The following is a 144,179-nucleotide window of genomic DNA, read 5'->3' on the forward strand; positions in this document are numbered from 1 at the left end:
GAGTGGAAATAATATCTGAATTGGGCTGCCTGTGTAAACTCCACATTAAATATGGATGTTATGTACACCCACAATAGGAAAATGGAACAGGATGCTGGTATGAGGAAATAGCAGGGAGAATTGCCCCTTGTGCAATAGAGTTGAATTATATAAAATTTGATTGAATTGAATTGCATAACTTGTGAAAAATGTCCAGTGTCTTGCATGAATAGACACACCTGCAGCAGAAGCCTGGTGAAACCAACTACTGAAGTGACTTGCCATAATGAGCGAAAGACAGAATACTACAGTTTTAGACAGTCATTTCGGAATCCAGCAATGCAATCTGATTGGACATGCCTCTATATTGACATCTTGCAGATGCCAAAAAAGCCCCCGTTCCAGAATGGCTGCTTTATCAGAGAGTTGACTGTCAATGGTCAAATAGCTCTCTATTCACTATATAGTGCCATTTCACACACAGTTATCATTGATGCAGGACCAGCAGAGGGTTTCCCTGGCACGCCCCCAGGGGTTCTGCACGCCCCCAGGGGTTCTGCCTGCCATTGTGAGAGGCTCTACATTGGACAAACAGTGAATTTAACAAGAGGCCTTTCAGTCCAATATACATTTCTAGATGTGTAATGGACTGGAAGAAAATGGAAACAACAAAAAAAAAATGACAACATAACAGAATGATAACATACCCTACATTATCTCATATGTCTACGTATATACTGTACTCTATGTCATCTACTGCATCTTTATGTAATACACGTATCACTAGCCACTTTAAACTATGCCACTTTGTTTACATACTCATCTCATATGTATATACTGCACTCGATACCATCTACTGCATCTTGCCTATGCCGTTCTGTACCATCACTCATTCATATATCTTTATGTACATATTCTTTATCCCTTTACACTTGTGTGTATAAGGTAGTAGTTTTGGAATTATTAGTTAGATTACTCGTTGGTTATTACTGCATTGTCGGAACTAGATGCACAAGCATTTCGCTACACTCACATTAACATCTGCTAACCATGTGTATGTGACAAATAAAATTAGATTTGATTTGGAAGTTTACATACACTTAGGTTGGAGTCATTAAAACTCGTTTTTCAACCACTCCACAAATTTCTTGTTAACAAACTATAGTTTTGGCAAGACACAAGTAATTTTTACGACAATTGTTTACAGACAAATTATTTAACTTATAATTCACTCTATCACAATTCCAGTGGGTCAGAAGTTTACATACACTACTTTGACTGTGCCTTTAAACAACTTGAACAATTCCAGAAAATTATGTCATGGCTTTAGAAGCTTCTGATAGGTTAATTTACATAATTTGAGTCAATTGGAGTACCTGTGGATGTATTTCAAGGCCTACCTTCAAACTCAGTGCCTCTTTGCTTGACATCATGGGAAAATCAAAAGAAATCAGCCAAGATCTCAGAAAATAAATTGTAGACCTCCACAAGTCTGGTTCATCCTTGGGAGCAATTTCCAAACACCTGAAAGTACCACGTTCATTTGTACAAAAAATAATATGCAAGTATAAACACCATGGAACCACGCAGCCGTCATACCGCTCAGGAAGGAGACGCATTCTGTCTTCTAGAGATGAACGTACTTTGGTGCGAAAAGTGCAAATCAATCCCAGAACAACAGCAAAGGACCATGTGAAGACGCTGGAGGAAGCAGGTACAAAAGTATCTACATCCACAGTAAAACTAGGCCGCTCAGCAAGGAAGAAGCCACTGCTCCAAAACCGCCATAAAAAAGCCAGACTACGGTTTGCAACTGCACATGGGGACAAAGATCATACTTTTTGGAGAAATGTCCTCTGGTCTGATGAAACAAAAATATAATTGTTTGGCCATAATGACCATCGTTATGTTTGGAAGAAAAAGGGGGAGGCTTGCAAGCCGAAGAACACCATCCCAACCGTGAAGAACAGGGGTGGCAGCATCATGTTGTGGGGGTGCTTTGCTGCAGGAGGTACTGGTGCACTTCACAAAATAGATGGCGTCATGAGGCAGGAAAATATGTGGATATATAGAACTAACATCTCAAGACATCAGTCAGGAAGTTAAAGCTTGGTCGCAAATGGGTCTTCCAAATGGACAATGACCCCAAACATACTTCCAAAGTTGTGGCAAAATGGCTTAAGGACAAACAAAGTCAAGGTATTGGAGTGGCCATCACAAAGCCCTGACCTCAATCCTATAGAATATTTGTGGGCAGAACTGAAAAAGCGTGTGTGAGCAAGGAGGCCTACAAACCTGGCTCAGTTACACCAGCTCTGTCAGGAGGAATGGGCCAAAATTCACCAAACTTGTTGTGGGAGCTTGTGGAAGGCTACCCAAAATGTTTGATCCAAGTTAAACAATTTAAAAGCAATGCTACCAAATACTAATTGAGTGTATGTAAACGTCTGACCCACTGGGAATGTGATGAAAGAAATAAAAGCTGAAATAAATTATTATCTCTACTATTATTCTGACATTTCACATTCTTAAAATAAAGTGGTGATCCTAACTGACCTAAGACAGGGAATTTTTACTAGGATTAAATGTGAGGAATTGTGAAAAACAGAGTTTAAATGTATTTGGCTAAGGTGTATGTAAACTTACGGCTTCAACTGAACATAACACGCTATAAAGATGGTGGGTATTTTTTATGGGATCATATCTTCAGCAGCAGACTAAATTAGGATTTGCCTGTGCTGAGTGTTTGAGTCAGTATTTCACTACTGCAAATAGACAGGTTAGTTTCCCCTGCCCTGCCTAGGCAATGTCTTGCATCATTCATAATACTGTTTGCTCACAAAAAATGATCAAGAGTCAAATTATACTCAAGAAGACACGACAGAAACACTGATTAGAAACATTTAGGATAGAAATCATTATTTAGATTGTCCATATCAAATCTATATCTTGTTGTCTGGGACATAAATACTGTACTTCATGTCAATTGTGTTATGATTTTTATGTCAATATATCATACGGTATCGGACGTAAAGCTAGTATGTGCCATGAGCCGCAAACAGAGATACAACAGCATTTTAAAAGGGCAGGGCGGAGAAAAGGCTATTATGAACTGAAGTCAATGATTGCATCCCAAATGGCACCCTATTCCCTATAATATAGTGTGCTATTTTTGACCCGAACCAGAACTTGAACCTGGTCATCAGTGGTGAACTTTATAGGGCGTGGGCTGCTATTTGGGATGCATCCAATGTTTTACTTTTAGGAGCTGGATATGAGTCACATGGTGTTGCCAAAAATGAGGAAACAGAGCCAGAGGGCAGAACAGCACAAAAACATAGGCTTTTGGTCATGCTCTTAGTATCAGTACAGGCACAGGAGAGAAATTAAGTGCTTCTCCTTCATGCTGGGTTGAACTTAAAGATGAAAATTGGAGTCCTGGGTTCCAGTAGTGCATCAGAGGGACACACGCATGACTTGAACTGTGTTCCCCTTAGTCAGTTGGCAGTTAAGGGTTGTGCATCTGAAAGTACTTCACATGAGGCTCACACACACCACAGAGCACTGGAGTGTAGTCTGTGTTTAGGCAAGTCAGTTAAGAACAAATTCTTATTTTCAATGATGGACTAGGAACAGTGGGTTAACTGTCTTGTTCAAGGGCAGAACAACAGATTTGAACCTTGTCAGCTCGGGATTCAATCTTGCAACCTTTCGATTACTAGTCCAACGCTCTAACCACTAGGCTACGCTGCCGCCCCATCAAGATATTGTCACGGGTAAAGTGCCTTCACAAAGTATTTACACCCCTTGACTTTTTCCAAATGTTGTTGTGTTACAGCCTGAATTTTAAATGGATTCAATTTAGATTTTGTGTCACTTACCCCATAATGTCAAAGTGGAATTATGTTTTGAGAAATGTTTACAAATGATTTACAAATGAAAAGTAAGTCAATAAGTATTCAACCCCTTTTGTTATGGCAAGTCTAAATAAGTTCAGGACTAAAAATGTACTTAACAATTCACATAATAAGTTGCGTGGACTCTGTGTGCACCTAATTGTTGTTGTGTACCTAATCTCTGTACACCACACATACAATTGTCTGTAAGGTCCCTCAGTCGAGCAGTGAATTTGAAACACAAATTCAACCACAAAGACCAGGAAGGTTTTCCAATGCCTCGCAAAGAAGGACATGTATTGGTAGATGGGTAAAAATATATATTTTTAAAGCAGATAATGAATATCCCTTTGAGCATAGTGAAGTTATTAATTAGGTTTTGGATGGCGTATCAATACACCCAGTCACTACAACGATACAGTCATCATTCCTAACTCAGTTGCCAGAGAGGAAGGAAACCGCTCAGGGATTTCACCATGAGGCCAACGGGGACTTCAAAACAGTTACAGAGTTTAATTGTTGTGATAGGAGAAAACTGAGGCTGGATCAACAACATTGTAGTTACTCCACAATACTAGTTTACTCTGAAGGAGGATGAGTAACAGTTGTGAACATCCATGGAGCTGAAGTCAAGGCTGAGGTCAAAGCTTCAATGGTCTAATAAATCTATTTGGGTAAACCCATTTGAATTCAATCACTTTTTGACAGCACCCCTTTTTGATTTGACTAAACTTTCCATACATATTTGCCCATTGTACAAGTGCTCAGAAAGGGACTTTTTGAACCTGAATCCCAAAACATTCAGGACATAAAGGTGCTCAAAGTTGACTCATTTTAGATCCCCCACCGTACTATTAGACATCCTACTATTAGACATGTCTTCATCACTGGAAAAGACAAAAAGTTTAAAAGCTAACAAACAGGGTTGTCATACAATTTTTTACATTTTTATTATTCAAATTCTGTCATTTTTTAAAACCTTTTAACGTCAATTAACTTACACATTGTTTTCTAATTCACATACAGTATATTGTACCTTAGACCCTATTTTACATCATCTGAGGTATTTGTGTTGTGCCCGCCATCAGTTGAGACACATGTTTTGGCTAATAAACATACTAAAATACGAATAAAATTGAAATTGTGTCTTTCAAATGGTACCACAAAGATGGAGGTTCACACGAGAGAATGTTGACTTGAATGGGAATATCTGTTGTTTTAAATTATACTGTCAATCCTCCATAGGAAACCTATTGAAATCAAAATAAATATAGATAATACAACAGACATAACATTCAACGGTGGGTGGGCCGGCGGTCATCTTTGTGGTAGTAATTAGTAGTAAAAATGTCAATTTAATTTCAATTTCAATGGTGTGCCAGCTAATGGTCTGTGGTCTGAAGGGATAGGTCCATTCTATAAATGTTATTTCTATGATTGAAATGCCCCGCTTTATTCAAGAGCATGTTGTGTCTCAGCCGATGAGGGCAAAATACAAAATCCTCAGACGATGTGAAATAGGTCTAAGCTACAGTACAACCTATGCGGATAGATAATTGACATTAAATTAAAGTTGTTGTTTTTTAATTACAATTTTAATTTAAAATATTTATTTCAAGAAATAATCAAATTGTTTGAGAAGAGAGTTTGTAAGATTTTAAATGATATTAAACCGTTTATCTTTCCCAGTGATGAAGACATGGATGTCTCATGGTATGGTGGGGTATTCAAAATGGACCAACTTTGAGCACCTTTATCTCCTGAATGTTTTGGGATTCAGATCCAAGAAGTCACTTTCCGACCACTTCTTCCACGGGAAAACATGTATGGAAAGTTTTGTTTAAAACAAAATGGATGCTGTCAAAAAGTGATTCAATTCAAATGGATTGACCCATGTACTATAGCTATTATATACATGTATTTATTTTTACCTAGCAAAGACTTATAGATGACCTGGAGCCAGTGGGTTTGGCGACGAATATGAAGCGGGGGCCAGCCATATGGGGCTTTGGTGATAAAATGGATGGCACCGTGATAGACTGCATCCAATTTGCTGAGTAGAGTTTTGGAGGCTATTTTGTAAATGACATCACCGAAGTCAAGGATTGGTAGGATAGTCAGTTTTACGAGGGTATGTTTGAAGCATGAGTGAAGAATGCTTTGTTGTTAAATAGGAAACCGATTCTAGATTTCATTTTGGATTGGAGATGCTTAATGTGAGTCTGGAAAGAGAGTTTAAATTCTAACCAGACACCTAGGTATTTGTAGTTGTCCACATATTCTAAGTCAGAACTGTCCAGAGTAGTGATGCTAGACTGGCGGGCAGGTGCGGGCAGCGATCGGTTGAAGAGCATGCATTTAGTTTTACTTGCATTTAAGAGCAGTTGGAGGCCACGGAAGGAGAATTGTATGGCATTGAAGCTCGTCTGGAGGTTTGTTAGCACAGTGTCCAAAGGAGGGCCAGATGAATACAGAATGGTGTCGTTTGCGTAGAGGTGTATCAGAGATTCACCCACAGCAAGAGCGACATCATTGATGTATAGAGAGAAAAGAGTTGGCCTGAGAATTGAACCCTGTTGGCACCCCCATAGAGACTGCCAGAGGTCCGGACAACAGGCCATTCGATTTGACACACTGAACTCTGTCTGAGAAGTAGTTGGTGAACCAGGTGAGGCAGTCATTTGAGAAACCAAGGTTATAGAGTCTGCCGATAAGAATGCGGTGATTGACAGTGTCGAAAGCCTTTGCCAGGTCGATGAATACAGCTGCACACTATTGTCTTTTATCAATGGCGGTTATGATATCGTTAGGATCTTGAGTGTGGCTGAGGTGCATCCATAACTTGCTCGGAAACCAGATTGCATAGAAACATACTGTGGTAGGCTGTACTGTAAATGCTGTATCGGGCTGGTGTTGGGCCCAATATACATCAAAATGTTCAACATCATTATACATGTTCACTAATCGTGGATCAAATTAATAAATCCTAAACAGTACTTTTAGCATTTCCTTTCATTAATTCAGCGTTTCCTTTTTTTAGGTTATGTATGCAGTTATAGTTTTTACTGTGTCATTGGTAAACAAATATTTTTGTGTGCACAAGAACAATTATTTTGTCACCATTGGAGGATTGACCGGATTCCGTTCTTCGTTTTATGACTTTCTGTATATAGCAACAATGTATCCCAGCATCATTTTTTAGTGTGTGTGTGTGTGACGAAGACGATAATTAATTAAGGAAGTAGCCTAACCTAGCCTGATAACTTTAGCTAGCTACTACTAGTGGATATAATTTTAGCTAAAACTAATCTATAGAGATTTGAAACAATTTGCTACCATGTTAATGCCAAACAATGACAAGCCTACGAGGACAGGCCATTCATTCGCCGAGAGCGACGAGCCCCCGTTTCCCTGATTCCAGTAGCGAAGAGGGCAAACCGAAGGAGTCCGAGCCATGCACTTCCACCGATGATGACAGCTTTCTGGCTGGACTAGAACAGGTGGTCGCACCAGGCCTAGCCACACCTCAAAACAATGCCGGCGAAGACCCTACTATCTTGGACCCAGACTAAGATTCATCGCTCCCCGTCCCCGATGACAGTTGTGGTGCTGCTGCTAAATCCGACTCCCAGACAAAAAACATAAAAGATCCGGGTGAGTGTCCAAAATATATAAATAGATATTTACGGAATGTTAGTGCAGGCTGGGCCACATCCGGATAAGGAGGGGAATTTCCCAAGAGATGAGGGGCAACGAAACACACGCACTAACAGCAGCAGCAGACGTCCGAAAAACAGAGTCGTCACTGCGGTGCTAACAATGTTTCTAACAGTGTTATCTTGGGGCCTGCAGCTAGCAGTGTGAGAAAATTACATTTTGGCACACGTCAGGAAGTGTGTGTGTAGCCTACAGCGACCAGTGACTTTTCAGCACATCCAATAGGTGCAGTTGTGATTGCCCTGGAGTGGATGGTTTGGAACAGCACTGTCAGTGGTGAAGGTAGAGGATACTGTATTCCCTAAAGGGAAATGTAAGAGCTCTGTTGAATGCACAGGTTGCTGCCATCACTTCACAGCACAGAGATCTATTTCCATCTATTTTCTTTGTGTGATAGGTGTGGTTGTGACAGCATTAGAAGGTGATGGCTGAACAGAGGCTGTAGTTCTGAAGTGACATATTTGACAGCATAGAGATCTATTTCCATCTATTATGTTTGTGTGACGTATGTGACATATGTAGAAGGTTCTCTGACCTAATGTTTGGATCAAGTTGTCACATTGAACTTTCCTTAATGAAAAGATAATTAGAAAACAAATGACAGACTCCTCTTTGAATACTGGTATGTGTCATTTTTCCAGAAAACCTGGCTGTTCCTGTCCCCAATCCACCTTGTCATGTTGCTGTTACGACTGCAGCTGTAGACCCTTGACCTAACCTGACTTCACAGGGCGTGCTACCTTCTCCTGGACCCCGGCTGATAGAGTCCCGCCACCCTAACCGTTATCTACTCGGTACAGGCAGAAGAGAACAGGCCACCCCCTCGGAGCCTGGTCCTCTCTAGGTTTCTTCCTAGGTTCCTGCCTTCTAGGGTGATTTTCCTAGACAATGTGCTTCTGCCTCTGCCTCTGCATTGCTTGCTGTTTGGGGTTTTAGGCTGGGTTTCTGTATAGCACTTTGTGACAACTGCTAATTTAAAAAGGGCTTTTTAAAATAGATTTGATTGATTGATGGTCACTTCTTGTGTAAGTCTGGATGACTGTCTGTGTGGTCTCGGTTTTTCTTCACATGTTTGCCTGGGAAATGGCAACCATCATGGGCAATTCACCCTGAAAACAAAGTGATTCTATTCAGTTCTATTCTATTGTACTCACCACAAACTCCAAAATGACCTAATCTGATTAGATATAGGCTACTCAAAGAGACAGAGGACTGTTTCATATTCCTATTCTCTATGGAATTCAATATCTGACTTGGAATTCTCTATCCTACCCTATGTTGCAGAGCAAAGCACTGCAATATTACACCTCTGGACATCCAGAAACCAGTGGAGGCTGCTTAGGGGAAGACGGCTCATCATATTGGCCAGAACAGAGCAAATGGATTGGCATTTGGTACCATACCATTGTATTTGATACCATTCCACTTATTCTGCTCCAGCCATTACCAAGAGCCCATCCTTCTCAATGAAGGTGCCACCAACCTCCTGTGCCAGAAGCAGATGTGCATAACTACCTTGAATATAATCGAATGAAATCGTGTCCACAAAGGGGGCATGAAAATAATATGTGATGCTCACATCCTTGCCAGTGTGCCCAGCCTCCACATATGTTGTAGTTTTAAGAACGAGCTTTCACCGTCATGCCAAGTAATTCCAACGAACAACAACCACAGAACAACTCCCAGAAACACTTTCCATTGTGAGCTACAGACATCGTTGGTTCCATTGCTTGAGTAGATTTAGCCAATTAGGAATCTTGTGGATTAATGAGGGGATTCATGTTTAGTAGTGGCGGTGTGGACGTGTTTAGCACAAATTGATTGCATTTTAGTTTTGGGACCGGGCTGCCTCCGGGATGTGAGCCCTATTCAAAGTCCACGGCGAAATCGGCTCCAAACAAAAGTGACGCAATTAAACACGAGAAGTAATGAAGGATTTTGATGAAAACGCTTTATCTGCCTTCCCAATGAAAAATATATTTTATGGAAAATATATGTTATTTGTTTGTGGACGATGCACCATGCTGCCTTGATGACAACATAACTGAACTGGGCAGATGACTGTTCGATTTGAGAAAGGCGCTCCTCCCTCACCGCTTTTGACCGGCACGTCACGGGCCATGGACCGGTGCCCTGATGTTCAGCATAATCGAATCAGCCCAATATCTAACAGGGACATGGGTCTAGGGCACAAAATCGGAGTCGGTGTTTAAGCAAATGCCGTCAAACATCGGGCGAAAGCGGGGAGGGAGGAGCACCATTCTATAATCTGTGCGCGGCTCAGTCATTTTGTCAACATAAAATAAATGTTTGAATTTTCAACAAAAAATCTTTGGGAAAGAAGAAAAAAATCAAAATCAATCACTTTTCCATGGGACAACACAGAATCCTACTAATTTTACACGTACTTAAGTAGGTCACTCTTGTTTTGAGCAGATTTCACCTTGGGCTTTGAACCGGGCACCTGGCTCACGCCGGGAGCAGCCCGGTTTTAAAATCGAAAGCAATTAACTTTCAGTCGATGCAAAACACCTCAACACGGGCGCCCGGGCGATATTAATCGAACCCCCTCACTGGCCCGATGAGAGCCAGCTCAAAGTGCCACGACTCCATTTAAAGGAAGAGGATTCCCAGACGAACTGTCTGAGAGATAATTTGGGGAAATAGCTGCATATTTTACTTCAGATTGAAAGAAATTCAACGACAAAATCCGTGCTTCTTCAACCGCCCCCAGAAGCGGTCTACAGTAGCTACATCAGCAGATATATATAAAAAAATAAGGTATGAATTCTGAAGAGCTCTAGAATACTATTCTGAAAAATCAGAACCTTATTCCACATTTCATATGGATGGTAGTCAGACGAACTAACTGGTTGGCTAATGATGACTGTAACTATTTAGCATGTGATTCTTACTAGGCAGCAGCTGACAACTTCGCAATTTTATAATAATAAACTAGCAATGAAACTAAGTTAACTGGCTAAAAAGCCAGCTAGCTAACGTGTTGTAGCCTACTAGCCTAGCGAACGTTAGCTAGCCAGCTCCTAGTTGATCATCCTCAACTCGAGATGTGATGTAGCTACATAGTAGATAAACTCTGTACTGGTAGTTACATAGATTTGTGGAGTTGCTAATTCTCAGCTGCCTACCTCGACTTTCTTGCTAACGCGTTAGCTATGCTAGTTACGACAGTTTCCCACAAGATGCCAGTTAGGAATGACACAACTTAATTTCCATTTCATGTCATGATAAAAGATTTCGAAATTACATGACAGCGTTTTTATGATAAACATGCCGAATACAGGGCCTGACTGACCGGCGCATATGGGGCTCCAGGGCACCTACCGCCACTTTTTTTTTTTTTTTTGAGGGGGGGGGCAGTATACATTTTTTTTAGCAGCCTCCCCCAAAAAAAAATTCGCTTCCTGCATTTCAACACTTTGCCATGGGACAGAGATAAAATGTGCTAATCTCATGCTATTTTTCACATTTTGCCATGAGGATGAGAGAAAATGTAGCAGTATTAAAGCAAATGTCTTGCTGATGCTTATGGTGTGTTCATATGCTATCTGGGAGGTTGGGGGCTCCTGGCGGAATACAGCATCATGTATCATAAGGATAAAAAAATGTATGTATAAAAACACTATCATTTCGCTCCACCCGCAATAACATCTGCTAAACATGTGTTTTTGACCAATAAAATTGGATTTGATTTGGATGGGAGTCAGAGAGTAGGGGCTGGCGGGTAGTTACTGCTCTGGCCAGGGAGTAAAATAATCCCTTTGGAATGTCCAGACAAACTTGGACGGAGCGTTGGGGTGTTGGCATTATGCCAAGCACTTGTTATAATAACACATGCTTGGCACTATAATGCCAAGCACACACATCTCCCCCAGCTGCACTGAGTGAGCTAATTGAAGAGTACGTAGCCTACTCTTTTGGTGATCTAGAAAAACAGGAGAACACTTATGTGGCTGTTTTATGAAAATCTGGGAATATTTGGCCAAGGAAACATTTCTGGTTGGTGTCAGGGAATAAACTGTTAGGGAGACTTTTAAAACAGGATTGAATAAAGTAACAGTAAATATGTTGAATGAGCATTGAGAGTTTGACAAAATTACCATATGTCTTGAAGTCTAATATGGCTATTTACTTACTTTCGTAGCTCTTTGTTAGATGCATGCTTTTGTAAGTACCGGTAGTTAACTGTCCACTCCTAGTTTAGCTGGAATGTAGCCCGAAAGGATTTGACAAATGTATTTGGTTGACGATATGAAATTGGCCAACGCTTCTCTTGCACTGCGCAGAATTATTATAATATATATATTTTAAATGTCACCTTTTATTTAACCAGGTAGGCTAGTTGAGAACAAGTTCTCATTTACAACAATTTACAACAACCTGGCGAAGATAAAGCAAAGCAGTGCGACACAAACAACACAGTTACACATGGAATAAACAAATGTACAGTCAATAACACAAAGAAAGTCTATATACAGTGTGAGCAAATGACGTGAGGAGGTAAGGCAATAAATAGGCCATAGTAACAAGTAATTACAATTGATCAAAATTAACACTGGAGTGATAGATGTACAGATGATGTGCAAGTAGAAATACTAGTGTGCAAAAGAGCAGAAAAATAATAAAAACAATATGGGGATGAGGTAGGTAGATTATATGGGCTATTTACAGATGCTCTTTGTACAGCTGCAGCATTCGGTTAGCTGCTCGGATAGCTGATGTTTAAAGTTAGTGAGGGAAATACAAGTCTCCAGCTTCAGCGATTTTTGCAATTCGTTCCAGTCATTGACAGCAGAGAACTGGAAGGAAAGGCGACCAAAGGAGGTGTTGGCTTTGGGGATGACCAGTGAGATATACCTGCTGGAGCGTGTGCTACGGGTGGGTGTTGTTATCGTGACCAGTGAGCTGAGATAAGGCGGAGCTTTACCTAGCAAAGACATATAGATGACCTGGAGCCAGTGGGTCTGGCGCCGAATATGTAGCGAGGGCCAACCGACGAGACCATACAGGTCGCAGTGGTGGGTGGTATATGGGGCTTTGGTGACAAAATGGATGGCACTGTGATAGACTGCATCCAGTTTGCTAAGAAGAGTGTTGGAGGCTATTTTGTAAATGACATCGCCGAAGTCGAGGATTGGTAGGATAGTCAGTATTACGAGGGTATGTTTGGTGGCGTGTGTGAAGGAGGCTTTGTTGCGGAATAGGAAGCCGATTCTAGATTTAATTTTGTTTTGGAGATGTTTAATACGGCTGAGATCCCGGGATTGATATGACAACAGCCAGTGAAAGTGCAGGTTGCCAAATTCAAAAAACAGAAATATCATATTTAAAATTCCTCAAATATACAAGTATATTACACCATTTTAAAGATAAACTTGTTGTTAATCCCACCACAGTGTCCCATTTCAAAAAGGCTTTACGACGAAAGCACACCAAACGATTGTTAGGTCAGTACCTAGTCACAGAAAAACACAGCCATTTTTCCAGCCAAAGAGAGGAGTCACAAAAAGCAGTAATAGAGATAAAATTAATCACTAACCTTTGATCTTCATCAGATGACACTCATAGGACCTCATGTTACACAATACATGTATGTTTTGTTTGATAAAGTTCATATTTATATCCAACAATCTCAGTTTACATTGGCGCGTTATGTTCAGTAATGTTTTGCTTCCAAAAGATCTGGTGATTTTTGCAGAAAGCCACATCAATTTACAGAAATACTCATAAACATTAATAAAAGATACAAGTGTTATGCATGGAACTTTCGATAAACTTCTCCTTAATGCAACCGCTGTGTCAGATTTCAAAAAAACTTTACGGAAAAAGCACACCATCCAATAATCTGAGTACGTCGCTCAGACACAAAAACAAGCCATACAGATACCCGCCATGTTGTGGAGTCAACAGAAGTCAGAAATAGCATTATAAATATTCACTTACCTTTGATCTTCATCAGAATGCATTCCCAGGAATCCCAGTTCCACAATAAATGTTTGTTTTGTTCGATAAAGTCCATTTATGTCCAAATACCTCCTTTTTGTTTGCGTTTAGTTCACAAATCAATATTCACGAAGCGCAGGGCAGACAAAGTCAAAAAGTTCCATTACAGTTCGTAGAAACATGTCAAACGATGTATAGAATCAATCTTTAGGATGTTTTTATCACAAATCTTCAATAATGTTTCAACCTGAGAATTCATTTGTCTTTAGAAATGCAATGGAACGCAGCTACCTATCATGTGCGCACGCCTGACTGAGCTCATGGCCTTCTGGCATTCCCCTTAGTCAACCTCCTCTTATTCTCTCCTCCTTCACAGTAGAAGCCCCAAACAAGGTTCTAAAGACTGTTGACTTCTAGTGGAAGCCGTAGGAAGTGCAATCGAACCAAATGTACACTCTTGGATAGGCAAAGAGTTGAAAAACTACAAACCTCAGATTTCCCACTTCCTGGTTGGATTTTTCTCAGGTTTCTTCCTGCCATATGAGTTCTGCTATACTCACAGACATCATTCAAACTGTTTTAGAAACTTCAGACTGTTTTATATCCAAATCAACTAATATGCATATCCTAGCTTCTGGGCCTGAGTAGCAGGCAGTTTACTCTGGGCACCTTATTCATCCAAGCTACTCAATACTGCCCCCCAGCCAGAAGAAGTTAATGAGTCTGGAAGGAGAGTTTACAGTCTAGCCAGACACCTAGGTATTTGTAGTTGTCCACATATTCGAAGTCAGAACCATCCAGAGCAGTGATGTTAGTCGGGCGGTTGCAGGCAGCGAACGGTTGAAAAGCATGCATTTAGTTTTACTATCGTTTTAAGAGCAGTTGGAGGCCACGGAAGGAGTGTTGGCATTGAAGCTCGTTTGGAGGTTTGTTAACACAGTGTCCAAAGGAGGGCCAGATGAATACAGAATGGTGTCGTCTGCGTAGAGGTGTATCAGAGATTCACCCACAGCAAGAGCGACATCATTGATATATGCAGAGAAAAGAGTCGGCCCGAGAAGTGAACCGTGTGGTTTCCCCATAGAGACTGCCAGAGGTCCGGACAACAGGCCCTCCGATTTGACACACTGAACTCTGTCTGAGAAGTAGTTGGTGAATCAGGTGAGGCAGTCATTTGAGAAACCAAGGTTATTGAGTCTGCAGATAAGAATGTGGTGATTGACAGAGTCGAAAGCCTTGGCCAGGTCGATGTACTGTTCAGCCGTCTTCAATCTTTTATCGATGGTGGTTATGATATCGTTTAGTACCTTGAGTGTGGCTGAGGTGCACCTGTGACCAGCCCGGAAACCGGATTGCACAGCGGAGAAGGTACGGTGGGATTCGAAATGATCAGTGATCTGTTTATTAACTTGGCTATCGAAGACTTTAGATAGGCAGGGCAGGATGGGTATAGGTCTATAACAGTTTGGGTGTAGAGTGTCACCCCCTTTGAAGAGGGGGATGACCGCGGCAGCTTTCCAATCTTTATGGATCTCAGACGATACGAAAGAGTGGTTGAACAGACTGGTAATAGGGGTTGCAGCAATGCCAGCGGATAGTTTTAGAAAGAGAGGGTTCAGATTGTCTAGCCCAGCTGATTTGTACGGGTCCAGGTTTTGCAGCTCTTTCAGAACATCAGCTATCTGGATTTGGGTGAAGGAGCAATGGGGAGGCTTAGGCAAGTAGCTGTGGGGGTTGCGGAGCTGTTGGCCGGGGTTGGGGTAGCCAGGAGGAAAGCATGGCCAGCTGTAGAGAAATGCTTATTGAAATTCTTGATTATTGTGGATTTATCGCTGAGATCCTGATTGAAAACAACAGAGGTGTATTTAGAGGGCAAGTTGGTCAGGATGATATCTGAGGGTGCCCATGTTTACGGATTTTGGGTTGTACCTGGTTGGTTCCTTGATAATTTGTGTGAGATTGAGGGCATCTAGCTTAGATTGTAGGACTGCCGGGGTGTTAAGCATATCCCAGTTTAGGTCACCTAACAGTACGAACTCTGAAGATAGATGGTGGGCAATAAATTCACATATGGTGTCCAGGGCACCGCTGGGAGCTGAGGGGGATCTAAAACAGGTGGAAACAGTGAGAGATTTATTTCTGGAGAGATTAATTTTAAAAACTAGAAGCTCAAACTGTTTGGGCATAGACCTGGGAAGTATGACAGAACTTTGCTAGCTATCTCTGCAGTAGATTGGAACTCATCCCACTTTGGCAGTTCTATCTTGATGGAAAATTTTGTAGTTGGGGATGGAAACCTCAGAATTTTTGGTGGCCTTCCTAAGCCAGGATTCAGGCACGTCAAGGAGATCAGGGTTGTCGGAGTGTGCTAAAGTAGTGAGTAAAACAAACTTAGGGAGGAGGCTTCTGATGTTAACATGCATGAAGCCAAGGCTTTTTTGGTTACAGAAGTCAACAACTGAGAGTGCCTGGGGACACGCAGGGCCTGGGTTAACCTCCACATCACCCGAGGAGGAGTAGGATGAGGGTACGGCTAAAGGCTATCAAAACTGGTTGTGTAGTGCGTTGGGGACAGAGAATAAAAGGAGCAGATTTCTGGCCGTGGTAGAATAGATTCAGGCCATATTGTACAGATGGGTATGGTGGGGTGCGGGTACAGTGGAGGCAAACCCAGGCATTTTGTGACGATAAGACAGGTTGCATCTCTGGACATACTAGTTATGCTGGGCGAGGTCACCGCATGTGTGGGAGGTGGGACAAAGGAGGTATCTGAGGCATGTTGAGTTGGATTCGGGGCTCCGCAGTAATCTAAAACAATGATAACTATCCTAAACAACAATATACAAGGCATATTGACATTAGAGAGAGACATAAAGCGAGGCATAAAGCAATCACAGGTGTTGATTGGGAGAGCTAGCTAAGACAACAACCGGTAAGACAACAACAACCGGTAAAAGGGTGATGAATGGGCATAGAGGGTCAGTTAACTACACACAGGGCCTGAGTTCGAGGCTAGGGGCGACAGATAAACAAAAAAAGAAACAAGATGGGGTACCGTGATTATCAGATCTAAACATCGATTGGAGAAGTGTATAACATCACCACCGGCACATCTTTATCATATAATATCTTGTCATAAGTGCAATTTGACTGCAACAGAGAGAGGTTGGACTGTAAATTCTCATCAAATGCATAGGAACCCTTACTGAAATATAAGACAAATGAACCTTTTTTTGTAAATGAGTAGTGTTTTAATTTGTTGATAAAACGCAGGGCATTCTTGTTTGGGTGTGGGATGTGGGATGCGTGACAAAGTGCCAAAATGTGGTACTGTCCCATATAATCCGGGACATGTGGCAACCCTAATAGGCTAGATTCTATTGACTGTAATGGAGAGCTTCAGATGGAGTATACTAATATTAGAGAGAGTGAGAAGGATGGAAAGTGATGTTGCATAATAGGCTATATGATTTTCCTAAACGACTGAGATTTGCATTTCTTTCTGCATGGAAAGGACATTTCTTCAGAGGTACAGTAGGTGGCATATGGCTAGCTCTGTGTTGCCTTTTCTTTCTACACACATCTGTTTTTTAAGCATGGTGTGCAGGTTAGAGGCAGCACACGGTTTACTCTGTCTAGCTTGACCTTACTTCCTAACAAAATGGAGAGGCTGAGCTCTTGGCATGACTCTCGGCTTATATTTCCTCCCCCCTTTGCATAATTTGCCAAATGGTTAATTCCACCAAGCCATAATTGGGCCTATAAAAACACTGAGCAGGTAGGCTATGCTGCACTTGGGTGGCAGAAAGAGCTTTCAATTCAAGCATACTTCTTTCTTTTGATTTGCCAAAATGGGTTTAGTTTAGGGTTTCAATCCCTTTTTGACAGCACCCCTTTTGATTATTTGTTTATTAGGATCCCAATTAGCTTTTGCAGAAGTAGCAGCTAGGCTATTCTTCCTGGGGTCCACAAAAAACGCAGAACATGACAAGTAACAAAACACTGATAGACAAGGACAGTCACACAAATTTGAAATACAACGATATGCAAAAATTATAATAAAAACCATACAACAAATTATTGTGTTTGTGTGTGTCCTCACAGTCCCCACCGTTCCGTGAGATGTTGCTTAATCTGATTTTAAAGGTAATTTTGCTGTTTGCTTGAATAATTGGAGATGTTAGTTCCATGCGATCAATGCTCTGTATAATACTTTGCGTTGCCGTGAATTCGTTTTGAATCTGGGGACTGTGAATAAACTCCTGGTGGCATGTCTTGTGGGGTATGTATGGGTGTCTGAGTTGAATGTTATTTGATTATGCAAACAATCTGGAATGTATTACAGCAACATTTCTCCTAACTAGAAGAGAAGCAGTAAGTCTCTCAATTGTCAACCAGGAAAGACTGGTATGCATGTTGTTGTTAGTTCCGAATGTGTTGTTAAGGGCAAGGCGTGCTGCTCCGTTTTGAGCCAGCTGCAGCTTTGCTAGATCTTTCTTTGCTACACTTGACCACATGTGACTTGTTTCAGGTAACTCGGCGTATGTCAACATCACTACTGTACTTCACAGGAGCAGCATTTGAACATAAACATTTTTCTTTTTTTATCAAAATGCGTTTTTTGGCAGAATTGCCTTCTGGAACATGAATTTTCATGTGCCTTAATAACAAACTTGTATTCCATCCATAAATATGATTAAAATTGTTAAATTACGAGCCTAGTTGGTTTATCCATGGAAAACCGTAGGAACCTTCCCACTAGCCATGATTGGCTGAGATAATGTATGGGCTGGACATGCCGGGAAATTAGTTTAGATAGAAGCGTGCTACATGGCAGACCAGTCTTTAACGTGAGCTGTTCAGTATGTGTTGACAGTCCTTTCTACCGTGCTGTTTTTGAAAGATATAACGTTAACCATTGAGAACTACAAAACGTTTGCTACTTTTCTCAACAACATTGATGCCCAGAATTTAGCAGACGCTATCGACAGATCAGTAGGAAAAAGTGATGGGCTACTTTCTGCACACGTCACGGTCAGTGTGAACCGGTGTGACTTAACACAACGCTGGCCAAACAAGCTGTAGCTACAAACAAAACAGAGTTAAATGGTTCCAGTCTGCCGTGAAGCGTTCATCCAGGTATACGGGTAGGAGTCTAGCTACATTTTCCAGATATACTTTAGAATTTTGTCAGTCATTTTTATTGCAAGTTAAAGCATACTGTTAGTTAGCAAATGTTAGCTTGCTGGCTAACCTTACGTGTATGATCTGTGTAATAATATTATTTGAATCAGAAATCCATTTGCATTGCTAGTTAACATTGAACCTAGTTTGTTAGCTTTAGCTACCTGCAGATTCATACTACAATGTTTGTATTGGTAGTAGTATGAGTTGGGTTGTTCCGGTTCATTGTTTAGCTAGCTAACTACATGTCTAATCAAAAGACTCCACTTCGGCCAGATTGTTACACAACCTATCAAATTGGGTGTGTCTGGGGGTGATTTAAGGCCATCGATTGTATTTCATGAAGATGTGTACATGTCTAGACAATAGTGACCCATCTGCTTAGCTAGATGTGGGTGGAGGCTGGTTATAAACATTTCATTCACACGATCAATATATTTAGACAAGTGTGTCGGGTAAAATATTTTTATTTGAACACTTTCAGTTTTTGATATTGCTGGTATGCAAGTACTATCCCTGTACTGTGTACACCTTCTGTACCCTGTGCATGTGACAAATAAACACATTTTATTTGATACAGCGTGTGTTTGCCACATGGCCTCGCATGTGAATCCTTAAAGGGGCGGCAGGGTAGCCTAGTGGTTAGAGCATTGGACTAGTAACCGAAAGGTTGCAATTTCAAATCCCCGAGCTGACAAGGTACAAAATCTGTCGTTCTGCCCCTGAACAGGCAGTTAACCCACTGTTCCTAGGCCGTCATTGAAAATAAGAATTTGTTCTTAACTGACTTGCCTAGTAAAATAAAGGTAAAAAAAAAAGAGATGGGTGTGGCTAAGGCTTAACCTGTTGCTCCTACCCTCTACTTTTTTGAACATTTTGTTAAAAATCGCGCAACATTTCAGCGCCCTGCTACTCATGCCAGGAATATAGTACGTTCATATGGTTAGAATGTGTGGATAGGAAACCCTCGGACGTTTTTAAAACTGGTTAAATCACGACTGTGGCTATTACATAACGTGCGTTACATCGGAAAGCGCAGGAAAACCTGATCACAGAAAATGGAAATAAATATCCTTGCGCCACTTCCAGCAATTGTTAACAGTGAGCCGAATTAGATAAGACCGAGCATTCAACTCCCACAGCATCCCCATGTTGTCTAGAGTCTTGTGAATTGAATCCTCTTTGATTCTTGGTTGAACCGAAACAGGGGCACCACTTACCTCCGGTCTCCGCCCAGATCATTCCGGAAGAGCTCTCTCGTGAATTTTTTCCAAGACGACAGCTAATGATTTTGACATCGCCTACGGATGATTTTTTCGCTTATTAACGTTTACTAATACCTAAAGTAGCATTACAAACGTATTTGAAGTGTTTTGTGAAAGTTTATCGTCTACTTTTTGAATTTTAAAAAATGACGTTACGTTGTGAAATCGCTGTTTTTTTCGTTTATCACACAGTCTACATATAACGATATCTTGGCTTTATATGGCCCGATTTAATCGAAATAAAGACCCAATAGTGTTTATGGGACATCTAGGAGTGCCAACAAAGAAGATGGTGAAAGGTAATGACTGTTTTCTATTTTATTGTGCGGTTTGTGTAACGCCGAAATGCTAATTATTTTGTTTACGTCCCCTGCTGTGCTTTTGTGTTGAAGTGTATTGGTGCATGCTATCAGATAATAGCTTCTCATGCTGTCGCCGAAAAGCATTTTAAAAATCTGACTTGTTGCCTGGATTCACAACGAGTGTAGCTTTAATTTGATACCCTGCATGTGTATTTTAATGAACTTTTGAGTTTTAACTAATACTATTAGCATTTAGCGTAGCGCATTTGCATTTCCAGAGCTCTAGTTGGGACGCAAGCGTCCCAAGTAGAGGCAAGAGGTTAAGAGATGGTGTGAACGATGCTGAATGACTGACAAAGAAGAGCTCTCCAGTAGGTGTATCAAAATATTCAAGGCCCATTTTCTCAAAAGTGGGATTACAAGTTTATCAACTTTCAAAGCAGAATGACTTTCCCGTTGTTCTACAGCTGCAATGTATGATATACCATTTTCTGGCTCTGTTTTTTACACTGGATAAAAATTAATTAAACGTTTTGCTACTTAAGACCGAATCTGTACTGTTGATTTTGTGTCAAATGCAGATCATCTTTTTATAACAGACATACCCCTCCCCATCTTCACAACAATATCCCTAGGAGTTTAGTTTCCTCGACTTGCTCAATGTTAATACCCTCTGCACAACTCCAGTTGAAATTTAGGTCTTAGAGAATACTTTGAACCAAATGCAATGCTTTTAGTTTTATATGTATTTAAGACCAGTTTATTATTAGTCACCCGTTCTGATACTGACCGTAACTCCGTATTTTGAATTTCAGTGAGCTCACTGGCTTTGGATGCTGACCTGTAGAGTGTGAAGTAATTTGCATACATAGTCATTGTAGCTTTGTGTAAGACCAGTGGCAAATCATTTGTAAAAATAGAGGCCAAAGGCAGCTTCCCTGAAGGACACCGCACTGTACATATCTGATGTTAGAGAAGCTTTAGGATTAATAACATCAAAGGCTGCTCTGAAATCTAACAATACAGCTCCAACTATCATCTTATTATCCATTTATTTTAGGAAATCATCAGTCATCGGAGTCCGTGCAGAACAAGCTGAGTGCCCTTCTTTGTAGGAATGCTGAAAGTCAGTAGTCAAACACAATTCTCGCCATCCAATTTACTAAGGCCAGGCAGCAAACTTATTTGGGTGGCTGTTCAAGCCAGCAAAGGGTGCTTTACTATTTTTAGGTAGTGGAATTACTTTAGCTTCCTCCCACGCCTGTGGACACCAGTGGTGGAAAAAGTACTCAATTGTCATACTTGAATAAAAGTAAAGATACCTTTTTAATAGAAAATGACTCAAGTGAAAGACACCCAGTAAAATACTACTTGAGTAAAAGTCTAAAAGTATTTGGTTTTAAATATACTTAAGTATCAAAAGTAAATGGAAATGCTCAAATGTACTGAAGTATCAAAAGTACAATTATAAACCATTTAAAATTCCTTAAATTAAACAAACCAGACGGCACCATTTAAATGTTATTTTTATTGACGGATAGCCAGGGGCACACTCCAATACTAAGACATAATTTACAAACAAAGCATTTGTGTTTAGTGAGTCCGCCAGATCAGCGGCACTAGGGGTGACCGGGGATGTTCTCTTGATAAGTGTGTGAATTGGATCATTTTCCTGTCAAAATGTAACAAGTACTTTTAGTTATCAGTGAAAATGTATGGAGTAAGAAGTACATTCTTTTCTTTAAAAGTAGTCAAATATTAATAGTAAACTACAGGAGAAAAATGGCTTAAGTAATTCTTTAAAGTGTTTTTACTTAAATACTTTACACCATTGGTGGAGACACACTCCTTCAGGCTTTGGTTAAATATCTAGCAAATAGAGGTGGCAATACAGTCTGCTACCATTCCCAATAGTTTCCTATCTAGGTTGTCGATACCTGGTGGCTTATTATTGATGGATAACAATAGTTTTTCCACCTCTCCCACACTAACTTTGACCCTTTACATGTGGGAATTAGCCTGTATGAATAGAATTGAAATCTTTCTTACCAAAGAAATATGAAAAGCATATGCATAACCATGGTAGCAATTGAAAGGGAACAGTTTTGATATAATGGAAAAGTTTTAGATTGAAGGTGAATACACAACAGTTCACCTGACCCATGACTGAATACAGACATTACACTGTTGGTTTATGACTTTTTATTGAATTGTTTTACTTTTTGCAACATTTGTTGATAATTAAATCTGAAAATACTCTGGGTAGATTCAGTAACATTATAAGACTATTCCTGGAAAATGTGGGGTAGGTACAAGGTGTTTGAGTAAGAGGACTATCCGGTGTCTCCAAGTGGTCACGCACCTCTCCAATGTGTGAACAGTTCCTAAGCAATTTTAATGTGCTTTTATGACTTGAAGAGTCTTCAACTATAAGGTACTTTTTTTTGTTCTCCCCTAGCTTTGCTGTTCAGGAACTAGAGCAAGCTTACTTGTAGTTGTTTCATTTGGAACACAACCCCGCATCTCCGCCATCACAAAATGACTGTTTACTCCATTTAAAAACGGTCCATTGTAAATCGCAATCTGGGTCAGGTGGGCATGATTTGAAAGCTTGTTCTATTGCCAACGTGACTAGCTAAGTTATAAAATACGATCTTAGTGTTAGGTTTTCACATGGCAATTCAGAGAATCATAATGTAATTTTGGTGCTCATAGTCAGTCATGAGTGCATTCGGGTGCTCATAATAAACAAAAATGGTCATACCCTGGGTTGTTCTCAACAGAATATATCGCCATGTCATCTTGTACATCAAACATAGTGATCATAAACATTGACACTGTATATGACTTGAGTTTTATGGTTTGGAAATGTGAAGTGCACATTTGGACTCACAGGTGTTTGGCTTGCTTGTATGACTTCAAAGCGGTATTTATTATAATCCTCAACATCTCATCTTTCAAAATGCATTGAGTCATCATTTACATCATTTCCGTCACTCAGACAAAATATTAGCAAAAGTTGCCCAATTAGCCGGAGGGATGCGGGCAACTTCTTGTCATGCTCGGTGCTCAAGTTAAGAACAGCTGTCAGTCAAAACCCATACAGAGCTGTGAAGCGCCAAGCCAGAGCTCTGACGTCATGTATAGCATGTTACTGTACAGCTACTACCGTCATATATAGCATGTTACTGTACAGCTACTACCGTCATATATAGCATGTTACTGTACAGCTACTACCTGTCATGTATAGCATGTTACTGTACAGCTACTACCTGTCATGTATAGCATGTTACTGTACAGCTACTACCGTCATATATAGCATGTTACTGTACAGCTGCTACCCGTCATGTATAGCATGTTACTGTATAGCTACTACCGTCATATATAGCATGTTACTGTACAGCTACTACCGTCATATATAGCATGTTACTGTACAGCTACTACCTGTCATGTATAGCATGTTACTGTACAGCTACTACCGTCATGTATAGCATGTTACTGTACAGCTACTACCGTCATATATAGCATGTTACTGTACAGCTGCTACCCGACATGTATAGCATGTTACTGTACAGCTGCTACCCGTCATGTATAGCATGTTACTGTACAGCTGCTACCCGTCATGTATAGCATGTTACTGTACAGCTGCTACCCGTCATGTATAGCATGTTACTGTATAGCTACTACCGTCATATATAGCATGTTATTGTACAGCTGCTACCCGTCATATATAGCATGTTACTGTACAGCTGCTACCTGTCATGTATAGCATGTTACTGTACAGCTGCTACCCGTCATGTATAGCATGTTACTGTACAGCTGCTACCCGTCATGTATAGCATGTTACTGTACAGCTGCTACCCGTCATGTATAGCATGTTACTGTACAGCTGCTACCCGTCATGTATCGCATGTTACTGTACAGCTGCTACCCGTCATGTATAGCATGTTACTGTACAGCTGCTACCCGTCATGTATAGCATGTTACTGTACAGCTGCTACCCGTCATGTATAGCATGTTACTGTACAGCTACTTGAAAATAAAAGGGAGCCGCACACTCTAGGAGCTCAGATATAAAAATTGAATTACCAACGTTTCGACAGCCAATCTGTCTTCATCAGGGTATAATCACAAACTCTGCGGGATGACTCTTTATGTATTGTCAAAAGACACCGGTGTCTGTAATCATGTCCAAGAGTGGCCTAATATCATTGGTTAATTATCAAATATTAAAATGCCATACAAAGAACCGCATACAAACAACAAATGGATAGCATACGATCATAGATTATTTTGACTGCACAAGCTTACAAACAATTACAATGGCAAAGTCACAATAATCACAAGATTAAAGTCTACGTTGTACAGCTACTACCCGTGTACGGGTGTAAAGGGCTACGGAACTCAAGTCTTTTTCCTTCGTGTTTTTGTCATTTATCTTGGTTTGGTAATATAATTGATTATTTTTAAGATATCACAAAATGGTTGACATACTGTAAAATTAGACAATCAGCTGAGCAGCCACTACTTTTTCATAATTTATTTGAACCATACAATTTTTCATTTCATCATCAATCCAGGGGGCTCTCAAAATGATTTTCGTGACGGATGTTCTTTACCATTCGGTCATCAGATTTGCCACCAATGCTCCTTATAGGACACATCACTACACTCTATACTCTTCTATAAACTGGTCATCTCTGTATACCTGACGCAAGACCCACTGGTTGATACTTATTTATAAAACCCTTTTAGGCCTCACTCCCCCCTATCTGAGATATCTACTGCAGCCCTCATCCTCCACATACAACACCTGTTCTGCCAGTCACATTCTGTTAAAGGTCCCCAAAGCACACACATCCCTGGGTCGCTCCTCTTTTCAGTTCGCTGCAGCTAGCGACTGGAACGAGCTGTAACAAACACTCAAACTGGACAGTTTTATCTTAATCTCTTCATTCAAAGACTCGATCATGGACACTCTTACTGACAGCTGTGGCTGCTTTGTGTGATGTATTGTTGTCTCTACCTTGCCCTTTGTGCTGTTTGTGCCCAATAATGTTTGTACCATGTTCTGTGCTGCTACCATGTTGTCATGTTTTGTTGCTGCCTTGCTGTGTTGTCTTAGGTCTCTCTTTTATGTAGTGTTCTCTCGTCGTGATGTGTGTTTTTGTCCTGTATTTTTAATCCCAGCCCCCGTCTCTGCAGGATGCTTTTTCGTAGGCCGTCATTGTAAATAAGAATTTGTTCTTGACTGACTTGCCTAGTTAAAAAGGTTAAATAAATATAAATAAATACATTAAAATAAAAAAAACAGGTGCATGCTTGTTGACAAAATCAAATCAAATCAAATTTATTTATATAGCCCTTCGTACATCAGCTGATATCTCAAAGTGCTGTACAGAAACCCAGCCTAAAACCCCAAACAGCAAGCAATGCAGGTGTAGAAGCACGGTGGCTAGGAAAAACTCCCTAGAAAGGCCAAAACCTAGGATGAAACCTAGAGAGGAACCAGGCTATGTGGGGTGGCCAGTCCTCTTCTGGCTGTGCCGGGTGGAGATTATAACAGAACATGGCCAAGATGTTCAAATGTTCATAAATGACCAGCATGGTCGAATAATAATAAGGCAGAACAGTTGAAACTGGAGCAGCAGCATGGCCAGGTTTTTTACAAATACTTCCAGTTGTGCATCTGGATTCACTTCCTCATACACATCAGACCAACATACATTTTCAACAAAAGAGTCCTGAGAAAAACATTTTGTATGAAGCATTGAAGTCATGGGCCAGCATCTGCTTTCGACAACTTTCGGGTCCATGCCCTGATGAAGTGAGGCTGTTCTGAGGGCAAAAGAGGGTGTAACTCAATATTAGGAATGTGTTCCTAATGTTCTTGTACATTCAGTGTACAGCAACACCTCCCCATATGCTTTTCTGTAGATGTTATATCTTTGTCTTGCTGCTGCTGTATCATCAAAGGAATTAAGTGAGTTTCAGAGATGGCCAGTGTGTGTGTGTGTGTGTGTGTATGTATGTATGTATGTATGTATGTATGTATATATATATACACACTACCGTTCAAAAGTTTGGGTTCACTTAAAAATGTCCTTGTTTTTAAAAGAAAAGCACTTTTTTGGTCCATTTTAAAATAACATCAAATTGATCAGAAATACAGTGTAGACTTTAATGTTGTAAATGACTTGTAGCTGGAAAAGGCAGATTTTATGGAATGCATAGGCGTACAAAGGCCCATTTATCAGCAACCGTCATTCCTGTGTTCCAATGGCACGTTGTGTTAGCTAATCCAAGTTTATCATTTTAAAAGGCTAATGGATCATTAGAAAACCCTTTTGCAATTATGTTAGTGCAGCTGAGAACTGTTGTAGTGATTAAAGAAGCAATAAAACGGGCCTTCTTGAGACTAGTTGAGTATCTGGAGCATCAGCATTTGTGGGTTCGATTACAGGCTCAAAATGGCCAGAAACAAATACTTTCTTCTGAAACTCGTCAGTCTATTCTTGTTCTGAGAATTGAAGGCTATTCAATGTGAGAAATTGCCAAGAATCTGAAGACCTTGTACAACGCTGTGTACTACTCCCTTCACAGGACAGCGCAAACTGTGTCTAACCAGAATATAAAGAGTGGGAGGCCTCGGCGCACAACTGAGCAACAGGACAAGTACATTAGTGTCTAGTTTGAGAAACAGACACCTCACATGTCCTCAACTGGCAGCTTCATTAAATAGTACCAGCAAAACACCAGTCTCAACGTCAACAGTGAAGAGGCGACTCCGGGATGATTCCTCTCTTGGCTCTCTTCAGAACTGCCATCTTGTCCTTGAACCTTAAGAACTTGACCACTATAGACCTGGGTCTGTCACCTGGGCTGATTACAGGTTTGCCCATTGAAAAAGTGCTCAGAAAGTGACTTTGTACCTGAATACCAAAACATTCAAGAGATAAGGCTGCTCAAAGTTGACCTATTTTGCTTCATCACTGCAAAGATCAACGGTTGAGATTGGATGTAATTTAAAAGCTTGTCAAATGATTTTTAAAATGTTTTTCATTAAACATTTATTAAACATGTAGTCTGTAACACAATTTGTGCGAGAGGTGCAAACTTTGAACTTTGAACTTGAAAGCAAAGGTTGTCTAAGATGAGAGAGCTGAAGACAACTTGGAGTTAGACCAACTGCCCTTTTTTAATTAGGCTAGGCCTAACTATCCATTTCCCTGTGTGTTCAACGAAGTCCCTTTTGGATCACTTTGATATTTTAAGTAGAAATTGTGCTCCAATATTGGATTTTAAAAGCCTGTGATATGGAATGAAGTGCCCTTTTTGATATACAGGGATTCTTCTGCTATTGAACTACTTGGGTGTGCCGCCTAAGCATTTTTTTCTGGGTCACCTAAGTCCAAACAGTATGATAAATTAAATGCAAATTCAGGATGGAAAAATGCTTTCAGTGTAAGCTAAAATGACTATAACCAGATAAAAAGCATATAGAAAAGACAATGGACATATATTTTAAAATAATCTAATCTTTGTTAGTTCTCAATCACCAAAATGACAACTAGACAGTCGGGGAGAATTGAAAATTCACAAAACAATGAATTTAGCAGTATTGAGATTATTATTATGTTTGAGTAAAACAACACAGCATTAGCCATGGCAAATGCATATAATTGCAGGAAATTAGCTTTAAAACTGCAATATTTTCTCAGCTCCGTGGATAAATTTGTAGTATTGCAGGAAATTGGCTTTAATGCAAAAATGTCTCTAGGCCAAAGGGCTTCCAATGTCATTTAAAATTCAGCCGCATCAACGGGCCGATTTTTAATTTCTGATTATTATTTATTTCTAGGGCTGTCAAACGATTCAAATAATTACTCGAGTTAATGTATTTTGTGGTCTTGTAGCTCAGTTGGTAGAGCGTGGCGTTTGTAACACCAGGGTAGTGGGTTAAATCCCCGGGACCATCCATGTGTAAAATGTATGCACGCATGACTAGAAGTCGCTTTTGGATAAAAGCATCTGCTAAGTGGCATATATTATTAATGGCGACACGCATCCATAAGTACTGTTAAAGCTTGAAGCATTTTAAATGCGTGTAACTGTAGGAAAAATAAACTGTCTCTATGGATACAACAATTACCACGACGTGTTCTCCGAGCATGCACTGACCAACTGGCAAGTGTCTTCTCTGACATTTTCAACCTCTCCCTGTCTGAGTCTGTAATACCTACATGTTTATTAATAAAGCAGTCCACCATAGTCATTGTGCCCAAGAACACTTAAGGTAATCTGCCTAAGTGACTACTGACCCGTAGCACTCATGTCTGTAGCCATGAAATGCTTTGAAAGGCTGGTCATTGAGTAAAACAACACAGCATTAGCCATGGCACATCAACACCATTTTCCCCGAAACCCTAGACCTACTGCAATTTGCATACCACACCAACAGATCCACAGATGATGCAATCTCTAGTGCACTGCACACTGCCCTTTCCCACCTGGACAAAAGGAACACCTACGCGAGAATGCTGTTCATTGACTACAGCTCAACGTTCAACACCATAGTGCTCACAAACTCATCACTAAGCTAAGGACCCTGGGACTAAACACCTCCCTCTGCAACTGGATCCTGACTTCCTGACAGGCCGCACCCAGGTGGTGAGGGTAGGCACCAACACATCTGCTCACCAACAACAATGAGACAGCCTATAGGGAGGTCAGAGACCTGGCCGTGTGGTGCAAGGACAACCTCTCCCGCAACGTGATCAAGACAATGGAGATGATTATGGACTACAGGAAAAGGAGGACCGAGCACAGCCCCATTCTCATCGACGGGGCTGTAGTGGAGCAGGTTGAGAGCTTCAAGTTCCTTGGCGTCCACAACACCAACAAACTAACATGGTCCAAGCACACCAAGACATTCGTGAAGAGGGCACGAGAAGTCTCCCCCTCAGGAGACTGAAAAGATTTTGGATGGGTCCTCAGATCCTCAAAAGATTTTACAGCTGCACCATCAAGAGCATTCTGACTGGTTGCATCACTGTCTGGTATGGCAACCCCAAGGCACCACAGAGGGTAGTGCGTACAGCCCAGTACATCACCGGGGCCAAGTTTCCTGCCACCCAGGACCTCTGTACCAGGCGGTGTCAGAGGAAGGCCCTAAAAATTGTCAGACTCCAGCCACCCTAGTCATAGACTGTTCTCTCTGCTACCACACGGCAAGCGGTTCCGGAGCGCCAAGTCTAGATCCAAGAAGCTTCTAAACAGCTTCTACCCCCAAGCCATAAGACTCCTGAACGGCTAATTAAATAGCTACCCAGACTATTTGCATTACCCCCCCCACCCACGCTGCTGCTACTCTCTGTTATTATCAATGCATAGCCAGTTTAATAACTACCTAAATGTACATAATTACCTCGACTAACCGGTTCCCCCACACATTGACACATTGACTCTGTAATGGTATCCCCTGTATATTGTCCCACTATTGTATTTATTGCTGCTCTTTAATGATTTGTTATTCTTGTCTCTTTTTTTTGGGGGGGATTTTCTTAACTGCATTGTTGGTTAAGGGCTTGTAAGTAAGCATTTCACTGTAAGGTTTACACCTGTTGTATTTGGCGCATGTGACAATTTGATTTGAACAATGTTATAAGTACACTAACCATCTGTACTGAGTACTTTACACATAGGCTTTCACACTCCCGCCCTCCCACACCCTCTCTCTTTCACTGGGCGAGTTCGTTTTGCATTGCCCGGTGCCCGGGCTGGGCTAAGTTTGCACCTTTTTTAGGCCATTCCATTGGTTCTTAAATAAAGGTGAAATACAATTCTAATAATTTCTGTTTTTCTTTCTCCCCATCCAACAGGACAGCTAACCTGTCATAGTGGTCATCATGGATCTGTATGACCCTCAGACGCTAGGCATCATGGTATTTGGAGGCTTCATGTTCATCTCAGCCCTTGGCATCGTCCTGGTCTCCACCTTCTCCATGAAGGTAGCCTAACTTGTTAATATAATAATCGTAATGTATACCATTTAGCAGATCCAAAGCGACTTAGTCATGCGTGCGTGCATTTTTCTTATGGGTAGCCCCAGCAGCACTCAAACCCACAACACTGGCATTGCAAGCACCATGCTCAACCTACTGAGATACACAGTTGTTGTTGTCGTGGTGGTGATCATGTATTACATTTAACTGTTATGTTTTCTCATTCTTCTCCATGAAGGAGACCTCGTATGAGGAGGCTCTGGCCCAGCAGCGTAGAGAGCTGGGCAAGATGGCACCTCCCAGCCAACTGACCAAGAAGGACAAGAAGAAGGACAAGGTAAAACGAGATAAAACACACCTCTACTCAAATGCCTTTTTGTAGAATTATTCTAGCTGTGTGTGTGCCTGCGTGCATTTTAATGCACATACATACTGTAGCGCATTTTGATTGTCATATATAATGTTAAAGTGTGTTCTAAATTAAATGTATTATTCTAATCATTAAGATATCTGAGAAGAAGAACCGTGGTAAGAAGAAAGATGACAAGCCCAATGGGAAGCTGCCGGAATCGGAACCAGAGGAGTTCCCAGTGGCCGTACCTGAACCAACCCCAGCCCCAGAAAGAGTCACTGCTCCTGCCCCAGCCCCAGAAAGAGTCACTGCTCCTGCCCCAGCCCCAGAAAGAGTCACTGCTCCTGCCCCAGCTCCAGCCCCTGAACCAACCACTCACCCTGCTCCAGTTCCCACTGCCGTAGAGGCCCCACCTGCCCCAGTTCCCACTGCCGTAGAGGCCCCACCTGCCCCTGCACCAAAGGAGAAGAAGAAGAAGGAGAAGAAGGTGGCTAAGGTAGAGCCAGCTCAGGCGACCACCACCCCCATTGCCCCCTCCAAGCCTGCACCAGTCCTGGAGGCTGTCACCAAGGAGGTCCCTGTGATGGCAGTGCCCCCAGTGGGCTCCCAGCCGACTGCAGCCAAGGCTCAGGAGGCCAGGGCTCAGGAGGCCAGGGCTCAGGAGGCCCAGAACCCTTCTAAGAAGAAGGCATCTTCCAAGAAAAAAGCTGAGTCTGGTAAGGAAGCTTGGTCTATTTTCAATGTATTTCAATAATTTTACACATTTATTACTTCACATAACTAGAGAGCAACACAACTATTGATAATAAACATGTATTTTTTGTGACCAACTTTTTATTTAGTTAGTAATCTTTTCAAAAAGGGGTTACAGGTATAACATTAGAAGGGGGTTACAGGTATAACATTAGAAGGGGGTTACAGGTATAACATTAGAAGGGGGTTACAGGTATAACGTTAGAAGGGGGTTACAGGTATAACATTAGAAGGGGGTTACAGGTATAACATTAGAAGGGGGTTACAGGTATAACATTAGAAGGGGGTTACAGGTATAACGTTAGAAGGGGGTTACAGGTATAACGTTAGAAGGGGGTTACAGGTATAACATTAGAAGGGGTTACAGGTATAACATTAGAAGGGGGTTACAGGTATAACATTAGAAGGGGTTACAGGTATAACATTAGAAGGGGTTACAGGTATAACGTTAGAAGGGGGGGTATAACGGGTATAACGTTAGAAGGGGGTTACGGGTATAACGTTAGAAGGGGGTTACGGGTATAACGTTAGAAGGGGGTTACGGGTATAACATTAGAAGGGGGTTACAGGTATAACATTAACGGGTATAACGTTAGAAGGGGGTTACGGGTATAACGTTAGAAGGGGGTTACGGGTATAACGTTAGAAGGGGGTTACGGGTATAACGTTAGAAGGGGGTTACGGGTATAACATTAGAAGGGGGTTACAGGTATAACATTAGAAGGGGGTTACAGGTATAACATTCAATGTCATATTCAGTTAAGATATTTGCATTTGATATTTCCTAGTAACTTTTGGCTGCCACTCAAAAACAGAGCAACAGAGCAATGCATACAAAGATTTGAGGCCAATTTCATTATGACACATTTATTAGGTGTTAGTCTGTGAACAAAGTTGAAATGAAAAAAATTGATGGTCAGAATTATGGGATGCCAAGGTAATGTTTTTCTCTATTCTGGTCCAGTTAAAGGATGATTCCGTTACATTTAGATCTGTGGGCCATACTTTTTTAATGGCTAGCTCAGAGTATGGGCTTTCCAATAGTTTATATGTTACAGAGGTAGTCTGTTTACAAATTCCATAATTGGACAGGTTGACAGCTGGGTTTCCCATGGAACTCCATAGGCCAGCATAGCTGACTTAAATAAAAATACAGATCTTTCAGATCTTGGAATGTCCTAAAATCATTACTGTCCATGATATCGCCGATACTGCATTGGGGCGATGTGAAAGGCCGTCCTCTCGATCGCAAGGCATTATTAATATTGGCGTGTGGGCATGCCTTTTAGTTTCCTAGTTGCATATTTTTTTCAATTTTGTGGAAAATAGAAATTGTTCGAGCAATAATAGGGACAAAGTGTAGTTTACATTAAGAGATATCAATGAACACCACCGCTTCCAGTTCCATTTCTAACTAGTAGACTATTTGATTTAGAAAAATGGCTCCTGGATGCTGATTGACGCAACGCGGAGTGCCTGGACACAGCACTTAGCCATGGTATATTAGCCATAGATCACAAACCCCCGAGGTGCCTTATTTCTATTATAAACTGATTACCAACGTAATTAGAGCAGTAAAAATAAATGTTTTGTCATAACGGTGGTATACGGTCTGATATACCACGGCTTTCAGCCAATCAGCATTCAGGGCTCGAACCACACAGTTTTATACCAGACAATATACCATGGGTATGATGCAAAACTACTTGTTTACTGTTCTAATTACGTTGGTAACCAGTTTATAGTAGCAATAAGGCACGTCAAGGTTTTGTGGTATATGGCCAATATACCACACCTCCTCGGGCCTTATTGCTTAATTGTATAATAGGCCGGACTATATACTATCTACAGGGGGACTTGTGCTACTACACTGCAGAACAAAGCTCAGTTGTTTTCTCTGTGGTGGACTGATTAGAATGAGAAATTGGTGTGCTCAGCTGAAGTTTGTTCGTAACACAGTGTTTGGGTGCCGGGTTCAAAAGGTATACACTGGAAGAAAGAAAAACCTGCACTCACTGAAATATTCTTTAAGTTTTCTTGTCATTTTTTTAGCAGCACATGTCAGAGCAAATGGACACGTTTCGGCGGCATCTGACGAAGGCTGCCGTGGTGGACTCTGATCTTAGCCAGTCTAACTGGGTGTGGTCTGGTCGAAAGACTACTACTGCACACACATGGTCAGGGCCCAAGGCCTCTGTGTGTGTGTTGGGTTATGTGTGTGTGTGTGCCACCAAAGTGCAGCTACTACAGCTGCACAAGAACAACAAGTACAGGACCACAAGTATAGTAGTTTCTCCTAGGGTTGTAAAATTCCAGGAACTTTCAATAAATTCCATGGTTTTCCCGAAATCCCTGTTGGAGGAATCCTGGAATCGGAAGGGAATAAGCAGGAAATCCGGAATCCTCCAACCAGGATTTCTGGAAAACCAGGGAAGTATGTTGTCTGTAGATGTCATTCTTCCTTATATGGGTTGTGTTTTTGTGACTGACAGACAGACCAACACAGGAAGTGAGGTAACTGCTAGCTAGGCTGTTAAAAACATATCTTTCTGTTTTTAATGAGTGGAAACGGTAGTCTAGGCAGGAACTACTTTAGCCAAAACACAAGCACTACTGTAACACTCTTACTACAACAATGACAATGTGTGTGTGTGTGTGTGTGTGGTAGCCTGTTCAATTCTCAGTCTGTTCTTGGCTGCAGTGGCGCCCTCCTGCTCAGTGTGTGCATGTTAATGTGTGCACAGCTCTGGCCCTGTTGTGTGCTAGCTGACAAAGCCTCTCAGTAACTCAGACAATAGGGAGTTTCTCTGGTGCCACAGGGGCTGTGTCTGCCTGGTACCACTCTGCCCTCTCAGCCAGGGGTTCAGCTTGCCCAGTTCCCACCCATTCTGCCCTGAGCCATGGGAATTTACTCATATATTAAGCATATTAGACATACAGTTGAAGTTTACATACACTTAGGTTGGAGTCCATTAAAACTCATTTTTCAACAACTCCACAAATTTCATGTTAACTAACTATAGTTTTGGCACATCTACTTTGTGCATGACACACGTAATTTTTCCAGCAATTGTTTACAGACAGATTCTTTCACTTATAATTCACTGTATCACAACTCCAGTGGGTCAGAACTTTACATACACTAAGTTGACTGTGCCTTTAAACAGCTTGGAAAATTCCAGAAAATGTCATGGCTTTAGAAGCTTCTGATAGGCTAATTTACATCATTTGAGTCAATTGGAGGTGTACCTGTGGATGTATTTCAAGGCCTACCTTCAAACCCAGTGCCTCTTTGCTTGACATCATGGGTAAATCAAAAGAAATCAACCAAAAATTGTAGACCTCCACAATTCTGGTTCATCATTGGGAGCAATTTCCAAAAGCCTGACGGTACCACGTTCAAACAATAGTACGCAAGTATAAACCCCATGGGACCACGCAGCCGTCATATGCTCAGGAAGGAGGCGAGTTCTGTCTCCTAGAGATGAACGTACTTTTGTGCGAAAAGTGCAAATCAATCCCAGAACAACAGAAAAGGACCTAGTAAAGTTGCTGGAGGAAACAGGTACAAAAGTATCTATATCCACAGTAAAACGAGTCCTATATCGACATAACCTGAAAGGCCGCTCAGCAAGGAAGAAGCCACTGCTCCAAAACTGACATAAATAAAGCCAGACTACGGTTTGCAACTGCACATGGGGACAAAGATCATACTTTTTGGAGAAATGTCTTCTGGTCTGAAGAAACAACAATAGAACTGTTTGGCCATAATGACCATCGTTATATTTGAAGAGAAAGGGGGAGGCCTGCAAGCCGAATAACACCATCCCAACTGTGAAGCACGGCGGTGGCAGCATCATGTTGTGAGGGTGCTTTGCTGCAGGAGGGACTGGTGCACTTCAGAAAACAGATCGCATCATGAGGGAGGAAAATTATGTGGATATTGGAGTGGCCATAACAAAGCCCTGACCTCAATCCTGTAGAAAATTTGTGTGCAGTACTGAAAAAAGCGTTTGTGAGCAAGGAGGCCAACAAACCTAACTCGGTTACAACAGCTCTGTCAGGGGGAATGGGCCAAAATTCACCCAACTTATTGTGGGAAGCTTGTGGAAGGCTACCCAAAACGTTTGACCCAAGTTAAACAATTTATAAGCAATGCTACCAAATACTAGTTGAGTGTATGTCAACTTCTGACCCACTAGGAATGTGATGAAAGAAATAAAATCTCAAATAAATAATTCTCTCTTCTATTATTCTGACATTTCACATTTTTAAAATAAAGTGGTGATCCTAACTGACCTAAGACAGGGCATTTTTACTAGGATTAAATGTCAGGAGTTGTGAAAAACGGAGTTTTAATGTATTTGGCTAAGGTGTATGTAAACTTCCGATATATCAACTGTATTTAGCCTTCATTTATTGCCTTTTACCCCACAAACACCCCACGAAGACAACTGATAGCTGCCAAATATCAACCAAACCTAATAGAGTAGAATGCCCTACTAGACTGCCCACAGTGCCCAGTTCCCTCCCCTGAGATTGTGAGAACTCACAATCTTACGATGGCAGGCAACCTGTATCAGACAGTAGGAATATTCCACGTGGCCTTTTACCCCTTAACTTCCCAAGTTCTGCCAACATTGTATTCCTGTGCACAGTAACTGCCCTTTTGATGAGTGCTTTTCTCAGTAGAGAAGGATGTTTTATTAATAGCTATGATTTCCTCTCCTTACTTGTTGCATCTGACTCTCTAGGTGCTTGTAATAATATGTAATAACATCTCTCTCCCTGTCGTGCTCTCTGTTTAGCCATACCAGTGGACTCTGGTCTGGATTCCCCCTGTACCTGCCCTACAGGGCCCTGGTCTCTACCGTTAGCAGTATGGTGATCAGTCAGGGAGAGGCCCAGCGCCTCATAGAGATCCTGTCTGACAAGGCTGGCATCAGACAAGACACCTGGCAGATGGTATGACCTGTGGCGGGGGATGGGAGATACTGTTGGGGGGGGGGGGGTGATATGAAATCACTCTGGGGAGGAGGACATCATGCATGACATCGTGGTATGACCCGGGATGGGAGATACCATTGTGGAGTTGAAGGGGAGTTGACAAATGTAAGGCTTGAGTTGGAGGGTAGGGAATCCAGCAGGGCATATAATACAATCTGGTCAGAACTGGATGGGAGATGTCATTTGAGGGGGTTGGACTGGGAGTGTGTGACACTGACACACGTCATGCATGAGGAGGATGGGTGATTGGTCAGACACTCACAAATACACTACAGTTGTTGATTTTGATATTGATTGTGACTAACTTCCTGTGTGTGTGCGCATGCTACTCAGGCTACTCAGAAGGGCGACCCGGTGGCTGTGATGAAGAAACACTTAGAGGAGAATCAGAAACAGCTGGCAACTCAGCAAGAGGACGCCACCGCAGCCAAGAACAGACTGAGGGAACTCACCAAGGTAACACGCACACACACAATGCGCAGGAGTGTGTCACCGCAGCCGAGAACAGACTCTGAGAACTCACTGGGGTAAAAAAAAACACATTCTCACACATTGAGAATATCTCTGAAAATATGACTTATTTAACCACATAACTAGAATCCCCTCCCATGGATGAGTTGAACAATTGTTTACCACTGTTGTCTGTGTGTAGGAGCCAGGGTTTGGGTCAATTCGAATTGAAGTCAGTCAATTCAGGAAGGGATTTGGAATTTCACATGAAATATTTTCATACTTTTTTTTTTTGGAATCACTTCCTGAATTGACCCCAGTCCTTGTAGGAGCTGTCTGACAGTCTGTATCTCTCCTCCTTCTGTAGGAGCTGTCTGCTGAGAAGTCCAAGGTGGCCAGTGTGGAAACCAGGCTGAGCTCCCAGCTCTCGTCCAGGGAGCAAGAGATGATCGCTCTGCAGGCTCGGATGCAGGCCTCCTACCAGGACCACGTAGCACAGACCCAGAAACTCACCGCTAAGGTACTGTATATAGAATAGAATGCAGGTCTGTCTCTGTCTGTCAGCTTCTGTCTTTTTCTCATTTGAATTTAGTATACTTTAAATTAGTTATGTAAAGATTTCCAAAGCATTCCAAAACTTTAAGTCAAAAGTCCCTCCCTACTCTCAGGTCATCAGTCTTCAGGAGCAGTTGGAGTCAGGTCCCACTGCCCAGCTGGCTTGTCTGCAGCAAGAGAACTCTATCCTCAGAGATGCCTTGAACCAGGCCACCAGCCAGGCAGAGAGCAAGTAGGTGTCTGTTCCTAACCTAAACCCTAACCCCTAACCCTGAACCAGGCCACCAGCCAGGCAGAGAGCAAGTAGGTGTCTGTTCCTAACCTAAACCCTAACCCTGAACCAGGCCACCAGCCAGGCAGAGAGCAAGTAGGTGTCTGTTCCTAACCTAAACCCTAACCCTGAACCAGGCCACCAGCCAGGCAGAGAGCAAGTAGGTGTCTGTTCCTAACCTAAACCCTAACCCCTAACCCTGAACCAGGCCACCAGCCAGGCAGAGAGCAAGTAGGTGTCTGTTCCTAACCTAAAACCCTAACCCCTAACCCTGAACCAGGCCACCAGCCAGGCAGAGAGCAAGTAGGTGTCTGTTCCTAACCTAAACCCTAACCCTAACCCTGAACCAGGCCACCAGCCAGGCAGAGAGCAAGTAGGTGTCTGTTCCTAACCTAAACCCTAACCCCTAACCCTGAACCAGGCCACCAGCCAGGCAGAGAGCAAGTAGGTGTCTGTTCCTAACCTAAAAACCCTAACCCTGAACCAGGCCACCAGCCAGGCAGAGAGCAAGTAGGTGTCTGTTCCTAACCTAAAAACCCTAACCCTGAACCAGGCCACCAGCCAGGCTAACCCTGTTCCTAACCTAAACCCTAACCCTGAACCAGGCCACCAGCCAGGCAGAGAGCAAGTAGGTGTCTGTTCCTAACCTAAACCCTAACCCCTAACCCTGAACCAGGCCACCAGCCAGGCAGAGAGCAAGTAGGTGTCTGTTCCTAACCTAAACCCTAACCCCTAACCCTGAACCAGGCCACCAGCCAGGCAGAGAGCAAGTAGGTGTCTGTTCCTAACCTAAACCCTAACCCTGAACCAGGCCACCAGCCAGGCAGAGAGCAAGTAGGTGTCTGTTCCTAACCTAAACCCTAACCCTGAACCAGGCCACCAGCCAGGCAGAGAGCAAGTAGGTGTCTGTTCCTAACCTAAACCCTAACCCCTAACCCTGAACCAGGCCACCAGCCAGGCAGAGAGCAAGTAGGTGTCTGTTCCTAACCTAAACCCTAACCCCTAACCCTGAACCAGGCCACCAGCCAGGCAGAGAGCAAGTAGGTGTCTGTTCCTAACCTAAACCCTAACCCTGAACCAGGCCACCAGCCAGGCAGAGAGCAAGTAGGTGTCTGTTCCTAACCTAAACCCTAACCCCTAACCCTGAACCAGGCCACCAGCCAGGCAGAGAGCAAGTAGGTGTCTGTTCCTAACCTAACCCCTAACCCTGAACCAGGCCACCAGCCAGGCAGAGAGCAAGTAGGTGGGTTCCCGGCCCCTGTCCCAAAACGTTTTTAGTATTTGCCACTACGAAGAATACGTTTAGTTTTGAGAATGCAGATGTAAATTCGTATGGAACACAGTAAATTAGGATTACTAGGTCTAGGATTAGTGTCTGACTAAGAGAAGAGACTGTCTACTGTGAAGCCTGCTCTGAGGTACACTACATGGCCAAAAGTATGTGGACACCAATTCAAATGAGTGGATTCTGCTTTTTCAGCCACACCCGTTGCTGACAGGTGTATACAATCGAGCATGAGGCCATGCAATCCCCATAGATAAACATTGGCAGTAGAATTGCCTTACTGAAGAGCTCAGTGACTTTCAACGTGGCACCGTCATAGGATGGCACCTTTCCAACAAGTCAGTTCGTCAAATTTCTGTCCTGCTAGAGCTTCCCCAGTCAACTGTAAATGCTGTTATTGTGAAGTGGAAATGTCTAGGAGCGACAACGGCTCAGCTGAGAAGTGGTAGGCCACACAAGCTCACAGAACGGGACTGCCGTTCTGTGAGCGTAACAAGTAATAATCGTCTGTCCTCAGTTGCAACACTCACCATCAAGTTCCAAACTGCCTCTGGAAGCAAAGTCAGCACAAGAGCTTCATGAAGTGGGTTTCCATGGCCGAGCAGCCGCACACAAGCCTAAGATCACCATGCGCAATGCCAAGCATGAGCTGGAGTGGTGTAAAGCTCGCCGCCTTTGGACTGGAGCAGGGTAAACGCTTTCTCTGGAGTGATGAATCACGCTTCAACATCTCTGTCCAACGGATGAATCTGCGTTTGGCGGATGCCAGGAGAACACTACCTGCCAACTGTTACGTTTGGTGGAAGAGGAATAATGGTCTGGCGCTGTTTTTCATAGTTCGGGATAGGCGCCTTAGTTGCAGTAAAGGGTGATCTTAACGCTACAGAATACAATGACATTCTAGACTATTCTGTGCTTCTAACTTTGTTTCAACATGACAATGCCCCTTTGCACAAAGTAAAGTCTATACAGAAAATGTTTATGGAGATAAGTGTGGAAGAACTTGACTGGCCTGCACAGAGCCCTGACCTCAACCCCATCAAACACCTTTGGGATCAATTGGAACGCCGACTGCGAGCCAGGCCTAATCGCCCAACATCAGTGCTCGACTCATGCTCTTGTGGCTGAATGTGAACAAGTCGCCACAGCAATGTTGTAACATCTAGTGGAAAGCCTTCTCAGAAGAATGGAGAATGTTATAGCAGTAAAGGGGGGACCAACTACATATTAATGCCCATGATTTTGGAATGAGCTGTTTGACGAGCAGGTGTCCACACACTTTTAGCCATGTAGTGTATTTTCCTGACTGACCTGGCCTCCCTCTCTCTTCTCTCCTCAGACAGAATGCAGAGCTTGCCAAGCTGAGAGAGGACTGTGCCAGACTGACCAAGGAGCTGGGGGAGAGGAGTGAGAGCCTTCAAGCTGATGAGAAGGTCAAGAGAGGGCTGGAGACTAAGGTGTCTTCTGTAGAGAAACAACTTACTCTACTGCAGGTAGGACTGGATAACACGAACGCACATGCACACGGACGCACATGCACACGGACGCACATGCACAGACACACATGCACACACACGGATGCACACGGACATGGAAACGCACACGGACATGGAAACGCACACGGACACACACACACACGTTCAGACTAATGACAACATCTGGAGAGGGCTGGAGGTACTGGCCCTGCTGCTATAAGTAGTATCGCACCAGATTTAGCTAGTCTGTTCTGTGACCTAGGAAAATGTAACATACTGTAAGTAGTTGTCGTGACTTTACTTTCATTAATCTGATGACTGTTATTTATCTAATCAATAACTGTTTAATTGCTACCCGAATCATGTAACAATTAACTAATTAGGAATTTGGGTCACCACTAGAGCGGTTGCTTAAAGAGTTACCTTGTCCCGAATGTACCTATCACATCCATAAAACAGTCTACGTATTAATCATAACCTTGTATCATATCATCATTCGGAACAGTTGTAACTTCCAACAAGCTCAGTCCGATGATGCTGTGACACACCGCCTCAGACCATGACGAACCCCGCTTCAGAGTACAGGCCTCGGTGTAACGCTCATTCCGACGATAAACGCGAATCCAACCATCACCCCGGGTTTAGGTTAGGAACATCACCCCTGAACCAGTCCTGTCTGGTTCAGCGACGGTGGATTTGTGCCCATAGGCGACGTTGTTGCCGGTGATGTCTGGTGAGGACCTGTCTTACAACAGGCCTACAAGCCCTCAGTCCAGCCTCTCTCAGCCTATTGTGGACAGTCTGAGCACTGATGGAGAGATTGTGCGTTCCTGGAGTAACTCGGGCAGTTGTTGATGCCATCCTGTACCTGTCCCGCAGGCGTGATGTTCAGATGTACAGATCCTGTGCAGGTATTGTTACATGTGGTCTGCCACTGCGAGGACGATCAGCTGTCCGTCCTTTCTCCCTGTAGCTCTGTTTTAGGCGTCTCACAGGAATTGTGAAAAACGGAGTTTAAATGTAATTGACTAAGGTGTATGTCAACTTCCGACTTCAACTGTACATACAGAAGAACCAACAACACGAGGAACAGAATAACAGAATAATATACAGAATAAGGAATGCACCCGTGTCCAAAGTTATTATTTGCCCGCCAGAAAATGTTCCAGTTTGTGCAAGACTGCCCAAATATCTGCATACTTGATCTGCGCAAACATTGGTGAAATGCGTAGGCTCTCCTCGAAGAGAAGTTTGTCCGGCTCAGTAAAGCCTCAAACATAAATTGTCCACAATGCTGAAAAGGGCTACTTCTATGTAAATTTAATGAAGAGGCGGAACACACCTCAATTCAAACTTTTAGAAAATACAACTTAGAAAATGATTTTGACAAGTTGAAGGCAGCGCGTGTTAACTGTCGTGTTGCGTAATAATCACATTTTGGAACAGTGAGTGCATTCTGACATTACGTGCATAAAACAACTCACGCTGGGGGCGACCGTTAGAGATATTTGGAACTCACGTATGAAAAGGTTAACAAAAACACATCATTTTTCAGACACAACATAAAGGATGGAGACTTCGTACATGTAGTGTGTATATACTTTTCAAGTTACAGTATTTCTTTATAACATTTTTAATGACATCACAAAATAACCAAAATGACATTCTTCTTTAGATCACCTCTGACCATTTAGATCACCTCTGACCATTGGGGCGGCAGGGTAGCCTAGTGGTTAGAGCGTAGGACTAGTAACCGGAAGGTTGCAAGTTCAAATCCCCGAGCTGACAAGATACAAATCTGTCGTTCTGCGCCTGAACAGGCAGTTAACCCACTGCTCCTAGGCCGTCATTGAAAATAAGAATTTGTTCTTAACTGACTTGCCTAGTTAAATAAAGGTTAAAAAAAATATCTATATTAGAAATATTGTTCCAGTATTCGCTTTAGAACGTGTTAGCGTTTCAGCGAGAAACGTCTGTGAAACAAAGGCACATTCCTTTGTGAATTTGGAGAGGGAGAAAACTGAACGTTCTAATCCCTGATTTACTGTCAACCCACCACCAGTCTGGCTGAAGTCATCTACTGCAAAGCTGATCCGACCCATCCGGATCCTCACAGGACAGTCATGACATAGTATTGCACTAGATTTAGCTAGTCTGTTGTAGGAAAATGTTATTAAGAATCCAATATATCCAAGGGTATGTTGAACTGCAAGGCTACACCCTAGTTCTAGAACTGCCAGTTTGCAGTTTGCCTTCGCCTTACCCACTGGCTGGTCCCCCACTCCTCTAAAATCTTATCTACGGCTAGTCCCCCTCCCCTTTACAGCCTTACCCTCCGGCTGGTCCCCTCCCCTCTACAGCCTTAACCTCCGGCTGGTCCCCCTCCCCTCTACAGCCTTACCCTCCGGCTGGTCCCGCACCCCTCTAAAGCCTTCGCTACCGGCTGGTCCCCCACCCCTCTAAAGCCTTCGCTACCGGCTGGTCCTCCTCCCCTCTACAGCCTTACCCTCCGGCTGGTCCCCCACCCCTCTAAAGCCTTCGCTACCGGCTGGTACCCCATCTAATGCGCCTGTGATGCGGCTGGGTCTCTAATGGCCTTGAAATCATAGAGCTGTGTGTTGAACTGGAATGCAGCCACACAATATTGGGGCTGAATGACTAGCTGGCTGGCAGGTTGGTTGCTGACTGGTTGGCTGGCTCACGGGCTGACTGATTGGCTGGCTGGCTGGCACCAGATGGAATGTGTGCTATGTGCCCAAGCAAAGTTTAAAACATTACTAGACACCAGCTGTGTTTAGTCCATTCGGTAAATCCTAATTGTGTGTGTGTGTACTATTATGGGGTCAGTGAGTCAATGTTTTACTTCCTGGCAGTCAAGAGTTCATGTTAATTAATCATTTAATTATCATGTCCTTCTGGACCAGTTACGAGGTTTATCAACAGAATGTTACATGCCTATTAGTGAATATACACATGTCGCTATCATTAGCCCTCCAGATTTTAGTCTTTCTGTTTCGCTCTCTCTCACACACACCAGTTGTATACCTATTACTAAGTCTCTGTAGCTGGATAATAATGTAGTAGATATGTTTTGTATTTAGCCTCTGCTGCCCTCTGGTGGTTAGTAACATACAATGCGCCCCCACCCTTCATCCTCAGGCCTGACCCTGGGAATAATATCATACTGTTATAATCATAGAAATACAATCTCATTCTAGTTGTGGTCATATCTTACCCTGAGCATGCTGTCACAATACTTACTGTAGTATTACAGAATATTAAAATATGTCTTACTCTACTTCAGGCCAGCCGTGTAGAGAGTGAGCAGGTGCTGCAGAGGAGGTTGGAGGAGGTTAGTGAAGAGTTGAGGAGTTCACAGAGCACCCTGGAGAAAGCCCAGCAGGACGCTACCTCCCTCTCAGGTAAGACATTCACGTTTCGGCCATGTTTGTTCGAATTCCAGTGGACTAACCGAGTATGAAGCGAAAATGCTCAATTGAAGTCAATGTCAAACTTTCCTCAAATTCGACCATTAAATTGAACCGTTAGATTAAATAAACCGACCAAAAGAAGAAATCGGAATAGCTATAGTCACGTTATTTGACTGCCAACCTTAACCAATTGTATTTTATTCTTCAAAATTGCAGTGAATAAGATCTATTGATTGAACAGCATTAATCAAATTTGATTTGTCACGTGCCAAATACAACCTTACCGTGAAATGCTTACTTACAAGCCCTTAACCAACTATGCAGTTCAAGAAATAGTTACGAAATAAACTAAAGTGATTATTATATTTTTTATATATACTAATCTTAAAGTAGCACAAGAAAATTACATAACAATAACGAGGCTATATACAGGGGGTACCGGTACATAGTCAATGTGCGGGCCCACAGGTTAGTATAGGTCATTTGTAAATCGACTATGCATAGATAATAAACAGCGTGTAGCAGCAGTGTAAAAACAAAGGGGAGCGTCAGTCAATGTAAATTGTCCGGGTGGCCATTTGTTTAATTGTTCAGCAGTCTTATGGCTTGGGGGTAGAAGCTGTTAAGGAGCCTTTTGGTCCTAGACTTGATGCTCTGGTACCGCTTGCCATGCGGTAGCAGAGAGAACAGTCTATAACTTGGCCGACTGGAGTCTTTGACAATTTTTTGGGGCCTTCCTCTGACACTGCCTAGTGCATATAGGTCCTGGATGTCAGGAAGCATGGCCCCAGTGATGTACTGGACCATATGTACTACCCTCTGTAGCGCCTTACGGTCAGATGCCGAGCAGTTGCCATACCAGGCGGTGACACAACCGGTCAGGATGCTCTCGATGGTGCAGCTGTAGAAGTTTTTGAGGATCTGGGGCCCATGCCAAATCTTTTCAGTCTGTACTGAGGGGGAAAAGGTTTTGTGGTACCTCTTCACGACTGTCTTGGTGTGTTTGGACGATGATTGTTCGTAGGTGATGTGGACACCAAGGATCTTGAAACTCTCAACCCGCTCTACTACAGCCTCGTCGATGTTAATGGGGGCCTGTTTGGCCCGCCTTTTCCTGTAGTCCACGATCAGCTACTTTGTCTTGCTCACATTGAGGGAGAGGTTGTTGTCCTGGCAACCATACTGCCAAGTCTCTGACCTGCCTATAGTCTGTCTCATCGTTGTCGGTGATCAGGCCTACCACTGTTGTCAGCAAACTTAATGATGGTGTTGGAGTCATGCTTGGCCACACAGTCGTGGGTGAACAGGGAGTACAGAAAGGGACTAAGCACGCACCCCTGAGGGGCCCCAGTGTTGAGGATCAGCGTGGCAGATTTGTTGTTGCCTACCCTCACCACCTGGGGTCTGTCCGTCGGGTAGTCCAGGATCCAGTTGCAGAGGGAGGTGTTTAGTCCCATGGTCCTTAGCTTAGTGATTAGCTTTGTGGGCACTATGGTGTTGAACGCTGAGCTGTAGTCAATGAACAGCATTTTCACATACAGTGGGGCAAAAAAGTATTTAGTCAGCCACCAATTGTGCAGGTTCTCCCACTTAAAAATATGAGAGAGGCCTGTAATTTTCATCATAGGTACACTTCAACTATGACAGACAAAATGAGTAACTTCTTCTTTAAGAGGCTCCTCTGTCCTCCACTCGTTATTTGTATTAATGGTGCTCATAGTCAGTCATGAGTGCATTCGGGAACTGATAACAAGTTCAAACGGGTGCCATTAATACAGGTAACGAGTGGAGGACAGAGGAGCCTCTTAAAGAAGAAGTTACAGGTCTGTGAGAGCCAGAAATCTTGCTTGTTTGTAGGTGACCAAATACTTATTTTCTACCATAATTTGCAAATAAATTCATAAAAAATACTACAATGTGATTTTCTGGATTTTTTTTCCTCATTTCGTCTGTCATAGTTGAAGTGTACCTATGATGAAAATTACAGGCCTCTCATCTTTTTAAGTGGGAGAACTTGCACAATTGGTGGCTGACTAAATACTTTTTTGCCCCACTGTAGGTGTTCCTTTTGTCTAGGTGGGAAAGGGCAGTGTAGAGTGCGATTTGAGATTGTGTCATCTGTGGATCTTGTGTTTCCGGCATGATGGTGTTGACGTGAGCCTTTCATGGCTACCAACGTGAGTGCTACAGGGCCATAATTAGGCAGGTTACCTTTGCTTTCTTTGGCACAGGGACTATGGTGGTCTGTTTGAAACATGTAGGTATTACAGACTCGGTCAGGGAGAGGTTGAAAATGTCAGTGAAGACACTTGCTAGTTGGTCTGCGCATGCTTTGAGTACACATCCTGGTAATCCGTCTGGCCCCGTAGCTTTGTGAATGTTGACCTGTTTAACGGTCTGGCTCACATCGGCTACAGAGAGCGTGATCACAGTCGTCCAGAACAGCTGATGCTCTATAAATATATAGTTGGTAGTGAGTTTTGTCTGCCATCCCCCCCAGACATCCAGGTCCATCTGGGCAGGATAGAGGCTGATCTGAAAGAGCGTAGTGCCCAGGTGGAGGCCCTAACAGCCCAGCTGGAGCAGACCGAGCTGGAGAAGGGACAACTGGAGGATCAGGTAGAATCCATCAACGTACTGCTGGAGGCCAGCCACAACAGAGACGTGGACGAGGACACGGAGGTGAGTTGTCAGATTAGGGTTAGGGTAAGCGCCTAGACTGCTCCCAACCAGCACTTGCACACTCTGCGTGAGCCAGTGCTTACTAGTGCCAGAGAGGTTATTAACTGAGAGACTCAAAATGCAATGACTTTCTGTAAACACTCATGATGAAGATTCAGAGAAATGTCAATGGCAAATTTGTTCACAAAGTATTTGCAGGGGGTAATCACAAATTGAGTGTCTGTTTCCAACCTCTGTGGTGCTAATGAGCAATGGCTTGTCCGGAGATGATGTGGTGGTGAAAACCATGCTATCAACGTTTTTTTGGGGTCCACTTCTGAATTCATGTTTATTTATGTTTTACAGGGTAACTCCACTGAGTTGGAACAGCTAAAGAGCAGGTATGGTTTTGATAATCTGTCCCTCATAATTCTCTTTATAGATGTGGAGTTGGTCTTTTCTCAACAACACCAATCATTTATCTTCCAGTCTTCAGGACAGAGACAGTCAGTTGGCATCACTCCAACAGGAGCTGAAGCAGCTCCAAGAAATGAAACAGGAGGCTTCTGTAAGTAGTCTCTATTCTGTTTTCATTGTGCTAGCTAGTTGGATGGCCATGGCTAACTGAATCCATTATTTCTCTATTGATTTCCTCTCTAGGTTTTTTCCTAGGTTCCTGCCTTTCTAGGGAGTTTTTCCTAGACACCATGCTTCTACATCCTGCATTGCTTGCTGTTTGGGGTTTTAGGTTTCTGTACAGGGCTTTATAAATACATTTATTTGATTGATTTCCGAGCTGAATCAGTTAGTTCTCTCTTGATTTCCGAGCTGAATCAGTTAGTTCTCTCTTGATTTCCAAGCTGAATCAGTTAGTTCTCTCTTGATTTCCGAGCTGAATCAGTTAGTTCTCTCTTGATTTCCGAGCTGAAACAGTTAGTTCTCTCTTGATTTCCGAGCTGAATCAGTTAGTTCTCTCTTGATTTCCGAGCTGAATCAGTTAGTTCTCTCTTGATTTCCGAGCTGAATCAGTTAGTTCTCTCTTGATTTCCGAGCTGAAACAGTTAGTTCTCTCTTGATTTCCGAGCTGAATCAGTTAGTTCTCTCTTGATTTCCGAGCTGAAACAGTTAGTTCTCTCGTGATTTCCGAGCTGAATCAGTTAGTTCTCTCTTGATTTCCGAGCTGAATCAGTTAGTTCTCTCTTGATTTCCGAGCTGAATCAGTTATTTATGTTTACTGAATGTATTTGGACATTTCTAGGCAGAATTGTATCCATTGGGAGGAGACATTTGGTTTCCAAAGTGGGGTATTGAGAACCATAATGTTGTCTTTTTATCTTACATTATCTTCTTACTCTGTCCCGGCAGGCAGTTGCTACAGCTGAGACCGAGCGCCCACCTAACAGGTCTGTCTGGAGCAAGTCCACTGCTATTTCAGTTTAAATCACCCATTTGAAGCTGAAACTATGTCACCAACTTTGTTAAATTCTGCTATTATGTACCTGAACATCCTCATATGCATCTCTCTTCATTTCAGTGAGGAAGCAAGCCTGGTGACATCACTTCAGGAAGAACTGAAGCAGCTTAAAGAAGAGATGGAGCAACTTAAAAACTCCCCCGTAAGTTTCTTTGAGCTAAAAGCAGTACATTTCTATATTTACATGACAGCTTTTCCATTATGAATATTGACATGGTTTCTCAAAGTTGACTGCTTTTTTGTCAGGCTGATGTCACTGGAGAGACGGAACAGCTACTCAACAGGTGAGTTATGGTTTTATTGAAACCTAGTTTCAGAAGAATATACTTACTAGAAGGGACAGAACATTGTATTGACTGGGACTGTTAGTTCTAGTAATTATAGTTCTATGCCTTGTGCTTACTTGGATCAACAACAAACAAAAAAGAGATGTTTCAATACAACTTCATTACAACACACCATTGCCTAATGCTGGTTAACAATGTGGTCCTTCATTCCAGAATGAAGGAGAGAACGAGTCAGGAAGTGAAGCAACTCAAAGAAACATCAGAGCAGGCCCAGAGCAGCACTGCTGTAAGTGTCACATTCCTCTCCTACAGTCACCTACAGTTAACTTAGTCTGGTCCCAGTTCCATTTGTGCTGTTTCACCAATCTCTTATGGTCGTTTGGCATGACAACAACCATAGGAATTGGCAAGACCGCACAAACAGATCTGGGACCAGGCTATAGTTGCCCTTCTTGTGTATCAACTTGATCTGTACTACTGTAGGATATAGTTATCTGAATTCTTGCTTTATGTTTCAGCAATCCGACAACACCGCAGAACTGGCGGTGCTACAAACCAGGTACAAAAAGCCTTGTTCCTTACCAAACCCATTGATTTTAACTTGGTTTTCCCCTTGTGGAATATCAAATCAAACTGTATTTAAAGTGTCTTTAAAATCACAACACATTTTACAGTAAAACAATACAAATGTTGATTAAAAGCTATATGGAATATTTGCTTTTGGCTCTTCTATATAAAAAGGATACTAAAGTAAACTGTTTCTGGCCATCTGGTTGTTTATTAGTCTGGCAGAGAGGGACGCTATGATGGCATCACTACAGGTGGAGCTAAGGGAAGCCAGGGACCAATCGCAGAAGGTACAGGAGACCCTCGCTCAGGTCCAGCAGAGCCAGGAATCAGAGCCTAGCACAGAGCTGCCGGTAAGACATGATGTACAAATCTGACTGAGCCATGATCATAACTTGATTGGTTTGGTCTGGTCTGACAGAAGTCATGGGGCCCGTTTATGAAATGTTTAGATAGAAATAGGCTTTGTCGAACAAATGTGGCTCTCTGACATGTAGGATAAGGAATCACGTCTGCTCTATTCACGGCAGTTCTATATGCAATGTATGACAAAGATTGGCTACCAAACATATCCCTGGTTATGTAGTCTGTATATTATGTACAAGACCATGGTGCTTGCCTACGGAGCTGTGAGGGGAACGGCACCTCAGTACCTCCAGGCTCTGATCAGGCCCTACACCCAAACAAGGGCACTGCGTTCATCCACCTCTGGCCTGCTCGCCTCCCTACCACTGAGGAAGTACAGTTCCCGCTCAGCCCAGTCAAAACTGTTCGCTGCTCTGGCCCCCCAATGGTGGAACAAACTCCCTCACGACGCCAGGACAGCGGAGTCAATCACCACCTTCCGGAGACACCTGAAACCCCACCTCTTTAAGGAATACCTAGGATAGGATAAAGTAATCCTTCTCCCCCCCCCCTTAAAAGACCTAGATGCACTATTGTAAAGTGGCTGTTCCACTGGATGTCATAAGGTGAAAGCACCAATTTGTAAGTCGCTCTGGATAAGAGCGTCTGCTAAATGACTTAAATGTAAATGTAAATGTATATAATGCTTCATATACAGTACCAGTCCAAAGTTTGGACACACCTACTCATTCAAGGGGTTTTCTTTATTTGTACTATTTTCTACATTGTACGATAATAGTGAAGACATCAAAACTATGAAATAACACATATGGAATCATGTAGTAACCAAGAAAGTGTTAAATAAATAAAAATATATTTGAGATTCTTCAAAGTAGCCACCCTTTGCCTTGATGACAGCTTTGCACACTCTTGGTATTCTCTCAACCAGCTTCACCTGGAAGGCTTTTCCAACAGTCTTGAAGGAGTTCCCATATATGCTGAGCTGCTTTTCCTTCACTCTGCGGTCCAACTCATCCCAAACCATCTCAATTGGGTTGAGGTTGGGTGATTGTGGAGGCCAGGTCATCTGATGCAGCACTCCATCCCTTTCCTTCTTGGTCAAATAGCCCTTACACAGCCTGGATGTGTGTTGGGTCATTGTCCTGTTGAAAAACAATGATAGTCTCACTAAGCGCAAACCACATTGGATGGCGTATCGCTGCAGAATGCTGTGGTAGCAATGCGGGTTAAGTGTGCCTTAAATTCTAAATGCATCAGACTATCACCAGCAAAGCACCATTACACCACCACCTCTATTCTTCACGGTGGGAACCACACATGTGGAGATCATCTGTTCACCTACTCTGCATCTCACAGACATGGAAGTTGGAACCAAAAATCGCAAATTTGGACTCATCAGATCTAATGTCACCGGTCTAATGTCCATTGCTCATGTTTCTTGGCCCAAAGCAAGTCTCTTCTTCTTATTGGTGTCCTTTAGTAGTGGCTTCTTTGCAGCAAATCGACCACGAAGGCCTAATTCACGCAGTCTCCTCTGAACAGTTGATGTTGAGATGTGTCTGTTACTTGAAATCTGTGAAGCATTTTTTGGGCTGCAATTTCTGAGGCTGGTTGCTCTAATGAACTTATCCTCTGCAGCAGAGGTAACTCTGGGTCTTCCTTTCCTGTGGTAGTCCTCAAGCTCTCTCGCATTCAATTACACAAATGAACTTTTAACAAGGCACACCTGTTAATTTAAATACATTCCAGGTGACTACCTCATGAAGCTGGTTGAGATAATGCCAAGAGTGTACAAAGCTGTCATCAAGGCAACGGGTGGCTACTTTTAAGAATTTCCAATATAAAATATATTTTGATTTGTTTCACACTTTTTTGGTTACCACATTATTCCATATGTGTTATTTGATAGTTTTGATGTCTTCACTATTATTCTACAATGTAAAAAATAGTTTTAAAAAATAAAGCAAAAACCTGGAATGAGTAGGTGTGTCCAAACTTTGACTGGTACTGTATATCGTTTGTCTGCTTTTACCTGTAAGCCAGAGCACCACAGAAAAATATCACATTTGTAGAAAATGTAATGGACATGAATGTTTTCTCATTTGTTCTGACTGACTGTGGTGTTTTGATTCCAGGAGCTGTTGGAGAAACTTAAGGAAGCAGAGGACAGCCACGGGACACTGCAGGCAGAGTGTGACCAGTACAGAACAGTCCTGGCTGAAACAGTGAGTACCTACAACAACCCAACACGCCCAGTTGGTTTACACATCGGCATATCTAGATCCCTCAAATTAAAATCTGGCTCTTGAAACCAGTTCCACTGCTTTTTTCATTATTCCCTCTAATTAGGGACTGATTTAGACCTGGGACATCAGGTGGGTACAATTTAATTCTGGTAGAACAGAAAAGCAGCAGTATTTTGGACCTCGTAGTGTAAGATTTGAATACCCCTGCTCTAGATAAACTTAAAAATGGGCCTACAACATAAGATAATGACATGTTTGTGTGAGTGAGAGACGGGTGTAAATGGAGGATAGATATACTGAATTTATCACCCAAAACATGCATCTATAAAGATGTGAAATTTGACCTCAAGCAAAACCTTCTCTTGCATAAAAATACAAGTGTGTGTGTGAGTGGGCGAGAGAGCGAGTTGTGGTCTACAAGATTTCATCCTCCAAAATTTCAAATACAGAAATACTCACACAATCATGTGTCTGTCTCTCCACAGGAAGGAATGCTGATGTTCCTTCAGAAGAGTGTAGAGGAGGAGGAGCTAGTGTGGAAATCCAAGATTGCTGACTCTGAGGACCAGTTGAAGAAGGTGAAGAAGCAGTGTTTTCTCTCCTCTCCAACTGTAATATTGTGTTCTCTCTCGTGCTCTTTGTGTGGCCCTGCAGTGTATTAGTGGGCGTGGCCAATGTTGAAGTCTCCGACCCAACATTTTAAAGGCCCTTTTCTTGGCCAAGAGACAATGTTTCTGTTTGAATGCAAATTTCCTGAAATTGTTCACATTTTGCCATTGCTTATGCTGTGTTCTTATGCTATCTGAGTGACTCAAACATTATGACACAATCAATGGGGGCCCCATGCCAGGACATATTTGGGATTTTAGATTCTCTCTGTCTAGTTTTTATTGGTGGTTGTTACTTCTCAAAGATGATCTCATTTAAAAAATATATAGCTCTATATACCAAAACCAGATATATATTTTCTCTACATAGTCGTTTAAGTTTACACTGAAAACATTTACATCCCGAAAATGACCACAAATGTATTTTTTAAAAGCACCCCGCCACTGCTCAATGATTATTGGGGAAACACTGCCATGTTCTAAACCACACCCTCTCTACTCACACTAGGCCCTGGAACAAGTGCACACTCTGAAGGAGACTGCAGAGAGCTTGAAGGCAGAGAACCAAAGCATAGAACAGGTATAAATATCAGGCTGATTTCAACTACAATCCAGTAGGTGTGTAGTGCTGGACTGGTACTGTCTGTACTGAATTGTACTTAAGTAATGGACTCCTTACCCTCCTCTCCCTCCAGCTGAAGGAGCAGTTGATGCTGTTGGAAGCCCAGTTGGAGAAACAGTCGGAGACCGCCCCGACAGAGGAGGAAATGGCACCGGTACACATCTACATCCATACAGTACACCATAGGTACACTAGCTATACACATCTACACCCATACAGTACAGCATAGGTACACTAGCTATACACATCTACATCCATACAGTACACCATAGGTACACTAGCTATACACATCTACACCCATACAGTACACCATAGGTACACTAGCTATACACATCTACATCCATACAGTACACCATAGGTACACTAGCTATACACATCTACACCCATACAGTACACCATAGGTACACTAGCTATACACATCTACATCCATACAGTACACCATAGCTACACTAGCTATACACATCTACATCCATACAGTACACCATAGGTACACTAGCTATACACATCTACATCCATACAGTACACTATACACATCTAGGTACACTAGCTATACACATCTACATCCATACAGTACACCATAGGTACACTAGCTATACACATCTACATCCATACAGTACACCATAGGTACACTAGCTATACACATCTACATCCATACAGTACACCATAGGTACACTAGCTATACACATCTACATCCATACAGTACACCATAGGTACACTAGCTATACACATCTACATCCATACAGTACACCATAGGTACACTAGCTATACACATCTACATCCATACAGTACACCATAGCTACACTAGCTATACACATCTACACCCATACAGTACACCATAGGTACACTAGCTATACACATCTACATCCATACAGTACACCATAGGTACACTAGCTATACACATCTACACCCATACAGTACACCATAGGTACACTAGCTATACACATCTACACCCATACAGTACACCATAGCTACACTAGCTATACACATCTACACCCATACAGTACACCATAGCTACACTAGCTATACACATCTACACCCATACAGTACACCATAGGTACACTAGCTATACACATCTACACCCATACAGTACACCATAGGTACACTAGCTATACACATCTACATCCATACAGTACACCATAGGTACACTAGCTATACACATCTACATCCATACAGTACACCATAGGTACACTAGCTATACACATCTACATCCATATAGTACACCATAGGTACACTAGCTATACACATCTACATCCATACAGTACACCATAGCTACACTAGCTATACACATCTACATCCATACAGTACACCATAGGTACACTAGCTATACACATCTACATCCATACAGTACACCATAGGTACACTAGCTATACACATCTACATCCATACAGTACACCATAGGTACACTAGCTATACACATCTACATCCATACAGTACACCATAGGTACACTAGCTATACACATCTACATCCATACAGTACACCATAGGTACACTAGCTATACACATCTACACCCATACAGTACACCATAGGTACACTAGCTATACACATCTACATCCATACAGTACACCATAGCTATACACATCTACATCCATACAGTACACCATAGCTATACACATCTACATCCATACAGTACACCATAGCTATACACATCTACACCCATACAGTACACCATAGGTACACTAGCTATACACATCTACACCCATACAGTACACCATAGGTACACTAGCTATACACATCTACATCCATACAGTACACCATAGGTACACTAGCTATACACATCTACATCCATACAGTACACCATAGGTACACTAGCTATACACATCTACACCCATACAGTACACCATAGGTACACTAGCTATACACATCTACACCCATACAGTACACCATAGGTACACTAGCTATACACATCTACATCCATACAGTACACCATAGCTATACACATCTACATCCATACAGTACACCATAGCTATACACATCTACATCCATACAGTACACCATAGCTATACACATCTACATCCATACAGTACACCATAGGTACACTAGCTATACACATCTACATCCATACAGTACACCATAGGTACACTAGCTATACACATCTACACCCATACAGTACACCATAGGTACACTAGCTATACACATCTACATCCATACAGTACACCATAGGTACACTAGCTATACACATCTACATCCATACAGTACACCATAGGTACACTAGCTATACACATCTACATCCCATACAGTACACCATAGGTACACTAGCTATACACATCTACATCCATACCATACACTAGCATCTACACCAGTACACCATAGGTACACTAGCTATACACATCTACATCCATACAGTACACCATAGGTACACTAGCTATACACATCTACATCCATACAGTACACCATAGGTACACTAGCTATACACATCTACACCCATACAGTACACCATAGGTACACTAGCTATACACATCTACATCCATACAGTACACCATAGGTACACTAGCTATACACATCTACACCCATACAGTACACCATAGGTACACTAGCTATACACATCTACATCCATACAGTACACCATAGGTACACTAGCTATACACATCTACATCCATACAGTACACCATAGGTACACTAGCTATACACATCTACATCCATACAGTACACCATAGGTACACTAGCTATACACATCTACATCCATACAGTACACCATAGGTACACTAGCTATACACATCTACATCCATACAGTACACCATAGGTACACTAGCTATACACATCTACATCCATACAGTACACCATAGGTACACTAGCTATACACATCTACATCCATACAGTACACCATAGGTACACTAGCTATACACATCTACATCCATACAGTACACCATAGGTACACTAGCTATACACATCTACATCCATACAGTACACCATAGGTACACTAGCTATACACATCTACATCCATACAGTACACCATAGGTACACTAGCTATACACATCTACATCCATACAGTACACCATAGGTACACTAGCTATACACATCTACATCCATACAGTACACCATAGGTACACTAGCTATACACATCTACATCCATACAGTACACCATAGGTACACTAGCTATACACATCTACATCCATACAGTACACCATAGGTACACTAGCTCCATACACATCTACATCCATACATCTACAGTACACCATAGGTACACTAGCTATACACATCTACACCCATACAGTACACCATAGGTACACTAGCTATACACATCTACATCCATACAGTACACCATAGGTACACTAGCTATACACATCTACATCCATACAGTACACCATAGGTACACTAGCTATACACATCTACATCCATACAGTACACCATAGGTACACTAGCTATACACATCTACATCCATACAGTACACCATAGCTACACTAGCTATACACATCTACATCCATACAGTACACCATAGGTACACTAGCTATACACATCTACATCCATACGTACACCATAGGTACAGTACACCATACAGTACACCATAGGTACACTAGCTATACACATCTACATCCATACAGTACACCATAGGTACACTAGCTATACACATCTACATCCATACAGTACACCATAGGTACACTAGCTATACACATCTACACCCATACAGTACACCATAGGTACACTAGCTATACACATCTACATCCATACAGTACACCATAGGTACACTAGCTATACACATCTACACCCATACAGTACACCATAGGTACACTAGCTATACACATCTACATCCATACAGTACACCATAGGTACACTAGCTATACACATCTACATCCATACAGTACACCATAGGTACACTAGCTATACACATCTACACCCATACAGTACACCATAGGTACACTAGCTATACACATCTACATCCATACAGTACACCATAGGTAAACTAGCTATACACATCTACACCCATACAGTACACCATAGCTATACACATCTTCATCCATACAGTACACCATAGCTATACACATCTACACCCATACAGTACACCATAGGTACACTAGCTATACACATCTACATCCATACAGTACACCATAGGTAAACTAGCTATACACATCTACACCCAGTACACCAGTACATCTACATCCATAGGTACACATAGCTATACACATCTACACCCATACAGTACACCATAGGTACACTAGCTATACACATCTACACCCATACAGTACACCATAGGTACACTAGCTATACACATCTACATCCATACAGTACACCATAGGTACACTAGCTATACACATCTACACCCATACAGTACACCATAGGTACACTAGCTATACACATCTACATCCATACAGTACACCATAGGTACACTAGCTATACACATCTACATCCATACAGTACACCATAGGTACACTAGCTATACACATCTACATCCATACAGTACACCATAGGTACACTAGCTATACACATCTACACCCATACAGTACACCACATGTACACTAGCTATACACATCTACATCCATACAGTACACCATAGGTACACTAGCTATACACATCTACATCCATACAGTACACCATAGGTACACTAGCTATACACATCTACACCCATACAGTACACCATAGGTACACTAGCTATACACATCTACACCCATACAGTACACCATAGGTACACTAGCTATACACATCTACACCCATACAGTACACCATAGGTACACTAGCTATACACATCTACACCCATACAGTACACCATAGGTACACTAGCTATACACATCTACATCCATACAGTACACCATAGGTACACTAGCTATACACATCTACATCCATACAGTACACCATAGGTACACTAGCTATACACATCTACATCCATACAGTACACCATAGGTACACTAGCTATACACATCTACATCCATACAGTACACCATAGGTACACTAGCTATACACATCTACATCCATACAGTACACCATAGGTACACTAGCTATACACATCTACATCCATACAGTACACCATAGCTATACACATCTACATCCATACAGTACACCATAGCTATACACATCTACATCCATACAGTACACCATAGCTATACACATCTACATCCATACAGTACACCATAGGTACACTAGCTATACACATCTACACCCATACAGTACACCATAGGTACACTAGCTATACACATCTACATCCATACAGTACACCATAGGTACACTAGCTATACACATCTACATCCATACAGTACACCATAGGTACACTAGCTATACACATCTACATCCATACAGTACACCATAGGTACACTAGCTATACACATCTACACCCATACAGTACACCATAGGTACACATAGGTACACTAGCTATACACATCTACATCCATACAGTACACATCTACATAGCTATACACATCTACATCCATACAGTACACCATAGCTATACACATCTACATCCATACAGTACACAGCTATACACATCTACATCCATAGGTACACCATAGCTATACACATCTACATCCATACAGTACACCATAGCTATACACATCTACATCCATACAGTACACCATAGCTATACACATCTACATCCATAGGTACACTAGCTATACACATCTACATCCATACAGTACACCATAGGTACACTAGCTATACACATCTACACCCATACAGTACACCATAGGTACACTAGCTATACACATCTACATCCATACATACACCATAGGTACACTAGCTATACACATCTACACCCATACAGTACACCATAGGTACACTAGCTATACACATCTACATCCATACAGTACACCATAGGTACACTAGCTATACACATCTACACACATCTCCATACAGTACACCATAGGTACACTAGCTATACACATCTACATCCATACAGTACACCATAGGTACACTAGCTATACACATCTACACCCATACAGTACACCATAGGTCACTAGCATACACATCTACACCCATACAGTACATCCATACAGTACACATAGCATAGCTATACACATCTACACCATACATACACAGTACACCATAGGTACACTAGCTATACACATCTACATCCATACAGTACACCATAGGTACACTAGCTATACACATCTACATCCATACAGTACACCATAGGTACACTAGCTATACACATCTACATCCATACAGTACACCATAGGTACACTAGCTATACACATCTACATCCATACAGTACACCATAGGTACACTAGCTATACACATCTACACCCATACAGTACACCATAGGTACACTAGCTATACACATCTACATCCATACAGTACACCATAGTACACTAGCTATACACATCTACATCCATACAGTACACCATAGGTACACTAGCTATACACATCTACATCCATACAGTACACCATAGGTACACTAGCTATACACATCTACACCCATACAGTACACCATAGGTACACTAGCTATACACATCTACATCCATACAGTACACCATAGGTACACTAGCTATACACATCTACATCCATACAGTACACCATAGGTACACTAGCTATACACATCTACATCCATACAGTACACCATAGGTACACTAGCTATACACATCTACATCCATACAGTACACCATAGGTACACTAGCTATACACATCTACATCCATACAGTACACCATAGGTACACTAGCTATACACATCTACACCCATACAGTACACCATAGGTACACTAGCTATACACATCTACATCCATACAGTACACCATAGCTATACACATCTACATCCATACAGTAGCTATACACATCTACATCCATACAGTACACCATAGGTACACTAGCTATACACACACATCCATACAGTACCCATACTAGTACACATCTACATCCATAGGTACACATAGGTACACTAGCTATACACATCTACATCCATACAGTACACCATAGGTACACTAGCTATACACATCTACATCCATACAGTACACCATAGGTACACTAGCTACATCCATACAGTACACCATCTATCTACACATCTACATCCATACAGTACACCATAGCTATACACATCTACATCCATACAGTACACCATAGGTACACTAGCTATACACATCTACACCCATACAGTACACCATAGGTACACTAGCTATACACATCTACATCCATACAGTACACCATAGGTACACTAGCTATACACATCTACACCCATACAGTACCATAGGTACACTAGCTATACACATCTACACCCATACAGTACACCATAGGTACACTAGCTATACACATCTACACCCATACAGTACACCATAGGTACACTAGCTATACACATCTACATCCATACAGTACACCATAGGTACACTAGCTATACACATCTACATCCATACAGTACACATAGGTACACTAGCTATACACATCTACATCCATACAGTACACCATAGCTATACATCTACATCCATACAGTACACCCACTAGCTATACACATCTACATCCATACAGTACACCATAGCTATACACATCTACATCCATACAGTACACATCTATACCCATACAGTACACCATAGGTACACTAGCTATACACATCTACATCCATACAGTACACCATAGGTACACTAGCTATACACATCTACACCCATACAGTACACCATAGGTACACTAGCTATACACATCTACACCCATACAGTACACCATAGGTACACTAGCTATACACATCTACATCCATACAGTACACCATAGGTATAGGTACACTAGCTATACACATCTACACCCATACAGTACACCATAGGTACACTAGCTATACACATCTACACCCATACAGTACACCATAGGTACACTAGCTATACACATCTACATCCATACAGTACACCATAGGTACACTAGCTATACACATCTACACCCATACAGTACACCATAGGTACACTAGCTATACACATCTACATCCATACAGTACACCATAGGTACACTAGCTATACACATCTACATCCATACAGTACACCATAGGTACACTAGCTATACACATCTACACCCATACAGTACACCATAGGTACACTAGCTATACACATCTACATCCATACAGTACACCATAGGTACACTAGCTATACACATCTACACCCATACAGTACACCATAGGTACACTAGCTATACACATCTACACCCATACAGTACACCACATGTACACTAGCTATACACATCTACATCCATACAGTACACCATAGGTACACTAGCTATACACATCTACATCCATACAGTACACCATAGGTACACTAGCTATACACATCTACATCCATACAGTACACCATAGGTACACTAGCTATACACATCTACATCCATACAGTACACCATAGGTACACTAGCTATACACATCTACATCCATACAGTACACCATAGGTACACTAGCTATACACATCTACATCCATACAGTACACCATAGGTACACTAGCTATACACATCTACACCCATACAGTACACCATAGGTACACTAGCTATACACATCTACATCCATACAGTACACCATAGGTACACTAGCTATACACATCTACACCCATACAGTACACCATAGCTATACACATCTACATCCATACAGTACACCATAGCTATACACATCCATACAGTACACCATAGCTATACACATCTACATCCATACAGTACACCATAGGTACACTAGCTATACACATCTACACCCATACAGTACACCATAGGTACACTAGCTATACACATCTACACCCATACAGTACACCATAGGTACACTAGCTATACACATCTACACCCATACAGTACACCATAGGTACACTAGCTATACACATCTACACCCATACAGTACACCATAGGTACACTAGCTATACACATCTACATCCATACAGTACACCATAGGTACACTAGCTATACACATCTACATCCATACAGTACACCATAGCTATACACATCTACATCCATACAGTACACCATAGCTATACACATCTACATCCATACAGTACACCATAGCTATACACATCTACATCCATACAGTACACCATAGCTATACACATCTACATCCATACAGTACACCATAGCTATACACATCTACATCCATACAGTACACCATAGCTATACACATCTACATCCATACAGTACACCATAGGTACACTAGCTATACACATCTACACCCATACAGTACACCATAGGTACACTAGCTATACACATCTACACCCATACTGTACACCATAGGTACACTAGCTATACACATCTACATCCATACAGTACACCATAGCTATACACATCTACATCCATACAGTACACCATAGGTACACTAGCTATACACCTACACCCATACAGTACACCATAGGTACACTAGCTATACACATCTACACCCATACAGTACACCATAGGTACACTAGCTATACACATCTACACCCATACAGTACACCATAGGTACACTAGCTATACACATCTACACCCATACAGTACACCATAGGTACACTAGCTATACACATCTACATCCATACAGTACACCATAGGTACACTAGCTATACACATCTACATCCATACAGTACACCATAGGTACACTAGCTATACACATCTACATCCATACAGTACACCATAGGTACACTAGCTATACACATCTACACCCATACAGTACACCATAGGTACACTAGCTATACACATCTACATCCATACAGTACACCATAGGTACACTAGCTATACACATCTACATCCATACAGTACACCATAGGTACACTAGCTATACACATCTACATCCATACAGTACACCATAGGTACACTAGCTATACACATCTACATCCATACAGTACACCATAGGTACACTAGCTATACACATCTACATCCATACAGTACACCATAGGTACACTAGCTATACACATCTACATCCATACAGTACACCATAGCTATACACATCTACATCCATAGGTACACCATAGGTACACTAGCTATACACATCTACACCCATACAGTACACCATAGGTACACTAGCTATACACATCTACATCCATACAGTACACCATAGGTACACTAGCTATACACATCTACATCCATACAGTACACCATAGCTATACACATCTACATCCATACAGTACACCATAGGTACACTAGCTATACACATCTACATCCATACAGTACACCATAGGTACACTAGCTATACACATCTACATCCATACAGTACACCATAGGTACACTAGCTATACACATCTACATCCATACAGTACACCATAGCTACACTAGCTATACACATCTACACCCATACAGTACACCATAGGTACACTAGCTATACACATCTACATCCATACAGTACACCATAGGTACACTAGCTATACACATCTACATCCATACAGTACACCATAGGTACACTAGCTATACACATCTACACCCATACAGTACACCACATCTAGCTATACACATCTACATCCATACAGTACACCATAGGTACACTAGCTATACACATCTACACCCATACAGTACACCATAGGTACACTAGCTATACACATCTACATCCATACAGTACACCATAGTACACTAGCTATACACATCTACACCCATACAGTACACCATAGGTACACTAGCTATACACATCTACATCCATACACAGTACACCATAGGTACACTAGCTATACACATCTACACCCATACAGTACACCATAGGTACACTAGCTATACACATCTACATCCATACAGTACACCATAGGTACACTAGCTATACACATCTACATCCATACAGTACACCATATACACTAGCTATACACATCTACATCCATAGTACACATCTAGCTATACACATACAGTACACCATAGGTACACTAGCTATACACATCTACATCCATACAGTACACCATAGCTATACACATCTACACCCATACAGTACACCATAGGTACACTAGCTATACACATCTACATCCATACAGTACACCATAGGTACACTAGCTATACACATCTACATCCATACAGTACACCATAGGTACACTAGCTATACACATCTACATCCATACAGTACACCATAGGTACACTAGCTATACACATCTACATCCATACAGTACACCATAGGTACACTAGCTATACACATCTACATCCATACAGTACACCATAGGTACACTAGCTATACACATCTACATCCATACAGTACACCATAGGTACACTAGCTATACACATCTACATCCATACAGTACACCATAGGTACACTAGCTATACACATCTACACCCATACAGTACACCATAGGTACACTAGCTATACACATCTACATCCATACAGTACACCATAGGTACACTAGCTATACACATCTACATCCATACAGTACACCATAGGTACACTAGCTATACACATCTACATCCATACAGTACACCATAGGTACACTAGCTATACACATCTACATCCATACAGTACACCATAGCTATACACATCTACATCCATACAGTACACATAGGTACATAGCTATACACATCTACACCCATACAGTATAGCTATACACATCTACATCCATACAGTACACCATAGGTACACTAGCTATACACATCTACATCCATACTATACACCATCCATAGGTACACTAGCTATACACATCTACATCCATACAGTACACCATAGGTACACTAGCTATACACATCTACATCCATACAGTACACCATAGGTACACTAGCTATACACATCTACACCCATACAGTACACCATAGGTACACTAGCTATACACATCTACATCCATACAGTACACCATAGGTACACTAGCTATACACATCTACATCCATACAGTACACCATAGGTACACTAGCTATACACATCTACATCCATACAGTACACCATAGGTACACTAGCTATACACATCTACATCCATACAGTACACCATAGGTACACTAGCTATACACATCTACATCCATACAGTACACCATAGGTGCACCATACACTAGCTATACACATCTACATCCATACAGTACACCATAGGTACACTAGCTATACACATCTACATCCATACAGTACACCATATACACAGCTACATCCACCATAGGTACACTAGCTATACACATCTACATCCATACAGTACACCATAGGTACACTAGCTATACACATCTACACCCATACAGTACACCATAGGTACACTAGCTATACACATCTACATCCATACAGTACACCATAGGTACACTAGCTATACACATCTACATCCATACAGTACACCATAGCTATACACATCTACATCCATACAGTACACCATAGCTATACACATCTACACCCATACAGTACACCATAGGTACACTAGCTATACACATCTACATCCATACAGTACACCATAGGTACACTAGCTATACACATCTACACCCATACAGTACACCATAGGTACACTAGCTATACACATCTACATCCATACAGTACACCATAGGTACACTAGCTATACACATCTACATCCATACAGTACACCATAGCTATACACATCTACATCCATACACAGTACACACCCATACAGTACACCATAGCTATACACATCTACATCCATACAGTACACCATAGGTACACTAGCTATACACATCTACATCCATACAGTACACCATACACATCTACATCCATACAGTACACACTAGCTATACACATCTACACCCATACAGTACACCATAGGTACACTAGCTATACACATCTACACCCATACAGTACACCATAGGTACACTAGCTATACACATCTACACCCATACAGTACACCATAGGTACACTAGCTATACACATCTACATCCATACAGTACACCATAGGTACACTAGCTATACACATCTACATCCATACAGTACACCATAGGTACACTAGCTATACACATCTACACCCATACAGTACACCATAGGTACACTAGCTATACACATCTACATCCATACAGTACACCATAGGTACACTAGCTATACACATCTACATCCATACAGTACACCATAGGTACACTAGCTATACACATCTACATCCATACAGTACACCATAGGTACACTAGCTATACACATCTACACCCATACAGTACACCATAGGTACACTAGCTATACATCTACATCATACAGTACACCCATAGCTATACACATCTACACCCATACAGTACACCATAGGTACACTAGCTATACACATCTACACCCATACAGTACACCATAGGTACACTAGCTATACACATCTACATCCATACAGTACACCATAGGTACACTAGCTATACACATCTACATCCATACAGTACACCATAGGTACACTAGCTATACTACATCTACAGTACACCATAGGTACACTAGCTATACACATCTACATCCATACAGTACACCATAGGTACACTAGCTATACACATCTACATCCATACAGTACACCATAGGTACACTAGCTATACACATCTACATCCATACAGTACACCATAGGTACACTAGCTATACACATCTACATCCATACAGTACACCATAGGTACACTAGCTATACACATCTACATCCATACAGTACACCATAGGTACACTAGCTATACACATCTACATCCATACAGTACACCATAGGTACACTAGCTATACACATCTACATCCATACAGTACACCATAGGTACACTAGCTATACACATCTACACCCATACAGTACACCATAGTACACTAGCTATACACATCTACATCCATACAGTACACCATAGGTACACTAGCTATACACATCTACACCCATACAGTACACCATAGGTACACTAGCTATACACATCTACACCCATACAGTACACCATAGGTACACTAGCTATACACATCTACATCCATACAGTACACCATAGGTACACTAGCTATACACATCTACATCCATACAGTACACCATAGGTACACTAGCTATACACATCTACATCCATACAGTACACCATAGGTACACTAGCTATACACATCTACATCCATACAGTACACCATAGCTATACACATCTACATCCATACAGTACACCATAGCTATACACATCTACATCCATACAGTACACCATAGGTACACTAGCTATACACATCTACATCCATACAGTACACCATAGGTACACTAGCTATACACATCTACATCCATACAGTACACCATAGGTACACTAGCTATACACATCTACATCCATACAGTACACCATAGGTACACTAGCTATACACATCTACATCCATACAGTACACCATAGGTACACTAGCTATACACATCTACATCCATACAGTACACCATAGGTACACTAGCTATACACATCTACATCCATACAGTACACCATAGGTACACTAGCTATACACATCTACATCCATACAGTACACCATAGGTACACTAGCTATACACATCTACATCCATACAGTACACCATAGGTACACTAGCTATACACATCTACACCCATACAGTACACCATAGGTACACTAGCTATACACATCTACATCCATACAGTACACCATAGGTACACTAGCTATACACATCTACATCCATACAGTACACCATAGGTACACTAGCTATACACATCTACATCCATACAGTACACCATAGGTACACTAGCTATACACATCTACATCCATACAGTACACCATAGGTACACTAGCTATACACATCTACATCCATACAGTACACCATAGCTATACACATCTACATCCATACAGTACACCATAGGTACACTAGCTATACACATCTACACATACAGTACATCCATACACTAGCTATACACATCTACATCCATACAGTACACCATAGGTACACTAGCTATACACATCTACATCCATACAGTACACCATAGGTACACTAGCTATACACATCTACATCCATACAGTACACCATAGGTACACTAGCTATACACATCTACACCCATACAGTACACCATAGGTACACTAGCTATACACATCTACATCCATACAGTACACCATAGGTACACTAGCTATACACATCTACACCCATACAGTACACCATAGGTACACTAGCTATACACATCTACATCCATACAGTACACCATAGGTACACTAGCTATACACATCTACATCCATACAGTACACATAGCTATACACATCTACAGTCCATACAGTACACCTACATCCATAGGTACACTAGCTATACACATCTACACCCATACAGTACACCATAGGTACACTAGCTATACACATCTACACCCATACAGTACACCATAGGTACACTAGCTATACACATCTACATCCATACAGTACACCATATACACTAGCTATACACATCTACATCCACCATAGCATAGCTATACACATCTACATCCATACAGTACACCATAGGTACACTAGCTATACACATCTACATCCATACAGTGCACCATAGGTACACTAGCTATACACATCTACATCCATACAGTACACCATAGGTACACTAGCTATACACATCTACACCCATACAGTACACCATAGGTACACTAGCTATACACATCTACATCCATACAGTACACCATAGGTACACTAGCTATACACATCTACACCCATACAGTACACCATAGGTACACTAGCTATACACATCTACATCCATACAGTACACCATAGGTACACTAGCTATACACATCTACAGTACACCATACAGCTATACACATCTACATCCATACAGTACACCATAGGTACACTAGCTATACACATCTACATCCATACAGTACACCATAGGTACACTAGCTATACACATCTACACCCATACAGTACACCATAGGTACACTAGCTATACACATCTACATCCATACAGTACACCATAGGTACACTAGCTATACACATCTACATCCATACAGTACACCATAGGTACACTAGCTATACACATCTACATCCATACAGTACACCATAGGTACACTAGCTATACACATCTACATCCATACAGTACACCATAGGTACACTAGCTATACACATCTACATCCATACAGTACACCATAGGTACACTAGCTATACACATCTACATCCATACAGTACACCATAGGTACACTAGCTATACACATCTACATCCATACAGTACACCATAGGTACACTAGCTATACACATCTACATCCATACAGTACACCATAGTACACTAGCTATACACATCTACATCCATACAGTACACCATAGGTAGCTATACACATCTACATCCTAGCTATACACATCTACATCCATACAGTACACCATAGGTACACTAGCTATACACATCTACATCCATACAGTACACCATAGGTACACTAGCTATACACATCTACATCCATACAGTACACCATAGGTACACTAGCTATACACATCTACATCCATACAGTACACCATAGGTACACTAGCTATACACATCTACATCCTACATCCATACAGTACACATCTACACCAGTAGGTACACTAGCTATACACATCTACATCCATACAGTACACCATAGGCTAGCACATACACATCTACATCCATACAGTACACCATAGGTACACTAGCTATACACATCTACATCCATACAGTACACCATAGGTACACTAGCTATACACATCTACACCCATACAGTACACCACCCATACATAGGTACACTAGCTATACACATCTACATCCATCTACACACCTAGCTATACACATCTACATCCATACAGTACACCATAGGTACACTAGCTATACACATCTACACCCATACAGTACACCATAGGTACACTAGCTATACACATCTACATCCATACAGTACACCATAGGTACACTAGCTATACACATCTCCATACAGTACACCATAGGTACACACATCTATACACATCTACACCAGGTACACTAGCTATACACATCTACATCATACAGTACACCATAGGTACACTAGCACCATAGGTACACTAGCTATACACATCTACATCCATACAGTACACCATAGGTACACTAGCTATACACATCTACATCCATACAGTACACCATAGGTACACTAGCTATACACATCTACACCCATACAGTACACCATAGGTACACTAGCTATACACATCTACACCATAGGTACACTAGTACATCTACATCAGTACACCATAGGTACACTAGCTATACACATCTACATCCATACAGTACACCATAGGTACACTAGCTATACACATCTACATCTACACAGCTATACACATCTACATCCATACAGTACACCATAGGTACTAGCTATACTACATCATACAGTACACCATAGGTACACTAGCTATACACATCTACACCATAGGTACACTAGCTATACACATCTACATCCATACAGTACACCATAGGTACACTAGCTATACACATCTACATCCATACAGTACACCAGGTACACTAGGTACACTAGTACACCTATACACATCTACATCCATACAGTACACCACCATAGGTACACTAGCTATACACATCTACATCCATACAGTACACCATAGGTACACAGCTATCTACATCCATACAGTACACCATAGGTACACTAGCTATATACATCTACACCCATACAGTACACCATAGGTACACTAGCTATACACATCTACACCCATACAGTACACCATAGGTACACTAGCTATACACATCTACACCATACAGTACACCATAGGTACACTAGCTATACACATCTACATCCATACAGTACACCATAGGTACACTAGCTATACACATCTACATCCATACAGTACACCATAGGTACACACTAGCTATACACATCTACATCCATACAGTACACCATAGGTACACTAGCATAGGTACATACTATACACATCTACATCCATACAGTACACCATAGGTACACTAGCTATACACATCTACACCCATACAGTACACCATAGGTACACTAGCTATACACATCTACATCCATACAGTACACCATAGGTACACATACACATCTACACCCATACAGTACACCATAGGTACACTAGCTATACACATCTACATCCATACAGTACACCATAGGTACACTAGCTATACACATCTACATCCATACAGTACACCATAGGTACACTAGCTATACACATCTACATCCATACAGTACACCATAGGTACACTATACACATCTACATACATCCATACAGTACACCATAGGTACATAGGTGCACCATAGGTACACTAGCTATACACATCTACACCCTACATACACATCTACACATCCATACAGTACACCATAGGGTACACTAGGTACACACATCTACATCCATACATACACCTACACCCATATACAGTACACCATAGGTACACTAGCTATACACATCTACACATCCATACAGTACACCATAGGTACACTACATATACACATCTACATCCATACAGTACACCATAGGTACACTAGCTATACACATCTACATCCATACAGTACACCATAGGTACACTAGCTATACACATCTACATCCATACAGTACACCATAGGTACACTAGCTATACACATCTACATCCATACAGTACACCATAGGTACACTAGCTATACACATCTACATCCATACAGTACACCATAGCTATATACACATATACATCCATACAGTACACATAGGTACACTAGCTATACACATCTACATCCATACAGTACACCATAGGTACACTAGCTATACACATCTACACATCCATACAGTACACCATAGGTAGCTAGCTATACACATCTACATCCATACAGTAGCTATACACATCTACAGCTATACACCACAGTACACCATAGGTACACTAGCTATACACATCTACATCCATACAGTACACCATAGGTACACTAGCTATACACATCTACACCCATACAGTACACCATAGGTACACTAGCTATACACATCTACATCCATACAGTACACCATAGGTACACCATAGCTATACACATCTACACCCATACAGTACACCATAGGTACACTAGCTATACACATCTACATCCATACAGTACACCATAGGTACACTAGCTATACACATCTACACATCTACACCCATACAGTACACCATAGGTACACTAGCTATACACATACATCCATACACCATAGGTACACTAGTACAGTACACCATAGGTACACTAGCTATACACATCTACACCCATACAGTACACCATAGGTACACTAGCTATACACATCTACATCCATACAGTACACCATAGGTACACTAGCTATACACATCTACATCCATACAGTACACCATAGGTACACTAGCTATACACATCTACATCCATACAGTACACCATAGGTACACTAGCTATACACATCTACATCCATACAGTACACCATAGGTACACTAGCTATACACATCTACATCCTACATCCATCTACATCCATACAGTACACCATACATTAGTACACCATAGGTACACAGGTACACTAGCTATACACATCTACATCCATACAGTACACCATAGGTACACTAGCTATACACATCTACACCCATACAGTACACCATAGGTACACTAGCTATACACATCTACATCCATACAGTACACCATAGCTATACACATCTACACCCATACAGTACACCATAGGTACACTAGCTATACACATCTACACCCATACAGTACACCATAGGTACACTAGCTATACACATCTACACCCATACAGTACACCATAGGTACACTAGCTATACACATCTACATCCATACAGTACACCATAGGTACACTAGCTACACACATCTACAGTACACCATACAGTACACCATAGGTACACTAGCTATACACATCTACATCCATACAGTACACCATAGGTACACTAGCTATACACATCTACATCCATACAGTACACCATAGGTACACTAGCTATACACATCTACATCCATACAGTACACCATAGGTACACTAGCACCATAGGTACTATAGCACATCTACTCCATACAGTACACCATAGGTACACTAGCTATACACATCTACACCCATACAGTACACCATAGGTACACTAGCTATACACATCTACATCCATACAGTACACCATAGGTACACTAGCTATACACATCTACATCCATACAGTACACCATAGGTACACTAGCTATACACATCTACATCCATACAGTACACCATAGGTACACTAGCTATACACATCTACACCCATACAGTACACCATAGGTACACTAGCTATACACATCTACATCCATACAGTACACCATAGGTACACTAGCTATACACATCTACATCCATACAGTACACCATAGGTACACTAGCTATACACATCTACATCCATACAGTACACCATAGCTATACACATCTACATCCATACAGTACACCATAGGTACACTAGCTATACACCTACATCCATACAGTACACCATAGGTACACTAGCTATACACATCTACATCCCATACAGTATCACCATAGGTAGCTATACACATCTACATCCATACAGTACACCATAGCTATACACATCTACATCCATACAGTACACCATAGCTATACACATCTACATCCATACAGTACACCATAGGTACACTAGCTATACACCTACACCCATACAGTACACCATAGGTACACTAGCTATACACATCTACACCCATACAGTACACCATAGGTACACTAGCTATACACATCTACATCCATACAGTACACCATAGGTACACTAGCTATACACATCATACACACCATAGGTACACTAGCTATACACATCTACACCCATACAGTACACCATAGGTACACTAGCTATACACATCTACATCCATACAGTACACCAGGTACACTAGCTATACACATCTACACCCATACTGTACACCATAGGTACACTAGCTATACACATCTACATCCATACAGTACACCATAGGTACACTAGCTATACACATCTACACCCATACAGTACACCACATGTACACTAGCTATACACATCTACATCCATACAGTACACCATAGGTACACTAGCTATACACATCTACATCCATACAGTACACCATAGCTATACACATCTACATCCATACAGTACACCATAGGTACACTAGCTATACACATCTACACCCATACAGTACACCATAGGTACACTAGCTATACACATCTACATCCATACAGTACACCATAGGCTAGCTATACACATCTACATCCATACAGTACACCATAGGTACAGGTACACAGCTATACACATCTATCCATACAGTACACCATAGGTACACACTATACACATCTACACCCATACAGTACACCATAGGTACACTAGCTATACACATCTACATCCATACAGTACACCATAGGTACACTAGCACATCTACACATACAGTACACACCTATACATCTACACCATACAGTACACCATAGGTACACTAGCTATACACATCTACATCCATACAGTACACCATAGGTACACATCTAGCCATACACATCTACATCCATACAGTACACCATAGGTACACTAGCTACATCCATACACATCTACATCCATACAGTACACTAGCATAGCTATACACATCTACATCCATACAGTACACCATAGGTACATAGCTATACACATCTACATCCATACAGTACACCATAGGTACACTAGCTATACACACACATCTACATCCATACAGTACACCATAGGTACACTAGCTATACACATCTACATCCATACAGTACACCATCCATACAGTACACCACAGTACACCATAGGTACACTAGCTATACACATCTACATCCATACAGTACACCATAGGCTAGCTATACATCTACATCCATACATAGGTACACTAGCTATACACATCTACATCCATACAGTACACCATAGGTACACTAGCTATACACATCTACACCCATACAGTACACCATAGGTACACTAGCTATACATCTACACCCATACAGTACACCATAGGTACACTAGCATACACATCTACACCCATACAGTACCATAGGTACATCCATACAGTACATAGCTATAGCTATACACATCTACATCCATACAGTACACCATAGTACACTAGCTATACACATCTACATCCATACAGTACACCATAGCTATACACATCTACATCCATACAGTACACCATAGGTACACTAGCTATACACATCTACACCACCATATACACAGCTATACACATCTACACCATAGGTACACCATAGCTATACACATCTACATCCATACAGTACACCATATATACCATAGGTACACTAGCTATACACATCTACACCATACAGTACACCATAGCTATACACATCTACATCCATACAGTACACCATAGGTACACTAGCTATACACATCTACACCCATACAGTACACCATAGGTACACTAGCTATACACATCTACATCCATACAGTACACCATAGCTATACACATCTACACTACACCATAGCTATACACATCTACATCCATACAGTACACATAGGTACACTAGCTATACACATCTACATCCATACAGTACACCATAGCTATACACATCTACACATCTACATCCATACAGTACACCATAGGTACACTAGCTATACACATCTACACCCATACAGTACACCATAGGTACACTAGCTATACACATCTACACCCATACAGTACACCATAGGTACACTAGCTATACACATCTACACCCATACAGTACACCATAGGTACACTAGCTATACACATCTACACCCATACAGTACACCATAGGTACACTAGCTATACACATCTACATCCATACAGTACACCATAGGTACACTAGCTATACACATCTACATCCCATACAGCTATACACATCTACATCCATACAGTACACCATAGGTACACTAGCTATACACATCTACATCCATACAGTACACCATAGGTACACTAGCTATACACATCTACACCCATACACCATAGGTATAGCTATACACACCATAGGTACACATAGTACACTAGCTATACACATCTACATCCATACAGTACACCATCTACACATCTAGCTATCCATACAGTACACCATAGGTACACTAGCTATACACATCTACACCCATACAGTACACCATAGGTACACTAGCTATACACATCTACACCCATACAGTACACCATAGGTACACTAGCTATACACATCTACACCCATACAGTACACCATAGGTACACTAGCTATACACATCTACATCCATACAGTACACCATAGGTACACTAGCTATACACATCTACATCCATACAGTACACCATAGGCTATACACATCTACATCCATACAGTACACCATACTAGCTATACACATCTACATCCATACAGCTATACACATCTACATCCATACAGTACACCATAGCAGTACATCCATAGGTACACATAGCTATACACATCTACACCACAGTACACCAGTACACCATAGGTACACTAGCTATACACATCTACATCCATACAGTACACCAGGTACACTAGCTATACACATCTACACCCATACAGTACACCATAGGTACACATCTACCCATACAGTACACATCTACACATCTCCATACAGTACACCATAGGTACACTAGCTATACACATCTACATCCATACAGTACACCATAGGTACACTAGCTATACACATCTACATCCATACAGTAGCACACATACATCCATACAGTACACTAGCTATACACATCTACACCCATACAGTACACCATAGGTACACTAGCTATACACATCTACATCCATACAGTACACCATAGGTACACTAGCTATACACATCTACATCCATACAGTACACCATAGGTACACTAGCTATACACATCCATAGGTACACTAGCTATACAGTACACCATAGGTACACTAGCTATACACATCTACACCCATACAGTACACCATAGGTACACTAGCTATACACATCTACATCCATACAGTACACCATACACAGTACACCATACACCACAGGTACACTAGCTATACACATCTACACCCATACAGTACACCATAGGTACACTAGCTATACACATCTACACCCATACAGTACACCATAGGTACACTAGCTATACACATCTACACCCATACAGTACACCATAGGTACACTAGCTATACACATCTACACCCATACAGTACACCATAGGTACACTAGCTATACACATACAGTACACCATAGGTACACTAGCTATACACATCTACATCCATACAGTACACCATAGGTACACTAGCTATACACATCTACACCCATACAGTACACCATAGGTACACTAGCTATACACATCTACATCCATACAGTACACCATAGGTACACTAGCTATACACATCTACATCCATACAGTACACCATAGGTACACTAGCTATACACATCTACATCCATACAGTACACCATAGCTATACACATCTACATCCATACAGTACACCATAGGTACACTAGCTATACACATCTACACCATAGGTACACAGCTATACACATCTACACCCATACAGTACACCATAGGTACACTAGCTATACACATCTACATCCATACAGTACACCATAGGTACACTAGCTATACACATCTACATCCATACAGTACACCATAGGTACACTAGCTATACACATCTACATCCATACAGTACACCATAGCTATACACATCTACATCCATACAGTACACCATAGCTATACACATCTACATCCATACAGTACACCATAGCTATACACATCTACATCCATACAGTACACCATAGGTACACTAGCTATACACATCTACACCCATACAGTACACCATAGCTATACACATCTACATCCATACAGTACACCATAGGTACACTAGCTATACACATCTACACCCATACAGTACACCATAGGTACACTAGCTATACACATCTACATCCATACAGTACACCATAGCTATACACATCTACACCCATACAGTACACCATATCTATACACATCTACATCCATACAGTACACCATAGGTACACTAGCTATACACATCTACACCCATACAGTACACCATAGGTACACTAGCTATACACATCTACATCCATAGGTACACTAGCTATACACATCTACATCCATACAGTACACCATAGGTACACTAGCTATACACATCTACATCCATACAGTACACCATAGGTACACTAGCTATACACATCTACATCCATACAGTACACCATAGGTACACTAGCTATACACATCTACATCCATACAGTACACCATAGCTATACACATCTACACCCATACAGTACACCATAGGTACACTAGCTATACACATCTACACCCATACAGTACACCATAGGTACACTAGCTATACACATCTACACCCATACAGTACACCATAGGTACACTAGCTATACACATCTACATCCATACAGTACACCAGGAAAATAGGGAATGGGAATCAATCCCCACAAGGTTCGTTAAACAAGACTGTGTGTGTTTGCCCCTGTCTCCTGTGGTCCTGACAGGAAATGCAGTGGGCTGCCTGTTGAGGTCTACTTAGTATGTATCACAATTCTCTCCCTCCCCTCTTGTCCCTAACCCTTGGAGCTTCCTTTTCCAGGTCAGAGGTCAGCTGAGCGAGGCGATGATGTGTGCTCAGAGCCAGGAGGTAGTCCCTGAAACCAGGGCACAGAACAGCCAATCAGAGCCTGAGGTCAGAGTGCACCGGAGGTTATCGGTCATGGGGCACCCTTCACTGCTTGTCTGTTCTACTGGGGGGGGTACTAGACTTTCTGGAAACTGGTCACTGGACAGCCATGGTTACCACAACCAGGGAATAGAGAGATATACAAATACTACTGGCTGATGTCATGACCATAGACAGCAGCCAGAGGTTTTAAAACGTTCTAGTAATGGCAGCCATCTTGGCATGTCATAAATAGGGACTAACTCATAAATAAAATGACTCGATTTTATTTCTATGGACTATATTCTAAATGAGTATCTCTCCTGCTGTTAAACCATGTATCTGTGGAGTTGGGATCCATTTGATCACAGTAGAAAAGGCCCCTGTTCTCTTACTGACACATTTTGATTGATAAAAACATTACAGCAATACAAGAAACAGAAGGTTAATCTAGTCGTCAAGATAGTCAACACACACTAACTCCAGACTGTGTTTGTCTAGTCTGTCCAGTCTACTCCATACACAACTAACTCTAACCATGGTGTGTTTAACCAGCCAGTGTGTGTTGACTACCAGCTGTAGCTAACTCTAACCATGGTGTGTTTAACCAGCCAGTGTGTGTTGACTACCAGCTGCAGCTAACTCTAACCATGGTTTGTGTTGACTACCAGCTGCAGCTAACTCTACCCATGGTGTGTGTTTAACCAGCCAGTGTGTGTGTTGACTACCAGCTGCAGCTAACTCTAACCATGGTGTGTGTTTAACCAGCCATTGTGTGTTGACTACCAGCTGCAGCTAACTCTACCCATGGTGTGTGTTTAACCAGCCAGTGTGTGTTGACTACCAGCTGCAGCTAACTCTACCCATGGTGTGTGTTTAACCAGCCAGTGTGTGTTGACTACCAGCTGCAGCTAACTCTAACCATGGTGTGTGTTTAACCAGCCAGTGTGTGTTGACTACCAGCTGCAGCTAACTCTAACCATGGTGTGTGTTTAACCAGCCAGTGTGTGTTGACTACCAGCTGCAGCTAACTCTACCCATGGTGTGTGTTTAACCAGCCAGTGTGTGTTGACTACCAGCTGCAGCTAACTCTACCCATGGTGTGTGTTTAACCAGCCAGTGTGTGTTGACTACCAGCTGCAGCTAACTCTACCCATGGTGTGTGTTTAACCAGCCAGTGTGTGTTGACTACCAGCTGCAGCTAACTCTAACCATGGCTTCTAATCACTCTCATCTTAGCATGATCACTCACTCATTGGGTTCAGTTTCCCACTGATTTGAGATTTTTCACTGAAGGAACCACACTGTTTGTTTTGGACATGACGCTGAATCTTGCCTGGTGTGGAGTGAAGTGGGCACTAACATGACACAGGGTGGTGTGGGGGTGTGCAAGTCACAACATTTTATAGTGCTTTTACCTATTTTTGTCTGTAGCAAGGAGGAACATACAACATCTCTAGTGTCCGTACAGATATTCATCTTATACTATATTTTCTGCAGCTCAAGGTCCAGTCCCAGTTGAATCAGACCACAGAGGAGTTTGAACAGGTACTAAACTCTCCCACCCCTCACTACATACCAACCGGAAGAGGGTAGCTCTTGCTAGCAAGTTTGACATTGGCTAACAACAAAATTGCTTAGTTAGACACAGCGATTTGTCGGCTCTGTATGTTTGACTGTTTCTTGTTTCTCTGACTGACTGTTTTGTCTTAATTCCCCACCCCCAGGCTCAGAAGACAGTTGCAGAGCTCCAGGCTCAGCTGGACCTGCTGAAAGAGGCAGGAGACTCCCCACAGGCTGACACAGAGGACGTAGCCCAGCTAAAGGTACCCACATAGCGCTGAACATGACCCTTGGCTTTGTTCATCAGGACACAATGCTGTGGAACTTTCAGATAGAAATTTGTTATGTAGAACAAACATGCCTCTCTGACATGTAGAATAAAAATAGTAATCATGTTGGCTCTATTCATTACATTTCTAACCCTAACCCTGCAACATTGGACAACGTTTGACTGCTAAATGTGGACCAGCGCCAGTATTCATCAAGCGTCTCTGAATAGGAGTTCTGATCTAGGATTTATAACTCTCTCTGGGGGTGAGGACTCTTGTGCCCAAATGTCTGTTTTAGCATGGGCACTGCCATTGAGGACTTTTACAATTTTAAAGTAGTCAACTGGGTGGGACTTATTATTGGTCAAGGAAGGATCACATGATTCCATCCAGGTCATCAGGAGGAATCAGCCAATGAATCATACTCTTGAGCTAATATTCCATAACTATAGGTGGCAATAAATCACCAACCTTGGCTTTATACCTGTTCAAACAACACACTCCAGGTGGCAGTATGCTTCATTAAAGTTAGTTTACCAGCTCATAGACGTAGTAGAAGAACAAATTGATGAATTAAAAATGGAGCCTGAATAGCGCTACCCATGCTGTCACAGATGCTATAATGGGATATACAGTAGCCTATTCAATGCTGCCATCGTTATACATCTCTATGGGTCACCCCTGTCCATTCACTATAGTCTAAAAGGAAAAACTGATCCTAGATCAGCACTACTACTCTGAGACGCTTTATGAATACATGCCCTGGTCAGAACTGAAGCCGATGGCGGTTGTGTGAGGTCCGAAGGATCACCTTCTGTCCCTCTTCTTTTCTCCTCAGGAGCGCCTGCAGAAAGAGAGAAAACTAATCAAAGATCTTGGCCAAGCAGCCACCAAACTCCAGCAGCTCTTAAAGTCCACTCAGGAGCAGCTTGCCAAAGAGAGGAACAAACACCGCACACTACAGGACCACTCTGATGAGACCAAGGTGGCCATGACAATCTATTACTCATTTATTATGCTAAGGTTGTGGGTTCAATTCCCACAGGGATCACATACCCAAACTAAAAATGTATGCACTCACTGTACTGACAGTTGTTTTGGATATCTGCATCTGCTGAGTGGAATACAGAGTAAAATATTTATTATTATTATTATTGCACACTTAGCCTGAATGACTACAGTAATACTGTTTTGAACTGCTGCATGGGTGTGGTTATGTCTTTTCTATATTTTTTTGTAATGTCCATCAATGATTGTTTTGATTGATTCATGTATTTATTGTTTGGGTGTGGTTGTAAATGTGTATTTTTGTGTCTGACTTTCAGAGCACAGTGCTGAAGGAAGGAACGTCTGTTTAAGAGACTGAAGACAAGACATTAAAACATTCCAAAAAGGCCTTCATATGATTACTATTACCATAGTTATGCATTCCAAAACCATTCTTATTTCTTTGTACTGTAGTAGTTGATTTCTGCAACTCCTGTAAGAATCAAAGGACCAGTTTCCCAGACACAGATGCATGGCCAATGGAGAATCTCCATTTAAAATAACTTTTTAGTCCAGGACTAGGTTTAATCTGTGTCTGTGAAACCGGACCAAAATGTTTAGCTATTGCTATGAACATTTCATTGTATGATCTATGATGAGGAAAAAAAGACTATGCTGCAAACAAAACTTTGTTGAAGAAAAATCTCCATTCCATCAATGACTCTGGCTATGTCAGAAGTTCTACCGAATACTAGCTTTGGTCCAGGGCATTAGTGCACGTTCCTCCACTACGCCCTGTATCGCTATCGATTAACGCCCTGGACCAGAGTTAACCTATTACCTACTCTGCCTTATATTCACAATGACCCCCCCCCCAACCAGAGTCCAGTGTTAAAAGGGAAAACAATTGTGCGTTAATGCGTACATCGACCTGTGCAATTACTTTGTTTGTATCCAAAATGGCACCCTATTCCCTATATAGCACACTACTTTTGACCAGGGCCCTCGACGAAACGCAATGGGCCCTTGGTCAAAAGAAGTGAACTATATAGGGAATAAATATGGTGCCAATTTCGGACACACATTTTGTGTGTGTCTTTTCTAAGAGGTTGGTTGAATGGTGGGTAGATTTTATGGTACACACAATGGATGGGTGAATGCAATACAGTGAGTGCCTCCTTCAGTACTGTGTGCGCAGTAGCTGGCTGCCAACACACATGAATGACTTTGATAAAGAATAAACTACAATGTAGCTATGTGTAATGACTCAGTCCTGCTTGAACCTGTTGTTGTTGACATTTAAAAAAGGATTGATGAAAGAAACCTTGTGGCTGTTCCAGAAAGCATGATTGTTACATTAGCCAGCTAATATTGATAAACATCCAGCTAATTTGGATAAACTGCCACATAACGGCCACACAATCAGAGGCTATGCTACAGGACTTCTTTGCTAGCACTGACAGGTATATGTTCTGGGACTCCGCCGATAGCATCGACGAGCTAACCACCTCCATCACAGGCTTCATTATGAAATGCATCACCGACGTCCCCACAGTTAATGCTCGCTGCTTCCTCGATCAAAAGCCCGGGATTAACACCGAGGTTGGAGCTAAAATAAAGGACAGGGCTGTGTATTGCAGCCAACCCCGAAGCTACAGCTGAGGACACAAACAAGTACAATAAATCCCTCTACAACCTCTGCAGAGCCATCAAACAAGCAAGGACGATATAGGAACAAGGTGGAACCCTATTACACTGACTAAAATGTCGCATTTGGGGCTTCTGAGTGGCACAGCGGTCTAAGGCACTGCATCTCCGTGCTAGAGGCGTGGTTCGATCCCGAACTGTATCACAACCAGCTGTGATCTGGAGTCCCATAGGGCGCCGCACAATTGGGGGGCAGCATCATGTTGTGGGGGTGCTTTGCTGCAGGAGGGACTGGTCCACTTCACAAAATAGATGGCATCATGAGGAAGGAAAATTATGTGGATATATTGAAGCAACATCTCAAGACATCAATCAGGAAGTTAAAGCTTGGTCGCAAATGGGTCTTCCAAATGGACAATGAGGTTGGGTGATTGTGGAGGCCAGGTCATCTGATGTAGCACTCCCTCACTCTTTGGTCAAATAGCCCTTACACAGCCTGGATGTGTGTTGGATCATTGTCCTGTTGAAAAACAAATTATGTCGAAGCGCAAACCAGATGGGATGGTATATCGCTGCAGAATGCTGTAGTAGCCATGCTGGTTAAGTGTGCCTTTATTCTAAATGAATCACAGACAGTGTCACCAGAAAAGCACCATCACACCTCCTCCATGCTTCACGGCAGGAACCACACATGCGGAGATCATCCGTTCACCTACTCTGCGTCTCACTAAGAGACAGCGGTTGGAACCAGAAATCTCATATTTGGACTCATCAGACCAAAGGACAGATTTCCACCGGTCTAATGTCCATTGCTCATGTATCTTGGCACAAGTAAATCTCTTCTTATTGTTGTCCTTTAGTAGTGGTTTCTTTGCAGCAATTCGACCATGAAGGCCTGATTCACGCAGTCTCCTCTGAACAGTTGATATTGAGATGTCTGTTACTTGATGCATTTATTTGGGAAGCAATCTGAGGTGCAATTAACTATAATCAACTTATCCTCTGCAGCAGAGGTAACTCTGGGTCTTCCTTTCCTGTGGCGGTCCTTATGAGAGCCAGTTTCATCATAGGGCTTGATGGTTTTTCCGACTGCACTTGAAGAAACGTTAAAAGTTCTTGACATTTTCCAAATTGACTGAACTTCATGTCTTAAAGTAATGATGGACCTTTGTTTTCTTTACTTATTTGAGCTGTTCTTGCCAGAATATGGACTTGATCTTTAACCAAATAGGGCTATCTTCTGTATACCAACCCTACCTTTACACAACTGATTGGCTCAAAAGCATTAAGTAGGAAAGAATTTCCACAGATGTACTTTTAACATGGCACACCTGTTAATTAAAATGCATTCCAGGTGACTACCTCTTGAAGCTGGTTGAGAGAATGCCAAGAGTTTGCAAAGCCGTTGTCAAGCTAAAGGGTGGCTACTTTGAAGAAACTTAAATATGAAATATATTTTGATTTAACACTTTTTTGGTTACTCAATGATTCCATATGTGTTATTGCATAGTGATGTCTTCACTATTATTCTACAATGTAGAAAATAGTAAAAATGTATAAAAACCCTTGAATGAGTAGGTGTGTCCAAACTTTTGACTGGTACCATATAATAAACAGAGTAGCAGCTGTGTGTATGTGGCGTCAATATGTGTGCATGCGTGTGTGTGTCAGTGTAGTATGTGTGAATGTGCATAGAGCCAGTGCAAGAGAGTCAGTGCAAAAAAATTAATAACTGTGGTCAATAATCCCGGGTAGCCATTTGATTAACTGTTCAGCAGTCTTAAGACTTTGGGGTAGAAGCTGTTCAGGAGCCTTTTGGTCTTAGACTTGGCACTCCAGTATCGCTTGTCGTGCGGTAGCAGCGAGAACGGTGTATGACTTAGGTGGCTGGAGTCTTAGACAAATTTTAGGACCTTCCTCTGACACTGCCTGGTATAGAGGTCCTGGATGGCAGGACGTTTGGCCCCGGTGACGTACTGGGCTGTACGCACTAACCTCTAGAGCCTTGCGGTCAGATGCCGAGCAGTTGCCATACCAAGTGGTGATGCAGCCAGTCAAGTTGCTCTCAATGGTGCAGCTGTAGAACTTTTTCAGGATCTGAGGGCCCATGCCAAATATTTTCAGCCTCCGAGGGTGAAGAGGCATTGTCGTGCCCTAGTTACGACTTTGTTTTGACCATGACAGGTCCTTAGCGATGTGGACAACTAGGAACTTGAAGCTCTTGGCCAGCTCCACTACAACCCTGTCGATGTGAATGAGGTGTGTTCGGCTCTCTGTTTCCTGTAGTCCAAAATAAGCTCCTTTGCCCATGTTGATGAAGGGTTTGTTGTCCTGGCACGAACCTGCCAGGTCTCTGACCTCCCTATAGGCTGTCACATCGTTGTCAGTGATCAGGCCTAACACTGCTGTCATTGGCAAACTGAATGATGGCATTGGAGTCGTGGTTGGCCACGCAGTCCTGTGTGAACAGGGAGTACAGGAGGGTACCAAGCACGCACCTCTCAGGGGCCCCCGTGTTGAGGCCTACCCTCACCACCTGGGGGCGGGCCATCAGGAAGTCCAGGATCCAGTTGCAGAGGGAGGTGTTCAGTCCCCGGCTCCTTAGCTTAGTGATGAGCTTGGAAGGCACTATGGTGTTGAACAATAGAGATTGCATCATCTGTGTATCCGTTGGGGCGGTATGCGAATTGGAGTGGGCCTAGGGTTTCTGGGATGATGGTGTTGATGTGAGCCATGACCAGCCTTTTAAAGGATTTCATGGCTACAGATGTGAGTGCTACGGGGCGGTAGTCATTTAGACAGGTTACCTTGGTGTTCTTGGGCACAGTGACTATGGTGGTTTGCTTGAAACACGTAGGTAATACACTGTTAGTCTACACCTGTTGTTTACGAAGCATGTGACAAATAACATTTGATTTGATTTTAAGTTCCACTGTGTCCAAATCACTAAGGACTTAAAATGGTCCACAAAGACGCAAACAGTCTGGCTGCATCACTGCTTGGTATGGCAACTGCTAAGCCCCCGATCGCATGGCGCTACAGATGGTGGTGCACCCAGCCCAGTACATAACTGTTGAAAGAGCCTGTTGCAAGACTCCAGACACCTAAGCCATTGACTGTTCTCTGCTTCCGCACGGCAAGTGGTACCGGAGCAACAAGTCTGACACCAACAGGCTCCTGAACAGCTTATATCCCCAATCCACAAGACTGCTAAATAGTTAACAAAATGGCTACACGGACCATCTACATTGACTTTTCACTCACACACACACGCTCACACGGACTCTCCAACACACACACACTCACTTAATTTGCTCACATTCTGAGCATAACACGCACACACATTCATCATACTGTATATGCTTCTGGTACTCTGTTTATAATATATCCTGATGCCTAGTCATCTTACCCCTATACATATCTACCCCTACCACTCCTTTATCCTTGCACATTGTAAATATGATATTGGCACTGACCCTGGAACTGACCCTGTATATAGCTACTGACCCTGGAACTGACCCTGTAGTAGCTACTGACCCTGGATATAGCTACCAACCCTGGAACTGACCTTGTATATAGCTACTGACCCTGGAACTGACCTTGTATATAGCTAAAGACCCTGGAACTGACCTTGAATATAGCTACTGACCGTGGAACTGACCCTGTATATAGTTACTGACTCGACCTGACCCTGTATATACAGTAGGGAGAACAAGTATTTGATACACTGCCGATTTTGCAGGTTTTCCTACTTACAAAGCATGTAGAGGTCTGTAATTTTTATCATAGGTACACTTCAACTGTGAGATACGGAATCTAAAACAAAAATCTAGAAAATCACATTGTATGATTTTTAAGTAATTAATTTGCATTTTATTGCATGACATACAGTGCCTTGCGAAAGTATTCGGCCCCCTTGAACTTTGCGACCTTTTGCCACATTTCAGGCTTCAAACATAAAGATATATTTTTTTTGTGAAGAATCAACAACAAGTGGGACACAATCATGAAGTGGAACGACATTTATTGGATATTTCAAACTTTTTTAACAAATCAAAAACGGAAAAATTGGGCGTGCAAAATTATTCAGCCCCCTTAAGTTAATACTTTGTAGCGGCACCTTTTGCTGCGATTACAGCTGTAAGTCGCTTGGGGTATGTTTCTATCAGTTTTGCACATTGAGAGACTGACATTTTTTCCCATTCCTCCTTGCAAAACAGCTCGAGCTCAGTGAGGTTGGATGGAGAGCATTTGTGAACAGCAGTTTTCAGTTCTTTCCACAGATTCTTGATTGGATTCAGGTCTGGACTTTGACTTGGCCATTCTAACACCTGGATATGTTTATTTTTGAACCATTCCATTGTAGATTTTGCTTTATGTTTTGGATCATTGTCTTGTTGGAAGACAAATCTCCGTCCCAGTCTCAGGTCTTTTGCAGACTCCATCAGGTTTTCTTCCAGAATGGTCCTGTATTTGGCTCCATCCATCTTCCCATCAATTTTAACCATCTTCCCTGTCCCTGTTGAAGAAAAGCAGGCCCAAACCATGATGCTGCCACCACCATGTTTGACAGTGGGGATGGTGTGTTCAGGGTGATGAGCTGTGTTGCTTTTACGCCAAACATAACGTTTTGCATTGTTGCCAAAAAGTTCAATTTTGGTTTCATCTGACCAGAGCACCTTCTTCCACATGTTTGGTGTGTCTCCCAGGTGGCTTGTGGCAAACTTTAAACGACACTTTTTATGGATATCTTTAAGAAATGGCTTTCTTCTTGCCACTCTTCCATAAAGGCCAGATTTGTGCAATATACGACTGATTGTTGTCCTATGGACAGAGTCTCCCACCTCAGCTGTAGATCTCTGCAGTTCATCCAGAGTGATCATGGGCCTCTTGGCTGCATCTCTGATCAGTCTTCTCCTTGTATGAGCTGAAAGTTTAGAGGGACGGCCAGGTCTTGGTAGATTTGCAGTGGTCTGATACTCCTTCCATTTCAATATTATCGCTTGCACAGTGCTCCTTGGGATGTTTAAAGCTTGGGAAATCTTTTTGTATCCAAATCCGGCTTTAAACCTCTTCACAACAGTATCTCGGACCTGCCTGGTGTGTTCCTTGTTCTTCATGATGCTCTCTGCGCTTTTAACGGACCTCTGAGACTATCACAGTGCAGGTGCATTGATACGGAGACTTGATTCCACACAGGTGGATTGTATTTATCATCATTAGTCATTTAGGTCAACATTGGATCATTCAGAGATCCTCACTGAACTTCTGGAGAGAGTTTGCTGCACTGAAAGTAAAGGGGCTGAATAATTTTGCACGCCCAATTTTTCAGTTTTTGATTTGTTAAAAAAGTTTGAAATATCCAATAAATGTCGTTCCACTTCATGATTGTGTCCCACTTGTTGTTGATTCTTCACAAAAAATACAGTTTTATATCTTTATGTTTGAAGCCTGAAATGTGGCAAAAGGTCGCAAAGTTAAAGGGGACTGAATACTTTCGCAAGGCACTGTAAGTATTTGATACATCAGAAAAGCAGAACTTAATATTTGGTACAGAAACCTTTGTTTGCAATTACAGAGATCATACGTTTCCCGTAGTTCTTGACCAGGTTTGCACACACTGCAGCAGGGATTTTGGTCCACTCCTCCATACAGACCATCTCCAGATCCTTCAGGTTTCGGGGCTGTCGCTGGCCAATACGGACTTTCAGCTCCCTCCAAAGATTTTCTACTGGGTTCAGGTCTGGAGACTGGCTAGGCCACTCCAGGACCTTGAGATGCTTCTTACGGCGCCACTCCTTAGTTGCCCTAGCTGTGTGTTTCGGGTCGTTGTCATGCTGGAAGACCCAGCCACGACCCATCTTAAATGCTCTTACTGAGGGAAGGAGGTTGTTGGCCAAGATCTCGGGATACATGGCCCCATCCATCCTCCCCTCAATACGGTGCAGTCGTCCACCAAAGAATGATGTTTCCACCTCCATGCTTCACGGTTGGGATGGTGTTCTTGGGGTTGTACTCATCCTTCTTCTTCCTCCAAACACAGCGAGTGGAGTTTAGACCAAAAAGCTCTACTTTTGTCTCATCACACCACATGACCTTCTCCCATTCCTCCTCTGGATCATCCAGATGGTCATTGGCAAACTTCAGACGGGCCTGGACATGCGCTGGCTTGAGCAGGGGGACCTTGCGTGCGCTGCAGGATTTTAGTCCATGACGACGTAGTGTGTTACTAATGGTTTTCTTTGAGACTGCGGTCCCAGCTCTCTTCGGGTCATTGACCAGGTCCTGCCGTGTAGTTCTGGGCTTATCACTCACCTTCCTCATGATCATTGATGCCCCACGAGGTGAGATCTTGCATGGAGCCCCAGACCGAGGGTAATTGACCGTCATCTTGAACTTCTTCCATTTTCTAATAATTGCCAACAGTTGTTGCCTTCTCACCAAGCTGCTTGCCTATTGTCCTTAGCCCATCCCAGCCCCGGTCTACAATTTTATCCCTGATGTCCTTACACCCTCTCTGGTCTTGGCCATTGTGGAGAGGTTGGAGTCTGTTTGATTGAGTGTGTGGACAGGTGTCTTTTATACAGGTAACAAGTTCAAACAGGTGCAGTTAATACAGGTAATGAGTGGAGAACAGGAGGGCTTCTTTAAAAAAAACGAACAGGTCTGTGAGAGCCGGAATTCTTACTGGTTGGTAGGTGATCAAATACTTTTGTCATGCAATAAAATGCAAATTAATTACTTAAAAATCATACAATGTGATTTTCTGGATTTTTGTTTTAGATTTAAAAAATATATATTTTAGATTCCGTCTCTCATAGTTGAAGTGTACCTATGATTACAGACCACTACATGCTTTGTAAGTAGGAAAACCTGCAAAATCGGCAGTGTATCAAATACTTGTTCTCCCCACTGTAGCTACTGACTTTCTACTTTACTTTATGTTTTAAATATTTTTACTACTGATCGTGATTACTGCACTGGTTTCATTGTACTTGTGCACATAATAATAAAACTTTAGACTTATCTCTCAAAGTCCTTCTGACTTCAGGGTCTGGAATGGCTCTTTGATGTTGAAGGCACAGTGCCTGGATAATGAAGGGGGCTGTGCTTTTACTAGTTGGCTCTCATCCATGTCTTTCACAGTCGAACACCCACACACAGCCCCCGAGCCCCGCCCCCTACCATTACAACAGTTGGATTTTGCATATTTTTTTTGTTCGTCTTTGTTCATATAGCATTTTAAAGGGCTTTTTTTTAACAGTTCTTTTGTTGTTTGTATCAAACTACTGAGTGTGCCTTAACAGGTTCCTTTATTCGGATTATACCTACAGTTTGGCTGGATTGTACTTGAATATTGAATAATAATGTGATTTGGGAGAAAATATAAATTTATGTGTATGTTATTGCAAGTTTACTTAAATTAGGATAAAATACAAATGTATAGATCGACTTTGAATGATGATGTAAATATGTTAAATTAAAGTATGCCGTCAGAAAAAATACATACACCCCGACTTCACGCACAGACTTTTGACCTTAGTAAGAAAGACATCAGGGAGGGCCAAGATGGCGTTGCTTTGAGAGGGAATGTTTTCTCGCCTGTCAAAGCAACATTGAGGGTTAGGCGGCCCATCATAGAGCGGGCCACCGAAGTAACATCAAAAAGGATCGATAATTTGTCAGAAACTGTCAGTCAGCTTCACAAAATTGTGAGCGAGAACAAGGAAAAGATAACGTTCCTAGAGAATGAGTTGAAGAAACTGCAATCCCAAAATACTGAGCTGTGTGAGAATGTCGCTGAATTTCAAAGGTACTCTCGCAGGTGGAATCTGAAAATCCAAGGTGTAAAAGAGGTAGAGGGAGAGGATATTAGGGAAGCAGTCATTAATATCATGGGAAAGGTGGCTCTGTGCATCAAAGACAAGCTAAGAGACGTGATTGATGTGGTACATCGACTTTGGAAAGGAAGATCTGATGGACCCCCTCGCAATATCATCTTGCGCTTAACTATGCGCCATTACAGGGACATCATCTGGAAAATCGCCACGGGGAACAAGTTTCTGGACGAGAAGAAGCTCTGCATCAAAGAGGCCATGATACCGCAAGATCAGATATCATCCTGACCAACTTTTCCTCTAAATACACCTCTGCTGTCTTCAACCAGGATCTCAGCGATCACTGCCTCACTGCCTGCGTGCGTAATGGGTCCCCTCATCACTGTCAAACACTCCCTAAAACACTTCAGCGAGCTGGCCTTTCTAATCGACCTGACCCGGGTATCCTGGAAGGATATTGACCTCATCACGTCAGTAGAGGATGCCTGATTGCTCATTAAAAGTGCTTTCCTCGCCATCTTAAATAAGCATGCCCAGTTAAAAAAATGTAGAACTAAGAAAAGATATAGCCCTAAAGTGGTGATCCTAACTGACCTAAAACAGGGAATTTTTACAAGGATTAAATGTCAGGAATTGTGAAAAACTGAGTTGAAATGTATTTGGCTAAGGTGTAAAATGTAAATAACACTTAAGATCAACTGGTTGAAAAGATGTTTGATCAATACTGATTCAATATGGTATTTCATTCCAAATAATGTGTTTAATAAATTGGGAGGTCTTACATTTTTACTGAAATTTAATTATATTCCTGAAAGATTACCCAGTAAATTGGCTAGGTTTCACCAACAACCTTTAATGGCCTGTAAAATATGTTTACTACACAATTTTTCCCAACACAAAGCTATTTTGTGGAATAATTCAGACATAACTGTAAGGAATAAGTAATTGTTCTACCCCAGCTGGCATGAGAGGAATATTGACTTTGTTCTTGATGTTTTCAACAACAGGGGTAATATTCTCACATATGAACAATTTATAACATTGAAAGAGTTTCCAATACCTTTCAGAGAGTTTATTTCTGTGATCAAAGCCGTTCCCAGTGGTCTAACTATGCTAATGAAAACTCATCTTAGCTTTGGTAATGATCACAAAGCTTATCCAGAACTCAGTTTGGAAAGCGTGGGCTTACTTGAGAAATCTTGTTGTAATAAATATAAGACAAATTCTCCATTCACAAGACCAACTTACATCAAGAGGAAACATTTTCTGGAACATGCTTATTCCTGACATTGTCTGGAAAAATGCATGGTTAAGGCCTTACAAATATTGTATACCAAACCAATTTAAGGAAGTTCATTTAAACATTTTACATAAGATATATCCATATAATTCTATGTTGTCCAACTTTGTGGCTATTGATGATATCTGTGTTTTTTGTGAAAAAGGTGAGAATCTGTCTCACTTGTTCTTTGAATGTAAATTTGTGTCAGAATTTTGGGAAAACCTGCAGAATACTTATTTACCATTATGAACAGTCCCTGTGTTTTTGACATGAAGGATATAATATGTTACTATTACAATGATAACAAGACCATTGAAATGATTGTGATTTTTTAAATTCTTGTTGCCAAATACTTTATACACAAACAAAAATTACAAAATTCGATACCAAAACTACACATTTTTGATAGTTAAATTCAATCTTCTTAGAACATTATCCCTAGTGAATAACAAGAATAACATTTCCTGAATCATTATAATTATATTTTTTCAGAGTGATTACAATTGCACTATAATTGTTTTTTTATTTGTATTATTTCATTGATATTTTTGTATGTTTTAGTATTTTCTTGTTAATACCTGCGTTCTATTTTGTATGATGTAGCAATGTAAGTTGTTGATGTATTATGAATAAAAAAAAGGGGAAAAAAGAAAGCCATCATCATCTGCGCCCATTCAACATAGCCTAAATGAACGTTTTTTATTCATTTTAAACAAAATAACTTTTTGGGGTTCTCATATGTTTACAATGATGTTTTGATTCTTGCTTGAGCAGTCGCAAAAATTATATTTTGTTGTGATCTTTGCATAATAACTATTTTGGATGCAGCAGTTAGCTAGAATAGCTGTAGCTGTAGCAAAAGCTAGCCAAATAGCCATTTTACTGGTTGAAGTGGTTTTTTAAGTACACTGCTCAAAAAAATAAAGGGAACACTAAAATAACACATCCTAGATCTGAATGAATGAAATTTTCTTATTAAATACTTATTTCTTTACATAGTTGAATGTGCTGACAACAAAATCACACAAAAATTATCAATGGAAATCAAATTTATCAACCCATGGAGGTCTGGATTTGGAGTGACACTCAAAATTAAAGTGGAAAACCACACTACAGGCTAATCCAACTTTGATGTAATGTCCTTAAAACAAGTCAAAATGAGGCTCAGTAGTGTGTGTGGCCTCCACGTGCCTGTATGACCTCCCTACAACGCCTGGGCATGCTCCTGATGAGGTGGCGGATGGTCTCCTGAGGGATCTCCTCCCAGACCTGGACTAAAGCATCCGCCAACTCCTGGACAGTATGTGGTGCAACGTGGCGTTGGTGGATGGAGCGAGACATGATGTCCCATATGTGCTCAATTGGATTCAGGTCTGGGGAACATCAATGCCTTTCTCTTGCAGGAACTGCTGACACACTCCAGCCACATGAGGTTTGTCTTGCATTGTCTTGCATTAGGAGGAACCCAGGGCCAACCGCACCAGCATATGGTCTCATAAGGGGTCTGAGGATCTCATCTCGGTACCTAATGGCAGTCAGGCTACCTCTGGCGAGCACATGGAGGGCTGTGCGGCCCCCCAAAGAAATGCCACCCCACACCATGACTGACCCACCGCCAAACCGGTCATGCTGGAGAATGTTGCAGGCAGCAGAACTTTCTCCATGGCGTCTCCAGACTCTGTCACATCTGTCACATGCTCAGTGTGAACCTGCTTTCATCTGTGAAGAGCACAGAGCGCCAGTGGCGAATTTGCCAATCTTGGTGTTCTCTGGCAAATGCCAAACGTCCTGCACGGTGTTGGGCTGTAAGCACAACCCCCACCTGTGGATGTCGGGCCCTCATACCACCCTCATGGAGTCTGTTTCTGACCGTTTGAGCAGACACATGCACATTTGTGGCCTGCTGGAGGTCATTTTGCAGGGCTCTGACAGTGCTCCTCCTTGCACAAAGACGGAGGTAGCGGTCCTGCTGGTTTGTTGTCCTCCTACGGCCTCCTCCACGTCTCCTGGTAGCGCCTCCATGTTCTGGACACTACGCTGACAGACACAGCAAACCTTCTTGCCACAGCTCGCATTGCCATCCTTGATGAGCTGCACTACCTGAGCCACTTGTGTGGGTTGTAGACCACTAGAGTGAAAGCACCGCCAGCATTCAAAAGTGACCAAAACATCAGCCAGGAAGCATAGGAACTGAGAAGTGGTCTGTGGTCACCACTTGCAGAACCACTCCTTTATTGGGGGTGTCTTGCTAATTGCCTATAATATCCACCTGTTGTCTATTCCATTTGCACAACAGCATGTGAAATTTGTCACTCAGTTTGCTTCCTAAGTGGACAGTTTGATTTCACAGAAGTGTGATTGACTTGGAGTTACATTGTGTTGTTTAAGTGTTCCCTTTATTTTTTGAGCAGTGTATAATGCAGTTGATTTGCGATGATGACACAGACATTATATTAAGCAGGACATTCATACGAGCCTTAAAATCCACTCATAAGTAACATAAATATAGGCTTTTTTTAGCTGGCGTTTTATAAGAACTCCGCCGTGTTCTGCCACAACTTCCGAGCATCACCCTCCTGCGGCAATGTTTGCAAACACAGAACTGTGTCTATAATGATCAAAAATAAAAAGCACAACAAACACTGACCCACCCATACTACTTCCTGAATCGCTCCCCTTCAACGGCCCCGCCGTCAAAACCAAGTAAGACAAGTTATTTTGATTTTATAGGGTTATATTCTTAAATGTTAGCTTTTGTACCGATCCAAGTGAACTCGACTATTTCTGGAAATGTGCTTCTAGAATTGTGGGCAGGTTTAATCTTCTGACTGTCTTTATTTAGGTATTCTGCAAATTTTCTGTCAGAGCAAAGCATTTCCCATGTCAGCATCTCGTTTCAACACCCAGCCCATCATCGCCCTTTGAAAACGCTCTTATTTGTTAACAATCCTGGATTTAGTTATTGCCACTTGTTTAATCGCTACACTTTTTGTCATATTTTTCCTCTCCTATATGAACCTACTTGGCAGATCGACCAGGTTTTCTAATTAGACCTACGCAATAGAGGCTATAGTTTAATCTCAAACTGCCATTTTGCCTCAACTCGGGATGCGTAGGCTACTAGGTAGGCTACAATGTGATATTTATTGGATGGCTACATTGTAATATTATGTAACAACCTCAGTGTATCATACATATATTTATTATTCAGCGGATAAATGAACACATGAAACATGAGACAACACTGAATATTCTGATTGGCTGGAAGGTTACATCGTAGCAACCATTCTAGTCTGATGTAGCCGAAAGTATGTTGTTTTATGAAATTATTTGCTTTATGGTTTTATTTCGTTATTTTGTTGTGTTCAAATCGAAGAATCAACCCTTGACAGACACATTGTCGTGTGTTCGAAGCTAGTTCTCTAGCAATGACTTTCATTCTTAAACTTTGCATTAGGCCTGTACTGGGCCCGCCTCCCGGCCTGTTTTTTTCAGATTAATCCGTGTTTAGGGTAGATACGACTGAGATCCCCAGTGTTGTGCCGAAAATCGCCCCCTGCCAGAATTATCTCCCTCTTCGCGTGAACGCGCACACCCAATTCTTCATTGAGATTTCTGCTCTTCACGCCGTTGTCTGTGTAGCCTACATTTCACTGATCTTAGCAGAAAGTATTTTTTATTTTTGTCCTTCAAGGCTGCTGTCAATGATCACGTTAGATTGCGTTTCATTTCATTTTCTTGCCTGCTGAAATCCCCCCCCCCCTTCTAATTCCTTAATTTTGTGTCTAGAGTCAAATACTTTCTGTGGCACACATCAGAGTCAAATACTTCTATAGAACCAACTTAACAGGCAACCGAAATTAATAATTAATGTATGTGTGTTATATTAAACATAGAGGCATGAGTGAAATGTAGGCAAGCAATAAACATTTCAGAACAACTACTCGTCGAATAAGACATGGGAGAGATGACGCATTTTGGCAGAGATTTATTTAGACTAATACACTTTGAACAAATAGCCAAACTGAAAACTGTAGACATTACTAGTGACTCCCCTGCGATCAAACTGCCATTAAAAAAAAATGAAATGCAGCCTAATTTAGATTTTCGGCACAACACCGGAACGTGTGACGTGTCAGAGGGGAGGGGGTGGGGAACACCCAATCGCCCCTCCATATGTCACTGGTTATGTTGCTCTTTCGGGGTTATCCAGTCCAGGGAGTGTCTCAAATTAGGAGTGCTGATGTAAGTACAGGTCTCCCTTGTATTAATTATGATTTAAAAGGCAAAACTGAACCTAGTGCACCACTTTGCGATTACAGGCCCTGAAACCAGAAACCTGCAAGGCAGTTTATGTTTATTGTGGTATACCCCAGCTTCACATCAAGTCATGGTAGTGGAATACTGGTAAACTGGTCAAGAGTCTGTAATAGTGTCTACTGTTTGTTCATTTGATTTCGGAGTCATATCATTCATCTCAACTACTCCATGTAGCCTATGCGAGGCACATCGAGTCTCCATTTGCCTGTGAAACTTTTACTTCTCTATTATAATTTGAGTATATTTAGTGAACTATGTCTTTACAAATCTTTATTCTCTGAATAAAATTAGCAGTTTTATTCTTTGAATAGAATATTTGGTCAGCTATTTTCCCCAGTAATTATGCTTCCTCTGATCCTTTAGGCAAGGTACGTAATGTCATTGTCCTTACAGTGTGTTTTGGAAAGGAAGGAAGACTCAAACTTTTTTTTTATCCCATTTAACCTTTATTTAACTTGGCAATTCTAAGGGGAAGTAGGAGTTGCTCAAAACAATGAGCTTTCTCTTATGTAATAATCCAATGCCTGGAAATCTTGTCACATGGAACTGTCTGTGTATGCTTAACTCATCCTTTATAACTTTTCTCTTTTTTTAACCAAATCTGTATTTTGACTTTAAATGGTATTTTGTAGAAGTGTCCAGACACTTCTTTTGCGATTTCACTTGGTTTTGAGAAACTTACCCAGGGGTGAAAGTAGGTTTAAATGTCTTCCCGGTACCTCCTATGTATGTTCCTGAATGTGTTGACCATAACAAGGGCCCCAGAACCAGTGGAAGCTATAAAAATAACCGTTACATCAAAGATCCACCACCATATTTTACAGTAGGTGAGAGGTACTTTTCTGTATATGCATCCAGGCCAAAGAGCTCTACTTTTTTGTCATCTTACCGTACTACCAGTTCCAATCCAAGTGACAGGCAATAGCATTGTAAAATATTGTAGTGGACCCATATTATGGGTCTGTTTAGCTTCTATTGGTCCTGGGGTCCTTCTTAAGGTCAACGGCATCATGAACTCTAACAAGTACCAGGACATTTTAGCCAAAAACTTGGTTGCCTCTGCCAGGATGCTGAAACTTGGCCTCAAGTGGATCTTCTAGCAAGACAATAACCCCAAGCACACATCAAAATCCACAAAGAAATGGGTAACTGACCACAAAATCAACCATTTTGCAATGGCCATCTCAGTCTCCATACTTGAACTCCATTGAAAACCTGTGATTTGAATTGAAGAGGGCAGTCCATAAGCGCAGATGAAGGATATCAAGGATCTGACAAGATTATGTAATGGCCTAAGATCCGACCCAATGGTTCTCCAATCTCTTTAAACATTTTAGAAAAAGGCTCAATGTTGTTATCCTCGCAAGGGAAGGGTGCCTTAGAATTGAAAACAGGGGTACCAATAATTTTTACCTCTTTGATTACAGATTAAAATGTATTTCTCTGAGAAATTGTATTAGTATAAAATATAATTTCCCATTTTTTTTGCATGCAATATTGCAATTATTTATTTAATTCAGTATTGTTTGGACGTCTGTATCAAAGGTCCCAATAATTTTGGACCTGAATGTATTTTATATTGAGTGAGCTCCAACATTACTGGAACCCCTGACTGGCAATGCACAAGCAATACTTTAAATATATACAATATAATTATAGAGAGAAACTCAAAATACCAACACACCCACTTAAAATCATTTATTGATTTTATTAAAAATCATTGTCCTCTAAATCAAGGTTTCACAATTAATGGTACCCTTAAAGATTATTGTAAATAACATTTTCCAAAATTAAACCAGTAATTAAATTCCATATATTTAAGTTTATCTAAGTCTTAAAGTCTTAAGGAACTATATTGAGGCATTACATCACTTTTTGTTTCAGTAGGGTATAAAAATGAGGTAACACACATGCAATATCCCTTTGTCATCCGACACCATGAAGAAAACAGAAGAACTGGCAGTTCAAAAAGATAAATGAAATTTTAATAGTCATATGCGCCGAATACAACAGGTGTAGACCTTGCAATGAAATGCTTACTTACGAGCCCCTAACCGACAGTGCAGTTAAAAAAAATATGGATAAGAATAAAAGTAACAAGTAATTAAAGAGGAGAAGTAAAAAATAACAATATGTACAGGGGGGTGCCGGTACAATGTGCGGGGGTACCGGTTAGTTGAGGCAGTATGTACATGTAGGTAGAGTTAATTAAGGTGACTATGCATAGATGACAACAGAGAGTGGTAGTGGTGGGGAGGGGGGGGGCAATGTGAATGGTTTCGGTAGCCATTTGACTAGATGTTCAGGAGTCTTATGGGGGGTAGAAGCTGTTTAGATGCCTCTTGGACCTAGACATGGTGCTCCGGTACCGCTTGCCGTGTGGTAGCAGAGAGAACAGTCTATGACTAGGGTGGCTGGAGTCTTTGACATTTTTCAGAGCCTTCCTCTGACACCGCCTGGTATAGAGGTTCTGGATGGCAGGAAGCTTGGCCTCAGTGATGTACTGGGCCATTCACACTACCCTCTGTAGTGCCTTGCGGTCGGAGGTCGAGCAGTTGCCATACCAGGCAGTCATGCAACCAGTCAGGAAGCTCTCGATGGTGCAGCTGTAAAACTTTTTGAGGATCTGAGGACCCATGCTAAATCTTTTCAGTCTCTTGAGGGGAATGGGTTTTGTCGACTGTCATGATGTGCTTGGACCATGTTAGTTTGTTGGTGATGTGGACACCGAGGAACTTGAAGCTCTCAACCTGCTCCACTGCCGCCCCGTCGATGAGAATGGGGCCATGCTCAGTCCTCTTTTTCCTGTAGTCCACAGTCATCTCCTTTATCTTGATCATGTTGCGGGAGAGGTTGCTGTCCTTGCACCACACGGTCAGGTCTCTGACCTCCCTATAGGCTGTCTCGTTGTTGTCGGTGGTCAGGCCTACCACTGTTGTGTTATCGGCAAATTTAATGATGGTTTGAGGTCGTGCCTGGCCGTGCAGTCATGAGTGAACAGGGAGTAAAGGAGGGGGCTGCACGCACCCCTGAGGGGCCCCTGTGTTGATTATCAGCATGGCGGATGTGTTGTTACCTACCCTTACCACCTGGGGATGGCCCATCAGGAAGTCCAGGAACCAGTTGCAGAGGGAGGTGTTTAGTCCCAGGGTCCTTAACTTGTTGATGAGCTTTGAGGGCACTATGGTGTTGAACGCTGAGCTGTAATCAATAAATATCATTCTCACATAGGTGTTCCTTTTGTCCAGGTGGGAAAGGGCAGCGTGGAGTGCAATAGAGACTGCTTCATCTGTGGATCTGTAGGGGTCGTATGCAAATTGGAGTGGGTCTAGGGTTTCTGCGATGATGGTGTTGATACATGTTTGTCGCCAAACTCACTGGCTCTAGGTCATCTATACGTTTTTGCTAGGTAAAGCCCCGCCTTATCTCAGCTCACTGGTCACAATAGCAACACCCACCCATCTGTAAATAGCCCATCCAACTACCTCATCCCCATATTATTATTTTTTTGTTGCTCTTTTGCAACCCAGTATCTCTACTTGCACACCATCATCTGCACATCTGTCACTCCAGTGTTAATTCTAAATTGTAATTATTTCGCCTCTATGGCCTATTTATTGCCTTACCTCCCTAATCGTACTACATTTGCACACACTGTACATAGACTTTTCTATTATGTTATTGACTGTACGTTTGTTTATCACATGTGTAACTCTGTGTTGTTGTTTTTGTCGCACTGCTTTGCTTTATCTTGGCCAGGTCACAGTTGTAAATGATAACTTGTTCTCAACTGGCTTACCTGGTTAAATAATGGTGAAATATAAAATGTGAGCCATAAACAGCCTTTCAAAGCACTTCATGGCTACAGATGTGAGTGCTATGGGTCGGTAGTCATTTACGCAGGTTACCTTAGTGTTCTTGGGCACAGGCACTATGGTGGTCTGCTTAAAACATGTTGGTATTACAGACTCGGACAGGGAGAGGTTGAAAATGTCAGTGAAGACAGTTGCTGGTTGGTCAGCGCATGCTTGCAGTACATGTCCTGGTAATCCATCTGGCCCTGCGGCCTTGTGAATGTTGACCTGTCTAAAGGTCTTACTCACATCGGCTGCGGAGAGCGTGATCACATAATCTTCCGGTACAGCTGGTGCTCTCATGCATGTTTCAGTGTTATTTTCCTCGAAGTGAGCATAGAAATTGTTTAGCTCGTCCGGTAGGCTTGTGTCACTGGGCAGCTCTCGGCTGTGCTTCCCTTTGTAGTCTGAAATGGTTTGCAGACCCTGACACATTCGACGAGCATCAGAGCCGGTGTAATTGGACTCGATCTTAGTCCTGTATTGATGCTTTGCCTGTTTGATGGTTCGTCGGAGGGCATAGCGGGATTTCTAATAAGCTTCCGGGTTAGAGTCCCGCTCCTTGAAAGAGGCAGCTCTAGCCTTTAGCTCAGTGTGGATGCTGCATGTAATCCATGGTTTCTGGTTGGAGTATGGTACGTACAGCCACTGTGGGGAAGACGTCATCGATGCACTTATTGATGAAGCCAATGACTGATGTGGTGTACTCCTGAATGCCATTGGAGGAATCAGGGAACATATTCCTGTCTGTGCTAGCAAAACAGTCCTGTAGCTTAGCATCTACGTCATCTGACCACTTTTTTATTGATCTAGTCAGTGATGCTTCCTGGTTTAATTTTTGCTTGTAAGCAGGAATCAGGAGGATAGAATTATGGTATAGGAGTATAGGTGGTCCAGAGTTCAACTGTGTACATATATATATATTTTTATAAATACTTATGCCTCACCTTCTCATGCTTCCTTTCTTTCAGGTTCTAAAGATGAGTTATCCAGGTTACCCTCCCTCCGGTGGCTACCCTCCCCAGGCAGGTGGCTACCCTCCCCAGGCAGGTGGCTACCCTCCCCAGGCAGGTGGCTACCCTCCCCAGGCAGCTGGCTACCCCCCACAACCAGGTGCATATCCCCCCCAAGCAGGAGGCTACCCACCCCAGGCCGGCGGCTACCCACCCCAGGCCGGCGGCTACCCAACCCAAGCCGGCAGCTACCCCCCCCAGGCAGGGGGCTACCCTCCCCAGCAGGCCGGAGGTTATCCTTCCATTCCTCCAGCACAAGGTAAGGCTATTATTTTGGGATTACATTAGTATTTTGTTTTCATGGTAGTGCAAAAGTGTGCTTGCTCTGGTTTGGAGTTATCCTGTTCATTAAAATCATGCTACATCACTCACTTGTTGTCTCTTCATTCTCTAGGTGGTTGGGGTGGAGCCCCTGTTGGTGGAATGGTAAATATGACTTATTACCTTGAATCAAGTAGCTAACTAAGAACCAAGTAACTACCAACGTATTGTACGGCTCTAAATCAGCGGGATCTATTTACGACCTGATCTACACACCCTATAACATGTATGGAGTCTGTTACCATGTCATTATGTCCCAAATGGCTCCCCATTCCTATGGGCCATGGTCAAAAGTAGTGCACTATTTAGGGAATAGGGTGCCATTTGGGACATAGCCAGAGCCAGTAATGTGATACCAGCTAATCACCTCCTTTTCTCCATTCCAGTCAGGCGGAGGTATGCCCCAGGGATACCCAGGCGGTCCTGCTCCATGTCCACCCCAGGGGTACCCAGGAGGCCCTGCCCCAGGACAGCAGCCCATGCCTGGCTACCCTGGAGGAGCCCCGGCACCCAACCCATCCATGCCAGGATACGGAGGAGGTGCTCCGGCTACTCCCCATTCACCTGCCATCAATGTGAGAATCTCTTGTTTCTTTTTCAGTTTGTGTCATGTGGACTGAAACCATTAACCTGTATTTACATAGCTTTTTCCTAATATACTTTACAAAGTATTTCCTTGTTTCAGTATTTCCTTGTTTCAGTATTTCCTTGTTTCAGTATTTCCTTGTTTCAGTATTTCCTTGTTTCAGTATTTCCTTGCTTCATTTTCAGTAATTGTTTTTATTTGTCATTAGAGAGGCTACAGGGGTGCGATAAAGGACCACCCAGGTGCTGACCCTCTGAGGGATGTGGAAGTCCTCCGCAAGGCCATGAAGGGCTTTGGTCAGTAGTTCATCATTATAGACATTCACTATCATGGATAGATGTATGAAGGATTTGATGAGATTCAGTCAAATTCTAATAACACTTTATTTAGAGATGCACATTACATAACTGACGTTCCTTCTGGGGAAAAAAAGTTATTTTATTATATTCTATAAATCTTCAATGGCTAGATGCATATGTAGAATATTATACAATTAAGAGCACAGTATTTAGTGATACACATTCCATCTACTACCAGTTAAACTGCTAATAATAGATTATTTTCAACAGGCACGGATGAGTCCGCTATAATTGAGCTTCTTGGAAGCCGCACCAGCAAGCAGAGGGTTCCAATGGTTGCAGCCTACAAAACCACTTATGGGAAGGTGAGGTTTATACTAGAGTAATGACTATGGTTTCTTCTATTGTCTACTATTGTTGCTGTTAGTTTAACTTCCATGTAGTGTTCATCTATGTATGCGCCCTGTAGTGGTAATTCTAACCAAAAGGAGAGCGAGACTGTATTCTTCAAAACAACTTTATTATAACATTTGCAAAAATGAAGCAATCAATAACAACCACTCAGTGCGTCGTTAGGAAAGTCCAATGAACAGAGTTCTCTCTCTCATAGAAAAACTACCACCTATTTTGTCTACGTGGCAGTTTACCAGATGGAAACAGGGACGGAACATGGTGTGTAAAAGCAGATTTAGCTTGTCTGTTCAGATAATGGTGGCAACATCAACTGTCTGTTCCTTCCTGCTTGTTTTCACACATCTAAGTTCCTGTAGATTGAGAAAACAGGATTTTACATACTGAGGTCTCACCCGAACGGCTCTTATCTGTATGCCAAGAATTATGACTAAGTCACACGACAAGCCTGTATCAGTAAAAATACTAACATATAACAATAGACACTTATCTTGAGTAAAACAGCATAGTATGTCAATCAAATCTATTTATAAAGCCCTTACATCAGCTGATGTCACCAAGTGCTGTACAGAAACCTAGCTTAAACCCCAAACAGCAAGCAATGCAGGTGTAGAAGCACGGTGGCTAGGAAAAACTCCCTAGAAAGGCCAGATCCTAGAGATGAACCAGGCTATGAGGGGTGGCCAGTCCTCTTCTGGCTGTGCCGGGTGGAGATTATAACAGAACATGGCCAAGATGTTCATAGATGACCAGCAGGGTCAAATAATAATAATCACAGTGGTTGTAGACGGTGCCATGGGTCAGCACCTCAGGAGTAAATGTCAGTTGGCTTTTCATAGCCGATCATTAAGAGTATCTCTACCACTCCTGCTGTCTCTAGAGAGTTGAAAACAGCAGGTCTGGGACAGGTAGCACATCCGGTGAGCAGATCAGGGTTCCATAGCCACAGGCAGAACAGTTGAAACAGGAGCACTAGCACAACCAGGTGGACTGGGGACAGCAAGGAGTCATCAGGCCAGGTAGTCCTGAGGCATGGTCCTAGGGCACAGGGAGGGAGGGAGGGAGAGAGAGGGGAGGGGGGGGGAGCTAGAGAGAGAGACACGGAAAGAGAGACACGGAGAGAGAGACACGGAGAGAGAGACAGAGAGAGAGAACTTCAATTCACACAGGACACCGGATAAGACAGGAGAAATACTCCAGATATAACAGACTGAACCTAGCCCCCTGACACATAAACTATTGCAGCATAAATACTGGAGGCTGAGACAGGAGGGGTCGGGAGACACTGTGTCTAATTAAACAGGATATTTTGTAATTAATATTTAATTTACACCACCGTCTCAAATGACACCCTATTCCCCTATGAGCCCTGGTTGAAAGTAGTGTGCTATATAGGGAATAGGGTGGAGCAGCAGCACATTTGGGGCACAGATTTACTGTATGTTGAGTGACCTCTTACACAATCTTCTATTTCACAGGATTTATTCCACGATCTAAAGTCTGAGCTGACTGGGAGTTTTGAGAAGCTGGCTATTGCCATGTTGCAGACACCAGCCAAGTTTGATGCATCTGAACTCAAAGAAGCCATATCGGTTTGAACGGATTCTTTTGTTTACTCTTAGACTATACCAGGTTCATTAGAGCAAAACGTAGGATAACATTTTGAAACAAAACAGAAACAAGCTTCTTATTGGACAAGTTCTGATATTACCTCCCTATTTCAGTCCGTTATGGACCGTTTTCTTTTGTTTCGTGCCTACTGAACACCACCCAGGTTATTCCACTCTTTCTATTAGGCCTCTTTTGTGAGTCATTTCAGTATGAAACAGAAAGCTCCATTAAAGACAGACAAAGTCAGGTATGTTGAGGCCTGAGGAATCACCCATCTTACTATCTGGTGAACAAGATTTAGCTACTTACTGTAGCTTGTAGAGAACAAGTATTACTTGGGCCATGATGTATTCTTGTCTTGAACCACAAACTATATGGTGAACTATGTGGTGATTCACTGTAGCTGTAGAGAATAAGTATTACTTTATTGCACCTGGCCAGTAATTATTATTGTCTTCTAGATCATTTCTGGAACTCATACACATAGCATTTATATATTTACTGTATACTTAACCCTGGCTGGTTTGTTCTCAGGGTGCAGGTACTGATGAAGCATGTCTGATTGAGATCCTGTCATCTCGCTCCAATGCAGAAATCGGAGAAATCAATCAAATTTACAAACATGGTAAGAGCTGTGTATTTATTATGGATCCCCATTAGCTGCTGCCAAGGCAACAGTAGCTACTCTTCCTGGGGTCCAGCAGAGTTAAGGCAGTTTATACAATTTAAAAAATATTACAATACATTCACAGATTTCACAACACACCTACTCCACCACTACCACATATCTTCAGTACAAAATCCATGTGTACGCGTGTGTATAGTGCGTATGTTATCGTGTGTGTGTGTGTTTGTGGCAACTGACCACATGACTGAACAGTAATCCAGGTGCAACAAAACTAGGACCTGTAGGACCTGCCTTGTTGATAGTGTTGTTAAAAAGGCAGAGCAGCTCTTTATTATGGATACACTTTTCCCCATCTTATGTATCAATATGTTTTGATGACAGTTTACAATCCAGGGTTACTCCAAGCAGTTTAGTCACCTCAACTTGCTCAATTTCAACATGATGTAGTTGAGGTTTAGTGAATAATTTGTCCCAAATACAATGCTTTTAGTTTTATAAATAGTTAGGACTAACTTATTCTTTGCCACCCACTCTGAAACTAACTGCAGCTCTTTGTTAAGTGTTACAGTCATTTCAGTCACTGTAGTAGCTGACATGTATAGTGTTGAGTCATCTGTATGCCAGTGGCATGGCATTAGTAAAGATTGGAAAAAGTAAGGAGCCTAGACACCTGCCCTGTGTGTTTCAGAGTAACTGACTGAAATGGCGTTCGTTTAAGACAATGTATTGAAATGCTGTGTGTTTCAGAGTAACTGACTGAAATGGCGTTAGTTTAAGACTGTGTTGAAATGCTGTTTGTTTCAGAGTATGGTAAGACCCTGGAGGATTCCATCAGTAACGACACCTCCGGACACTTCCGTAGGCTCCTCGTCTCACTCTGTCAGGTAACTTTTTATTGATATGTTATCGATGGGTTTGTTATGTTATTGATGTGTTGTTAATCGTTATCATTGCGTAACATCTTTGACAGTGAAGGCTAAAGCTGATTCATGATGACAACCTAATACTCAACAAAGTCGGTGCTCTTGCACTTCAATCTGGCTATCTAATGGCTACAAATTAGACATATCTTTAATTTGTGTTAACAATTTCTGAAATGTTATATTATTTTAATGAAGTGAACAAGCGAAAAAGACTCGGGGAAACCAAATTTGTATGAAACTGCTATTTCCCTCTCAAGATAAACATCTACTATAGCCTCTTCCTGAGTCAGGAGTCAGGAAGTAGAGCCTATTATAGAGCCATTACAAGCAAACGTCATATTGGAGTGGTGCACACATATGCTCACAGCAAAAAGTCCTGTAGCAGAGTCCTATACATTGTCCTATACAAAAAAAAAAAAGTCCTATACATTGATGTTGAGACATTGACAAACTTAGTAGTGTGTGAGTGATGACCATGACAACACACAAGACTGATGGCTATAGCTATGTTCAACCAGTTATTATTCTTCTGGCTTTACCTAGCTCTATTTGGGATATTTTACCTTGCCTCGCTGGCTTGCTACGTAATCAGTCCTCCAATGACATCTGCAATGTTGTAGACGATGACCATCTGATTACTTGTTTGTAACTTGCAGGAGCTGTATTTGAAGTTGAATGATCGTATCCATTTCAATGTAAACAAACCCCTTTCTACTGCGAATATGTGCCCAAAACTTTTGATGTGGCTGGGTCTGGATTTTTCAAGAAGCAATGGATGCATCCCAAAACTGTAACCTATTCCCTATATAGTGCACTACTTTTGAAAAGAACCATATGGTCCTGGTCAAAAGTAGTGCACTATAAATGGAATAGGGTGTAATTTAGGACGCAGCCCATAAAGATACCATGGAAGATTTATGGAAGCAATTACTGAAATTGGTGGAGGAGAAGTTGAGTTTCCATGCCTCAAATTCCTTCCAGGCTACGAGTATTCCACTGTTCATAGTTTGTAAGGGTTTCCAGATTTTTTTTTCCTCCCGTGGAATAATATCGTCTGCCTCCCAGGCACTGGTCAAAAGCAGTGCACTATATAGGGAATAAGATGCCATTTGGGACACATCCATTTCTTTTGTAGTAAAACCATTTTTTTGCTTTCTGTTTGAAGGGAAATCGAGACGAGAGGGAACAAGTGGACATCAACATGGCCAAACAGGATGCTCAGGTGATCACTGTTTCTTGTTCTGTTAATATAATAGCATTTAAATAGTTTTAAAGATCTTTGTGATGTCACAATAGTGCTTATATATCCAGTAGGCTTATAAGAAATTGGACATTATTTGTTTAATTTCTGATCTGAAACTTTACTTAAGGAAGCATGTATCTGCCAATATTCATCTTTAAAAAATCTAATTAAAAAAATATTGGCAGCCGATATGATTCCAAAGATATGATATATGATTCCAAAGAGTTAGGCAAGCATTTCATGCTTCTACTGATACTTATTTTGTGTTAGATACTGATCATGTTGTGCATTAGATACTGATCATGTTGTGCATTAGAAACTGATCATGTTGTGCATTAGAAACTGATCATGTTGTGCATTAGATACTGATCATGTTGTGCATTAGAAACTGATCATGTTGTGCATTAGATACTGATCATGTTGTGCACTAGATACTGATCATGTTGTGCACTAGATACTGATCATGTTGTGCATTAGATACTGATCATGTTGTGCATTAGATACTGATCATGTTGTGCATTAGATACTGATCATGTTGTGCACTAGATACTGATCATGTTGTGCATTAGAAACTGATCATGTTGTGCATTAGAAACTGATCATGTTGTGCATTAGAAACTGATCATGTTGTGCATTAGAAACTGATCATGTTGTGCATTAGATACTGATCATGTTGTGCATTAGAAACTGATCATGTTGTGCATTAGATACTGATCATGTTGTGCATTAGATACTGATCATGTTGTGCATTAGAAACTGATCATGTTGTGCATTAGATACTGATCATGTTGTGCATTAGATACTGATCATGTTGTGCATTAGATACTGATCATGTTGTTTATTGTTCATTTTTATTTATTTATTTCACCATTATTTAACCGGGTAGGCCAGTTGAGAACAAGTTCTCATTTACAACTGCGACCTGGCCAAGATAAAGCAAAGCAGTGCGACACAAACAACAGAGTTACACATGGAATAAACAAGCATACAGTCAATAACACAACATAAAAAATAAAGTCTTTATACAGTGTGCGCAAATGGCGTGAGGAGGTAAGGCAATAAATAGGCCATAGTAGCAAGTAATTACAATTTAGCAAATTAACACTGGAGTGATAGATGTGCAGATGATGATGTGCAAGTAGAAATACTGTTGTGCAAAAAAGTAAATAATAACAATATGGGATGAGGTAGGTAGATTGGATGGGCTATTTACATATGGGCTATGTACAGCTGCAGCGATTGGTTAGCTGCTCAGATAGCTGATGTTTGAAGTTAGTGAGTGAAATATAAGTCTCCAGCTTCAGCACTTTTTTGTGTGTTTTTGTGTTATTTATTTATTGTTATTTTTATTTATTTTTTGCAATTCGTTCATCATTGACAGCAGAGAATTGGAAGGAAAGGTGGCCAAAGAGGTGTTGGCTTTGGGGATGACCAGTGAGATATACCTGCTGGAGCGCGTGCCACGGGTGGGTGTTGTTATCGTGACCAGTGAGCCAGGATAAGGCAGGGCTTTACCTAACAACAACTTATAGATGACCTGGAGCCAGTGGGTCTGGCGACGAATATGCAGCGAGGGCCAGCTGACGAGAGCATGCAGGTCGTAATGGTGGGTGGTATATGGGGCTTTGGTGACAAAACGGATGGCACTGTGATAGAGTGCATCCAGTTTGCTGAGTAGAGTGTTGGAGGCTATTTTGTAAATGACATCGACGAAGTCGAGGATCGGTAGGATAGTCAGTTTTACAAGGGTAAGTTTGGCAGCGTGAGTGAAAGATGCTTTGTTGCGAAATAGGAAGCCGATTCTAGATTTAATTTTGTATTGGAGATGTTTAATGTGACCCTGGAAGGAGAGTTTACAGTCTATCCAGACACCTAGGTATTTGTAGTTGTCCACATATTCTAAATCAGAACCGTCCAGAGTAGTGATGCTGGTCCGGCGGGCGGGTGAAAAGCATGCATATAGTTTTACTAGCGTTTAAAAGCAGTTGTGTGTTAGAAACTGGTCTTGTTATGTTGTGTGTTAGAAACTGGTCTTGTTATGTTGTGTGTTAGAAACTGGTTATGTTGTGTTAGAAACTGGTTATGTTGTGTTAGAAACTGGTCCTGTTATGTTGTGTGTTAGAAACTGATCCTGTTATGTTGTGTGTTAGAAACTGGTCCTGTTGTGTTGTGTGTTAGAAACTGATCATGTTACGTTGTGTGTTAGAAACTGATCATGTTACGTTGTGTGTTAGAAACTGGTCCTGTTATGTTGTGTGTTAGAAACTGATCATGTTGTGTGTTAGAAACTGGTCCTGTTGTGTTGTGTGTTAGAAACTGATCTTGTTATGTTGTGTGTTAGAAACTGATCTTGTTATGTTGTGTGTTAGAAACTGGTTATGTTGTGTTGTGTGTTAGAAACTGGTCCTGTTATGTTGTGTGTTAGAAACTGATCCTGTTATGTTGTGTGTTAGAAACTGATCATGTTACGTTGTGCGTTAGAAATTGGTCCTGTTATGTTGTGTGTAAGAAACTGATCATGTTGTGTGTTAGAAACTGATCTTGTTGTGTTGTGTGTTAGAAACTGATCTTGTTATGTTGTGTGTTAGAAACTGGTTATGTTGTGTTGTGTGTTAGAAACTGATCTTGTTATGTTGTGTGTTAGAAACTGGTTATGTTGTGTGTTAGAAACTGGTTATGTTGTGTGTTAGAAACTGGTTATGTTGTGTGTTAGAAACTGGTTATGTTGTGTTGTGTGTTAGAAATTGATCCTGTTATGTTGTGTGTTAGAAACTGATCATGTTGTGTTGTGTGTTAGAAACTGGTTATGTTGTGTGTTAGAAACTGGTTATGTTGTGTTGTGTGTTAGAAATTGATCCTGTTATGTTGTGTGTTAGAAACTGATCATGTTATGTTGTGTGTTAGAAACTGATCTTGTTGTGTTGTGTGTTGGAAACTGAACATGTTGTGTGTTAGAAACTGATCTTGTTGTGTTGTGTGTTAGAAACTGAACATGTTGTGTTGTGTGTTAGAAACTGGTTATGTTGTGTGTTAGAAACTGATCTTGTTGTGTTGTGTGTTAGAAACTGAACATGTTGTGTTGTGTGTTGGAAACTGATCATGTTGGGTGTGTGTTAGAAACTGGTTATGTTGTGTGTTAGAAACTGATCTTGTTGTGTTGTGTGTTAGAAACTGATCCTGTTATGTTGTGCGTTAGAAATTGATCCTGTTATGTTGTGTGTTAGAAACTGAACATGTTGTGTTGTGTGTTAGAAACTGATCCTGTTATGTTGTGTGTTAGAAACTGAACATGTTGTGTTGTGTGTTAGAAACTGATCCTGTTATGTTGTGTGTTAGAAACTGAATCATGTTGTGTGTTAGAAACTGATCCTGTTATGTTGTGCGTTAGAAATTGATCCTGTTATGTTGTGTGTTAGAAACTGAACATGTTGTGCGTTAGAAACTGAACATGTTGTGTGTTAGAAACTGATCATGTTATGTTGTGCATTAGAAACTGATCATGTTGTGTGTTAGAAACGGGTTATGTTGTGTGTTAGAAACTGATCTTGTTGTGTTGTGTGTTAGAAACTGATCCTGTTATGTTGTGCGTTAGAAATTGATCCTGTTATGTTGTGTGTTAGAAACTGAACATGTTGTGCGTTACAAACTGAACATGTTGTGTGTTAGAAACTGAACATGTTGTGTGTTAGAAACTGAACATGTTGTGTTGTGTGTTAGAAACTGGTCCTGTTATGTTGTGTGTTAGAAACTGAATCATGTTGTGTGTTAGAAACTGAACATGTTGTGTTGTGTGTTAGAAACTGATCCTGTTATGTTGTGCGTTAGAAATTGATCCTGTTATGTTGTGTGTTAGAAACTGAACATGTTGTGCGTTAGAAACTGAACATGTTGTGTGTTAGAAACTGATCATGTTATGTTGTGCATTAGAAACTGATCATGTTGTGTGTTAGAAACGGGTTATGTTGTGTGTTAGAAACTGGTCCTGTTATGTTGTGTGTTAGAAACTGGTTATGTTGTGTGTTAGAAACTGATCATGTTATGTTGTGTGTTAGAAACTGGTTATGTTGTGTGTTAGAAACTGGTCCTGTTATGTTGTGTGTTAGAAACTGATCATGTTGTTTGTCAGAAACTGATCATGTTATGTTGTGCATTAGAAACTGATCATGTTGTGTGTTAGAAACTGGTTATGTTGTGTGTTAGAAACTGGTCCTGTTATGTTGTGTGTTAGAAACTGGTTATGTTGTGTGTTAGAAACTGATCATGTTATGTTGTGTGTTAGAAACTGGTTATGTTGTGTGTTAGAAACTGGTCCTGTTATGTTGTGTGTTAGAAACTGGTTATGTTGTGTGTTAGAAACTGATCCTGTTATGTTGTGTGTTAGAAACTGATCATGTTATGTTGTGTGTTAGAAACTGGTCCTGTTATGTTGTGTGTTAGAAACTGAACATGTTGTGCGTTAGAAACTGAACATGTTGTGTGTTAGAAACTGAACATGTTGTGTTGTGTGTTAGAAACTGGTCCTGTTATGTTGTGTGTTAGAAACTGATCATGTTGTTTGTCAGAAACTGATCATGTTATGTTGTGCATTAGAAACTGATCATGTTGTGTGTTAGAAACGGGTTATGTTGTGTGTTAGAAACTGGTTATGTTGTGTGTTAGAAACTGATCATGTTATGTTGTGTGTTAGAAACTGGTCCTGTTATGTTGTGTGTTAGAAACTGATCATGTTATGTTGTGTGTTAGAAACTGGTCCTGTTATGTTGTGTGTTAGAAACTGAATCATGTTGTGTGTCAGAAACTGATCATGTTGTGTGTTAGAAACTGATCCTGTTATGTTGTGTGTTAGAAACTGGTCCTGTTATGTTGTGTGTTAGAAACTGATCATGTTGTGTGTTAGAAACTGATCATGTTACGTTGTGCGTTAGAAATTGGTCCTGTTATGTTGTGTGTAAGAAACTGATCATGTTGTGTGTAAGAAACTGATCATGTTGTGTGTCAGAAACTGATCCTGTTATGTTGTGTGTTAGAAACTGGTTATGTTGTGTCTTAGAAACTGGTCATGTTGTGTGTAGAAACTGAACATGTTGTGTGTTAGAAATTGATCATGTTATGCGTTAGAAACGGGTTAGAAACTGATCCTGTTATGTTGTGTGTAGAAACTGATACTGTCATGTTGTGTGTTAGAAACTGGTTATGTTGTGTCTTAGAAACTGGTCATGTTGTGTGTAGAAACTGATCCTGTTATGTTGTGTGTTAGAAACTGATAATGTTATGTTGTGTGTGTTTAGAAACTGTATGCTGCTGGGGAGAACAAAGTGGGGACGGATGAGTCCCAGTTCAACGCCATCCTGTGTGCCAGGAGCAAACCCCACCTGAGAGCAGGTAGCTACCCATCCTGCAGTATCTGTGTTTATATTACCAAGTCAGTTCACTGTTCTGGCCGACAGGGTTGTAAACCTTTCAGATATTGAGTGAGGTTGTTTCCTCATATCCTGTTTTTCTATGTCTATTATCTCAACACTATTTATACAAACATTTTATTCATTATATTAATGTATATTAACTGGTTGTTCCAATGTCATAACAACCCTGCCCATGGCTCATTAGTATATTATAACTTTACTAAGTGGTTATAAAAATCATATTACATGTTTAACAACCATGCGTATGGTTATAACAACTCTACCTATGGTTATAACAACCTTAAAAAATCTAGTCAAAGTATATTGGTCGTGTACACAGTTGTGGAGATGTTATCGCAGGTGCATCGAAACAATGCAGCAATATCTAGCAAATGACATGTTTTTTATTACATGATTATAGCAACCCGGCACATGGTTATAGCAACTCATGGCTCATTAGTATGACAACCTTATTACATGTTTAACAACCCTGCCTATGGCTATAACGACCGTATTACATGTTATTACAACCCTGCCCATGGTTATAACAGCCATGGCTCATTAGTATATTATGACTACCTTATTACATGTTTATAACAACCCTGCCTACATTATAACAACCCTGCCCATGGTTATAACAGCCATGGCTCATTAGTATATTATGACTACCTTATTACATGTTTATAACAACCCTGCCTACATTATAACAACCCTGCCCATGGCTACAACAACCTTATGACATGTTTATAACAACCCGTGCCATGGTTCTTGTTTCTGCTAGTGTTCCATGAGTACCAACAGATGTGTGGCAGAGACATCGTGAAGAGCATCTGCAGGGAGATGTCTGGAGATGTGGAGGACGGCATGGTGGCTGTTGGTAAGTTCACACATTTGCCACTTGGGACTAAAAAGTTGCTACTTGGGACTAAGCCAGTATGAAGGTTAGTCATGTCTCAACTCTATGAAGTAAAGCCTTGTCTTGTTGTGTTGCAGTGAAATGCATCAGGAACACTCCTGAATACTTTGCAGAGAGGCTTCACAAGGCCATGGCGGTAAGGAAATAACTGTTTCTCACTCCGCTGATGGAAATGTTCTTAAAGCGTGTTTACGGGTAGCTGCCATGAGACATTGTTTGTAGTCACTATCACTATAGTGTCTCAGACATATTTTCACACACACACTAGTGCTGAGCTATTAACCAACATTTTTTCAACAACTAATTGACAGGGTTCAATTATTTGAATTCCATTTCATTTAGTTTTTTTCTTCTGTTTTTCTAGAGATAAATCAGATCCCGCCTGAACTGTGCGATGTAATGGGGAGTTGTTGACGCTCCATCAAATTAGTGGATGCTGCTATTTCAGCCACACTCGTTGTTGTCAGGTGTATAAAATTGAGCACGCAGCCATGTAATCTCCATATACAAACATTGGCAGCAGAATGGACTTACTGAAGAGCTCTGGGACTTTCAGCGTGGCACCGTCATAGGATGCCACCTTTCCAACAAGTCAGTTCGTAAAATGTCTGTCCTGGTAGAGCTGCCCCAGTCAACTGTAACTGCTGTTATTGTGAAGTGTAAATCTCTATCAGCAACAAAGGCTCAGCAGCGAAGTGGTAGGCCACACAAGCTCACAGAACGGGACCGTTGAGTGCTTAAGCACATAGTGTGTAAAAATCACTTGTCCTCGGTTGCAACACTCACCACCGAGTTCCAAACTGCAGCTGGAAGCAACGTCAGCACAATAACTGTTAGTCGGGAGCTTTGTGAAATGGGTTTCCATGGCGGAGTAGCCGCACACAAACCTAAGATCACGATGTGCAATGCCAAGGGTAGGCTGGTGTAAAGCTCGCCACCATTGGACTCTGGAGCAGTGGAAACGGGTTCTCTGGAGTGATGAATTACGCTTCATCATCTGGCAGTCCGATGGACGAATCTGGGTTTGGTGGATGTCAGGAGAACGCTACCTGCCCCAATGCATAGTGCCAACTGTAAAGTTTGGTGTAGGAGGAATATAATGGCCTGTGGCTGTTTTTCATGGTTCGGGTTAGGCCCCTTATATCCAGTGAAGGGAAATACACTGCTCAAAAAAATGAAGGGAACACTTAAACAACACAATGTAACTCCAAGTCAATCACACTTCTGTGAAATCATGACCGGTGAAATATACCTGCTGGAGCGCGTGCTGCTATGGTGACCAGTTAGCTGAGATAAGGCAGGGCTTTACCTAGCAAAGACCCTTATAGATGACCTGGAGCCAGTGGGTTTGGCGACGAATATGAAGCGAGGGCCAGCCAACGAGAGCATACAGGTCGCAGTGGTGGGTAGTATATGGGGCTTTGGTGACAAAACGGATGGCACTGTGATAGACGACATCCAATTTGCTGAGTAGAGTGTTGTAGGCTATCTTGTAAATTCCATTGCCGAAGTCGAGGATCGGTAGGATAGTTTTACAAGGGTATGTTTGGTGCATGAGTGAAGGATGCTTTTTTGCGAAATAGGAAGCCGATTCTAGATTTAATTTTAGAGATGCTTAATGTGAGTCTGGAAGGAGAGTTTACAGTCTAACCAGACACCTAGGTATTTGTAGTTGTCCAAATATTCTAAGTCAGAGCCATCCAGAGTAGTGATGCTAGACAGGCGGGCGATTTGCGGGCAGCGATCGGTTGAAGAGCATGCATTTAGTTTTACTTGCATTTAAGAGCAGTTGGAGGCCACGGGAGGAGTGTTGTAATGGCATTGAATCTCATCTGGAGGTTTGTTAACACAGTGTCCAAAGAAGGGCCAGAAGTATACAGAATGGTCGTCTGCGTAGAGGTGGATCAGAGAATCACCAGCTGCAAGAGCAACATCATTGATGTATGCAGAGAAAAGAGTTGGCCCGAGAATTGAACCCTGTGGCACCCCCATAGAGACTTCCAGAGCTCCAGACAACAGGCCCTCCGATTTGACACACTGAACTCTAACTGAGAAGTAGTTGGTGAACCAGTCGAGGCAGTCATTTCAGAAACCAAGGCTGTTGAGTCTGCCGATAAGAATGCAGTGATTGACACAAGTCGAAAGCCTTGGCCAGGTCGATGAAGATGGCTGCACAGTATTATCTTTTATCGATGGCAGTTATGATATCGTTTAGGACCTTGAGCGTGGCTGAGGTGCACCCATGACCAGCTCGGAAACCAGATTGCATAGCGGAGAAGGTTCGGTGGGATTCAAAATGGTCGGTGACTTTAGAAAGGCAGGGTAGGATAGATATCGGTCTGTAACAGTTTGGGTCTAGAGTGTCTCCCCCTTTGAAGAGGGGGATGACCGCGGCAGCTTTCCAATCTTTGGGATCAGAAGATACGAGAGGTTGAACAGGCTAGTAATAGGGGTGATGGAGACAACAAGTTATGTTTTAGGGCTAGTTCATGATGGATGGCACCTACTTTGTTGACTGAAGAGTTCATGCTGATATTATGATGACATTTTGTGAAGTTTTGGACTTCGGTAAGGGTTTTTTCAACTCTTCGGGCACATTGGTAGCCAAAGTCAGTAGCTGAAGTCTATGCCCCTTTGTTGGTGATTGGTTAACAGTAGGGATTCTTCAATAAAGTCTTTGTTGTCATTTAATTTAATGAGAGACGACTCGTTTTTATGCACACATTTTCACTGATAAATACTGCACCAAATATCTTAGTTAAATATAAAATTGCAGAAATATCAAAATTATTTACAGATTTCTTGAGTCATCTTGGATTAATTCTGACTATTTTGAAGTGTAAACTGGCTACGGTGTCTCAAAATGGACAAACGGTACTATTGTCGCTTTTTTCACATTTTTCAAGCGAATGTCTTTTAAGGGAGTATGCGAGCACACTCATTCAGTTCGCCTAGCCGAGTTTGGCTTGGCGCCAGCCGAACTGAAGCATACTGACACCTTAACCCCTCTTTGATATAAATCCTTTAATTCATATTTAGTATTGACTCTACTATGTGTTCCCAGGGGGCTGGGACCAAGGACAGGACTCTGATTCGGGTCATGGTGACTCGCTCTGAGGTGGACATGCTGGACATCAGACAGGTGTATCAGCAGACCTACGGGAAATCACTGTACACTGCCATCTCTGTATGTACCTTACACAAATAATCACTATGCTACAATTATTTTATTGGAACCAATCCATTGATTTTATGCTATGGAGATGGATTGCTGCCAAAATTATGGAAATGAATGAATAATAATTCACAAGTAAATTATATTCATTTCTTGGTTTATCTAATGGAGAATGATGCATTTAATACTGTTTTTTTCTCACCATCTGATAGGGTGATACCTCTGGTGACTACAAGAAGATGCTGCTGAAGCTTTGTGGTGGAAGTGATTAGAAGGAAATTAAGACATCGTCTACATCAACCAGGACAGTGAAGTCATAGAATTAGAATGAGAATATTTCAATTCAGAGGTGCTATGGCCGTTCTATTTCTATGAGTGTGCTAGTCCATAAGAATGTGCCAGACACGATCCTATATCAACCTGTGATGCATGTCATTATTTTAGCCTTACTTGTGTCTCACACTCCAATGCAACATTTCATTACTAACTACTAACACACTCAACATAATGTACTAAACAATATATGCAAGATAATTATTTTCTTTGCTGCATATGCAATCAGTTATTGTGTAGTCTTGATACATTTTCACAGTGGTGGAAAAAGTCCCCAATTGTCACACTTGATTAAAAGTAAAGATCCCGTAATAGAAAAAGTATTTTTACTTAAGTACTTTACACCACTGCATTTTCAAACGTTTTTTTTATCATGATATGTGTAATCATATTTCATGTTATCAGGATAGTATCATTGTATACTAAAATACAGTACTATAATTTACAAATGATTAGCTTTCTGCCAAAAACTAAATATATATTAATATTTCTGGATGTTAAAGTCTTTGTGTAAACACGTGCAAATATTGTATGAGTTTTAGATACAACATTTTGTATATCTTAAGTATCCTAGAGTTTTATTGCTGACTACTACTATATTCTATGCAAATTAGCACCTTGTTACATTTAGAATGAAAGCCAATAATAATGAAATATCACTACACATTTTCCCCCAATTTTTCTCTGTTAGTGACACCTTTTATTAATGTTGGCAATTTTCCATTGCTTGTTTCCCAGATATAAACACAATGTTGCCTTTTATGCTGCAGACCCAAAACCCGCCATGGCATGCAACTCTTTCAATCTTATACCATCTATTTTGAAAGCTATTTAGTTCCACACAAGTCAATATTTGTTTCTCATGTAATCTTTCATTGCCATTTTTACCATAATTTGAATGTAAGTAATTGCGCAACTGTTTGCCAAAAGTGAAACATTTATTCATTACATAGGTATCTATAACCGGTATACATGTAGTAAAATGTTATGCCAGTAGAGAGCAGGTTTTATACACAAGTGAAATTGGCAATGGATCCACTGAGACATGGTAACTGGAAAATGATCAATTCTGGCTCAGTATATAGCTATTATATTAATACCACTTTTGTTACTTGTCACAATGGCCCAAATGGTGCTGCCTTTGTATGTACAAACTAACGCTTATAATCATTTTATTGTTGTCATGTTCATCCACAGGCTTATAACGGCATCCTTCGTGTCAATTAAAATATTTTGACTGACTCATTTTCTGTTTCAATAATTGGATTTTTGTCCTTCATATTCATATCATTGATTGTCATAGCCTGAGTGCTATTAAGCCAACTCCTTTACACTCAAAGGCTGGACAAGGACAGCATTGAAGATGGAAAGAGCACCAAAAGACTTGGGACCAGGCAATGACTCATTTCTCTACTGAGAGACATTTAATAACTTCTTAAATAGTCATTTCCCTATTAGACAGCTGTTTAACACAACAATGATCATTTGCATTTCAAAGGCCTGTTTCATTTCCACCGTGGCCAGATAATGAACCTGACAGTCCATCCCTCTTCAGAGACAAGATTTACCTCACCTTACCTACAGTCAAAGGTGGAAATGAAAAGGCTCATATGAAAGTACCCTCTCTGCATGGGCCTTCCTGAGAGGGAGAAGGGAAATTGAATAATGTCTCAAATGGCATCCTATTCCATTTATAGTGTGCTACTTGCCCATCGAATAGGGTGCCAATTGGGACTTGAGAAAAAGGTTGGTTTGCGTTAGTTCACTGCCACACCAGATAGTGGTTTTAGCACAGCAGAGAGCTTTAGCTGGACTGCTAAAAGTAGATGAAATGGAGGATGAGAGAAATTTAAAGGCAATGTTCCAATTACTCCCCCCCCCCCCTCTTTTCCTATCTTTCTCTCTTCCCTCCCTTATTTACCCTAATTTTACCAGGTAAGTTGACTGAGAACACATTATTTTACAGCAACGACCTGGGGAAGAGTTTCAGAGGGGATGAATGAGCCAATTTTGGAAGCTGTGGTTGATTTGGTGGCCATGATGGTATGATTGGTATGAAAGATTGGGGATTTAGCCAAGGCACCGGGGTTAACACCCCTACTCTTATGATAAGTGAATGAAGCTTTTCTCATGCAGCTATAATCACTTTAACATATGTTGGCTAGGCTTCTTGTATCATAGCGTCACAGACTTATAAATTACATATCAAAGAGGCTATTTTGAAGCTGGATTTACCTGCAATGATTGTGGTTCTTTCACCCACCGTAGTTGACTTATTATAAGACACTCTATAAATCTGATGTCAAAACAAATATTATTTTACACATTTTGTATGTGTAAAAATGCTCTAAGAGCATCTTCTATTGACTCAAATGTCAATAATATCCAGGAAAAATAGGAACCAAATCTTTATGTTTGAGCGTTAGCTTAGTGTTACTATTAAATGACCCTACACTTTGTAAATCCATGTGATCCTTTCTTCATCAAATATAAAGGTCAAAGGTAAATTAGGAGCAAAGCGGGAAAGTCCGACCACTTCCTTGTACTGTTGTTACAGAGTTACACTTGATGAATTATTAACACATATTTTAGTACCAGGAAAATATTTAAGCCTTTCTAATCATCATGCCCTTTACACAGCTTGAACACATACACCTATACCGTCTATGGTGTGCACATATAGTCATTTCCAGCTGTCTATCAGAGAGAATGACCGAATGTCCCACATTGGCTGGGAGTGGGGGAATCTACATTTGGCTTGCTGTTTAAATGCTCCCATAGAGTCATGATGAGTCAATCACCACCTTCCGGAGACACCTGAAACCCCACCTCTTTCAGGAATACCTAGGATAGGATAAAGTAATCCTTCTCACTCCCCCCCCCCTTAAAAGATTTAGATGCACTATTGTAAAGTGGCTGTTCCACTGGATGTCTTAAGGTGAACGCACCAATTTGTAAGTCGCTCTGGATAAGAGCATCTGCTAAATGACTTAAATGTAAATGTAAATGATCAATAATATGTCCATGCGTCATCAGAACTGAACTGGTGCAGTCAAACCAGGGCTACTTTCAACCAGAGCTGCTGTCAAGGTCAGACCACCATGTACTGATTGACTGACTCACTGGGTCTTCTTCCCCCTGGGACTGTCTCTACTACTGTATATTGTACTCATAAGGGAGGTTGGGGCAGGGAGGTTGGGGCAGGTTGTCTGTCTCTCACCTGATCCATACCATTCCATGTTTTGGATAAAGTAATCCTTCTCCCCCCTTAAAAGACCTAGATGCACTATTGTAAAGTGGCTGTTCCACTGGATGTCATAAGGTGAAAGCACCAATTTGTAAGTCGCTCTGGATAAGAGCGTCTGCTAAATGACTTAAATGTAAATGTAAATGTATGTTCAATTCATGTAGAAAGGGTCCGGGGAGACAATTCAGGCTGAAATTATTTGACTACTGACCAGAGTTGGGATCAATTCCATTTAAATTCTTGTCAATTCAGAAAGTAAACTAAATTCCAGTTGCAAATGTTTAAAATCCTTACTGGAAGGTGTTGAAGAGAATTGGAATTTCAGTGTACTTCCTAACCCCTACTCCTGACAGGACACACTCTTTTTCAGGTTGGACATACTCTTTTTCAATCAATTCGATCTGAAACATGGCATTCTACTTTATTTACATCCAGTTATGGGGATAGACAGTAGCAATATGCGGTCACTCACAGGAGTTGATAGGAGTGGAATTTATCCAGTCAGTTGATATGGAATGAGTGAACATTCTGCCCAAGTGACATTTGTTTGCCATGGATGTAGTAATCCCTGTTTAACTCTCAATCCTCCATGAAAAATTAAGGATTAGAAGAATAACACATAATGAGATAGCAGATTTCCCGATGCAGTGAAACTCACCCATTTAATCCTGGATTTTGGCATGTATAGCCTACCCTTTCAATCATGCTACCTCTGATGAACTAAACAAGTCAATTATTTTGATGTATTTCAATAATATCCTATTGTATCCAATTGTATCTAAACCATGAGTTGATGGGATGTTTCAGCCCCCTTAAGTGTGTGTGTGTGTGTGTGTGTGTGTATGAGTGGGGGCGCGCACATGCATTTCAAGTTCAATTGAATTCTAATTGACAGTAGAAGACTACTATAGCATTCAATAGCAACCCTCACACCCCTTATGTAGGTACTGTATGTTCTGTGACAGTTATGTTCGAGGAATTTACATATTTCCACAAAATTCCGATCAGCTCTGTATGGATTTTCCACGTAAAAAGCTGAAGTAGCTGACCGATTTAGAATAATCAGTGGTATTGTTTTCAAGCTGTTTAAAACACCAAAGGGTCAGTCTATAGGCACAGTGTGTACAGAATTAAGCTCACTCACAGTAGGGCCAGCTCAGCGGTGGTCATCTGTGTATGGTTTACTGCAATGAATGGCATTGTATGCATCCCAAATGGCACCCTATGACCTATATAGGGCACTACTTTTGAACAGGACCCATAGATGTTGCCAGGGGTGCAACTTTGGATTTACCAAACCATATATATACATATTATTTTATCCAGTTGGATTATCACTCCAAACAGCCTACCAGATTGCTCGGAGGTGTCCGCATGGTCCTAAAGCACACCAGGCCTCGTTTTGCATCACATTCCAATGATAAAACTGGGAGGGGGCAAAATTGTTATTTCAGAATGTGGGGAGGACTGTCCTCAGTGAAAGTTGGGTGTTACCCATAATAAAGTGTTCGCAAAAGGTATTCTGTTATAACCTACATATAACCTACACTGCATGACATCATATTTCATACATGATATATGACATATGACATATGTCTTATAGCTTAGCGTTAGAGGCTATGTTTTATAGTGTTGGGTTAGAAATAGGCCATAGATGTCAGGGTTAGAGGCTGTGTGTTATAGCTTAGAGTTGACCCCATTGACCCCATCTCACAGCATTTGCCTCCTCTCCTCATCTCGTCTTCCTCACTCAATCTCGTTTGTTTCTCAAGACCTTCTCATCTGCATGGCAGATGTGACTTCTGCCTCCAGTCACGGAATCCTTCTTTTAGATGATGTGAGAAGGATTCGACTATGTAGAGCAGAAGCAAAATGATAGTGCAGATGTGTCAACCAGTGAACAATCCAGATAGGAATACGTCCTAAATGGATCCCTATTCCATATATAGTGCATTAGGGGCTCTGGTCAAAACTATGCATTATACAGGAAATAGGGTGCCTTTTGGGACCCAAAGAGGAATACATCTCTTTCAGTATAAACAGAATATTGTAATATTGTACACAAACTGATAGCCTAATAATAACCGACAGAGTGTTGTGGTTTAGATATAGGTATAAAATACATCAGAGGAAAATGTGCCATGAGAAATTATATAATGCAACAGACCTACTGAATATTTTTCACTACGAAGATCCCCCATTCAGCAGAAAATGACAGGAAATAACGGGGATAATTCAATATTGCTATTTTTTTGTCGGTCTATTTTATCCCAAATGGTGTCCCTACCAATTGACAGTAATATTTTTCCACCTTTCAATGTAAAGTTTTAAGCCAGGTGCGTCTGTGGAAAGCCCCGCCCACTTGGCCATTGCACTAAAATATGATTGGCAGGGGAACTACAGCTGCTGCGCTCGAGTCATGGTGGAGGTTGCGGTTCTGGGGAAAGGCTCTTAAAGAGTTGTACTACTTTTCAGCATGTCGGTCGAACTCGATTTAGAAAGACCGGATTTAATGGGTATACGATGCGGACCACTTCAGACGTAGCCTAATAGTCACGAAAACGGAGGAAAAGTTGGATCTTGAACGCTGTGGTAAAATGTAACCCTTTTTCTTAGCGCACCAGTCAACAGCCCTGGGCAACAAATATGGCTACTTGGGTCTACTCTTCTTTCTATTTGGGATGAAAGGCGACACAATTTGGCTATGCACTACAATCGTGGGACTACGACTCAACTCTTCCAAGAAGTGACCTATCCAGAAATGGTTACGGCTGAACTGTATAGAGATCTTAAAGTGGTCAGCTGATAAAACGTAGGCAACGCGGTAGTCGTGCAAATAGCAGCGAGTTGAGAGAGATGGAGTCTAAGCACAAAGAGTTGTTAGATAAATGCTACCAGAACTTACTGGAGTCAATAACACATGCAGATCGGGTCGTGGAGGTGTTGTCTCAAACTGGTATCCTCACCCAATCGGAACGTTATGAACTGGGTCACAACTGCTCGTCCAACTCGGAGAAAGTGGTCCTTCTCCTGAAAATCTTGATAAGCAAAGAGAGAGACCATTTCAAAGACCTTTGCGCTGCCCTAGAAAAGACGCACCCTCACCTGAATTCTGCACTTTTAATGAACGGCGTTGGAGACGTAGATCATTCATCTGGTGAGAAATTACAATCCTCAAATCAAATGTCAAAGAATGTCATTATATTCGCATATTGTGAATAGCCTAAATATGGGTCAGAAATCTGTCAAATTCAGTCGTTGAGATGATCAAGACTATCACAAGTTGATGTAAACAACTTGACGTCACTCTGCCCCATGTGTGGTCTCAGTCCCACGTTCATTATGGACATCTGCCACATCTGGTGGTCCACTTTAAGATTTGATCTAGTGTCTGTCTCTCTCTCTCTCTCTCTCTCTCTCTCTGTGTGTTCTCCATTCCAACCTAATCCACTTGATTCAAACATTTACATGCTTTGCAAGAACAATTTCCCTAATAATCCTGTTTTCATGGATACATGAGGGCACTGATGAACGCAAAAACGTTCTAATCAAAACATTCTACCACAGCGACCATGTTATTTTTTCTAAGCATATTTCATTCTGAGTTTGGACATACTGTATAAGGTTTGTATGTGAAAACTACTTCTTCAGTTGTTATGAGTTCACTTCACTCTCTTTAAAGAGGGATGCTCACTTCACTCTCTTTAAAGAGGGAGGCTCACTTCACTCTCGGTAAAGAGGGAGGCTCACTTCACTCTCGGTAAAGAGGGAGGCTCACTTCACTCTCGGTAAAGAGGGAGGCTCACTTCACTCTCGGTAAAGAGGGAGGCTCACTTCACTCTCGGTAAAGAGGGAGGCTCACTTCACTCTCGGTAAAGAGGGAGGCTCACTTCACTCTCGGTAAAGAGGGAGGCTCACTTCACTCTCGGTAAAGAGGGAGGCTCACTTCACTCTCGGTAAAGAGGGAGGCTCACTTCACTCTCGGTAAAGAGGGAGGCTCACTTCACTCTCGGTAAAGAGGGAGGCTCACTTCACTCTCGGTAAAGAGGGAGGCTCACTTCACTCTCGGTAAAGAGGGAGGCTCACTTCACTCTTGGTAAAGAGGGAGGCTCGCGGCTGGTGCTAGCACATGTGCAGATCAAATACAACACTGGAACGCCGTTTAAGGTGTTTACGTGTCCTACTAATTCTAAAGATTGCTCAGAAAAGCAGGTGTTTTAATTAGAGGTCAACCGATTATGATTTTTCACTACCGATACCGATTATTGGAGGACCAGAAAAGCCAATACCGATTAATCGGACGATATACAACAATGACAATTACAACAATACTGAATGAACAATGAACACTTATTTTAACTTAATATAATACATAACATCTATTTAGTCTCAAATAAATAATGAAACATGCTTAATTTGGTTTAAATAATGGAAAAACACAGTGTTGGAGAACAAAGTAAAAGTGCAATATGTGCCATGTAAAAAAGCTAACGTTTAAGTTCCTTGCTCAGAACATGAGAACATATGAAAGCTGGTGGTTCAATATTCCCAGTTCTTCAATATTCCCAGTTAAGACGTTTTAGGGTATATGTGATACAAATTGTATAGAGAGAAATAGTCGATGCATCATAATTCTGACTATTGGATGTTCTAATAGGCACTAGTATTGCCAGCCTAATCTCAGCAGTTGATAGGCTTGAAGTCATGAACAGCTTGTGAATCAAGCATTGCTAAGAGCTGTTGGCAAATGCAGTAAAGTCTGAATGAATGCTTACGAGCCTGCTGCCACCCATCCCCGCTCAGTCAGACTGCTCTATCAAATATCAAATCATAGACTTAATTATAATATAATAAACACATAAATACGAGCCTTTGGCCATTAATATGGTGAAATCCGGAAACTATAATTTCGAAAACAAAACTTTTTTTCTTTCAGTGAAATACGGAACCATTAAGTATTTTATTGAACATGTGGCAACCCTAAGTCTAAATATTTCTGTTACATTGCACAACCTTCAATGTTATGTCATAATTACGTAAAATTCTGTCAAATTAGTTCTCAACGAGCCAGGCGGCCCAAACCGTTACATATACTCTGACTCTGCGTGCAATGAACGCAAGAGAAGTGACACAATTTCCCTAGTTAATATTGCCTGCTAACATGATTTTATTTTAACTAAATATGCAGGTTTAAAAAAAATGCACTTCTGTGTATTGATTTTAAGAAAGGCATTGATGTTTATGGTTAGGTACATTCGTGCAATGATTGTGCTTTTTTCGCGAATGCGCTTTTGTTAAATCATCCCCGTTTGGCGAAGTAAGCTGTGATTCGATGATAAATTAACAGGCACCGCATTTATTATATGCAACGCAGGACAAGCTAGTTAACCTAGTAATATTATCAACCATGTGTAGTTAACTAGTGATTATGTGAAGATTGATTGTTTTTTATAAGATAAGTTGCTAGCTAGCATTAAACTTATCTTGGCACCTTGCTGCACTCGTGTAACAGGTGTGCAGCCTGACACGCAGTTTCCTCATGGAATGCAATGTAATCGGCCATAATCGGCGCCCAAAAATGCCAACTACCGATTGTTATGGAAACTTGAAATCGGCCCTAATTAATCGGTCGACCTTTATCGTTGTATGCTTACTTCGATTTTTATCTTATGCCGATTTAAAATATCAAAGTAAGGATTTTACATGGCCTCCTGAGAGGCGAAGCTGTCTAAGGCACTGCATTGCAATGCTAGAGGCGTCACTACAGACTCTGGTTTGTTCCCAGGCTGTGTCACAACCGGGAGTCCCATAGGGCGGCGCACAATTGGCCCTTCACTGTCTGGGTTAGAGGAGGGTTTGGCCGGGGGGGGCGTCATTGTAAATAAGAATTTGTTCTTAACTAACTTGCCTAGTTAAATAAAGTTTAAATAAGAAAAATATAATCTGCCTACTGCCATAATGAGTTTAATATCACATTATTACTGTGCATGTAAACATACTCAATGATAGCAATGGGGTTGACAAGAAGACAAACAGATCTGGGACCAGGTTACTGCTCCTTATCCACATATTTAATGTGTGCTGTTCAACAGTATCGCTTCCTCCACTGTCTCTGTCCCATACCGAACTCCGAACTAGTGATCCTCTGCTCGCAAACACACGTGACCACCATCCTGGACAACGAACCAATTGATTGAGCTATACAAAATTATCCAATTGGATAGCTCCATTGGCGATTTCAAACTAGCTGCGGAGTGAGTTTACTGCACATTCCTAATAATTTTATACCTGTACTATTACTGCACATTCCTAACACTGTTATACCTGAACTATTACTGCACATTCCTAACACTGCTATACCTGCACTATTACTGCACATTCCTAACACTGCTATACCTGCACTATTACTGCACATTCCTAACACTGCTATACCTGCACTATTACTGCACATTCCTAACACTGCTATACCTGAACTATTACTGCACATTCCTAACACTGTTATACCTGAACCATTACTGCACATTCCTAACACTGTTATACCTGCACTATTACTGCACATTCCTAACTCTGCTTTACCTGCATGATCACTAGGTCTATATATTTACTCGAAAAGGACCACCTACTCTATAACCATAATCTGCCAATGTTCTTATTGCTTTTGACAGAGTCCAGTGTTTAGTAGCTGTAAGGTTAAGAGGAGAAGATGTTTTTTAGCAGCATATTACCTCAAAGCCTCCTGTGCAGCTGCTCACTTTGTCTATTCTATGACTTATTTACCCCTAACCCACATTCAGAATATGTTTGGGGTAATTTTCGCCCTTTGTGTTCCTGAAAGCATCTGCCCCGTGCCATCGTTTCCTTTCAACCTCATATGAAATTAGGCCCCCCCCCACTGCAAAATCCGGAAGCTGGGGATATTATGTTTGGCATATTTTAGCTGCTATGGTTAATATGCTAATGTATGCGTCATTAGCAGTCAATGTAGTTCAATCTGCTTCAGCTCAATATTATGATAATTGGGCATAATTTCAAAATGTGTCAATATAACCTGCCTCTCGAGTAGTTTATTAAAGACGTATGTATAGGCTGCGTTTTACACAGGCATCACAATTATTGGCAAAAGAGCTGATGTGATTGGTCAAAAGACCAATTCGTGGAAAAGTATCAGAATTGGGTTGCCTGTGTAAACATAGCCATATTCATAGCGTTTAACCGCTGCATTTGATGACACATTTTTGTGAGGTTGCGGCCTACCTATCTATAGTTAATGTGTTATTACACTTCAATGGTGCAAGTCTGTTGTTAGGCGTTGACAGGCTCCATTGAGTTGAACGAAACTCAAGTTTGACTTATTGACCACACCAGCCATGCATGTGCCTCGGGTTGATTTTGTCCATCCATATCAGACACGATCATGACACGCAGGTGAAAAAATTCAAAAACTATATTAATTTGGGGGCATGTCAAACACACATGAAACATTCATGAAAATTTAGCTAGTTCTGTCCTGGAAGATGAACATTGGGTTGTTATTTTACCTGAAACGCATATGATATTTTGTAGAATTTTGACAAGCAAACAAAATCATGTTTTTCTCTACTCCAAATATTAACACTAGAAAAGCTGGGCATCTAACAATCGCGTTATGAGCCATTGCATTCTAACAGTCTTAATAAAAACATTTAATATATACACTACCGTTCAAAAGTTTGGAGAAATAGAAATGTCCTTGTTTTTGAAAGAAAATCATTTTTTTTGTCCATTAAAATAACATCAAATTGATCAGAACAGTGTCTATACAGTGTAGACATTGTTTATGTTGTAAATGACTACTGTAGCTGGAAGCTAATTTTTAATGGAATATCTACATACATGGCAAGAAAAAGTATGTGAACCCTTTGGAATTACCTGAATTTCTGCACAAGTTGGTCATCAAATTTGATCTGTTCTTCATCTAACTCACAACAATAGACAAACATACTGTGCTTAAACTAATAACACACAAATTATTGTATTTTTCTTGTCTATATTGAATACATAATTTAAACATTCATTGTGTAGGTTGGAAAAAGTATGTGAAACCCTAGGCTAATGACTTCTCCAAAAGCTAATTGGAGTCAGGAGTTAGCTAACCTGGAGTCCAATCAAATTTGAGTTTGCTATCACAAGAAGCATTGCCTGATGTGAACCATGACTCGAACAAAAGAGATCTCAGAAGACCTAAGATTAAGAATTGTTGACTTGCATAAAGCTGGAAAGGGTTAGTAAAGTATCTCTAAAAGCCTTGATGTTCATCAGTCCACGGTAAGACAAATTGTCTATAAATGGAGAAAGTTCAGCACTGTTGCTACTCTCCCTAGGAGTGGCCGTTCTGCAAAAATGACTGCAAGAGCACAGCGCAGAATGCTCAATGAGGTTAAGAAGAATCTAGAGTGTTAGCTAAAGACTTACATAAATCTCTGGAACATGCTCTCTGTCGAGACTACGATACATAAATCACTAAACAAGAATGGTGTTCATGGGAGGACACCACGGAAGAAGCCACTGCTGTCCAAAAAAAACATTGCTGCACGTCTGAAGTTTGGAAAAGTGCACCTGGATGTTACACAGCGCTACTGGCAAAATATTTTGTGGACAGATGAAACTACAGTTGAGTTGTTTGGAAGGAACACACAACACTGTGTGGAGAAAAAAAAGCCCCAGCACACCAACATTAAAATCTCATCCCAACTGTAAAGTATGGCGGAGGGAGCATCATGGTTTGGGGCTGTTTTGCTGCCTCAGTGCCTGGAAAGCTTGCTATCATTGACGGAAAAATGAATTCCCAAGTTTATCAAGACATTTAGCAGGAGAATATAAGGGTCTCTGTCTGCCAATTGAAGCTCAACAAAATTTGGGTGAAGCAACAGGACAACGACCCAACACACAGAAGTAGATCAACAACAGAATGGCTTCAAGAGAAGAAAATATGCCTTCTGGAGTGGCCCAGTCAGAGTCCTGACCTCAACCCGTTTGAGATGCTGTGGCATGACCTCGAGAGCAGTTCACACCAGACATCCCAAGAATATTGCTGAACTGAAACAGTTTTGTAAAGAGGAATGGTCCAAAATTAGTCCTGACCATTGTGCAGGTCTGATCCGCAACTACAGAAAACATTTCGTTGAGGTTATTGCCACCAAAGGAGGGTCAACCAGCTATTTAATCCAAGGGTTCACATACTTTTCCCACCCTGCACTGTGAATGTTTATACATTGTGTTCAATAAAGAAATGAAAACTTATAATTGTTTGTGTGTTATTAGTTTAAGTAGTCTGTGTTTGTCTATTGTTGTGACCTAGATGAAGATCAGATATAATTTTATGACCAATTTATGCAGAAATCCAGGTATTTCCAAAGGGTTCACATACTTTTTCTTGCTACTGTAGGCATACATATTAAAGAACGTCAACAGGGAAGAGGTGACTCCTGGGTTGCCTGCCTTCTAGGCAGAGTTGCAAGGAAAAAGCCATATCTCAGACTGGACAATAAAAATATAAGATTAAGATGGGCAAAAGACCACAGACACTGGACAGAGGACCTCTGCATAGAGGCTAGCATCTCAGAGTCTCCTCTTCACTGTTGATGTTGAGACTGATGTTTTGCAGATACTATTTAATGAAGGTGCCAGTTGAGGACTTGTGAGGCGTCTGTTTCTCAAACTAGACATTGTAATGTACTTGTCCTCTTTCTCAGTTGTGCACCGGGGCCTCCCACTCCTCTTTCTATTCTGGTTAGAGACAATTTGCGCTGTTCTGTGAAGGGAGTAGTACATTTACATTTAAGTCATTTAGCAGACGCTCTTATCCAGAGCGACTTACAAATTGGTGCATTCACCTTATGACATCCAGTGGAACAGCCACTTTACAATAGTGCATCTAAATCTTTTAAGGGGGGAGTGAGAAGGATTACTTTATCCTATCCTAGGTATTCCTTAAAGAGGTGGGGTTTCAGGTGTCTCCGGAAGGTGGTGATTGACTCCGCTGTCCTGGCTTCGTGAGGAAGTTTGTTCCACCATTGGGGGGCCAGAGCAGCGAACAGTTTTGACTGGGCTGAGCGGGAACTGTACTTCCTCAGTGGTAGGGAGGCGAGCAGGCCAGAGGTGGATGAACGCAGTGCCCTTGTTTGGGTGTAGGGCCTGATCAGAGCCTGGAGGTACTGAGGTGCCGTTCCCCTCACAGCTCCGTAGGCAAGCACCATGGTCTTGTAGCGGATGCGAGCTTCAACTGGAAGCCAGTGGAGAGAGCGGAGGAGCGGGGTGACGTGAGAGAACTTAGGAAGGTTGAACACCAGACGGGCTGCGGCGTTCTGGATGAGTTGTAGGGGTTTAATGGCACAGGCAGGGAGCCCAGCCAACAGCGAGTTGCAGTAATCCAGACGGGAGATGACAAGTGCCTGGATTAGGACCTGCGCCGCTTCCTGTGTGAGGCAGGGTCGTACTCTGCGGATGTTGTAGAGCATGAACCTACAGGAACGGGCCACCGCCTTGATGTTAGTTGAGAACGACAGGGTGTTGTTCAGGATCACGCCAAGGTTCTTAGCGCTCTGGGAGGAGGACACAATGGAGTTGTCAACCGTGATGGCGAGATCATGGAACGGGCAGTCCTTCCCCGGGAGGAAGAGCAGCTCCGTCTTGCCGAGGTTCAGCTTGAGGTGGTGATCCGTCATCCACACTGATATGTCTGCCAGACATGCAGAGATGCGATTCGCCACCTGGTCATCAGAAGGGGGAAAGGAGAAGATTAATTGTGTGTCGTCTGCATAGCAATGATAGGAGAGACCATGTGAGGTTATGACAGAGCCAAGTGACTTGGTGTATAGCGAGAATAGGAGATGGCCTAGAACAGAGCCCTGGGGGACGCCAGTGGTGAGAGCGCGTGGTGAGGAGACAGATTCTCGCCACGCCACCTGGTAGGAGCGACCTGTCAGGTAGGACGCAATCCAAGCGTGGGCCGCGCCGGAGATGCCCAACTCGGAGAGGGTGGAGAGGAGGATCTGATGGTTCACAGTATCGAAGGCAGCCGATAGGTCTAGAAGGATGAGAGCAGAGGAGAGAGAGTTAGCTTTAGCAGTGCGGAGCGCCTCCGTGATACAGAGAAGAGCAGTCTCAGTTGAATGACTAGTCTTGAAACCTGACTGATTTGGATCAAGAAGGTCATTCTGAGAGAGATAGCGGGAGAGCTGGCCAAGGACGGCACGTTCAAGAGTTTTGGAGAGAAAAGAAAGAAGGGATACTGGTCTGTAGTTGTTGACATCGGAGGGATCGAGTGTAGGTTTTTTCAGAAGGGGTGCAACTCTCGCTCTAGTACACAGCGTTGTACGAGATCTTCAGTTTCTTGGCAATTTCTCACATGGAATAGCCTTCATTTCTCAGAAGAAGAATAGACTGATGAGTTTCAGAAGAAAGTTCTTTGTTTCTGGCAATTTTGAGCCTGTAATCGAACCCACAAGTGCTGATGTTCCAGATACTCAACTAGTCTAAAGAAGGCCAGTTTTATTGCTTCTTTAATCAACACAACAGTTTTCCACTGTGCTAACATAATTGCAAAAGGGTTTTCTAATGATCAATTAGCCTTTTAAAATGATAAACTTGGATTAGCTAACACAACGTGGCATTGGAACACAGGAGTGTTGGTTGCTGATAATGGTCCTTTTCCAGCTACAATAGTCATTTACAACATTAATAATGTCTACACTGTATTTTTGATCAATTTGATGTTATTTTAATGGACAAAAAGGCATTATTATTTTAAAAACCAAAAACAAGGACATTCTAAGTGACCCCAGACTTTTGAATGGTAGTGTACTATTGCAAAAACGTATAATTTCTAATCAAATCAAAGTTTATTTGTCATGTGCACCGAATACAACAGGTGTAGACCTTACAATGAAATGCTTACTTACAGGCTCTAACCAATAGTGCATAAAAGGTATTAGGTGAACAATAGGTAGGAAAATAAATAAAACAACAGTAAAAAGACAGGCTATATACAGTAGTGAGGCTATAAAAGTAGTGAGGCTACATACAGACACTGGTTAGTCAGGCTGATTGAGGTAGTATGTACATGTAGATATGGTTAAAGTGACTATGCATATATGATAAACAGAGAGTAGCAGTAGCGTAAAAGAAGGGGTTGGCGGGTGGTGGGTGGGACACAATGAAGATAGCCCCGTTAGCCAATGTGCGGGAGCACTGGTTGGTCGGCCCATTTGAGGTAGTATGTACATGAATGTATAGTTAGAGTGACTGCATATATGATTTGGTTATGTTTATGCAGGTTTTAGGTAGGCCTACCATTAGAATACCAAACCCCCCCCCAAACATATTCAGTAGTTTGTTACTGTAGGCCAGGGACCCACAATTACATTCAGCCGTGGGCAGATTTCTCCTTGAGCGGATGGTCGGGGCGCCAGAACATAGTTATATAGTGCCTTCAGAAAGTATTCACATCCATTGACTTTTTCCACATTTTGTTATGTTCCTGCCTGAAATGGATTCAATTGAGATTTTGTTCCCCTGGCCTGCACACAATATCCCATAATGTCAAAGTTACAAATTAATACAAATTATAAACCTGAAATGTCTTGAGTCAATAAGTATCCAACCCCTTTATGACAAGCCTAAATAAGTTCAGGAGTAAAACTTTTCTTAACAGGTCACATAATAAGTTGTATGGACTCACTCTGTATGCAGTAATGGTGTTTAACGTGATTTTTGAATGACTGACTCATCTCTGTACCCCACACACAATTATCTGAAAGGTCCCTTAGTCGAGCAGTGAATTTCAAACACCAGAATCAACCACAAAGACTAGGGAAAGAAACCAATGTAGAGGATAATGGTGACTTTAAAACAGTTGCCGAGTTTAATTGCTGTGTTAGCAGAAAACAACAGTAAGAAGGAAGCGTGTACAGCCTGTTCAGAATAAAAATATTCCAAAACATGCATCCATTTTGCAACAAGGCACTAAAGTAATAGTGTAAAAAATGTGGCAGAGCGATTTGTCCTGAATAGAAAGTGTTTAATATAACACATTACTGAATACCACTCTTCATATTTTTAAAATATTTTTTATATTTTTTATTTTGACCTTTATTTAACTAGGCAAGTCAGTTAAGAACAAATTCTTATTTTCAATGACGGCCTAGGAACAGTTGGTTAACTGCCTGTTCAGGGGCAGTGGTGGCTGCATCATGTTATGGGTATGCTTGTAATCATTAAGGACTGGGGAGTTTTTCAGGAATAAAAATACATGTAATAAACTAAGCACAGCCAAAATCCTAGAGGTTTTCACCTGGTTCAGTCTGCTTTCCACTAGACACATGGAGATTAAATCAACTTTCAGCAGGACAATAACCCTAAAACACAAGGCCAAATCTACACTTGTGTTGCTTACCAAGAAGACCGTGAATGTTCCTGAGTTAATTTTGACTTAAATCTACCTCTAGGACGATACCTGAAAAATGGTTGTCTAGCAATGATCAACTACCAATTTGACAGAGCTTGAAGAAGTTTGAAAATAATAATCGGCAAATGTTACCCAGAGAGACACACAGCTATAATCGCTGCCAAAGGTGCTTCTACAAAGTATTGACTCAGGTGTGAATGAGATATTTCTATATTTATTTTTCAATACATTTGCAAAAATTTCTAAAACATGTTTTCACTTTGTAATTATGGGGTATAGTGTGTAGATGGGTGAGAACAAATATATATTTAATCTGTTTTGAATTCAGGTTGTAACACAACAAAATGTGTAATAAGTCAAGGGGTATGAATACTTTCTGAATGCACTGTAAATAATTTGTACACTGCAAATTGACAGCAAGAACCCAAAACAGATATAGTATTTGAGAAAAACGAAATGATTTCAACCCTTGATTACATTGGGATACAATCACATATGCCTCTCTATTTATGTGTGGAAATACTTGGGAACAGATTTCCAAAATCCAAAACACTGAGCTAATTTCCTGGTGATTTTACAGTCTTTTATGTCCAAGAACAACAATTCTAAAAGAAATATACACATTTTGTTTTGCTCAGAAAACTCTGCAAATTTGGCCCTCGGCGCCGCCTATTTGGGCACTCTGCTGCAGGCTATATGTAAAAATGAAAAACCACAAAACAAATCAATTATATTTCAAAAGAACATCATATTTTATGTTCTGTTACTAGTCTGGGTTTAGTAGCCCTGGGCTATGCTGCCATAAGTGCTCACATGTAGAACTCTGTAGCTGCTGTAATATTTGACAAAAAAGTGATATTTTGAAATGGAAACCATGCCTTAATTTTAAGTTGTTTGGCAAATGTATTATCAGGTTTGAAGGTAAGACCCAGATGCAGACTGTGTCGAAGTAACAATGTTTGTTACAGCAACAGAGCCAGGCAAACAACAGTTCATGGCAGGCAGGGGTCGGTAATCCAGAGTAGTGGGGCAAAGGTACAGGACAGCAGGCAGGCTCAGGGTCAGGTCAGGCAGAGGTCGGTAATCCAGAGGTGGGGCAAAGGTATAGGACGGCAGGCTCAGGGTCAGGGGCAGGCAGAGTGGTCAGGCAGGCCGGCTCAGAGTCAGGACAGGCAAGGGTCAAAACCAGGTAGGCGAGAAAAAAAGAGAGACTGGGGAAAAGCAGGAGCTGAGACAAAACGCTGGTTGACTTGACAAACAAGACGAACTGGCAACAGACAAATAGAGAACACGGGTATAAATACACAGTGGATAAAGGGGAAGATGGGCGACACCTGGAGGGGGGTGGAGACAATCACAAAGACCGGTGAAACAGATCAGGGTGTGACATGTATGTGTTTTAGAAACCTTAGAACCTGCTCTTTCTGATATGAAGGTTTTTTGTACGTGGGGTTGTATGCTCCTGAAAACCAATGAGTAGATGGGGAGGCGGGACTTGCAGCGTGTCAAGCGTCTCTAATAGAACCAAGTTCTGTTTTAGCGCCTGGCTACACAGACACTTGTTCATGTGCACAAGCGCTGTGGGTGAAATGATTGAATAACATGTACAGTGCACATTTTGTTACATTACAGCCTTATTCTAAAAATGATTACATTTATTTCCCCCCCTCATCAATTTACACACCATACCCCATAATGACAAAGCAAAAACAGGTTTTTAGACATTTTTGCAAATGTATATAATAAATAAAAAAATCACATTTACATAAGTATTCGGACAGTTTGCTCAATACTTTATTGTAGTACCTTTGGCAGCGATTACAGCTTTGAGTCTTGGTTATGATGCTACAAGCTTGGCACACCTGTATTTGGGGAGTTTCTCTCTGCAGATCCTCTCAAGCTCTGTCAGGTTGAATGGGAAGCGTGGCTGCACGGCTGTTTTCAGGTCTCACCAGAGATGTTTGATCGGGTTCAAGTTGGAGCTCTGGCTGGGCCATTCCAGGACATTCAAAGACTTGTTCCAAAGCTTCTCCTGGGTTATCTTGGCTGTGTGCTTAGGTTCGTTGTCCTGTTGGAAGGTGAACCTTTGCCCCAGTCTGAGGTCCTGAGTGCGCTGGAGTAGGTTTTCATCAAGGATCTCTCTGTACTTTGCTTCGTTCATCTTTCCCTTCATCCTGACTAGTCTTCCAGTCCTTGACGCTGAAAAACATCCCCACAGCATGATGCTGCCACCACCATGCTTCATCGTAGGGATGGTGCCAGGTTTCCTCCAGACGTGACACTTGACAGTCAGGCCAAAGAGTTCAATCTTGGTTTCATCAGACCAGAGAATCCTGTTTCTCATGCTCTGTTAGTCCAAGCGTGCTGTCGTGCCTTTTACTGAAGAGTGGATTCCGTTTGGCCACCCTACCATAAAGGCCTGATTGGTGGAGTGCCGCAGAGAGGGTTTTCCTTCTGGAATGTTCTCCCATCTCCACAGAGTAACTCTGGAGCTCTGTCAGGGTGACCATCGGGTTCTTGGTCACCTCAATGACCAAGGCCATTCTCCTCCAATTGCTCAGTTTAGCTTGGCGGCCAGCCCAAGGAAGCGTCTTGGTGGTTCCAAGACGAGGCCACTGTGTTCTTGGGGACCTTCAATGCTGCAGAAATGTTTTGGTACCCTTGTAACGTAACAAAATGTGGAAAAAGGGAAGGGGTCTGAATACTTTCTGAATGCACTGTATGTGTACATTTATTTTGCAACACTTGGCACACGCAACTTGTCTGGTGTGGTGAGTTGAATCCAACTCAAGCTCTTCAAACATTATGTAGTTGTGGCTAGTGTTAATTAATTCATTGGCACTTGTCTTTTGTTGAGCATCTGCAAAGGCTCTTTGCATTTCAAATAATAATTTACATTGCATGTTTCTCCTCCACACAACCATAGTAGCATGTCAATCTTATAATATCAATTATGAATTAACTTACTCAAATTTAGTGCAGTACACTGAATTGTAACAGTAGGCCTATGGCTACTATGGCTGTTAAAATTACATTGTCTTCTCCTGAGTGGCGCAGCGGTCTAAGGCACTGCATCTTAGTGCTCGAGGTGTCTCTAGGCTGAGGTGTCTCTCTCTCCCAGGCTGAGTCGCAGCCGGCCGCGACCGAGAGACCCACGAGACGGCGCACAATTGGTCCAGCGTCGTCAGAGTTAGAAAAAAAATACAATGACATTGTATTATAACAGTAGGCCTATGGCTGTTAAAATGACATGGTCTCTGAATTGTAACCGTAGGCTATGGCTGTTAAAATGACATGGTCTCTGAATTGTAACAGTAGGCCTATGGCTGTTAAAATTACATGGTCTCTGAATTGTAACAGTAGGCCTATGGCTGTTAAAATGACATGGTCTCTGAATTGTAAAAGTAGGCATATGGCTGTTAAAATGACATGGTCTCTGAATTGTAAAAGTAGGCATATGGCTGTTAAAATGACATGGTCTCTGAATTGTAACAGTAGGCCTATGGCTGTTAAAATGACATGGTCTCTGAATTGTAACAGTAGGCCTATGGCTGTTAAAATGACATGGTCTCTGAATTGTAACAGTAGGCCTATGGCTGTTAAAATGACATGGTCTCTGAATTGTAAAAGTAGGCATATGGCTGTTAAAATGACATGGTCTCTGAATTGTAATAGGGCCAATGACTGTTAAAATGGCTACTATAAAGTATCTCATCCTCTGCTATGCCGCTGTCTGTCTGAAGCCTTATATTTCATCCATGCACCCATAGGAGCCCATTAGAAACCACACTCAGTGCATACCAAATGGCACCCCATTTCCTATATAGTGCACTACTTTCGACCACAGTACTATGGGTCCTGGTCGAAATTAGTGCACTGTATAGGGAATAGGGTGCCATTTAGGATGTATTCTCTGTAATCCTACACCACCAGGCTGATGAGCAGTTCACACAGGTCACAATGGGCAGAGGCAGAGAATTAGAGAGGTAGAGAGGGGGGAGTGAAGCGAGAGCGAGGGGGAGATTGAGAGGGAGAACGTGTGAGAGACAGAGAGAGCTGGTGTTACAGTGGGTTCTTCCCCACACTACTGGGCAGACAGGTTCCTCCACTCAGTCACTCCTCCACAGGCCTTTTCCGGGACCTGTGCATCACGTGCCAAACGGAACAAAAACAGACTGAAACAGGGAGGGTACACCTGGGTTCCATTGAAAAACATTTAAAAACATTGTGTCCTAATGAACAGGAGCCTGTCCTGGCAGTCTTAGTCTAATTTTTGTCATTTGGTTAATTAATTAGTCTAGTGATTGTCAAAATGCCGAAAACAGTGGACCATTTTAGTCAACTAAATGTCCTTTTAATTTTTGTCACATTTTAGTCACAGCACATGTTTATTACCTCATTAACCTATTGTAAACATAGTGATTTACAGTGACTTTCATGTGCACAAACATACATTCAGTGCCATCAGAAATGGAAGATGGCGCCATACTGGATTGCTGCTTTTTGCAAGCTCCGACCTAACTTTGCTATTTTGTGATTCTTTTGTCGTTTACTTTTACTTTATTTTCTTAATGTATCCTCTACCATTTCTTACAACCAACAACAACTTTTGACCATCAGATCGGCAGTTACTTACCTCAATTCCGGCTTCAAATTCGACTTCAACTCATTGACCCTGGCCTCCTTCTGTAATTCTGACCCAATTTTTGGGCTACCCAAGAGGAAACGCTGACGTTTCCTGGCAATCTCTTCTCTCCATTTTACTGGCCAATGTTCAGTCACTTGATAATAAGATAGATGACCTCCGATCACGGATTTGCTAATAACGGGACTCCCAAAACTGCAACATGCTCTGCTTTTCTGAAACATGGCTCTCGGACAAGAGAGCCCCCATGGCTATCCAACTCAATGGATTCTCCATTCACCATGCAGACAGGAAAGCGGAGTCGGGAGAAATCCAGGGGGGGATTTGCCTCTTCATCAACAACAACTGGTGTGCTGACTCGAGCACGGTGGAAGTGTTGAACCATTGTTCACTCATCTTAGAATACCTGATGGTCAAATGCCTACCCTTGTGCGGCGGTACAGGTTAGTTGAGGTAATTGAGGTAATATGTACAGTACCAGTCAAAAGTTTGGACACATCTAGTCATTCAAGGGTTTTTCTTTATTTTTTACTATTTTCTACATTGTAGAATAATAGTGAAGACATCAGTACTATGAAATAACACATATAGAATCATATAGTAACCAAAAATGTGTGAAACAAATCAAAATATATTTTATTTTTGAGATTCTTCAAAGTAGTGCCCCTTTGCCTTGATGACAGCTTTGCACACTCTTGGCATTCTCTCAACCAGCTTTGCCTGGAACGCTTTTCCAACAGTCTTGAAGGAGTTCCCACATATGCTGAGCACTGGTTGGCTGCTTTTCCTTCCCTCTGCGGTCCAACTCATCCCAAACCATCTCAATTGGGTTGAGATCAGGTGATTGTGGAGGCCAGGTCATCTGATGCAGCACTCCATCACTATCCTTGGTCAAATATCCCTTACACAGCCTGGAGGTGTGTTTGGGACATTGCCCCGTTGAAAAAAAATATGCTACTCCCACTAAGTGCAAACCAGATGGGATGGCGTATCGCTGCAGAATGCTGGGATAGCCATAGTGGTTAAGTGTGCCTTGAATTCTAAATAAATCACCAACAGTGTCACTAGCAAATCACCATCACACCTCCTCCTCCATGCTTCACAGTGGGAACCGCACATGCGGAGATCATCAATTCACCTACTCTGCGTCTCAAAAAGACACGGCAGTTGGAACCAAAAATCTAATTTGGACTCATCAGACCAAAGGACAGATTTCCAATGGTCTAATATCCATTGCTCGTGTTTCTTGGCCCAAGCAAGTCACTTTTTCTTATTGGTGTCCTTTAGGAGTGGTTTCTTTGCAGCAATTCGACCATGAAAGCCTGATTCACGCAGTCTCCTCTGAACAGTTGATTTTGAGATGTGTCTGTTACTTGAATTCTGTGAAGCATTTGTTTGGGCTGCAGTTTCTGAGGCTGGTAACTCGAATGAACTTACCCTATGAAGCAGAGGTAACTCTGGGTCTTCCTTTCCTGTGGCGGTCCTCATGAGAGCCAATTTCATCATAAGCGCTTGATGTTTTTTGTGACTGAACTTGAAGAAACTTTAAAAGTTCTTGACATTTTCCATATTAAATGACTTTCATGTCTTAAAGTAATGATGCACTGTTGTCTCTCTTTGCTTATTTGAGCTGTTCTTGTCATAATATGGACTTTGTATTTTACCAAACAGGGCTATCTTCTGTATACCACCCCTACCTTGAGAGAATGCCAAGAGTGTGCAAAGCTGTCGTCAAGGCAAAGGGTGGCTACTTTGAAGAATTTCAAATATAAAATATATTTTGATTTGTTTAACACTTTTGTGGTTACTACATGATTCCATATGTGTTATTTCATAGTTTTGATGTCATCACTATTATTCTACAATGTAGAAAATAGTTAAAATAAAGAAAAACCCTTTAATGAGTAGGTGTGTTCAAACGTTTGACTGGTACTGTACATGTAGGTATGGGTAAAGTGACTGCATAAATAATAATCAGCGAGGAGCAACAGCGTATAAAAGGGGGTCAATGGAAATTGTCCGGGTAGCCATTTGATTAATTCTTTAGTAGTCTTATGACTTGGGGGTAGAAGCTGTTAAGGAGCCTTTTGGACCTAGTCTTGGCGCTCTGGTACCACTTGTCGTGCGGTAGCCGAGAGAACAGTCTATGACTTGGGTGGCTGGAGTCTTTGACAATTTTTAGGGCCTTCCTCTGACACCAGCTGGTACAGAGTTCCTGGATTGCAGGAAGCTTGGTCCCAGTGATTTATTGGGCCGTACGCACTAGAGGTTGACCGATTTTATGATTTTTCAACGCCGATACAGATTATTGGAGGACCAAAAGCCAATACCAATTAATCGGCCAAATTATTATTATTATAATTTTTTTTTTTTTTGTATTAATGACGATTACAACAATACTGAATGAACATTTATTTCAACCTATTATAATACATCAATAAAATCAATTTAGCCTCAAGTAAATAATGAAACATGTTCAATTTGGTTTAAATAATGCAAAAACAAAGTGTTGGAGAAGAAAGTAAAACTGCAATATGTGCTATGTAAGAAAGCTAACGTTTCAGTTCCTTGCTCAGAACATGAAAACATGAAAGCTGGTGGTTCCTTTTAACATGCGTCTTCAATATTCCCAGGTAAGAAGTTTTAGGTTGTAGCTATTATAGGAATTATAGGACTATTTCCCTCTATACCATTTGTATTTCATTAACCTTTGACGATTGGATGTTCTTATAGGCACTTTAGTATTGCCAGTGTAACAGTATAGCTTCCGTCCCTCTCCTCGCTCCTCACTGGGGTCAAACCAGCAACACAACGACAATTAGCGCACGCTAACTTGCTAGCCATTTCACTTCGGTTACACACGCCTCATCTCGGGAGTTGATAGGCTTGAAGTCATAAACAGCGCAATGCTTGACGCACAATGAAGAGCTGCTGGCAAAATGCACGAAAGTGCTGTTTGAATGAATGTTTACGCACCTGCTTCTGCCTACCACCGCTCAGTCAGATTCTTAGATACTTGTATGCTTGTATGCTCAGTCAGATTATATGCAACGCAGGTCACGCTAGATAATATCTAGTAATATCATCAACCATGTGTAGTTAACTAGTGATTTATGATTGATTGTTTTTTATAATATAATTTTATGCTAGCTAGCAACTTACCTTGGCTTACTGCATTTGCGTAACAGGCAGTCTCCTTGTGGAGTGCAACAAGAGAGAGACGCAGGTCGTTATTGCATTGGACTAGTTTTTCAAATGGATTTTTACCTTGATTTAACTAGGCAAGTTAGTTAAGAACAAATTCTTATTTTCAATGACAGCCTAGGAACAGTGGGTTAACTGCCTTGTTCAGGGGCAGAATGACTCTTAACTGACATACAGAGATTTAAAAAAAGGCAAATCGGCGCCCAAAAATACCGATTTCTGATTGTTATGAAAACTTGAAATCGGCCCCAATTAATCAGCCATTCCGATTAATCGGTCGACCTCTAGTACGCACTACCCTCTGTAGCCCCTTACCTGTCAGATGCTGAGTAGTTGCCATACCAAGCGGTGATGCCACCATGCTCTCAATGGTGCAGCTGTATAACTTTTTGAGGATTTGAGGACCCATGCCAAATCTTTTCAGTCTCCCGAGTGAGAATAGGCATTGTCGTGCCTTCTTCACAACTGCCTTGGTGTGTTTGGACCATGATCGTGCTTTTGTGTGATATGGACGGCAAAGAACTTGAAGCTCTCGACCCGCTCCACTATAACCCCGTCGATGTTAATGGGGGTGTGCTTGGTCCTCCTTTTCCTATAGTCCATGATCAGCTCCTTTGTGTTGCTCACATTGAGGGAGAGGTTGTTGTTGTCCTGGCACCACACTGCCAGGTCACTGGCCTCCTTATAGCCTGTCTCATCATTGTCTGTGATAATGCCTACCACTGCTGTGTCGTCGGTAAAATCAATGATGGTGTTGCAGTTGTGCATGCCATGCAGTCGTGGGTGAACAGGGAGTACAGGAGGGGACTAAACATGCACCCCTGAGGGGCCCCCGTTTTGAGGATCAGTGTGGCAGGTGTGTTGTTGCCTACCCTTACCACCTGGGGTTGGCCCGTCAGGAAGTCCAGGATCCAGTGGCAGAGGAGGTGTTTAGTCCTTAGCCTGGTGTTGAGCTTTGAGGACACTATGGTGTTGAACGCTGAGCTGTAGTCAATGAATAATATTCTCACATAGGTGTTCCTTTTGTCCAGGTGGGAAAGGGCAGTGTGGAGTGCAATAGAGATTGCATCATCTGTGGATCTGTTGGGGCGGAATGCAAATTGTAGGGGTATAGGGTTTTTGAGATGATGGTGTTGATATGAGCGATGACCAGCCTTTCAAAGCACTTCATGGCTACAGATGTGAGTGCTACAGGGTGGTAGTCATTTAGTCAGGTTATCTTGGCTTTCTTGGGCACTGTGACTATGGTGGTCATGAAGATGAAACATGAAGATATTACAGACTCGGTCAGGGAGAGGTTGAAAATGTCAGTGAAGACACTTGCTAGTTGGTCAGCCCATTCTCTGAGTATGTGTCCTGGTAATCCATCTGCCCCTGCGGCCTTGTTATTGTTGATCTGTTTAAAGGTCTTACTCACATCGGCTACGGAGAGTGTGATCACGCAGTTGTCCGGTACAGCTGGTGCTCTCATGTATTGTTCAGTACATGCCTCGAAGCGAGAATAAAAGGCATTTAGCTCTGGTAGGTTCGCATCAATGGTTTGCAAGTCCGGACACATCCGACAGGCATCCGAGCCGGTGTAGATTCAATCTTAGTCTTTATGGACGCTTGTTTGATGGTTCTTCAGAGGGCATAGCGGGATTTCTTATAATCGTCCGGGTTAGTGTCCCGCTCCTAGAAAGCGACAGCTCTAGCATTTTGCTCAGTGCGGATGTTGCCTGATCTATGGCTTGTGGTTGGGATATGTACGTGTAGTCACTGTGGGGATGACAGAATTCATGTGACATAAAAATATAAAAATGTGGTAATACAGATTTACGTTTTTGCCTACATTAAAATCCCTGTCCACTAGGAACACAGCTTCTGGGTGAGCATTCTATTGTTTGCTTATGGCCTCACTAACACCGTTGATTGCGGTGTTAGTGCCTGCATCAATTTGTGGTAGCAAATAGACAGCTACGAAAAATATAGATGAAAACTCTGTTGGGAAATAGCGTGGTCTACTGCTTATCATGAGGTACCTGTACTTCAGGCGACCAAAACCTTGACACTTTCTTAATATTAGAGATCGCGCACCAGCTACTTTTGACAAATAGACAGCGACTATTACCAGAGAGTTTGCTGTTCTGTCTTGCCGATGCACGGAAAACCCAGCCAACTGTATATAATCCATGTCCTCTTGGAATATCTTTCGGGACTTCGTCGATATCGTCGAAGAGTTAACCACCTCTGTCGTTGACTCAAACGAGCAAAAGGACAATATAGGAATAACGTGGAATCATATTACACAGGCTCTGACGCCTGCCACATTTCATTATGGATTTCAATGAAAGACCCAGCCATGATTGCCCAACCATGCCTCTCTACCAGACGAACTCAATGAATTTCATGCTCGCTTTGACAATAGCAACATCGTGCCAGGTGTGAGGTCCTCCACCGACCCAGAAGATTGGGTGATCTCGCTCTCCGAGGCCGACGTGAATAAATTCTTTAATCAGGTCAATACCCGCAAGGCTGTATATTGGCAGTAATTTTCAACCTCTCCTTGTCCCAGTCTGTAATCCTGTAATTTTAAGATGACCACCATCATTCCTGTTCCCAATAACTCTAAGGATTCATGCCACAATGACTGCCACCCTGTAGCACTCACATCTGTAATCATTAAGAGCTTTGAGAGGCTGGATAAGGCACACATCAACTACATCATCCAACATCAACTCCAACATTCCAGACACCCTAAACACACTACCATTTTCATACTGCCCCAACAGATTCATAGATGACGCAATCTCAATTGCACTCCACACTGCCCTCAGTCACCTAGATAAGAGGAATACCTATGTGAGAATGCTGTTCATTGACTACAGCTCAGCGTTCAACACCATTGTCCCCTCCAAGCCTATCACCATGCTTAGGACCCTGGGACTGAACACCTCCCTCTTCATCTGGTTGCTGGACTTCCTGACGGGCCGTCCCCAGCTGTTGCGGGCCATTCCACGCTGACCCTCAACACAGGGGCCTCACAGGGGAGTGTCCCCACCTTTACTCGCTGTTCACCCATGACGGCGTGGCCACGCACGATTCCAACGCCATCATCATCACCTGGCAGTGTGGGGCCGGAACAACAACCTCTCCCTCAACATCAGTAAGACCAAGGTGGGGGGAGCACACCCTATCCAGATTGAAGGGGCTGCATTGGAGCGGGTCGAAATCGGTGTCCAAATCACTAAGAACTTAAAATGGTCCACAGA

The 144,179-nt window shown here is 41.7% G+C and overlaps 3 protein-coding genes across 4 annotated transcripts in view; all 3 read left to right on the forward strand.

Moving 5' to 3' along the window:
- Positions 1-9,814: 9,814 nt before the first annotated feature.
- On the forward strand, positions 9,815-81,844 carry LOC115112953 (ribosome-binding protein 1-like). Its single transcript, XM_029640051.2, is given in 28 exon segments — positions 9,815-10,373; positions 30,189-30,317; positions 30,550-30,648; positions 30,818-31,379; positions 36,225-36,248; positions 36,251-36,381; positions 36,757-36,879; positions 37,241-37,393; positions 37,542-37,660; positions 40,324-40,477; positions 43,764-43,881; positions 46,391-46,572; positions 46,994-47,119; positions 47,917-47,954; positions 48,086-48,167; positions 48,272-48,309; positions 48,526-48,598; positions 48,831-48,871; positions 49,097-49,232; positions 51,381-51,470; positions 51,977-52,069; positions 52,608-52,679; positions 52,795-52,875; positions 77,702-77,794; positions 79,268-79,315; positions 79,495-79,593; positions 80,438-80,584; positions 80,925-81,844. Coding segments are annotated over 27 exon segments (3,057 nt in total). The 5' UTR covers positions 9,815-10,373; positions 30,189-30,215; the 3' UTR covers positions 80,958-81,844.
- A 12,105-nt stretch (positions 81,845-93,949) lies between these two features.
- Positions 93,950-117,629, forward strand: LOC115112954 (annexin A4-like). The gene is made up of 15 exons (XM_029640054.2): positions 93,950-94,056; positions 100,499-100,799; positions 100,935-100,966; positions 101,248-101,436; positions 101,656-101,743; positions 102,017-102,111; positions 103,636-103,749; positions 104,303-104,393; positions 105,201-105,280; positions 106,485-106,541; positions 111,851-111,944; positions 112,746-112,841; positions 112,958-113,016; positions 115,945-116,067; positions 116,268-117,629. Exons 2-15 carry the CDS (start codon positions 100,508-100,510, stop codon positions 116,325-116,327), a joined length of 1,470 nt encoding a protein of 489 aa, XP_029495914.1. The 5' UTR covers positions 93,950-94,056; positions 100,499-100,507; the 3' UTR covers positions 116,328-117,629.
- A 4,403-nt stretch (positions 117,630-122,032) lies between these two features.
- LOC115113833 (disks large homolog 5-like) overlaps positions 122,033-144,179 on the forward strand; it is a 167,826-nt gene continuing 145,679 nt past the window's right edge. For both annotated transcript variants that reach the window (XM_065012672.1, XM_065012673.1), the window contains exon 1: positions 122,033-122,792. In XM_065012672.1, coding sequence (XP_064868744.1) covers positions 122,492-122,792 — 301 coding nt within the window. In that variant the 5' untranslated portion in view covers positions 122,033-122,491. The remainder of the gene's footprint in view (positions 122,793-144,179) is intronic.

Source organism: Oncorhynchus nerka, linkage group LG28, assembly GCF_034236695.1.
Source record: "Oncorhynchus nerka isolate Pitt River linkage group LG28, Oner_Uvic_2.0, whole genome shotgun sequence".
In the NCBI taxonomy this organism is placed as follows: domain Eukaryota; kingdom Metazoa; phylum Chordata; class Actinopteri; order Salmoniformes; family Salmonidae; genus Oncorhynchus; species Oncorhynchus nerka.

Excerpts from the sequence above, each read along its gene's own strand:
- LOC115112954 (XM_029640054.2), top strand. The coding sequence starts at position 100,508 with ATGAGTTATCCAGGTTACCCTCCCTCCGGTGGCTACCCTCCCCAGGCA. Across the intron at positions 100,800-100,934 it reads TTCCATTCCTCCAGCACAAG|GTGGTTGGGGTGGAGCCCCT; the intron begins GTAAGGCTATTA and ends TTCATTCTCTAG. Across the intron at positions 111,945-112,745 it reads CAAACCCCACCTGAGAGCAG|TGTTCCATGAGTACCAACAG; the intron begins GTAGCTACCCAT and ends TGTTTCTGCTAG.